The sequence below is a fragment of the Malus sylvestris genome, chromosome 2 (assembly GCF_916048215.2).
Source record: "Malus sylvestris chromosome 2, drMalSylv7.2, whole genome shotgun sequence".
NCBI lineage: Eukaryota > Viridiplantae > Streptophyta > Magnoliopsida > Rosales > Rosaceae > Malus > Malus sylvestris.
In genome coordinates, this window is record NC_062261.1 from 5,221,436 (window position 1) to 5,362,619 (window position 141,184).

The 141,184-nt window shown below is 38.8% G+C and overlaps 10 protein-coding genes and 5 long non-coding RNA genes across 66 annotated transcripts in view; 10 read left to right on the forward strand and 5 right to left on the reverse strand.

The window, feature by feature from the left end:
* The window catches only part of LOC126596829 (zinc finger CCCH domain-containing protein 20-like), a 1,824-nt gene extending 452 nt beyond the window's left edge, over positions 1 to 1,372 (forward strand). Inside the window, exon 1 of the mRNA XM_050263489.1 lies at positions 1 to 1,372. This exon is cut by the window's left edge and continues 452 nt beyond it. Coding sequence (XP_050119446.1) covers positions 1 to 813 — 813 coding nt within the window. The 3' untranslated portion in view covers positions 814 to 1,372.
* Positions 1,373 to 8,697: 7,325 nt separating this feature from the next.
* LOC126596889 (disease resistance protein RGA2-like) lies at positions 8,698 to 55,740 on the reverse strand. Of its 31 annotated transcripts, none has more exons than XM_050263595.1 (23): positions 29,353 to 30,605; positions 17,683 to 20,099; positions 17,371 to 17,588; positions 15,335 to 15,421; positions 15,056 to 15,221; positions 14,749 to 14,955; positions 14,181 to 14,562; positions 13,871 to 14,088; positions 13,724 to 13,791; positions 13,435 to 13,610; positions 13,117 to 13,280; positions 12,597 to 12,691; positions 12,252 to 12,509; positions 11,964 to 11,994; positions 11,673 to 11,850; positions 11,046 to 11,569; positions 10,628 to 10,754; positions 10,419 to 10,541; positions 10,099 to 10,318; positions 9,882 to 10,013; positions 9,736 to 9,795; positions 9,458 to 9,643; positions 8,698 to 9,361 (listed from the first exon to the last, which is right to left on the reverse strand). In XM_050263595.1, exons 1-3 carry the CDS (start codon positions 30,484 to 30,486, stop codon positions 17,546 to 17,548), a joined length of 3,594 nt encoding a protein of 1,197 aa, XP_050119552.1. In that variant the 5' UTR covers positions 30,487 to 30,605; the 3' UTR covers positions 8,698 to 9,361; positions 9,458 to 9,643; positions 9,736 to 9,795; positions 9,882 to 10,013; positions 10,099 to 10,318; positions 10,419 to 10,541; positions 10,628 to 10,754; positions 11,046 to 11,569; positions 11,673 to 11,850; positions 11,964 to 11,994; positions 12,252 to 12,509; positions 12,597 to 12,691; positions 13,117 to 13,280; positions 13,435 to 13,610; positions 13,724 to 13,791; positions 13,871 to 14,088; positions 14,181 to 14,562; positions 14,749 to 14,955; positions 15,056 to 15,221; positions 15,335 to 15,421; positions 17,371 to 17,545. The 31 variants fall into 31 exon arrangements, 26 of the variants coding, with proteins under 26 accessions (XP_050119552.1, XP_050119549.1, XP_050119575.1 ...); XM_050263592.1 differs by having other exon boundaries at positions 12,597 to 12,841; positions 12,884 to 13,280; XM_050263618.1 differs by having other exon boundaries at positions 12,597 to 13,280; positions 14,749 to 14,904; positions 15,076 to 15,221.
* On the forward strand, positions 11,902 to 13,564 carry LOC126597126 (uncharacterized). Its single transcript, XR_007614146.1, has 3 exons — positions 11,902 to 11,990; positions 13,022 to 13,347; positions 13,402 to 13,564. It is a non-coding gene; the product is annotated as an uncharacterized LOC126597126 (long non-coding RNA).
* LOC126597135 (uncharacterized) lies at positions 22,534 to 26,559 on the forward strand. The gene is made up of 2 exons (XR_007614152.1): positions 22,534 to 22,671; positions 26,445 to 26,559. It is a non-coding gene; the product is annotated as an uncharacterized LOC126597135 (long non-coding RNA).
* Positions 55,741 to 57,687: 1,947 nt separating the features above from the next.
* LOC126597027 (60S ribosomal protein L6-like) lies at positions 57,688 to 92,098 on the reverse strand. 11 transcript variants are annotated; one of them, XM_050263810.1, is made up of 15 exons: positions 91,939 to 92,098; positions 91,048 to 91,764; positions 69,567 to 69,881; positions 69,205 to 69,340; positions 69,046 to 69,117; positions 68,876 to 68,947; positions 68,722 to 68,802; positions 68,488 to 68,633; positions 68,143 to 68,360; positions 67,924 to 68,050; positions 67,745 to 67,810; positions 65,581 to 65,839; positions 59,193 to 59,299; positions 58,296 to 58,477; positions 57,688 to 57,977 (listed from the first exon to the last, which is right to left on the reverse strand). In XM_050263810.1, the coding sequence occupies exons 1-15, from the start codon at positions 92,015 to 92,017 to the stop codon at positions 57,822 to 57,824; spliced, it is 2,733 nt and encodes a 910-aa protein (XP_050119767.1). In that variant the 5' UTR covers positions 92,018 to 92,098; the 3' UTR covers positions 57,688 to 57,821. The 11 variants fall into 11 exon arrangements, with proteins under 11 accessions (XP_050119767.1, XP_050119760.1, XP_050119755.1 ...); XM_050263803.1 differs by lacking the exons at positions 68,876 to 68,947; positions 69,046 to 69,117; positions 69,205 to 69,340; positions 69,567 to 69,881 and adding exons at positions 90,005 to 90,076; positions 90,178 to 90,249; positions 90,335 to 90,470 and having other exon boundaries at positions 90,733 to 91,764; XM_050263798.1 differs by lacking the exons at positions 68,722 to 68,802; positions 68,876 to 68,947; positions 69,046 to 69,117; positions 69,205 to 69,340; positions 69,567 to 69,881 and adding exons at positions 89,851 to 89,931; positions 90,005 to 90,076; positions 90,178 to 90,249; positions 90,335 to 90,470 and having other exon boundaries at positions 90,733 to 91,764.
* On the reverse strand, positions 69,886 to 86,822 carry LOC126587287 (probable LRR receptor-like serine/threonine-protein kinase At4g29180; the record flags this gene model as incomplete). The annotated part of the gene is made up of 5 exons (XM_050252325.1): positions 86,479 to 86,822; positions 86,204 to 86,309; positions 85,374 to 85,559; positions 79,874 to 79,988; positions 69,886 to 70,598 (listed from the first exon to the last, which is right to left on the reverse strand). Coding segments are annotated over exons 1-5 (1,377 nt in total), but the record flags the coding sequence as incomplete, so codon positions are not given.
* LOC126597111 (uncharacterized) lies at positions 70,807 to 72,572 on the forward strand. 2 transcript variants are annotated; one of them, XR_007614141.1, is made up of 5 exons: positions 70,807 to 70,955; positions 71,113 to 71,175; positions 72,103 to 72,147; positions 72,274 to 72,316; positions 72,390 to 72,572. It is a non-coding gene; the product is annotated as an uncharacterized LOC126597111 (long non-coding RNA). The 2 variants fall into 2 exon arrangements; XR_007614142.1 differs by having other exon boundaries at positions 72,393 to 72,572.
* LOC126597119 (uncharacterized) lies at positions 82,013 to 84,654 on the forward strand. Its single transcript, XR_007614143.1, has 6 exons — positions 82,013 to 82,127; positions 82,249 to 82,353; positions 82,582 to 82,622; positions 82,739 to 82,799; positions 83,281 to 83,417; positions 84,325 to 84,654. It is a non-coding gene; the product is annotated as an uncharacterized LOC126597119 (long non-coding RNA).
* A 16,549-nt stretch (positions 92,099 to 108,647) lies between the features above and the next one.
* LOC126596839 (putative disease resistance protein RGA3) lies at positions 108,648 to 115,511 on the forward strand. Of its 10 annotated transcripts, none has more exons than XM_050263524.1 (8): positions 108,648 to 109,883; positions 110,422 to 113,380; positions 113,495 to 113,696; positions 113,799 to 113,857; positions 114,005 to 114,144; positions 114,267 to 114,414; positions 114,529 to 114,610; positions 114,944 to 115,511. In XM_050263524.1, exons 1-3 carry the CDS (start codon positions 108,744 to 108,746, stop codon positions 113,548 to 113,550), a joined length of 4,155 nt encoding a protein of 1,384 aa, XP_050119481.1. In that variant the 5' UTR covers positions 108,648 to 108,743; the 3' UTR covers positions 113,551 to 113,696; positions 113,799 to 113,857; positions 114,005 to 114,144; positions 114,267 to 114,414; positions 114,529 to 114,610; positions 114,944 to 115,511. The 10 variants fall into 10 exon arrangements, with proteins under 10 accessions (XP_050119481.1, XP_050119516.1, XP_050119462.1 ...); XM_050263559.1 differs by having other exon boundaries at positions 114,005 to 114,050; XM_050263505.1 differs by having other exon boundaries at positions 113,495 to 113,691; positions 113,795 to 113,857; positions 114,239 to 114,414.
* A 2,887-nt stretch (positions 115,512 to 118,398) lies between these two features.
* Positions 118,399 to 119,317, forward strand: LOC126597148 (uncharacterized). The gene is made up of 2 exons (XR_007614164.1): positions 118,399 to 118,740; positions 119,023 to 119,317. It is a non-coding gene; the product is annotated as an uncharacterized LOC126597148 (long non-coding RNA).
* A 1,218-nt stretch (positions 119,318 to 120,535) lies between these two features.
* LOC126597142 (vacuolar protein sorting-associated protein 32 homolog 2-like) lies at positions 120,536 to 123,372 on the reverse strand. The gene is made up of 7 exons (XM_050263914.1): positions 123,200 to 123,372; positions 122,925 to 123,035; positions 122,510 to 122,609; positions 121,976 to 122,061; positions 121,732 to 121,823; positions 121,198 to 121,312; positions 120,536 to 121,034 (listed from the first exon to the last, which is right to left on the reverse strand). Exons 2-7 carry the CDS (start codon positions 122,994 to 122,996, stop codon positions 120,843 to 120,845), a joined length of 657 nt encoding a protein of 218 aa, XP_050119871.1. The 5' UTR covers positions 122,997 to 123,035; positions 123,200 to 123,372; the 3' UTR covers positions 120,536 to 120,842.
* Positions 123,373 to 124,649: 1,277 nt separating this feature from the next.
* On the forward strand, positions 124,650 to 128,166 carry LOC126597156 (IAA-amino acid hydrolase ILR1-like 4). Its single transcript, XM_050263925.1, has 5 exons — positions 124,650 to 125,161; positions 125,495 to 125,620; positions 126,718 to 127,032; positions 127,330 to 127,458; positions 127,596 to 128,166. The coding sequence occupies exons 1-5, from the start codon at positions 124,802 to 124,804 to the stop codon at positions 128,001 to 128,003; spliced, it is 1,338 nt and encodes a 445-aa protein (XP_050119882.1). The 5' UTR covers positions 124,650 to 124,801; the 3' UTR covers positions 128,004 to 128,166.
* A 1,346-nt stretch (positions 128,167 to 129,512) lies between these two features.
* LOC126597323 (uncharacterized) lies at positions 129,513 to 132,849 on the forward strand. Of its 2 annotated transcripts, XM_050264110.1 has the most exons (9): positions 129,513 to 129,824; positions 129,919 to 129,980; positions 130,075 to 130,158; positions 130,722 to 130,776; positions 131,102 to 131,237; positions 131,641 to 131,691; positions 131,767 to 131,844; positions 131,947 to 132,017; positions 132,671 to 132,849. In XM_050264110.1, exons 1-8 carry the CDS (start codon positions 129,719 to 129,721, stop codon positions 131,975 to 131,977), a joined length of 603 nt encoding a protein of 200 aa, XP_050120067.1. In that variant the 5' UTR covers positions 129,513 to 129,718; the 3' UTR covers positions 131,978 to 132,017; positions 132,671 to 132,849. The 2 variants fall into 2 exon arrangements, 1 of the variants encoding a protein (XP_050120067.1); XR_007614213.1 differs by having other exon boundaries at positions 129,514 to 129,824; positions 131,767 to 132,017.
* A 2,443-nt stretch (positions 132,850 to 135,292) lies between these two features.
* LOC126588233 (pre-mRNA-splicing factor ATP-dependent RNA helicase DEAH1-like) lies at positions 135,293 to 138,451 on the forward strand. The gene has a single exon (XM_050253318.1). It carries the CDS (start codon positions 135,293 to 135,295, stop codon positions 138,449 to 138,451), a length of 3,159 nt encoding a protein of 1,052 aa, XP_050109275.1.
* A 538-nt stretch (positions 138,452 to 138,989) lies between these two features.
* Positions 138,990 to 140,788, reverse strand: LOC126597404 (60S ribosomal protein L31-like). The gene is made up of 3 exons (XM_050264206.1): positions 140,642 to 140,788; positions 140,256 to 140,366; positions 138,990 to 139,443 (listed from the first exon to the last, which is right to left on the reverse strand). Exons 2-3 carry the CDS (start codon positions 140,336 to 140,338, stop codon positions 139,164 to 139,166), a joined length of 363 nt encoding a protein of 120 aa, XP_050120163.1. The 5' UTR covers positions 140,339 to 140,366; positions 140,642 to 140,788; the 3' UTR covers positions 138,990 to 139,163.
* Positions 140,789 to 141,184: the final 396 nt, after the last annotated feature.

Below are 141,184 nucleotides of genomic sequence, written 5' to 3' on the forward strand. Positions count from 1 at the left end.
CACTATTCGGGTACGGCCTGCCCCGATTTCCGAAAAGGTCATTGCAAGAAGGGTGACACGTGTGAGTTCGCGCACGGGGTTTTCGAGTGCTGGCTCCACCCGGCTCGCTACCGCACTCAGCCGTGCAAGGACGGCACCAGCTGCAAGCGGAGGGTTTGTTTCTTTGCTCACACGCCGGAGCAGCTTAGGGTTTTGCCTCAGCAGAGCCCCAGAGGAGGAAACAACTCGCTCAACTCGGCCGAGTCGTATGACGGGTCGCCGCTGAGGCAGGCGATTGAGGCCGCTGCCGCTTCGTGCGTGAAAACGATGCCTTTCATGTCCTCCCCGCCGGAAGACTCGCCGGATGTGTCGCCGCCGATGTCTCCGATGGGCCGGACAATGAGCCGGTCTCTCGGGTCGAGCTCGATAAACGAAATGGTGGCTTCCCTGAGGAACTTGCAGCTCGGAAAGGTCAAGTCTTTGCCCTCCTCTTGGAACGTTCAGGTGGGAGGATCTTCCGGATTCGGGTCTCCAGTATCTTCCGGGTTCGGGTCTCCGGGCTCTTCCGCATTCGGATCTCCACGCATGTCCATGCTCCGACCCGGATTCTGCAGCCTGCCTTCAACGCCGACCCGGGTCCCGGCCCGTTCCGGAATCGGGTATTTGGATTTCTGCGAGGAGGAGCCTGCAATGGAGAGGGTGGAGTCTGGAAGGGGGCTGAGAGCCAGGATGTTAGAGAAGCTGAGGGAGGAGAATTCGTTGGGCCGGGTCGACCCGGGTCCGAACTGTACCGGTGCTCCGGATGTTGGGTGGGTTTCTGAGCTGGTTCAGTGAAGTGAAGGATTACTTGTCTGATAACTTGTTTCTATGATGACGATTCTATTTGGGGTACTTGATTCCGGTGGCCTCTAAATATTTTGGGTCTCTCTCTCTCTAGATTATGCGAACAGTGCATGAATGGGGAGAGAGAAAGATGGGAGTTTGACTTTGAAACCAAAGTCAAGTTGGAAGAATTTGAAGATTACGTTGTTTTGTGCAAGTGTTTTTGGAGAAACAGAAGCAGTGGGATGTGTTCTATCGGAGAATAGTAGAATCTATGTCTTTTTGGGGGGATTATCTATGAGATTAAGGAGAAAGTAGATAAATTTAAGGACGGTAATTAAGAAAAGAATTGGTCTTTTGTTGCTGTATAGTTGAAGAAGCGGACAGCGGAAGATCATCAAATCCCTCATTTGCTATTGTTAATTATGGTGTTTTAAGGATAATTACTATCATCCCCACTTACTCATCTCTTATCTAATCATTGTAAAAACTTGTGCCTCTTTTCTTCTGAGGAATGTAATGCTCTCTTTTGTGCTAATGCAATTATTAATGTAAATTATCATTTTATCAAGTTTTACTGTGTTGTGATCTTCATTCATCTGGTTGGATTTCTGGATTTTGTGTCAGCAAAATCTCAGTCGGCTGTTGTATGTAATTTTTACAGTGTGGTAATGGTAGTTTGGGAAGTACATCAGTTCTGGTGGAAAGATTGGGTTAAGTGGAAGTTGGTAGAAGGACCCTTTGTTGGGAAATTTGGAGAAAGCCTCCTTTGGATACGGGCAAGCTGCCATGCCGCCTCACCCTTCCGCCCCAAATCCAGAGGTACTTAAAAAGAATTTTTTGCAATTTCTAATTTACGTTAAATTTCTAAGATACACCATTTACTCTAATAATATAACATCCAAAAAAAGTGAAAAAAATTGGAAAATTTGGACGGTAAGAATTATGATATGCACTAAATTTTATACCTCTCGTAAGAGTATTTAATTTTTTTAAGTTAGAAAATTTGGAAACATGCGTAAGAGTTTTTACTTTTTAAGTTAGAAATTTTGAGTGCATAATTAAAAATTTTAGGATGACAATAACAATTTCTTTCGTAATTTTTCAAACAAAGATCTAACTGTGCCAGATCTTTCGGAGCACGCAAGAACTTTTGTTGAGAAAAAAATAGAGTCTACGAAATTCCACTCTCCATACTCGACATCTTTGAAATTGTGGGACATAGAATTGGAAATCAAAGGGAAGAAAAATTTCTGGCAAAGAAAATAATCGTATTGATTACTTGACTAAGGGGAAAGCAATATAATGTCGCTGACAAAGAACAAAGCTATTTTCTCCTTCCTTTAGGATTTGGATCTCATCTGAATTCAAATTGTAAGAATTTTAGGGATCTTTACATCTTAATTATTGATCGAACATCATACGGTCAAAAATTATTTAAATGTTATTATTTAAAATTAAACATAAATATTATCTAACGAAAATTGATCGTATGATATACGATGAACAGTTAAGATATACGATGAACAGTTAGAATGTAAGACCATAAAAAGGATCCGGAGAGATCCTCATCCCTTGGTTTATTGGTTTTAACTTTTTACCATACTATATTCTTTAGTCTTGGATTTAGGCCTTCCAACACGCTGTAGTCTTAATTTGTGCTCTTGACTTTGATCTGGTCTTGGTTTGTTTCCACCGTTGGATTTCTGTTTACAAGACTTGTGAGTAATAGGGTTTTCTGATCCGACGGTGGAAGATTCGTCAATAATACAATGGGGTTTTAAGTGGTTGATTTGGACCTGGATAATTACTTATCATTTGATTTTGAACGTATGGAGTAGGGTTTGTTGGAGTATATTATTGGAGATGGAATAATGACATGAGACTAATAATAATTTCTGGTGTAATTGGTTAAATTTTCTGAGTATTTCCACTGACTTTTTGGAAGGCTGGTTGGTGGGGGAAGCTGCTTTTGGCTTTTTATTACTTCTTGAAGTGGAAGGATCCGATCATTTTCATGAATATCCTAAAGATTTTATTAAGTATTATTCATATTTAATTTTAAATTTTAAATTTTGAAATAATTTCTGATCGCACGATATACAATAAATGATTTTGACCATGAGATTCCTAAGATCCCTAAAAAAAATCCGGCGGTGAACATTTTCCCTTCTTGAAATTACCCGCATCAGATTTGAATTTACCAAAAGCAACTTTCAGGTATTAACTGCAATATATGCAGTTGATAAGAGATATAACCCACTCTGATTTCATTAAAACACCTCGTAACGAAAAAGGCCTTGTATAGAAACACTTTGATCACGTCATCTATAAAGTTATTTGGTATAAGAGCTTTTCTAATACGTTGAAGCTGATGACATGCACACAAATATGGGGTGTGATATCCACACATCCCTTTTACTTCTTACACACCGTTTTAATTTTTGGTTGTCGAATTTGATGAATTAAAGAAGATCAAAAGATAAAAATCAATAAGAGGTATGTGAGAAGGAATGTGTGGATAATACACCCCCAAAAAATATGTGCGGTATGTATTTTGGTTTAATCGCACTTGATGTAGATTTTATTTGATGTGACTGTTGTCTTAATTACACAATTATATTTAAGTTTAACCTTCTTAAAAAAACAATTCTCTCAAAGAGAGTCTTTTTAAATTCTTTGTTACCACAATTTTTTTTTTTACATAATATTTTATAATATTAATATCCAAATTATACAAAAAAATTGAGATGTCAGAGATTACATAAAGAAACAATTTGTGTTTGCCAACAAACAAATAAGAGGAGATACAAGTTCCATCTCCAGTGTCATTTTCTTCTTCCATGTGTCATGGACAGAGATACTTATTGCCAACAGGATCATCTCCATAATCTTTTGGCGAAGGTTTTGGGAATTCGTGAATCATGTTCGTTTATCGTACATCGTGCATTCATTTTTTGTCAAGTACTGTTTATGTTTATTTTTAAATAAAAATATTTAAAATGATTTCTGACCGTACGATATACGATGAACGGACACGATTCATGAATTCTCAAGATCCTCACAAAAAGGATCCGGTTTTCTAAGTACCTTGCGGCACGGAGTTTAAGAATGAGACTTGAATTCGAATTAAATGTAACAGTCTTAATAACTTATTATGCTGCCAAACTTATACAAATTAAAAGCTTTAATTTCTCTTCCACACAAATTAAGTACTCAAATTTCATGGTTCGTAGACTTGGGAAAAGATCCAAATTCATGGGTCATAACCTATGGGCCGCATCGAGTGTTACTATAGAGAGATTTTTCAGTGTAATCGGTACACGAGATGGTACATCACGTGTCACTAAATAAATGGTGAGATATGTTTGCTAAAAAGTTAATACCTTAAAAAATACAATTTCTCACCATTCATATTAAAACATGTGATATACTACTTTGTGTTCCAATCACAACTAAAAATTTATGATCACCATGCATCTGCATTCTTGCCACGTGTATGCTTTGTGGCGCCAAACATCAATTTTGTTCAATGTCTCCTTTGCTAACCTCTTGTGAAGGCAAGTTTTGGAACCTACGGTCCTGAATTTCTCTCAATTATCTGGGCATATGCCACACTGACCCACCAGATTATTCTCAAGGAATATCCAATTTAGGGTACAAATAAAAATATAAAAAAATACCACATATAGTATTAAAAAAATCACCCGTGTAGCAAATAGCATTATTAATAATATAGGACCACAGAAAAATATGGACTTAGATTGTTTGCCCTCTCAATTTCATACCCTTCCCATCATTTCTTATTTTCTGTGGTCACGGTTAAACCATGTCAACATTTTAAATTTATTTTTTTATAGAAATAATAAGACAAAAAGTAATGAGAATATAAAATGTTTACGTGATTTAACCGTGATCACATAAATATGAAGGGATGAGAAAGGCATGGGATGAGAAGACAATCCAAGTCCGAAAAATATATATGAACCTATCGAAGAATTACAGAAAATCAGATATGTTTGGCCTACCATATGTAAATTGACATGTTTGGCTTCTAGCATTGGAAGAAAGAAATTGTGTAACTTGAGTTATAAATTCCATTTTCCATTGAATTTAATCATTTAAAAATATTGTCGACAAGAGAAGTACTATGATCAATCGCTCACATCTATGCGTCACTCATATTTACTATTTACAAAGTGCCATTATTAGTTTACTCATGTGCATGCCTACATTCCTCTTAGTCATTGTTGCTTTGTAAATACTATAAACATGAAGTACGCCTTGACAATTAATTTTTTTTACGGTAATTTATTTTATTTGTGCTTCTCGATTCTATTTTATTAAAAATGTTATAAAAGAAAGAAAATTAAAGATAAAAAGAGAGCACGAAAATCATTTTAATTTGCTCGTTGTCAATATCAGTTCCACCGAAATCTACATTATCAAAGAAAATTTTGACATGGGGTCCATTTTTAACCAAAGACAAAGTGAATATATAAATAAAATAATGTTGTTGGTGTATACTTTGAGTTATAAATTCCATCTTCCATCGAATTTGATTATTTGAAAATATTGCCGACAAGAGAAGGATTACGATCAATCGCTCGCATCCGTACGTCAAACTCATATTTACTATTCACAAAGTGCCATTACTAGTTTACTCATATGCATACTTACGTTTATTTTGGCGGTTTTTATTTTGTAAATACTCTAAACATGAAGTATGCCTTGACAATTTTTTTTTTTTTTTTGCGATAATTTATTTTATTTTTGATTCTCAACCCTGTTATATTAAAAATGTTAAAAATAAATAATATTAAAAATAAAAAAAGAGCACGAAAATAATTTCAATTTGCTTGTTGTCAATGTCAGTTTAAGTACACTGAAATCTCCATTATCAAATAAAATTTTGACATGGGGTCCATTTTTAACCAAAGACAAAGTGAATATATAAATAAAATAATATTGTTGGTGTGCGTGATTGTCAAAGACCATGGGAGAAAGAGGAGGAAGAAATTGAGTAATTATGTAGTCTGATATCCCAGCAAATTGAGGTTACCGTCAAACCAAGTCACTGATGAATACGAGTTAGTAGTTGCCAGTCGCTATCGTGCGCCGATGGGTTCGAAAGCCAAACTTTTGGATGCAGCAGTACCAATTAATATATTTCAAGGCTAATGTGTTTTAGAAACTGATGACATGTGTACTAGCAGTGAATTACTAAACAAGACTAAAACATGAACTACAACCTGAAAAGAATTAACCAGAATTCGTGTATGAGAAGCAAGAAGAAAAGCATACCTGCAGCAGTTCCAGAACTTGAAGCCATGACACCAAACTTTTCAGTGCACCTTCTCTTCTCTCTCAGATGATCAAGAACTCAGACTTACAAATAGGTTAAAGTCCCAATATAAGTGTGTGTTCTGTGAGAAGATAGGCCAATATATATATATATACACACACACATAGGAAACAAATACTTGTTTCCTTGTTCCATAAGAACTGATCTCAATGCTATACAAAATCCTTCTTTGTCAAGGATCAGCATTCCTCTTATTAACAAGACTTTTCTATCAAACTGAATACATATAGCCGGTCCCAAAACTTCTCTATCTCGTACTCATATTCTTACAATGTGATCAAAGAAACCGAGATCCTCTCTGAATTTCTATGTTTGGAGTCAACGGACTCGGAGATCCGGATTACTCATTTTAAATTTTATGGCCCTCATTAGCTCATTTTACTGGCTCATCTCATACAAATCAAGATTTCGAATCTCTCTCTTGAACAACCCGGATCTTTGAGCTTTGAGAACAGGTGTCTGAAGACGATCTTAACACGAAGGGCAGGGTCACATGCATGACATGAATGGTGGTAAAGCCTTTAGATTGCTGCAAATCCGGATTAAAAAATTGGTCTAATTTGCAGTTAATTACTAGTTGTATTGATCAATAATTGTGTGCCTATTTGTGAGAAGAGAAAATCTAGCACAAGCATCAGTTGTCTACTGAATGCATGCTCTTAACAACTATAGTTATAAGCTCATTTTGCGGCCAATGTTCGACTCTCGTTTTTTTTTTTTTAACCATGAATAGTTTGGAACTTTGGATCAGATGGGAAATTGAACACCTTATGCATCACTGAAATATTGGCCGACTCTCGTTTTTTTTAAAACAATGAATAGTTTGGAACTTTGGATTAGATGGGATATTGAACACCTTATGCATCACTGAAATAAACATACTATTTGCTCCTCAAGAGGCTATTTTCCCATCAATGTGATAGGCTATAAAAGTTTGATCGATGGCATTGAAATTTTGAGAGAGTGAAGAATTGGACCGGGAGGAGGATATTTTTCATAGGGTAGAGCCAAATGAGTTGGATATTGTTCAAGGCTGGAAGGCCAACCAATTCATATCATGTTCAGTTTCATGCCATTGCCAATCATATTTTCATATTAAAACCCTCTCAACTTTTATGTATGTCGGTAGATATTACATTTGGTTTTTTAATGAGTTATTTTATTTGTATGTGCCATATTATAATATGTAAGAGAGAATGACTCTTATGTGTGAGGAGTCAAGCAGTGAGCAATGTTTTATGTCATTGGCAATCCGGTATTGTTTATTATATCAATGAGACAACAAATGCATGAAACTTGTGCAATTTAGCCCGCTTTTGAAATCATTTTTAAATAAGAGACATCAGATTCAACTCATATAAATAGTAAATTTGATAACATTTTTTGTCGAACAAAATGTGTTTGTTACTTAATTGTTATATGTTGAATGTCGAGTTTCTATTAGAAAATATTCATGTATATAAAAGGGAAACAATTTTAATTTCATTATGTATAGTATATACATGTCAATTTGACCAAATGGCTACTATTTGGTGTTTTAATTACAAATGCATGAAGCCTGCGTACTTCCTCAAACACCAACATTGACCATTCTCTTTTTTCACATTAAAAAAAAGATATTTTAACGAAATACTCTAGGTACTATTCACTTTTAACAAAAAATCACATTTTTACCTTTTCCTGGTACTATTCACTACATATTTATTTATCATTTTTCATTAAAACTAATTTTTTTTTGTTGAACTTTTCATTAGTTTTCCTTTGAAAAATAAATAAATAAATATGGAATCAGTCATACAAAGTCAAGCTTTCTAAACCTCTTTTATGGACAGATACGTATTTCACAGTTCGAAGCTCAATCAGCAGGTAATATGGACTACTCAAATTGAATTCGATAGTACTAATTAACTCATTTGCTGCCTCACTTTACATAATCTAAAGACTTCAACGTCTCTTTCACATAAAGGGCCCAAATTTTCTGGTCCTTAAGCTATGGATACTAATGTCAGAAGGGGATCCAAATTCCTCTTTATTATCCATCTGTCAAATTTTCAACTGTTTGCTTTAGCTTCTTGTCCTAGTTTCTCTCTTCCTCATCCTCCTCTAGCTAGCTTTTGGACTCCGGCATCTGAATCACATGTCCATGTGGCCCTAGACACATTAAAGCTTACCTACTCTATATAATGACTCCACTCTCCTCTCCCACCACCTTCATGGCCCAACACCTCCAGGTTTCAGACGAAAGAATTTCTAGGTTCTTGTATCTGAAACCCCAGCTAAGTTTAATAGAGGAGGGGTGGGACCATAATTTGGTGTATCGTGGGCCTCAAAACATGGAGATATAGTGTTTTTTTAGCGTCCAAGCCATAGGAATTAGGTGGTCCGGTTGCTCTAAACTAGAATTTTATCCTCAATTTGACAAATTAACAATGGCTAATTGGCTATGCCTCTCCCTCTCTATGTTGTTAATAGTGTCCATATTGTCCCATTACATCAATTGAAGAAAAACCCCTACCAGGAATAATATGTAGTAACCAAATATGGTGCTTTATTTGAGAATTTATTTGAGAATCATAGCCTTTGGATGGGTTCACGATAGATAAATACCACAAAGTATAGATAGTCAAAAAGTTCAAACATTATTGACGGGATGGTGAACATGAATGATAATTCAAGAGTAGTGAGAAAGATGATTGGTATTAAGTCTTTGGTCACTATTATCTTGAAAGTTGATGACCAAAATGACAACTGCCTCCTCTTCTTTTGGCTGCAACAGCAGAGAAATAGGATGCTTACATGGAACCTGCATTTGTGGAATATGAGCATCTGGAAATTACTCCAGGTGAACTCTGGTATGGTGAACTCGTAACACGAGCTTCTTCATTTGAGCATGGAGCTCTTTCTCGATGCCTAGATGTACACCTCCATTTCCAAACACTCTGTTAACGCACAGCACAAAACTCTCTGCTGAGAGGTGGAAGTTGTGCATGCAATTGCTGTCTCTAATGGTTTCCAGAACGAATTCACATCAAACTCTCCTCATATCTTCGATCTCAAATCCCCGTTCTGGAACTCAGGAATCAGGATTCACCCACTCCACTATGTAGACAAGATCATCACTTTCTGTGATTGCAGGTTGGCCAGTAAAACTTTAAACATCAATTTTTTTCATTCAACCTTTGATAATTATAGTACCTGCAGACCAAATAAAGTAATCATAGATCACTCACTGCTCATAGATTTGTTTGTTTTTTTAAATCAAAATTCTAAGAACACGAAATCTGAACATACTCAAGATCAAGATACCCCGCTGTACTCATGGCTGATGTCACCACGAGTCTCACTGTCACTGGGAAAAGCCATGGACAGACCGAAATCTGCTATTTTTGCGTCCAAGTTTTCACTTAAGAGAATGTTGGCAGTATTTACATCTCTACGCACAATACGTGGATTGCACCTTTATGCAAGTAAATAGTCCTGTGAGCCAAATTTCACAATATACATAAGTTGAATTAGGCATATGAACTTGTGCAGATATATTAGCCTATGAAATAACACGAAGCACTAACCTAACGCAATATCTAGTGTTATCCGAAGTCTCATTTCCCAAGTCACATGTGAGCTTCTATCTGCATTTGCAGCCATTGACGTGACACTTAAATATTTTGAAACCCTCTGATGGAGGACAATGCTTATAAAATATAGAACTACATACCTGAGAGAGATTCTTTTAGATTTCCTTTAGGCATGTACTCGTATATAATATAAGTACCAAGTAGTCGGTATCATCACAGTATCCAATAAATGAGGCCAAGTTTCTATGATATATTCTCATCAGGAGCTCAACCTGCAGTGACAAGGAACACATCAATCTCTAACCAACGAGACAAGGCACTTGCAATTCCAAGGAATTAAAATCCTAACTGTCAAACCTCTGTTTGGAACTCCCTAGCTCCTTGAGTTGATTACGGAGAAAGTATTTTAACCGCAACTTGAGTGCCATCTTCCAATTAGCCACATGGTATACAATCCCAAATCCTCCTTTCCCAATTTCAGTTTGAAAGTTTTCGGTGATTTCTAAAACCTCGTCACAAGTAAACTGGGACTTCATTGATGCTACAGGTGTTTTGTTATGTTTTTCTCCATCTGCAGCTTAAGTACAAAAAGTTACGAGTTCAGACTAACTGGATAGGAATACCACTACGCCATAGTAGCAGCTAACTAAATAAGTATCAAGGGTATAAAATGGTACCTGGTTTTCTTATTCTTCTCAGCTTCCAGACCAGTAAGAGCACTATAACTTGAAGGAGGGCCATTGTTGAAAGCAATGATCCAAGTATTGGAACAACAATGTTCTTCTTGCAGTTGCTTGAATCTGAGCTAAAAAGAACCTATCAGCAGATAGAAAATATAAATCTGACGGACGCAATACCATTTGCTTTCGTTAAAGAAAATGCTAACCTATTCAGCACTCTACATGAACGAAACTTGTACAGAGCAGTAGGACGAGGAAACCAGTTGAGATCTTCACCTCTCTGTCTCATTGCAGCCTATGAACTACCTGGTATTTAAAATGTGTGACAATGTCCTGACCAAAAAAACAGAAAAACGTATATGACAGTGTGGATTTGTAATCTCATGCTGCACAATTTGCAGAGTACATACATGATCCTTATTACATGGGGATGCTTAGTCTACGTCAATCAATGGATCATGCAATGTTCATACTAAGAGAGCAATTTGGTCAAGCCAACGTATTTTCTAGTCAAAGCATTTAAAACATTGTTCCTATTAGGGTTATGTGGTGTGATACAAGTCAGGGAGACAACCCGAAGTATTAGACAAAAGTGATTAAGTCGAGGACAATATAGATGCATACTTGTATTTAGCCTACACTGATTCACTGCACAACAGATCCCAACCCCATTTTTAACCCACCAAGTTTTGAACATGGGATGAATGAGAGAGTTTGTAGCAACCTAGCATGGTGCTGTCATGGAACCTGCATTTGTGGAATCTGAACATCTGGAAATCACTATAGGTGAACTCTGGTATGGTGAGATCATAACAAGAGTTTCTTCATTTGAGCCTGGAGTTCTTTCTCGATGCTTCGACACCTCCATTACATACATTTTATTAGTTGGCACAGCACAAAACCAACCATGGTGGCTCTATGTTGGGAGGTGGAAGTTGTGCATGCCATTGCTGTCTTTAATGATTTCCTGACCGAATTCACATCAAACTTTCCTTGAATCCTTTGATCCAAATTAGTTGTTAAATCACCATTCTGGAACTCAGGATTCACCCACTCCACGATGTGGACAAGATCATCACTTTCTATGATTGCAGCCTTGCAGGTTGGCGAGTAAAACTCTACAATTCAACCTTTGATAATTATAGTACCTGCAGACAATAAAAAGTAATCATAAATAAACCACTCACTGTTCATACGTTTGTATTTATAACATGATAAAAAATCTAATAGAACACGGAAATTTGAACATACTCGCGATCAAGATAACCCGCTCTGCCCATGAGCGATGTCACCACACGAGTCCCATTATCACTGGAAAAAACCATGGACAGACCAAAACCTGCTCTTTTCGTGTCCAAGTTTTCGTTGTACTGTGCTTGCTCTCCTCTCTTAATGCAATTCTCCTATTGGATTCCCCTCTTGAGTGTAGCTGAAATACAAATCCAATTTATCTGTGATTAACGTATTCTAGATAACTCGACATGATTTTATTCAAGGATGAAAGATTGTAGAAAGAAGGTGCATATTGACTCAACAGATTACCTTACACAAAATTGGTCTCATAAAATTGTATCTGCATCATAACACCATGTGGAACATGTGTTAGAATACTTCTATTTACTCATATTTAAGGATTAAAAAACTTAATTTCCACAAAAGTCTAAAGTGCTGTTCCACAAAAGTCTAAAGTGCTGTTCCAAAAAGATTGTGAAAGCAAAGAAATTAATGTTCTTCCACGAGGCTAGAAAGTGTATGACTTTGCAAACTAAATGCAACTAAGACAAAAGAACAGAACCAATCACGAATTACTATTTCGGGAAAGAAACCTACACTTGGCTGTAGGAAATGCGGAAATCTTGGGCCAGTCGAGAAGTTGCTTCTTTTAATTTAGAACACAACAGTAAAATTTGGACTGGCTTCCCTACTGTCGATAGATACTTCAGGTTCCCACAATGGTAAGTAGATAGATTGTCGACACATGAAAGGTTCCGTCATCACTCTGGTAAGACCCTTCTGAATCAAGTGTCATTGTTGATAGTAATGATCCAAGTATTGCAACAACAATATTCTTCTTGAGCTTGCTTGAATCTGATTTAAAAATAACTTATCAGCAGATAGAAAATATAAATTCTGAAGGACGCAATGCCATTCGCTTTCGTTAAAGGAAATGCTAACCTATTGGGCACTCTCCATGAACAAACTTGCACAGAGCAGTAGGACGAGGAAACCAGTTGAGATCTTCCTCTCTCTGTCTCATTGCAGCCTATGAACTACCAGGTATTTAAAACGCGTGACAATGTCCCGACCAAAAAAACAGAAAAACGTATGAGTGTGGATTTGTAACCTCATGCTGCACAATGATCCTTATTACATGGGGATGCTTAGTGTACGTCAATCAATGGATAATGCAATGTTTTTTTCTTTTTTTTTTTTTGGAAACGTGGATAATGCAATGTTCATACTAGAGCAATTTGGTCAAGCCAACGTATTTTCTAGTCAAAGCATTTCAAACAATGTTCCTGTTAGGGTTATGTGCTGTGATAAAACTCGAAGTATTGGACAAAAGTGATTAAGTTGAGGACAATATAGATACATACTAGTATGTAGCCTACACTGATTCACTGCACAACAGATCCCACACCCATTTTTAGCCCACCAAGTTTTGAACATGGGATGAATGAGAGTTTGTAGCTACCTAGCATGGTGCAGTCATGGAACCTGCATTTGTGGAATCTGAACATCTGGAAATCACTCTGGTGTACTATGGTATGATGAAATCGTACAAAACCCATGCTGCAGTCATGGAAACTCCATTTCCAAACGTTGTGTTAGTTGACACGACACAGCACAAAACCCATGCTGCAGACCAAAAAAAAGTAATCATTAACCACTAACTGTTCTTACATTTGTATTCATAAAAAAGGTCGTACCCAGTGCACAAGGCTCCCGCTTTACGCAGGGTCTGGGAGAGGTGAACAAGGAAATTTAATAGAACAAGGAAATTTGAACATACTCTAGATCAAGATAACCCGCTGTGCCCATGACTGATGTCACCACACGAGTCCCATTATCACTAGAAAAAACCATGGACTTACCGAAATCTGCTATTTTCACGTCCAAGTTTTCGTTGCGCTGGGCTTGCCTCCTCTCTTAATGCAATTCTCTTACTGGATTCCCTTCTTAAATAAGCTGAAATACAAATCCATTTCATCTGTGATTAACGTATTTTACATAACTTGACGTGCTTTTATTCGAGGATGAAAGATGGAAGAAAGAAGTTACATATTAACTAAACGGATTACCTTCCATAAAATTGGTCTAATAAAACTGTGTTAGTTTGGTGAACAGATTACCCTGTACAAAAGTGTATCTGCACCATAACAATCAAATGGACCTAAGACAAGAGAACAGAACAAATCATTAATGACTGTTTTGGGAAAGAAACCTACACTTGACTGTCAGAAATGTGAGAAAGGTTGCATTTTCTTTAAATTTAGAACGCCACATAAAAAATTGTACCGGCTTCCCCACTGCTGTAGATGCTTCAGATTCCCACTGCTGTGAAAAGATAGATCGTCCACAAACGAAAGGTTCCGTCATCACTCTGGCAAGAGCCTTTTGAATCATCAAGTGACAATGATTCCGATTCTGACTAATATCCCGTTTACTGCAGAAAACGAGAGTGAGTGAACAATATTGGACAAAATATACATGGATAATTGATTGGAAATAAAAATAAGGGCTCCAAAAAAAAATTACCTCTGATAACTGGAATGTGAGAAATCTTTGGCCATTATGGGCCGTCCTTGGTCCATCTTTCCTTGAGAAAGGGACACCTTTGGATCTCTAGCTTATGTAATTTGGTTAGGCATTGCATAGCTTCGACCGTAGGCAGATACATCAGATTCTCACACCAGGAAATTTCCAACTCTGTAAGAGATGTAAGGTTGCCCAACCACTCTGGAAGAGCCTCCACACCATCGAAAGCAGAAATGGACAAAGATGTTAGAGAAGTAGGGTGTTGAATTGGCTGAGGCAGAGACTTGAGCTTAGGCCACCCGTACAATGCTAATTCTTCCAGTTTCGATGGGACCTGAAAATCCGGGAAAGAATCGAGCTCCTTGCAGAATGAATCGAGCTCCTTCCAGTTTCGGTGTGATACAAGTCAGAGAGACAATCCGAAGTATTGGACAAAAGTGATTAAGTCGAGGAAATATAGATACAAACTAGTATTTAGCCAACACTGATTCACTGCACAACAGATCCCACACCCATTTTTAACCCACCAAGTTATGAACATGGTATGAATGAGAGAGTTTGTAGCTACCTAGCATGGTGCTGTCATGGAACCTGCATTTGTGGAATCTGAACATCTGGAAATCACTCTAGGTGAACTATGGCATGGTGAAATCGTAACACAAGTTTCTTCATTCAAGCCAGTTTCTTCATTTGAGCCTTGAGTTCTTTCTGGATGCCTAGACACCTTCATTTCCAAACATTGTGTTAGTTGACATGACACAGCACAAAACCCATGCTGCAGACCAAAAAAAGTATTCATAAACCACTCACTGTTCATACATTTGTATTCACAACATGATAAAAAAATCTAATAGAACAAGGAAATTTGAAAATACTATAGGTCAAGATAACCCACTGTGCCCATGACTGAAGTCACCACACGAGTCCCATTATCACTGGAAAAAACCATGGACATACTGAAATCTGCTATTTTCGCGTCCAAGTTTTGATTGCTCTCCTGTCTTACTGCAATTCTCTTATTGGATTCCCTTCTTAAGTGAGCTGAAATACTAACCCAATTTATCTGTGATTAACGTATTCTAGATAACTCGACATGATTTTATTCAAGGATGAAAGATTGAAGAAAAAAGTTACATATTGACTAAACAGATTACCTTCCACAAAATTGGTCTCATAAAACCGTGTTAGTTGAGAGAACCTGCACAGAGTGAGACGAAACACAACCTTCTACAAAAGTGTATCTGCACCATAACAACCATGCGCAACAAGCGTTAAAACATATTCGAATGCACGTTGAATGTTGTAAGTTATGCAGAACGGCCACGGACTTGTAAACACTTGCAGTTTTTCTAATTACACATATTTAAGGACTAAAAGCTTAATTTCCACAAAGGCCTAAAGTCTTGTTCCAAAAATATTGTGAAAGCAAAAAAAAATTAATGTTCTTCCACGAGGCTAGATAGTCTATGATTTTGCAAACCAAATGGAACTAAGACAAGTGAACAGAACAGATCATAAATTACTGTCCTGGGAAAGAAACCTACACTTGACTGTCGGAAATGCGTGAAATCTTAACACTTAACACTTAACACTTGAGAAACGAGAGTGAGTGAACAATAATGAACCAAATATACATGAATAATTGATTGGAGATAAAAATAAAAATTACCTCTGATATCTGGAATATGATAAATTTTTAGCCATTCTGGGCCACTGTTCTTGGCGCATCTTTCTGCCAGACGGTGATTGGTATTTAGTCTTTGGTTACTATTATCTTTAGCAAATGGAGTAGACTTGTACTTGAAAGTTGATGACCAAATTGACAACTGCCTCCTCTTCATTTGGCTGCAATTAAATCCTAACTAGCTACCCAGCAAATGGTGTTGTCATGGAACCTGCATTTGTGGAATATGAACATCTGGAATTCACTCTAGGTATGGTGAATTATGGTATGGTGAAATCGTAAAATGAGTTTCTTCATTTGAGCTTGGAGTTCCTTCTCTATGCCTAGACACCTCCATTTCCAGAAATTGTGTTAGTTGGCACATCACAAAACTCATGGTGGCTCTATGTTGGGAGGTATGCCATGCTGTCTCTGATGCGTTCCAGACCAAATTCACATTGAACTCTCCTCGAAGCCTTTGATCCAAAATAGTTGTTCAATCCCCGTTCTGGAACTTAAGATTCACCCACTCCACTATGTGGACAAGATCATTTTCTATGATTGCAGGTTGGCAGTAAAACTCTAAACATCAATTTTTCTTTCATTCAACCTTTGCTAATTATAGTACCTGCAGACCAAATATAGTAATCATAGATCACTAACTGCTCATAGATTTTTTTTTTTTTTAACATAATCAAAATTCTAAGAACAGTAGAACACGAAATCTGAACATGCTCGGAATCAGGGTACCTCACTGTGCCCATGACCGATGCCACCAGAGTCTCAGTGTCACTGGGAAAAACCATGGAAAGACCAAAATCTGCTATTTTGCATCCAAGTTTTAATTCAAGAGAATGTTGGCAGTCTTTCCATCTCTATGCACAATACTGGATTGTGCATATATATTAGCATGCAACACTAAGCACCTATCTAACGCAATATCTAATGCTATCCGAAGTCTCATTTCCCAAGTTTATGTCAGCTTCTATCTGCATCCGCAACCATTGACGTGACACTTCAATATTTTGAAACCCTCTGTTGGAGGACAATGCTATGTAAAATATAGAATTACATACCTGATCAGAGAAATTCTTTTAGGTTTTCGTTAGGCATGTACTTGTATATAAGTGCCAACTTGTCGGTATCATCACAGTATCCAATAAATGAGGCCTAGTTTCTATGATGGATTCTCATCAGGAGCTCAACCTGCAGCCACAAGGAACTCATCAATCTCTAACCAACTAGACAAGGCATTTAACTTGCATTCCAAGGAATTAAATTCAAACTGTCAAACCTCTGTTTGGAACTCCTTAGCTGAGCTAGCTCCTTGAGATGACGATGTAGAACGCAAAAGCCTAAAGTCCTGTTCCACAAAAGCCTAATTTCCACAAAAGCCTAAAGTCCTGTTCCAAAATATTGTGAAAGCAAAAAAAAATTAATGTTCTTCCATGAGGCTAGAATGTCTACGATTTTGCAAACCAAATGGAAATAATGCCTACACTTGACTGTTCCGGGAAAGAAACCTACACTTGACTGTTGCTTCTTTTAATTTAGAAGGCAACAGTAAGATTTGGATTGGCTTCCCTACTGCCGAGTGCCGATAGATACTTGAGATTCCCACAACGGTGAATAGATAGATGGTCGATTCATGAAAGGTTCCGTCATCACTCTGGTAAGAGCCTTTTCAATCATCAAGCGACAATCATTCTGATTCATCACCCGATTCATCACCTGAGCAATGAATACTGCAGAAAACGAGAGTGAATGAAGAATTCTGAACAAAATATACATGGATAATTGATTGGAGATAAAAATAAGGGCTCCAAAAATAAAAATTACCTCAGATCCGGAATGTGAGAAATCTTTGGCCATTCTGGGCCGCTGTCCTTGTCGCATCTTTCTGACAGACGGGGACACCGTCCAATCAGTAGCTTATGTAATTTGGTTAGGCGTTTCAGAGCTTCGACCGTAGGCAGATACATCAGATTCTTACAGCGGAATATTCCCAAATATTTAAGAGATGTGAGGTTGCCCAACCACTCTGGAAGAGCCTCCAGACCATCAAATTTCCAAATTTCCAACTTAGTTAGAGAAGCAGAGTGTTGAATTTGCTGAGGCAGAGACTTGAGCTTAGGCCATCCGTACAATGTTAATTTTTTCAGTATCGATGGGACCTGAAAATCAGGGAAAGAATCGAGCTCTTGGCAGAAGGCACCGATACACACCTCTTTCAAACGAGATAGAGAGTGCAGCCCCTTGGGCAAATCTTGTAATTTCCCACATTTATATAATTCCAAACGAGATAGAGATTGCAAGCTGGACACATTGTGATCCGCCAGAGATATCAAATTGGAGCAGAAGCGGACCCTTAATTCGGTAAGAGATGTGCAGTATGCAAGCCCACTCGGTAGACTTATTAATCCATCACATCCCTCAATATCCAATTTAGTAAGAGATGTGCAGTATGCAAGCCCACTCGGTAGACTTATTAATCCATCACATCCCCAAATTTCCAAATTAGTGAGGGACGTGAGGTTGTCTAAACTGGGAATAGCCTCTAGATTAGGGCAATCCCATATTGCCATATCCTCAAGAGAGACGGGGGTTTGTAGCCCATGACCCGACAAAGTCCTCAAATTTGGACAATTCCAGATACTCAGTGTGCGAAGACTAGTACAAGAATGGAGCCCACTCAGTATACTTGTGAATCCATTGCATTGTTCAACGTTCAATTCATTGAGGGATGCGCAACCGTTTAAAGACAAGTCTTCCTCATGCTGCTGCTGCTGGAGAGTAGTGCTAGTCGTCGACTGTAGATTTTCGGACTCCTCAAGAGTCGTACATCTTTGAATATCCAATTTGCAGAGTGAAGGTAGACTATGAATTGAAGTGCATCTTAGCTTTGGGCAATCTTCTATTCTCAACTCCTCAAGAGATTGGGATTGTGAAATTGGAAAGGATTTTAGTTTGGGGCATTTCTCAATGGAAATCCTTCGAAGTTTCGCCAAGTATCCCAGTGGTGGGACCGCTTCACATTCTCTCCAACAAATTATCTTAATTTCTGTTAAATTAATGAGCAACGAATCACTCATCATCCATGATGCAAATTTAGTACCCTTGAATCCCTCAATCGTCAAGCTTTCTAAGTTGGGGTGCGGTTGGAGACCTTCGAGAATATCCTCGTCAAGATCCGCATAATGGTCCAGCTGCCATTTTAATTTCAATTTTCGTATGTTTGCTTTCCCCACTAAATTTGATTTCACTGCTTCTTCCTTGTCTCTCACAAATTGCAATGATCCAATAACTAGTTCCCCTTTCAATTCATTTAACCCGCCCAGCTCATCAAGTCTATGACGCCCATCTTCATCCAAATTAAACGAAGATAACGTTTGCAGATGAGTCAATCTTGTCATCCCAAATGGAACTTCCACATCCTTGTCGAAATAAACATGTCTCAAGCTGATCAAATTTTCCATTTCCGTAGGAAACGTTTTAATGTATGGATTTGACATTCTTAACGTTTGAAGATTATAGAGCTTGCCAACAGATTTGGGAAGTTCTTTTATTTCTGTTTGGGAAATGTTGAGATACCTCAAGCATTTCAACTTTCCAATTGAACTGGGCAACTCCTCTATTACAGCACAGAATAAATTCAACGTCCGTAAAGCTCTAAACTTTTGGAAGATGTTACTGAACTCAAAGCGTCGTGGAGGAAACAACGACTGCAATCTCCTAAGGCTCCTTTGTGGAAATCTTTCAAGTGTTGTGGAAGAAATTCGGGCAACATGCTGAATCTCATCAAGTGCTCCATCGTCCATCTGATCCAAGTCTTGTGTCAAGCTTTCAAATTTGAAAACTTTCTCAGCAAGATCATGCACAAGATCGTGCATCTTGCATTTGGTATTCCCATACTCATCTTCTCTTTCTCTTCTATGTGCATACTCATGGTTTCTAGCATCTTGAAATAAAGAGTTTTGCAATAGAATATTAAAATGTTCATTACCTTTATCCTCCATGGGAGAAGAATGGAGATATCCTTGAGCCATCCAGAGTTGGATCAAGTCATCTTTTTCAATTTCACAATCTTTTTCAAACATTGAGCAATATGCAAAACATTGCTTCAATGATGGCTCTCTTAAATTATCAAAACTCAACTTCAAGATCGACATGATTCGGTCCTCTTTGTCTGAAAATTCCCATATTTTACTTTCTAGAATTGACGGCCATTCCTGTGAACGCATCAAGCTTCCTAAAACCTGTTGATACATAAGATAAGATAATTAGTTTCTATATGTTTTAAGATAATTAGTTTCTATATGTTTTGGAATATAAAAAGCTGATTAGCAAAATAATAACAGTGCCAAATTGTAGTTATATTGAATTTGGCTATAGTTATTGGCAAGATAAAGACGCATTGAACTCACCTTTGTTTTGTATCGATGAATAGTGAAGGACTGCTCTTGTTAGAAGAGAAATACAAAGGGGACTTGCTAGCCAAGTAAGAATTGGTCTCAGAATTAATTGAAAGATACTTTATTAGATCGGTTAAATATAAGTTTTAACTTCTTATTTTTTTAGTACCTCAATATATTTTTACATTAAAAGGAGGGAGAGTTCGGCTAAACTACACAAAAGACAATCTAATTTGGTATCGAATTCACTATCCACACGATTTGAACATAAGACCTCTCACTTCTAAGTGAAGAGGAATACCATGATAATGTAATACTAAGAGGCTATAAGTGTCAATTAGATACTTAAGATAACTCAGTAATTGAATGGTTCATAACAATGCACTAGGAAGGTAGGATTTTGAAGGAGTGCTTTGATCCACATTTTCTAGTGTTTACATGTATATATAAGGTTAAGATTCGGAGGCACTCATTTTTGAAACATATTTTAACATAAGTTTTCGTAGCTTTCATTCTGTAATTTTTTTTCAAGGATCTCAATCATTTATATTTCAATTAATCATTCATAGATCTTTTTTGTAAAAAATTAGACAAATCCAAATTCATTTTGACATTTATTTGTAGTGAAGAAAAAAGCCAATACGATTCTACAAAGATACACTAAATTTACACAGTCGCGCGATGAGCACAAAGTGAACTATTCTTTCGCCTTTTACTAAAGAAACACTAAATTTGATCCAATGGTTATATGACTTCAGGTTTGGGTGATTTTTTTTTATATAGATGATATTTTAGGGAAGACGTAAAATATAAGATGGTTAGATTGTTGAAATACATTAAACACACACAATATATATATATATATATATATATATATATATATATGTATATAGGCCCCCTAAAGGAAGAGATCCCCATTTTTTTAAAAAAATGGGGACACCTTCTTGACCGTTAAATTTGGTTTTAATGAAATTCTGTGATTGAGATTAAATCAAAGGCCACAAAATCTCAACCACATAATTTCATTAAAACCAAATCTAACGGTCAAGAGGGTGTCCCCATTTTTTTTGAAATATGGGTGTGTATATATATATATATATATATATATATGTGTGTGTGTGAAGGCTTTAAGGTAAGAGATCCACATTTTAAAAATAAAAATAGGGATTTGTTATGGGATCCACACCGTATCGAATTTCGTTAATTTTGGATTTCATATATATATATGATATATATGTGAAGGCTTTAAGGTAAGAGATCCACATTTTTTAAATAAAAATAGGGATTTGTTATGGGATCCACACCATATCGAATTTCGTTAATTTTGGATTTCTTAGTTAAACATGATTTTCAGTAATTATCAATAAAAATTCATAGGCCTTCGGGGTCACACTTAGTACTTTTGGATAGAGCTCGATCCCACGAATTAGAGTTATAACAAAATGAGGAATAAGCAAGCCAAGGTAGACACGTTTTTGTCATTTGGACTTCTATAAATAGGAGCTCCACCTTTGCTGGGGTTCCCAATTCAAAATAACGAACCAACTCCAATCAGCGGGCTATCATAGGGCTGTGCATCTTGGTTTGCGTGAAAGTGGCACATTACCTTAATTTACGTGTTGAACTTCTAGATGATATAAATGATATGTGTGATTGCTAGTATGAACAGATGAGCTAGAAATCATATTAGAAGTATTATGTAGAACTTGTGTGTCTCTATGACAAGATTTAGTTTTCATGTGAAATTGATGATGTACATACTCACATTGTAAACCATAGGTGGTGAGGTAAGAGACATGATGTGTAATGATGCGACTACACTATGTAGTAGTGTGATACATAGGTGGTTCCACCTGGTTAATCCGCATTGGAGGACCACATTATTAGAGGCATGCCTATGGTCCTGCTAGGTTAATCTGCATTGGGGGACCGTACATATTTTAGAGGTGACTTCGCCAGGTTAATTCAGATTGAGGGATCATTGCCTACTTAGTTACATTACCTTCATAGGTGGTCCCGCCTGGTTAAACTGCATTGGGAGCCTACACTATTAAATGTGTGCCTATGGTTCTGCCTAGTTAATCTGAATTGGAGGACCACATGTATTCTAGAGGTGATCATCCTTGATATATCTGCAATGAGTGATCATTGTCTACACAATTAAGTTATGCCTATGGTTATGCTTAATTAATCCGCGATGGGCGAACATATAAATCCTAAATGTGATCATGCTTGATATATTTGTAATGGGCGACTACTACCTAGTATTATAGGATTGGTTTCTACTTGGTTAATCAACAATGTGTGATCATGCTTGGTATAGATGTGAGGGGTGATCATTGCCTACATGATTAGATTATGCTTATGGCTCTGCTTGGTATATCCGTGATGGGGAACTATACGCATTCTAGGAGTAGTCATCACTACTACAATACTAGTTTTAGGTGTCGGACGATCCTGACGGTTAATAAGTCATTCTGACGGATAAAAGATATCCGACACATAATTTATTTACTATCGGATTAAAGTTACTTTCTGTCGGATATATCCGACATAAATTCCTGACGGATTTAACCGCCATAAAATTATTATAACCCTCAGTATTTTTGAATTCTTTTTTGTTTAATATTTTTAACATATTCTGGCGGTTTCTAAGTTAATGGTGGTGGTTACTTATAACCGACATAAATTGACTATTTTATTATTTTAGAATGTTACATTGATTATAAATAAATAAACAAATGGTTTAATTTTTTTTTCACTCACGGTTCTATTACCTAATCTCTGAATGTTTTTTTTTTTTTTGCGATTTTTTACACATGCTATCTCGGAGTATATACAAACATATTTGACGGTTGGATCATTGAAACTAGTTTCGTAGAATGTATATCCTATCAAATTGATAGATTTAACAAACACTTAAGAGTTAATGTTATACTTCCATTAAGTATAAAAAATTATCCACTAGTGTAAATATTTTAAATTGAAGATCGATTCGTTCAATGCATTCTTATAGGGTCAATGAGTGTAGATGTAAAAAATCATCTAAATTGGAGCTAAAATAACCGTTAAATTATGATTTTTTGTTTATAACCATCGAAAATTTTTGTTTCGTTACCTAATCTCTGAATGTTTGTTTTTTACGATTTTTTACGTATACAATCTTGGAGTGTGTAAAAATAAGTTTGACGGTTGGATCGTTGAAGAAAGTTTAATAGAATGCATATTGCATCAAAACTGTAGATTAAACAAACACTTAGAGTTAATATTATACTAGTGTAAATATTTTAAATTGAAGATCAAATTTATTCATTACATTCTTATAGGGTCGAGGAGTGTAGCTGTAAAAAATCATCAAAATCGGAGCTAAAATAACCGTTGAAAACTTTTGTTCCGTTACCTAATCTCTGAATGTTTTTTTTTACGATTTTTTATGTACACAATCTCGGAGTGTGTACAAATAAGTTTGACGGTTGGATTGTTGAGAAAAATTTCGTAGAATGCATATTGCGTCAAAACGGTATATTAAACAAACACTTAGAGTTAATATTATACTTCTATTAAGTATAAAATAAGATTTTGTTGTATCCACTAGTGTAAATATTTTAAATTAAATATCAAATTTATTCATTACATTCTTATAGGGTCGAGGAGTGTAGTTGTAAAAAATCATCAAAATCGGAGCTAAAATAACCGTTAAATTGTGATTTTTCGTTTATAATTGTCGAAAACTTTTGTTCCATTACGTAATCTCTGAATGTTTGTTTTTTACGATTTTTTACGTATGCAATCTCGGAATGTGTACAAATAAGTTTGACGGTGGATCGTTAAAAAGTTTCGTAGAATGCATGTTGCGTCAAAACGGTAGATTAAACAAACACTTGAGTTAGTATTATACTTTAATTAAGTATAAAATAAGATTTTGTGGTATCCACTAGTGTAAATATTTTAAATTGAAGATCAAATTTATTCATTACATTCTTATAGGGTTGAGGAGTGTAACTGTAAAAAATCATCAAAATCAGAGCTAAAATAACCGTTAAATTGCGAATTTTCTTTTATAACCGTCAAAAACCTTTGTTTCATTACCTAATCTCTGAATGTTTGTTTTTTACGATTTTTTACGTATGCAATCTCGAAGTGTGTACAAATAAGTTTGACGGTTGGATCGTTGAAAAAAGTTTCGTAGAATGCATATTGCGTCAAAACGGTAGATTAAACAAACACTTAGAATTAATATTATACTTCTATTAAGTATAAAATAAGATTTTGTGGTATCCACTAGTGTAAATATTTTAAACTAGTTTCGTAAAATGCATAAATTTGCCAAAATTTTGAAGTGGGAAAAGTAATTTGCGCTAAATTTTTATTTATGTTTTTCAAGTATTGATTAGACAATATTTAGTTTGTGTGAAGACATTTTCATTGTACAATTATCTTTTTGTTTCTTTATTGCATATTTTACATGGATTATTATCTATCAAACCAAAAATGTAAAAATTATCTATTAAACCATACAATTATTAATTTAATTTTTAAAAACATGTTATATTTAAATACATATTATTTATTTATTTATTAAACCAAACAATTATTATTTTATTTTTTAAAATCGTAACAAAATTTTTTTTTGGGGGGGGGGGGAATTTTAAAATTTGGGGTAAAGTTTAAAATTTTCAGAGGGAATTTTGGGGGGAATTTTGCCGCTATTTTGTTTCTGTCGGTTATAACCGACATTAAGGAGAAGTTTCTGTCGGTTTTTATTTTTAAAAAAAATATTTCTGTCGGTTTTAACCGACAGTAATAAAACATTTCCACAATATCACCCCTACATCTCTTCCTTGCGCCGGTGCTTCTCCCTTCCCCCTTTTCTCCTCTCCTCATTTCCTTCTACTTCTCTTCTCTCCTCATTTACCTCAAATACGGGGCAGTCGGTGTACGTGCCCAAGACGAAGATCCTCATCACGCTTGCGGGTCTGGCTTCGGAGCTCACTGTGCTCACCTAGAACAACACCGCCACCAAAATGGAGCACCACCAGGTGAGGTACTACACTTTGTTAATGCTACCCAGTTGGGTTTTTGACACGTGGATGAAGAGTTGTTTTGTTGACGCTGTGGGTTTTTGGTAGGCTTCTAGGGTGATTGGGTCTGGGACTTTCGGGTGTGGGAATGCTATTGTGGAAGGAGAGAATTTTATTGCAGAGAACATTACTTTTGAGAACTCTGCTCCTGAGGTAAGCCTTGCTTATGTTTTCATCACTTAGTTTTTACTTGAAGTTTGCATCTTTTGATTGCTTTTTTGTACATTGAGCATGGTGAAACTTGTAGTTTGAAGTTGAAATTTTGAACTTGTTGGTTTGTGTTGGTTTGGTTTGGTTTGGTTTTTTTCTATGGAGTGTTATGAATGTTGGAATTCCTTTCACTCTTTGAACTTCATTCACTCTGAACATTGTGTTTAACTTTTTCTTCCCTTTGTTTTGTTGGTAGGGTTCAGGTTAAGCTGTGGCAATTAGAGTAACAGCTGATCGATGTGCCTTCTATAATTGCAGGTTCCTTGGATGGCAGGTATACCCATTGCCCCAATTGGTCTATTCATTTTCTTAAATTTCTTGTTGGGTTCAAACTTTTACTATTTTTACCGGGTAATCATGAGCTATTTGAGGATAAATGAGAGCAGTTATCAGTCTAATTGGTGGGTTTCTTCGAATTTTAATGCAGGATACCCTGTACTTGCATTATGGAAAACGGTATCTCAAAGATTGTTATGTTGAAGGAAGTGTGGACTTCATTTTTGGCAATAGAGCATTGTCATATCCACTGCAAGTCAACAGGTTTCATATATAACTGCCTAAAGCAGGAAATCTCCCCAAGAGACAACAGGATATGGAAAATGTAGAAATATTTTTTTTATTATTAATATATTTTCTGTCGGTTTTATCCAACAAGAATGATTTTATTTATTTTTATAATAAATTCTGTCGGCTATAATCGACAGAAATCCTGGCGGTTTTAGTATTTTATGTCGATTTTATCCGACATAAATTCTCTTATTTATTTATTATAAATATATATCCTGTCGGATATAACTGACAATATTTCTGTCGGATATAACCGACATTATTTCTGTCGGTTTTAGAGCATTTTCTGTCGGAAAATTCATACCGCTAGTTATAGATAATTTTGTAGTAGTACATGCTTGGTACATATGCTATGGGTGATCATTGCCTACACATTTAGGTTATGCATATGCTTTTGATTGGTACATTCGCAACAGCGAACTATACGCACTTTAGGGATGATCATGCCTGATATATCCGCGATGGGTGGTCATTGCCTACCTAGGATTGTAAGGAGTAGTTGTGCTTGATAAATTCGCGATGGACGATGACTTCCTAGTGTGTTTCCGTTGAGTGGTCTAGAATCCCATCTCTTGTTCGGTTTCGTTGAATTAGTCAGAAACCCTAGATTCTTGTGAATCAAAATTGTTCAAGGTAGACATTTGTTTTTGTAAATTAGGGTAACAATATTGCTTGAATCCAAGTCTGGAAATGCATATATTTGTTTTATTAAATTTCATGAATTGATACTTGATCTTGTTGGTCAATTAACGTAACTACTAACTATGCATCTTTAAGTCATTGAACCAATTATTTGCTGTAATTTTGGAATTATGTTGGAAAACATTGTGATATATGTGATTGACGAAACGACAATCCTGGTTGTGAAATTGTTTCCTTAAGTAGCCTGGAATCTAGTGAGCCATGCTTGTTGAGTCCCATCTATGTTTCTTGCCAGTTAATACCTTGAGAAATTTTAAAACTTACAAGAAATGTGAACTACGAATGGCTTAATCCCGTCTTTGAGTACATGAGACATAAAGGTTAGATGCATCCATGTGATAAAAGAAAAGTTACTACGTTATTGACCAGTTGGATTGTTTTTTGCCATGTCTTAGAAGTGACACATGACAATTAGGTAGGTACATTCTGAAGTCACATGTCAGTCCTCAGAATGGGATTCTACTAAGTACAAATTCTTTATAGAGGAAGCTAGCAATGTACGTCTTGGACACATTTCTATTGCGACCCATTTTTGTGTGTAATTAATGTCACATATTACAAACTTATTTCTAAACTACTCATTCATCGTTCTAGATCCAAGAAGTTTTTATTCCCATTCGATTGATTAATTTAACATGGGATATCGGATAGATGTTATAGAAACCAACTACTTGAATCATATTTTACATGTCACATGATGTGTTAGCTCATGGTTGGACTCATTCTTTAAAGAGTGCTAATATTCCCACCCCGATGTCTTATTTCCTCACCCACCATTTAATGAAAATGTTAATAACATATTTATCCTTTTAAAAGAAGATTCTTAAACCCCTATTTAATTCAGTACTAAAATCTTGAAAAAAACAAAAAATAATTTAAAATAATAAATAAATAATGGTGGGTGAGGTGTGATATTTTTGGTGGAAAGAGGTTGGGAAAGATTTGAGTTAGAATTGACGGAAAGGTTGGAGGAATGAATGGGCGTGTGCTAGACGAAGGCGAGAAACTTCAATGGAGAAAAAAGAGAATTGGGTGTGAGATATGCGGTTTTGACAAAAAAGGAGGAAGAAGAGTGGTTTGGGGGTCCGAGGTCTCTGCAGGACAACGATAGGTGTGAAGGAGATGATGAATGTCTAGGTCTTTGGTCTTGCATTTTCTTTCATTTTTTTTCTATTTTTATTTATTTATTTATAATATTATTTAAAGATATATTAGAGTTATTTAAAAAAACATATATATTATGGTTATTTTGGGAATAATGGTGAGTGGAGAAATAACAGTTTACTTTTTTAATTTTTTTATGATGGGTGGGATTATCATGTGGGTGGGAAAATAGGACATTAGGATGGATCTAGTAGCACTCTTCTTTAAATCATTAAATAAACAATATAACCATCAATCGTTACATCATAGGATCTAAATACGGTCTCCTACTACCTATCTTAAATTGCAACAAAACTTGATACGGAAAACAGTTTGTTTTATAATCGTTATCGATTAGCATCATCTTTCTGTATGATTAAAACAGTTCTGCTTTAATGACACTAGGACCAAATCTTAAAATCGTTATCAATTAGCATCATCTTTCTCCTGAACCCCCAATCATCAAGAAAATAGTGGTAATTAGTGTTAGATCTTAATCCAACAATATAAAAAGGGAACTATTATCTCCACTCCACAACCACAAATTTCATTATATACTCCTCACAAGCGTATTTTTCTTTCTAATTATAGAAAGTTTTGAGCGCAAAATGAGATTTTTGGAATGCCAATAACAATTCCTTATAAAAACAATCACAACCAAAAAGTGAACTAAGCACTAATAGTTAGATTAAGATCGAACCGCGGATGACTATGCATGGTCACTAGGCTCTTGGAGAATAATTATGTTGGGTTTGATAGGGTCTCTTCTGTTTGTGTGGTTACTCCATATTTGTATAGTTTATAATTTAACATTTGTTTATACGACTTTATGCATAACGTTTTTCTATTCCTTACCTTTTTGTTTTCCTTTTTGGTTTTACTTTCCTTTCGTCTTCTTTCTCCTTCGTTTTGTCCTAAAACATTTTCTTGATTAGAATTTATTGCATAATGAAATCTTCTTCATTTTTTGTGGTTTGCTACTTTATCTTTTTAGTTTTTACCTCACGCATCATCTATTTTGTGTTTTATTCAATTTTTTCCTCATGGATTATCTACCTGTGATGTAGGGCTCCTAATTTTTTCTGTTATGGAAGGTTTCCTCTACTTAGCATGTTATTTATCTACCTATAACACATGATTTTTTTAATCTACTTCTGTCACAGACTCACAGGTTTCCTAGATAATTGTATGTTTGAATCTGAATAAATAATTAAAATTTAAAATTATGTAACTGATGCATTATTTAGGAGTTCAATTATCTACTATTTTTTAGGGTGAAAGGCATAAAAAGTAATAGTTCGAACAAAAAACCATAATTGGACTCACTTAAAATGTAGCCTATGATTTTGGGCCTCTATCTAAAAACCCTAACATAATAATATATGAATGCATACCTTTGCCACCAATGGTACACCAGCACACTTTTTAGCTATGGCCCTTCCAATGCACTCTTGATCTGAATCTAGAGAAGAAGCATTACCATCTAGTAATGCTTCACCCTTTAATACAGACCAACAATCCTCCTCTGATAGGCCCTCCAAATTACACCTCGGCATTGTCTCAGTGATTGATGCAACCTCAGCACTACGGGTAGTAACAATGGCAATGCTTCCGGGACCAGAATTGAGCGTCGACAAACAATCCATAAACTCCCTCCAAAACTTCTTGTCTTCATTCCAAACATCATCCAGTATCAAAATATATCTCTTCCCTGTCAACCTTTGTTTGAGGTCATTCAGCAATGCTTCCCGACTTGTAAGTCCTGTCCTGTTTGAGTTAAGGGATTCTAACAGCCGATTTAGAATCGAATTAACCTCAAAAGTGTCGGATACACAGACCCACATTTTTTCAACAAAAGGCGTACGAATATCATCATGATTGAATATTGATTTTGCCAAAGTCGTCTTTCCGAGTCCTCCGATTCCCACAACGGCCATAACCGAAAGGTTCTTTTCCTGATTCTTGGACATCAAGATTTTAATGATATTCGACACAGTTTTCTTCCTTCCAATGATCTTGTCATACGGACGGAAGTTCGAGTCAGTTTCTCTGTTCCTCATAATTGGAGGAGGGGTATGATCTACTCTCCTTGCAACTAAGCCAATGAAAGATGCCTCACTCTTGAGACCCGCCAGGGACGCATTGATGTCCTTAATCTTGTGGGCCATCTTTTGACGAAATAAAATGGGATTGGAGAGCGAAAAGAAGTTAAGTACCTTCTTCTTCATGTGGTTTTGCAGTTCAGCTTTACGCCGGAGAACTTCATAGTTGATATCCTCCAAGACATCGTCAGCATCATGAGCTACGTCTTTCAGTTTTTTCACCCAGTCCTCCACCGCGTTGCCCTCGTGACATGGTTGGTGGGAAACATCGCCTAAGAACTGTTGAATCGCAAGTAACGATTGACGAAGCTCAGTTAGCTCTTTTTTGAATCCTCGGAAAAGACCGATTTCTTGAGCAGCAAGTGAAGCGACCGACTTCAGTATTCCCTCCACGGGATAAGTGATGATACCTTCAAGCACATCCATACTCGCGCGACAAAGGGAGATTAGAGAGTAGAAGGCAGAGAACTGAGAGAAGGCCAAGGAAGGACACAAAAAGAGCGAATAAGTTGAATGAAAGGCTTAACAATAATTCAAGAAAATGTGGTATATGTTGTAAATGATGGGTATGTTTGCCCACATGTGTATAGTAATGTGTATAGTAAAGTATCACATGTGTACTATATACTCATAAGCTAAATAGTAATGTTTTGTAATTTTCCATTGAAGTAGCTCTATAAATAGAGCAATTCAATTGTGCAAAGATGAGTGAATGAGAAGAAGAAAGAAAAGAGAAATATATCTAATAGCAATAATATACATTACTTCCTCTGGAACAGCTTGTGTCGGTATATTACTCTGCAACTGCTTCGTTCCTTCACCGAGTAAAGGTTATCTCTCTATAAATTTTGCCTATTTATAACACGTTATCAGCACGACTCTCTAATCTTTTTCTCATTTCCTTTCACCGAAAGAAAAAAAAAATGTTTCCTCTAAGGTTTTTTCTGTTCTTCTTCTTCCTCTCCCTCAATTGCTGGGTATACCCTCGCGAAGAACTGTTTGCACCATGTTTACTTCTAGTTCTCCAACTAACTGTCACTTATATCTTTGATTTCTTGTTTGGTGTAGATATTGACTACTAACCCACTGATTATTTATGCAATCCAAGATTGTGCGGTTCTATCGCCTATCTTGGACTGCAGATCTAATTTTACTGCAAATTTTAAGTGGAGCGGTATAATCGCCCACTCTATCCTGCATATTTAAATTTTCCCGTTATTTAATTTTATCGCAATTTTAGGTGGTGTGAAATAATCACCCACCCTGCTTTACATCTTTAATTTTATCGCAATTTTAGGTGGTGTGAAATAATCACCCACTCTGCTTTACATATTTAATTTTATCGCAATTTTAGGTGGTGTGAAATAATCACCCATCCTGCTTTGCATATTTAAATTTTATCGCAATTTTAGGTGGTGCGGTATAATCGTCCACCTTGCTCTACATATTTAAATTTTCCTGCTGTTTAAAGTAGTGCGGGATAATCACCCATCCTATACTTATTTCGATGAGAATGGTGCGGTACAATTGCCCTTCTCATTAATTGTGTAAATCTCGAGCCTGAAGTTTCGAGTACTTATCATTTTGGCCTGAAGATCAAAAAAATTTGTAAGAACCAGAAGTTCTAACAATATATTTCTCCAGTACACATATTACTGCAAGTTCTTACACACCTCATTTTTCTTTCAGAAAAGAAAATGGCAAACTTGGCAAAGCTTGATTTTGCTGCCCTGGACATTACTGGAAAGAATTACCTTACATGGGTACTGGATACCAAGATCCATCTGGAAGCAGCAAATCTTGGAGATACCATCAAGGAAGAAAGCAGTTCATCCTCTCAAGATCGAGCAAAGGCCATGATTTTTATTCGTCGCCATCTTGATGAGGCACTAAAGAGCGAGTACTTAACGGTTGAAGATCCGTTAGCCCTTTGGAATGCCTTGAGAAGCAGATACAATCACCAGACAACGGTGATTCTTCCAAAAGCTCGCTATGACTGGACTCACCTAAGGATCCAGGATTTCAAATCAGTGGCTGAGTACAATTCGGCGTTGTTCAGAATTACCTCTCAGATGAAACTCTGTGGGGATACTATCACTGAGGAGATGTTATTGGAAAAGACTTTCAGCACATTCCACGCCTCTAACATGGTACTGCAACAACAGTATAGAGCGCGAGGCTTCACTGAATACAACCAGCTGATATCTGTGCTCTTGGTGGCTGAACAGAACAATGAGCTTCTCATGAAAAACCATAATTCCCGACCTACTGGATCAGCACCGTTCCCAGAAGTGAATGTTGCGTCCCTTGAAAGAAATACCATATCCTTCCGTGGCAATAATTACAAACGAGGACGTGGTCACAAGCAAGGTCGGTGGAAAGGAAAAAGCAAGAACCATGGTGTCCAGTTTCACAACCAGGTTCCAAGGTATAATCCAGGCCCGAGCTTTAAAAATACCAATCGCCAGAAAGGAAAAGCTCATGTGAACACTCCTAGAAATCATGAAGGAGGTTGCCATAGGTGTGGTGGCAACGGACATTGGGCGCGTACTTGTCGCACCCCAAAGCATCTGGTGGAACTATATCAAGCCTCCTTCAAGGAGAAGGGTGTCGAGATCAATTTCCTTGACCAGGCTAAACCAATGGAAACTCCTGATCCAGTGACCAATTTATCAGGACAGTTAAACACAACCCACCTGGATGCTACAGACTTTATTAATGAAAGAGGGAATGAAGTTTATGGGTCCGATTGAATTATTTATGTTTAATGTACTCATGTTATTTGTACCTGTGGTTTAATGCTCGCATTTTCAATTCAATAAAAGTAGTATTCCAGTATGAATAAACTGTTTTTTCTTTACTCAGAGATCATGGATAAAAATTATGGTTATTCTCAAAACAAGATCAATGGCGGAGACTTTTGTCTTGCAGATAGCGCAACCACGCATTCAATACTTCGAGACCGAAAGTATTTCTCGAATTTGGTACTTGCAAAAGTAAAGGTAACAACAATATCAGGACCATCAGATGTAATTGAAGGCTCAGGAAAAGCCCAGATTATGTTACCAAATGGAACAATATTGTCTATAAAGAATGCATTATATGCTACTCGGTCCATTCGAAATTTGTTGAGTTTTAAAGACATACGTTTAAATGGATACCACCTTGAAACGAAAAGTGGAGAAAATGTGGAATATTTATGCATTACCTCCAATGATACCCAGAAGCGTATATTGGAGAAGTTGCATGGTTTATCGAGTGGATTGTATTGTACATACATAAAGACAGTTGAGGCATATACTGTCATGAACCAGAAGTTCATTGATTCAAAGATTTACATGCTTTGGCATGACCGTCTAGGTCATCCAGGATCCACCATGATGCGTAGAATCATTACCAACTCTAATGGACATCCATTACTGAGCAGACACATTAATGTCCCGAATGATAATCCTTGCAAGGCTTGTTCCCAAGGGAAGTTGGTAATTAGACCATCACAACTAAAGGTTGATGATGAATCCCCATCATTTTTGCAAAGAATTCAAGGGGATATTTGTGGACCTATTCAACCACCTTGTGGACCATTTCGATATTTTATGGTTTTGGTTGATGCATCTACCCGATGGTCACATGTTTGCCTATTGTCTACTCGAAATGTAGCTTTTGCGAGACTTCTTGCTCAGATAATTAAGTTGCGAGCACAGTTCCCAGATCATCCCATTAAGTCCATTCGACTTGATAACGCTGGTGAATTTACGTCTCAAACCTTTGATGATTACTGTATGGCACTGGGCATTAATGTTGAACACCCTGTTCCTCATGTCCATACTCAAAATGGTTTAGCAGAGGCATTTATCAAGCGGCTTCAATTAATAGCCCGCACTCTGCTCATGAAAACGAAATTGCCAGTTTCTACATGGGGACATGCCATATTACATGCTGCATCATTGGTTAGATTGAGACCCATAGCCAACCACCAATACTCATCAATACAACTCGTGTTTGGACATCAGCCAAATATTTCACATTTACGAGTTTTTGGTTGTGCTGCTTATGTGCCTATTGCACCACCACAACGAACTAAAATGGGACCTCAGCGCAGATTGGGAATTTATGTGGGTTTTGATTCACCATCTATCATTAGATATTTGGAACCTTTGACTGGTGATGTGTTTACAGCTCGTTTTGCTGATTGTCATTTTGATGAGACAATTTTCCCGTCGTTAGGGGGAGAAAAGACCGTTCTAGAAGAACGACAAGAGCTAACATGGGTTGTTCCCACCTTATCTCATTTTGATCCAAGAAGCACTCAATGTGAAAACGAAGTGAAAAGAATCGTTCATCTTCAAGGTATTGCTAATCAAATGCCAGATGCATTTAATGATGCTTCGAAAGTGACACAGTCATATATACCGGCTGCAAACGCACCTGCAAGAATTGATGTCCCTGTTGGACAAAATAAAGTGGCAGCGAATGATTCATCCAGTGCACGCCTGAAGCGTGGTAGACCCCCAGGTTCAAAAGATTCAGCTCCTCGAAAGAGAAAGATGAGGGCCCAATTGAACCCAAATGATATCATTCAAGAAAAGGAATTGAATGATAAATCCACAATTCGTGACTTTGTACTTCCAGAAAAAGAAAATGTCCTTGATGAGACATATGTCCCTGAAGAGACAGAAGTACATGAAAGCAAAGAAATATCCATAAATTATGCATGTACTAATGAATTGTGGGATCGAAATGAAATAATCATCGATGACATGTTTGCATTTGCAATAGCCACTGAAATCATATTAAGTGATGATATTGAGCCCCGCTCTGTTGATGAATGCAAACAGAGACAAGATTGGCCTAAGTGGAAAGATGCAATCCAGGCAGAATTAAAATCCTTGGAAAGACGAAGTGTTTTTGGACCAGTAGTCCAAACCCCGCCTGGTGTGAACCCCGTAGGTTATAAATGGGTATTCACAAGGAAACGCAACGAGAAAAACGAGATTGCAAGATATAAAGCACGACTCGTTGCACAAGGTTTTTCACAAAGACCTGGAGTTGATTATGAAGAGACATACTCTCCTGTAATGGATGCAATTACGTTTCGTTACTTAATAAGTTTGGTGATTTCAGAAAAACTTGACATGCGACTTATGGATGTCATCACCGCATATCTATATGGAGAATTAGATACTGACATATATATGAAAGTCCCAGAAGGACTTAAGTTGCCTGAAGCAACTAACAAACCACGGGGTATGTTCTCAATCAAATTAAGGCGATCACTATATGGGCTGAAACAATCTGGGCGAATGTGGTATAATCGTCTCAGTGAGTATTTGATTAAAGAAGGATATGCCAACAATGTCATCTGCCCTTGTGTGTTTATTAAGAAATCAAATACTGGATTTGCTATAGTGGCAGTATATGTCGATGATATGAACCTAGTTGGAACCCCCGAAGAGCTCAACAAAACTGCTGAATATCTGAAAAACGAATTTGAAATGAAAGACCTTGGGAAAACCAAATATTGTCTAGGCCTGCAGATCGAGCATTGTGTTAGTGGAATTTTGGTCCATCAATCAGCTTACATTGAAAAAATACTGAAGCGATTTGGCATGGACAAGGCTTATCCACTTAGCACCCCAATGGTCGTTCGTTCTTTGGACATTAAGAAAGATCCATTTCGTCCAAAAGAAGATGATGAACTGGTCCTTGGTCCAGAAGTACCATATTTGAGCGCAATAGGTGCTTTATTGTATTTAGCACAATGTACTAGACCAGATATAGCTTTTTCAGTTAACTTGTTAGCCAGGTACAGCTCTGCTCCAACAATTCGTCATTGGAAGGGAGTCAAAGATGTTCTACGATACCTTCGTGGGACAACAGATATGGGTCTCTTCTACTCAGACAAGCCCACAAATGAACAAATCCTTGTTGGATACGCAGATGCTGGTTTTCTCTCCGATCCGCATAAAGCCCGCTCACAAAATGGATATGTGTTCACTAATGGAGATACTGCAATTTCATGGCGATCAACAAAGCAAACGCTAGTTGCAACATCTTCCAATCATTCGGAAATAATTGCTTTACATGAAGCAAGTCGTGAATGTTCTTGGTTAAGATCAATGATCCATCACATCCGGAATTCATGTGGTCTACCTTCAAAGACAAACACTCCAACTGTCATCCATGAAGATAATGCAGCCTGTGTCGCCCAAATGAAGGAAGGATTTATCAAAGGTGATAAGACTAAACACATATCTCCAAGATTTTTCAGCGCACATGAGCTTCAGAAGGCTAAAGTTCTTGAAGTCAGACAAATCCGTTCCAATGAAAATTTAGCAGACTTATTCACCAAATCTCTACCAAAGTGCACATTTCAGAAGTTGGTACAGGGAATCGGATTACGTCGGCTTACAGATTTGAAGAATGCGGAATCAGGGGGAGATACAATTCAGGGGGAGCATTCATGATACATGCATGTTGTACTCTTTTTCCTTCGCTTAGGATTTTTCCCACTGGGTTTTTCCTATCAAGGTTTTAACGAGGCAACCTAAGCATGCTCAACACCATCCGGGTAAAGTTGTACTCTTTTTCCTTCGCTATGGTTTTTTCCCACAGGGTTTTTCCAAGCAAGGTTTTAATGAGGCAACTGATGTTGATATGTGGGCATCCAAGGGGGAGTGTTGTAAATGATGGGTATGTTTGCCCACATGTGTATAGTAATGTGTATAGTAAAGTATCACATGTGTACTATATACTCATAAGCTAAATAGTAATGTTTTGTAATTTTCCATTGAAGTAGCTCTATAAATAGAGCAATTCAATTGTGCAAAGATGAGTGAATGAGAAGAAGAAAGAAAAGAGAAATATATCTAATAGCAATAATATACATTACTTCCTCTGGAACAGCTTGTGTCGGTATATTACTCTGCAACTGCTTCGTTCCTTCACCGAGTAAATGTTATCTCTCTATAAATTTTGCCTATTTATAACAGTATAATAAGAAGAAAGACCCCTTATAATTGACGCCACTTTACATCTGTGAGCGTGAACATAATGTTCAAGAGTGGAGTGTGGTCCAGCAATATAAACCCATCTTGTCAGCAAAGATTCTTTCTACACAACTTTAGTCAATAGTGGAGGCCGACTTTAATAAAGTAATGAGGATTTAATATAAAAGATGAAAATGAGGTCTTGTTATTTAGTCTTACGATTTAAAAGAGGTTTTAGGTTTGATTCTCGTTAAAGGTAAAGTTGAATTACATTATTACTAACCTCATACTATTCTTTTTAGTGTAGATAATATTGTTTGTTTATAAATAAATAAATAAAATATAAACCCATCTTATTAGCAAATGTGCTCTAAAAATTAATTACCTAGCATTATTCATATAAAAGATAAAAATGACAACTTTCACTTAGAAATTATTGAAAATACACTAAAACCTAAAGATGCTGATTCAACATGATAAACAACAGAATTCGGGCTACAATGCTCTTATTAGCAAATGTGCTCTAAAAATTAATTACCTAGCATTATTCATATAAAAGATAAAAATGACAACTTTCACTTAGAAATTATTGAAAATACACTAAAACCTAAAGATGCTGATTCAACATGATAAACAACAGAATTCGGGCTACAATGCTCATATATCACAACTAGGAATGGCCAAAATATCCGCGGTTATGGATAACCACGGTTACCCGTCCATTTAAACTTCACGGTTATGGTTATGGGTAACCGTTTAGATAATTAAACGGTTATGGGTATAACCGTTTACCCGTGAAATTTAAATGGGTGGTTATAGGTATTAACCGCGGTTATAAATGGGTAACCGTTTACCCATTTATTTTATATATGTAATGTTGAATATATTAATATATATATAGACAAACACATACGGGGCTGTTTGACAGAGGATGAGAATATATATATATATATACACACACACATACGGAGCTGTTTGACAGGGGATGGGAAGTTGGGTTAACCCAACAATCACCTCTCTTCAATTTGAATACTGCATCTTTTTTTTTTTTTTTTTGAAAAACTAGAACAACAAAACCTGGGCTAAGAAGCCAACCAAACAGAAAGCCTCAATTTGAATACTGCATCTTTTTTTTTTTTTTTTTGAAAAACTAGAACAACAAAACCTGGGCTAAGAAGCCAACACAAGGCAAACAACAAGCAGAAGCTAGAAAATCCTTGCATGGCAATTTTTTTTTTAATTTTTAAGTTGTTAAAAAACATGTAGATGGGTGAAAAAAGGGTTATGGTAAAAAAAAAGGATAAATGGGTTAAAGAGGGTAAATGGGTAAACGGGTATTAAACGGTTACGGTTAAATGGGTATGCGGTTATGGGTATGGTTAACCGTTTATAAATGGTTATGGGCATGGGTTAACCGTTTAGGTAATTACCCAACGGGTAAACGGTTATGCGGGTATGAGCATAAACGGTTATGGGTAAATTAACCGCGGTTACCCGCCCGCATAACCATTGCCCATCCCTAATCACAACAAAGCAGTGAATTAAATTTGTGATTTTTCTGAAAAGCCGGTTCAATACATAAAACAACCAGAATCCTCCTTGAGAGCAGCGTGCGCAAGTTCTTAAGCTTTACCTACTGAAATCTTTCTCCTAACAAGTGAGACGCCGGGTAACTTGCTGCGCATCCAAGGCCATCTTGAGCCCTTCATTCAACCCCACCAACATAACGTCCGACTCTGTTCTAATCAAACATGGGCCCCACACGTCCCCACATGGCACATCCCCTGACCCCCGTCTTCCTCAATTTCCCTCCAAGAAAGTTACACGGACATCAACATTCAAGTATGATGCTTAAACTGTAGTTTCATCATCCTTCCAACCCGCAATATTTTAGTATGCATTAGTTGCATCGAATATTTTGAATTTGATTAGTTTTAGAGACTAAGCTAAATTAAGGTAAAATAAACTAAACTGAACTAATACGGTAATACGTGTAATGCAATGTCAGATTAAAAAACAGAATAATTAAGAAAAGGAAAAATGAAAATGCAATTACTTTGCTTTTAAATCAGCATAAACTTTTTTCTCAAATAATTCAAGAAAATGTGGATAAGAAGATGAGAGAAACATATAAAGATGATAGGACCCTTATAATTGATGCCACTTTACACCTGTGAACTTGATTTGGTGAGACTGAGCACTTTTCTAACAGTAGTGGAGGCATAACATGGCAAAAAAGTGTAAAGCAGAGCAAGACCACGTAAATGTAAATCCCTTGTATCAGGAAAGATTTTCTCTGGATAACTTTAGACAATAAAGGAGATCCAATTTTATTATACGAAGATAATTCTAGTGTTTGCTCTTTTGAACCTCGTAAGTGACAAACTAATTTTTAACTTAATGATAATATCGCTCAACTCCAAAAAAAAAATTCTGGTGATGTTGCACACTCAGACTAATATGAGTACCATTATATTGTGTTTTATCCACCTTTAACCCCACCCCAAATGACGGAGTGAGTCTAGTGCCGAAAAATCATTGTATCAACAAGGATTCTCTCTAGACAACTTTAGACGATAGTGGAGATCCAACTTTAATAAAGTAAAGGATTGAACAAAAAATAATAATGCAAAAGAGGAAAGAAAGAAAGGACAAAGACTATCTAAAAAGAAAAATGTTAAGTAGATTCTTTTAAATTGAGATTCTATCACTTCATATTTATGTAAATTATTTTATAATATTAGCAGGAAAAAAAGTTACCAAAAGTTTATTATAAGGAAAACTAATGAAAAGAGTTTGAAAACTTTGAGTTTTAACGATAAATATAAAATAAATGGTAAAGTGAATAATATCAGGTTTGACTTTTTAGTGTAAAAATATGATTTTTCGTTAAAGTAAACAGTACCGCAAACTTTTCATTAAAACTCTCTTTATTAGAGCAACTCCACCCATAGAGCCCTCCCCCTGGCAATCCACTATTCAATCCACCCTATTGAACAGTAACTGCCTTAAATGAATAGTAATTACCATTAATGAACAGTAATTGCCATTTACATCTCCACCCTTGGAACCCTCCCCCTGGCAATAAGTGTTAGAGTATAATCAAGGGTAGATATAGTGCCACTTGTCAGCTCAAGATAGGAGTAATTAGTTAGGATTGTTGGAGAGGCAGTTGTGATGTATGGCTTCTCTATAAATACTAGTGTGATGTAATAGCTTAAGTAAGAAGAAATAGAAATACAGTTACCGAACTCTCTCTCTCTCTAAGTTCTGTCTCTCTCTAGATTCCTTCGTTTTCTTGGTTAAATGGCTAATGCTTAACAAGGTATCAATCGCCGAAATTGCTTGCGCATCTTCGATCCTCTAGTTGCTTCCGCTACTCGCTGCTCGTCGAGTTCTTCGTCTTCTTCCCACAGCCATTTCTGCACTTGGTGTTGTGGTTCTTCAAAGATTGGATTGGTATTCTTCTCCTTCGATTTCTAGGGTTTCTGATATTGTCCTTCGATTCTCTTCAAGATTAAAAATTTTTCTGCCCGCCAGGTGTTTGTGATATTGCCTCTGTTAAGTTTCTTCATTGATATACGAAATTATGGTGACTGCTTCTCAACTTCAGATTGTTCAATCTCCTATAACATCTCTTGTTTCCACTGTTTCTGCATCTGTTCATGTGAAATTGGATGATTCTAACTACTTAAATTGGCAATTTCAAATGCAATTGTTATTGGACGGACATGGGATTATGGGATTTGTTGATGGATCTACTCCTTGTCCTGCTCGTTTTGTTCAACGTTCTGGAAATTCTGCTGTTGATCGGAACAATGAGCCTGGTTTATCTACTGTGGAAAATGAGGATTACATTGTCTGGAAAATGCATGATCGGGCTTTAATGCAATTAATCACTGCAACTTTATCTCCAGTTGCTGTCTCCTGTGCTATTGGCAGTGTTAGTTCTCAAGATTTGTGGACTAGATTGAAGGAACAATTCTCCACTGTTTCTCGAACTAGTATCTTTCAAATGAAGTCCAATCTCCAAACAATCAAGAAAGGGTCTGATAGTGTGTCTCAGTACTTGCAAAAGATCAAAGAAGCTCGAGATTATCTTTCTGCTGCCGGGGTACACTTTGCAGATGAGGACATTGTGATTCTTGCACTTAATGGATTACCTCCTGAATATAATACCTTTAGGTGTGTGATTCGGGGCCGTGAGAATGTTATATCTCTTAAGGAGTTTAGATCTCAACTTCTTGCTGAGGAGCTCATTGTTGAAACTCATGTTCAGGGTCCACTTTTGTCTGCTATGGTTGCAGATCATTCTTCGGCTACCAAACGATCTCCATCTCAGTTTCATAATAATTCTGGTCCATCTAATTTCTTCTCAGGAGGGAACAGGCAGTTTAATCATAACAAACAAAAAGGCAGGGGCAAGTTTAATCACGGAGTCAAATTCCACAGACAGTCTTATAATGTGTATCCTAATTCAACTTCAGGAGTTCTTGGTTCTTCTCCAAATGGGTATACTGGTGGATCTCCTTCCGTCATTTGTCAGCTATGCAACACATATGGTCACTCTGCATCTTTTTGCGGATCGAGATCTCAATCACAACAAGGCTGTCATATCTGTGGCAAGACAAACCACTCCACTTGGTTTTGTTTTTATAATGACAAAGGGCCAAATTACATTGGTGATTCGCAGTTTCCTCCCTCACAAGTCTCCATGTCGACTTCTCAGTCTCCAAATCTGCCTCATATGCATGCTATGCATACTATGGTTAATCATCCCTCCCAATGCTCTTCTTCTCAAACCTCTCCTCAGTTTTGGCTTGCGGATTCGGGAGCCTCAAACCATATGACTGCTGATATTCAGAATCTGTCTTTAGCCTCGCCATATCCCACTACTGAGCTTGTGCAAACTGCCAATGGTGAAGGTTTGACTGTGTCTCATATTGGCAGTAGTGTTATCAAACCTTCTACCTATCCCATTAAATTGAATTCCGTTTTATATGTCCCAAAGTTGACTCATAACCTGTTATCAGTTCATAAAATTTGTCTTGATAACCATTGTTGGCTCATATTTGATGCCTCTTGTTTTTGGATCCAGGACAAAGCCACAGGGAGGATCCTCCACAAAGGCCTGTGCAGTAATGGACTTTATCCCATACCAACTCTTCCTCAGTCCCGATCTTCTATTCACCAGACTATTGCATGTCTTGGACAGCTTGTCAAATCCAGTGTTTGGCACAACCGTTTCGGTCATCCTTTTAATATTACTACCTCATTGATGCTGAAAAATGCTCATATCCCATGTGATAAAGATGTTGTGTCCACTGTGTGTCAAAGTTGTTTAGAGGGTAAATTCACCAGGTTACCTTTTTCACCTCGAACTCATCAATCTTCCATTCCATTTGAAATTGTACACAGTGACCTTTGGGGTCCTGCTCCTTGTAGTTCTATTGATGGTTTCAAGTATTATGTCACACTAATTGATGAGTGTACTCGTTTTTGTTGGATATTCCCTCTTATAAATAAATCAGATTTCTTTACCACCTTTGTAAGTTTCTGTTCTTTTGTACACACTCAATTCTCTACTACTGTCAAAATATTACAAACTGATGGTGGTGGTGAGTATGTCAATCATAGATTGCATTCCTTCTTACAACATCAAGGCATTCTACATCACAAATCTTGTCCCTATACACCTCAACAAAATGGTTTAGCTGAGCGTAAACATAGGCATGTCATTGAAACTACAATCACATTACTTCAACATGCTTCTCTACCCTATGAATTTTGGTCTTTTGGTTGTCAAACTGCTGTCTATCTTATTAACCGAATGCCTACCACTATTTTACAAAATAAATCCCCTTTTGATGCTTTGTATGGTAAACTCCCCATCATTTCCCATCTTAAGATCTTTGGCTGTTCATGTTTTCCATTTCTCAGCCCTTATAATGCATCTAAATTACAACCCAAAACCATCAAGTGTGTCTTCCTTGGTTATGCTTCCCAGTACAAGGGGTATATTTGTTTTGATGTCTCACGGCACAAATATTACATATCCAGGCATGTAGTGTTCAATGAGTTAGAGTTTCCATACAAGACCTTGCTGTCTCAGAAGCATCAGTATTCTCTCCCTCAGTCTTCTAGCACTTTTTCACATTCATCATTAATTCCCACACTCGATAACATTTTGGTTTCCTCCTCATCTCATTGTCCTCTTTCATACCATAATCACACTGTTTCTGCAACCCACGAGTCAGTGCCACTAGCATCCATTTCTCCTGCAGGGTCTCAGCCTTAATTACCATCACAGTCCATTACTGCTGGTCACAATGTTTCCTCCCTGCTCCCTGTGGATTATGTACAAAGTCCTGTTGATTCTATAGGCTCAACATTTAGTCCTGAGCACTTGCCCGTGGTCCTGCCTATTGCTCCCATTAACTTGCATCCTATGCAAACTAGGAGCAAAAATGGTATTGTCAAAAGAAAGGCATTCCTTGCTACCTTGGAGGACTCCAGTGAAGTGGATCTATCTGTTATTGAACCCACATCCTATAAGAATGCTCTTAAGGTTCCAGTTTGGTACAAGGCTATGCAGGAGGAAATCCATGCACTTCACTCTCAAGGCACTTGGTCATTGGTTTCCTTACCATCTCAGAAGAATCTTGTAGGCTGCAAGTGGGTGTTCAAACTCAAACGGAATGCTGATGGGTCCATTGGTCGACATAAGGCTCGTTTGGTTGCAAAAGGATTTAGCCAAGAACCTGGTTTAGATTTTGGGGAGACTTTCAGTCCTGTGGTCAAACCAACTACAGTCCGGTTAGTTTTATCCCTTGCTGCTCACTTTGGCTGGCCTCTTCGACAATTGGATGTGAAGAACGCGTTCCTGCATGGTTTTTTGCAAGAGGAGGTCTATATGTCCCAACCTCCGGGGTTTGAAGATTCTAGCCATCCACATCTTGTTTGTAAGCTTCACAAGTCTCTCTATGGCTTGAAACAAGCTCCTCGAGCATGGAATGAGCGGTTCACTACGTTCCTTCCAACAATTGGGTTCAAAACAACATATTCAGATTCTTCTCTGTTTATAAACACCATTGGTAGTGCTGTTGTGGTTCTATTACTATACGTTGATGACATTATCATTACTGGAAGCTCCATCACTGTTATCCAACAGGTTATTCGGTCCCTTACTTCTGAGTTTGATCTTAAGGATCTTGGGGAGTTACATTATTTTCTTGGCATCCAAATCACTAGAACAGATTCTGGTTTGTTTCTTTCCCAGTCTAAATATATTCAGGACCTGCTGTAGAAGACAGAAATGCTCGAGGCCAAGCCTTGTGATACTCATTGCTTACCCTATAACAGGCTTTTGAAAGATGATGGCTTTCCGTATAACAATCCCACTGCCTATAGAAGTATTGTTGGTGCCTTACAATATCTTACATTTACCCGTCCAGATATCTCATTCTCTGTACACCAAGTCTGTCAGTTTATGCAAAATCCTATGGTGTCTCACTTTACTGCCGTAAAGAGAATCCTCCGATATTTGAAAGGCACAATGCATCTTGGTCTTACTTACTCCAAGAGTGACTTGACAATACGAGCTTTTAGTGATGCGGATTGGGCGGGTGATCCGAATGATCGCAGGTCCACCACTGGATTGGTAGTGTTTCTGGGTTCAAATCCTGTTTCCTGGTCTTCCAAGAAACAGCAAACTGTTTCTCGGTCCTCCACAGAGGCTGAGTATCGGGCTATGTCTACTACCTCTGCTGAGCTTGATTGGATCTTACAAGTTCTTGCATTTCTGCAGGTTCAAATATCTTCTCCTCCTGTCCTTTTTTGTGACAACCTGTCGGCAATAGCGTTGTCATTTAACCCTGTTCAACATCAAAGGTCGAAACATATTGAGGTGGATGTCCATTTTGTCCGGGAGAGGATTGCCAAGAAGCAGCTTGCTGTTCAGTTTGTGTCATCTCGAGAACAGTTTGCAGATATTTTCACTAAGGGTCTTAGTGCACCCCTATTTCACACTCATTGTAACAATCTCATGCTTGGTTCATCCACACATGTGATTGCGGGGGGATGTTAGAGTATAATCAAGGGTAGATATAGTGCCACTTGTCAGCTCAAGATAGGAGTAATTAGTTAGGATTGTTGGAGAGGCAGTTGTGATGTATGGCTTCTCTATAAATACTAGTGTGATGTAATAGCTTAAGTAAGAAGAAATAGAAATACAGTTACCGAACTCTCTCTCTCTCTAAGTTCTGTCTCTCTCTAGATTCCTTCGTTTTCTTGGTTAAATGGCTAATGCTTAACAATAAGCAATTAAAATAATAGTTTTTAAATAAAAAAACTATATATATATCTCTCTCACTCTCTCTCTCTCTGACACAAAAAAAATAAAAAATTGCAAAGCCCTCAGGCCACAGGCCCGTCGACTCCCCACCCCCCTTCGCTCGGGCTCCCACCCTCACTCGGGCCCTTCACCGCTGGAGCTCCTCCCACCGGGCCTCGGGCCCTTTCTCCTCGCCTGTCGCCTATGTCGGATCCAGGAAATAATGTTTGAGGGGTCAATAAGGATAGCGCGCAAATTTTTTTTAACATAAACGACATGCATATCGTCATTTCATCGAGACAATAGCAAATAAGTCCATGGCTATAGGATCAAATTTAAAGGAAATAATTCCCAGACCCTTTCATAAACCAAGTTTAATTAATGGGAAAGTGAAAATATTGTAGTCAAAACTCATGAGCCAAACTAAAGTCTTTCGGAAAGAGAGATGCAGTAATAACATATTTACTCGAGACAAATAGCTATTTACCAAGTAAACTGAGTTCTAGCATGTACAGCATGTTCAGCATCATGATCTTCAGATTTATTTGCCTCAAGTGCAAGGGCTTCGAGGTTAGGAGATGCGCCAAACGCTGGAGGGGGATGTATACTGATATTTGAAAAACCAGCTGGAGTTGTCAGTAATGTTTGACAGTGCAGTAGGATGACAGAAAAGAAGGTAAACATCTTTTATTCACAGACTATTTGCGCTAAATCTTGAAGCTACATTTAAAAATGTGAATAAGACTATCTTTCACATAAACTGTGGTTTCTTTTACACAATCGAGCTAGAAACTTGTCTCTTATACATTGAATTGGCTAATGATTTACACTCATCTTTGTGCCTTTTTCATTGACTAAGGTAAACCTAAACCTAGTGAGAAAATGTGGTAACTATTACAATCGAACGCTAGGAATTCGTCTCCGACAATACACATATTTGATAAAGAGCGTTCAAATTGGTTTTGCTTTTAGCAGTTTATAAATACGTCAAATCCAACGAAATCAAACCAAACTAATTATAGTTTGATTTAGTTCAACCTAAAATTGCATTTTTTTTTCATTATAAAAGTCTTACCAAACTTCTTAGATTGATTTTTATACAACGATATATTTTTGCATAGCTAAAAGCTAAATCAAAACTTCTTGGATTGGGGTGGGGTATAAATTTGTATCGAACTCGTCATTCTTGATATTCAAACTTAAGACCTATTATTTATAAGTAAAGAGAAATACCGTTAGATCATAATATTAAATGACAACCGATTGGATGGTTTAGTTTGAACAGTATTTTCATACAACGATATATTTACATTAAATTGAGATAAAATGGACAAGAATGCTCTCCGGATCCTTATTTAGGAACTTCCACCACTATCTCTGAGAGCTCATTTAAAGACTTTAAAAAAATATTTGAGTCCTTAAAAGAGTATATTTTTTTTTTATGAAAAGTTCTTATAGTGTAATCTTCAAATTAATATAAAAACTAAAATATTGAAAAATTATTATTCAAGGATGAAAAAACTAAAAAAAATATCTCTACCCTTAGTTTTTCAAAAATTAAAAAAATAAAAAAATAACGTGAAAAAACCAAAAATGAAAATAGAAAACTTCATTTTAATCCTTAAAAAAGATGAGTTTTAGATTATAACCATATGTAAGATTAAAATCCAATTTTAGTCCTTAGCACATTTAATCATATCATTTATTAGTTGTATTTTGATGTTTTATTTTATCTTTTTATTTTTATTTTAATGTATTAATTACATTTAAATTTAATTTTTATTTCATTCATCATAATATATTTTAATGTCTACATTTAAGCAACTAATTTTTTTATAATATATATTCCGATAACAATTTTGTATGTTCTTCATTTAGGTACATTAATACATTTGAATATTTTGGTATATCCATCGGTACAAACATCTAGTTACATTGATTCAATATAATGCATTTCGGTCAATATAATGCATTTCATTACGTACACTTTGGTACACACATTTGAGTATTGACTTTTAGGTACATTAATTCAATTATTATATTTCGGTAAATACATTTAGGTACATACATTTTAGTATTGATATTTAGGTACATACATTTTCGGTATTGACATTTAGGTACGTACATTTTGGTACATACATTTCGGTACGTATATTTTGGTACATACATTTCGGTATTGATATTTAGGTACATTAATTCAATATAATACATTTCGGTACATACATTTAGGTTCATTATAATATATTTCGGTACAATCATGTAGGTACAAATATTTCAATACAAAAAAGTCAATTTTATATATTTTGGCACAATCATTTTTGTACACATATGTATTTATATATTTTTGTACCATAAATTTCTTTTAATATTTTCTCATTTACGTTCATTTCTAATTAAAAAATTAAATATGTGCATATTAATAAAATTAAAATTTAGTATGGAGAGATTAAATAAAAATACACATTAAATAACAAAAATTGAATGTAAATTTTGATAATAGTACACTCAAGAGATTAAATTGAATATTTAATCTAGCACCAGGTTTTTTTTTTTTAATTTTAATCTTTTGCAAGAACTAATGTTCAAAAACCCTAAATGAAAATTTCACGTGGGTGGGATCAACAAACAAGGTAAAAAGACAAAAATCCAGCTGGTGTGCAGCAAGGACAAAAAACCAGCTGCTGTGCAGCACTGCATTCCCACGTTTATGGATCACTTTTCTGCACAAAATCAACAGAGGCCCACTATACAATTTTCGCATTTGAGATTTTCTTTCGAAGTATTTAGCGAGTTTTTATATATTGAAATATTTTTTGACAAAAAAAACATATTGAAATATTTTATAGACTTTAATTTCAACTTATTAAAAACTTTCTGTCTCTATATTTACTATTGTAAAGACTTGGTTTAGGTTCTTTATTAGAGATGCTCTAACATGATAAAAAAGTAAAAGCAGAGTAAGACCACATAAATATAAAATCATTTTATCTGCAATCTCTCTCAACAACTTTAGACGATGGTGGAGACCCAACTTTAACAAAGTAAATTAAAGATATTTATAAAAAAAATAATAACAACTTCATTAGTACATTCAAAAGTGTATGTACGATAAGGAGATTCAAATTAGAAACGTATTCGCTCTTCAGTACTAACGAGAGTCATCAGATAAAAAAAACCTCCAAGTAATTGTAGACAATTAGAATTCACGGAACGACTATACAAATTCTACATATGTCATTTGGTTTACAAGTTGATCACTACGTGTACTTTCAGTAATATCTTGGATTCTTGTTTACAATTTGTTTGGATTTGCAGATCCTCCATCTTCTAAGATAAGAGGAAAATTTTCCAACACTGCCTTCCTTGTAATTGCTGTAATGAGATGAGTTGTTGCTTTCATGGGGCAGGTCCTAATGAATCCTATAGCTATTGGACCCCATCCCACATGAATCATGTTATCGGTGGCACCATTGTGTTTGGCAATCAATAATTAATGATGGGGTTGGGAAGAAAGGAAGGATTTATATACTCAAGGCAGGGGATTAATTAATCGCCATCATACCATTCATCTCGATGAATATATTGATATAATAGGAGGGAAGTCCAACGAAATACCTAAGTTAGTATTCATAAGCAATTTGAAACCATTAAAATTTGAGAAAATCTCAAAATCTACTGATTGAATAATATAAAAGGAGTAATGCTAGAAATACCATTTATTTAAATTGTGGTAATGCTATGAAGACTATCTATTTAAACTATGTGGAGTGGTTGTTGACGATTGAGTTATTACATAAATGTTGATTAACATGCTTATTTTTTATTGGTGACATATCAAATTATAAATAGCACAACAATGCAGCAAGCGGAGAATCCCTCATAGTAGCATCATGTAGACTTACGTACAATAATTTAAGTATCAAACAAAATGTATACTTCATTGTGGAACCAACCATGATGAATGAAATAATGACATAAGAGTAAATAAGAAAAGAGCTTGACCTAATATAGATATTTCATATCCAAAATGTCATTACGATTAAAACCAAATTGTAGCAAAGAGGTTTTCATTAAACCCCTCCAAAATTTATTGATTGAATAATATATAAGCTCACAACTCTAACACTTAGACTTAATACAAAATTACTAAAAATAATACCCTAAAATCTTTGAATGTTGATTTAACCTGGTAAAGAGAGAGAATTCGAACTAAAAAGCTCAGACATCACAGCAAAGCAGTGGGTTGAATTTGTGACATTGTTCTTTTTGAAATGCCGGTTCTACACATAAATATCACGTGAATTAATGATAACAACCAGAATTCTCCCTTAAAGTAGCATGGGCAAATTCATGAGCTGTATGGTACTTGGCTACATGAGAGTATGTCTTTCTTAAAATTGTGACATATCACGACTTTCCGTACTTAAGAATTTCTTGTGTACCAAACAATTTTTGTTTGAGTATGTGAATTTTTAGTATACACCGATGTTCTTAGTTATTATATTTTTTATCACACATTCAACTGTATCACAATATTAGATTCTCGTGATTGCACATTCAACTATACCACATAACTCAACTGAACCAAAGAAGTATAGTATAATTTTGAGAATTTCGTTATTATTTATTTTAAACAAGGGTTTTTTTTATCACAAATGGTCCCTGATATTGATCAAACACATCATTTTGGTCCCTGACATTGAAAATCAATAGAAATGGTCCATGAGATTGATCAAACACATCACAAATGGTCCTTCTGTTAAAAACTCTTTGGGCAATTTTCAAAGCTTCGTGACTTAATCGTTTCTTAACCAAATTCGACCCATAGTATATCAAAATGAAGATAGGAAAGTGTAGAACAAGATTATAACTATTTTGAAGGCCAATGATTGCCGGAGATGGCTGGAAAATAGTCTCAAATGTGACTGGTCGGCCGAAAAACTGAAAAATTCGCCGGAAACTGGGTAAACTTTAAACGTTCATAACTTCTTCAATAATCAACAAAATCGAGTGATTCAAAAAAGAAAATCATACTTCTTGACGAGACGAAGAGAATGGTATCTTTATGGATGGCTAACTCGCCGTAGTTTGGCCGGAAAACGGCTCGAAATTAGATAACCATTTTCGAGTTAGCCAATTTCGAGCCGTTTTCCGGCCAAACTACGGCGAGTTAGCCATTAACAAAGATACCATTCTCTTCGCCTCGTCTAGAAGTATGATTTTTATTTTTGAATCACTCGATTTCGTTGATTATTGAAGAAGTTATGAACGTTTAAAGTTTACCCAGTTTCCAGCGAGTTTTCCAGTTTTTCAGCGGACCAGTCACATTTGAGGCTATTTTCCGGCCATCTCCGATAATCATTGGGCTTCAAAATGGTATAATCTTGTTCTACACTTTCTTATCTTCATTTTGATATATTATGGGTCGAATTTGGTTAAGAAGCGATTGAGTTACGAAACTTTGAAAATTGCCCAAAAGAGTTTTTAACGGAAGGACCATTTGTGATGTGTTTGATCAATCTCAGGGACCATTTCTATTGTTTTTCAATGTCAGGGGCCAAAATGATGTGTTTAATCAATGTCAGGGACCATTTGTGACAAAAACTCTTTAAACAAAGATCTAACTGTACCAGCTACTCCGAACGTGGCATCTTTGAAATTGTGGTACGTGAATTGGAATTCAAGATAGGGGGAGTATCCATGAAATCCTAATCTAGGCTTGTTTCCACCTTTGGATTTCTGTTTACCTGACACGTGAGTGATAAGCTTTGTGATCCGACGGTGGAAGATTTGTCAACAACATGATAGGGTTTTAAGTCATTGATTTGGACTTGGATAATTACTATGGTTGATTTTGAATGTGTGAAGTAGGGTTTGTTGGAAGCACTATTAGAGATGGAATAATGACATGAAACTAATAATAATTTCTGGTGTAATTTGTTAATTTTCTGAGCATTCCACCTACTTTTTGGAAGGAAGCTGCTTTTGGCTTTTTATTACTTGTTGAATCTACCCAGGCTTCTGCTGATTGGATTCACGAAAAATGAATTTAATTACAGAGAAACTATGCACCAAATCATAAAACTCAAATGGATATAAAAGCTTGACAATGTACTAAGCAAAGAATTTCGAAGAACAGTGTAGGAACCAGCAAGTTAAAGCCTATAAATAGCTACCTAGCATATGGTGCTGTCATGGAACCTGCATTTGTGGAATATGAACATATGGAAATCACTTTAGGTGAACTATGGTATTGTGAAATCGTAACACGAGTTTCGACATTTGAGCCTGGAGTTCTTTCTCGATGCCTAGACACCTCCATTTCCAAACACCGTGTTAGTTGGCACAGCACAAAACCCATGGTGGCTCTATGTTGGGAGGTGGAAGTTGTGCATGCAATTGCTGTCTCTAATGCTTTCCAGACCGAATTCACATCGAACTCTCCTCGAATCCTTCGATCCAAAATAGTTGTTAAATCCCCACTCTGGTACTCATGATTCACCCACTCCACAATGGGGACAAGATCATCACTTTCTATGATTGTAGGTTGGCCAGTAATTAGCTCTAATAGAACTACCCCAATACTATAAACATCAATTTTTTCATTCAACCTTCCATAATTATAGTACCTGCAGACCACAAATAAATAAAAAATCATAAATCACGCACTGCTCATAGATTTTTTTTTTTTTAAATGGCCAAAATTCTAAGAACACGAAATCTAAACATACTCAGGATCAAGATACCCCGATGTGCCCACGATTGATGCCACAACATGAGTCTCATTGTCACTGGAAAAAACCATGGACAGACAGAAATATATTATTTTTGCATCCAAGTTTTCGCTCAAGAGAATATTGGCAGTCTTTACATCTCTATGCACAATACGTGGATCGCATTTTTTATGCAAGTAGTGTAGCCCGGTGAGCCAAATTTCACAATATAAATAAGTTGAATTAGACACATGAACTTACGTAAATATATTAGCGTGCAACATAACAGGAAGCACCAACCTAGCGCAATATCTACATATACCTGAGAGATATTCTTTTAGGTTTCCATTGGGCATGTACTCGTATATTATTGCCACGTTGTCGGTATCGTCACAGTATCCAATAAGTGAGGCCAAGTTTCTATGATGGATTTTCATCAAGAGCTCAACCTGCAGCGACAAGGAACTCATCAATCTCTAAGATATCTTCAATCTAAAGGGCTAAAATTTCATAATGTAGTTATGTATTTTCAATTATTCATCTATACGTATGAGATTAGTCAATTTTTCCTCTCAACTTGTTAGAGACCCATAATTCCCATCCTCAATTTTATAATTTGTAAAACGTTTGTATTTGGTTGATTTTTTTTATTTATTTTTGCTAATAATTGTTGGAATTAGTTTTTGTGTAATCTATCTTGTTTTATTTTTACAAACATTTTGATGTAAAAAATTTTTAATTCGAAAAAAAAAATTGATAGTGAAATATGAGAAAATTGATTTTTTTTGTGGAATAGTGAACAAATGTATGAGTATTTATAGAGTTTTGAAGGAGTTTTAGTGTTGGATCTGATTTAAATTAATTAATAACAGTATTTGACAGTTGGATTTAAATTTGAGTCGGATTTTTTTTATTACCGTTAAAATTGATTAAATTGAATTTGAGCCGTTGGATCTAAAAATGGATGTAGTTGGACGCGCCACACTGGATCAAAACACAATAAGAGCGCCAGCCCTTGTATCTCGACAGCTCGCCAACCTGAGCCGTAGAACCACTGATTTCTTTGCGTTGGCCCGTAGAGAATTACTCCACCCAATTTTACTGACTTGCGCGGGGCCTGCGTGGGCTTGTTTCACGTCAGGAAAGCCGGGCTGCCGGGGGCCTCAACCCACCTCAAACCTCATCCACACCCTATGGGAGAATCAATACCAAATTCTCATCCCCATACTCAAAATCCCATTTTTCCCAACTCCAAAATACATCTGTTGGAGATGTTTTGGGCCTAAATTTCGAGTTTTTTGTTCCCCCCTTGAGACAGCCTAACCAACGAGACAAGGCATTTAACTTCCATTCCAATGAATTAAACTCTTAACTGTTCAAACCTCCGTTTGGGACTCCCTAGCTCCTTGAGATGACGATGGAGAAAGTGTTTTAACCGCAACTGGAGTGCCATCTTTCAAGTAGCCATGGTGTACATTCCCAAATCCTCCTTTTCCCGATTTTAGTTTGAAAGTGTTCAGTGATTTCTAAAACTTTGTCATAAGTAAATTGGGACTTCTTTGATGCTACGGGTGTTTTGTTACGTTTTTTCTCCATCTGCAACTTTAGTAGACAAAAAGATGAGTTCAGACTAATTGGATAAGAATGCCACTACACCATAATAGCAGCGTCTGTTCTAACTGAATAAGTATCAAGGTATAAAACTGTACCTGGTTTTCTTATTCTTCTTAGCTTCCATACCAGTACGAGCACTATAACTAGAAGGAGGGCTACTGCTGATAGTAATGGTCCAAGTATTGGAACAACAATGTTCTTCTTGCACTTGCTTGAATCTGAGCTAAAAAGGAACTTATAAGCAGATAAAAAATATAAATCCGAAGGACGCGATACCATTTGCTTTCGTTAAAGAAAATGCTAACCTATGCGGCACTCTCCATTAACGAAACTTGCACAGAGCAGTAAGACGAGGAAACCAGTTGAGATCTTCATCTCTATTTGTCTCATTGCACCCCATGAACTACCTGGTATTTAAAACGTGCGACAATGTCCCGACCAAAAATACAAAAAAAGGTATATGACAGTGTAGCTTTGTAACCTAATGCTGCACAACTTGCACGGCGCGTACATAATCCTTATTACATGGAGATGCTTATTCTACAATCATTCGATCATGCAATGTTCAAGCTAAGAGCTATTTGGTCAAGCCAAAGTACGTATTTTTTAGTGATAGCATTTCAAACATTGTTCCTGTTAGGGTTATGTAATGTGGTACAAGTCAGGCACAACCCGAAGTATCGGTTATGTAATGTGGTACAAGTCAGGCACAACCCGAAGTATCTGATCAAAGTAATTAAATCGAGGACAATATCGATATAAACTAGTATTCATCCTACACTGATTCGCTATACAAGAGATCCCACATCAATTTTTAACCCACCAAGTTTTGAACATTGGATGATTGAGAGTCGCCAATTAAGAATAATGTTAAGGAGACCATATTTCTAAACTAAATTTTGTAAACCAAATGATGTGGATGTTGATGATTAAATTGTTACTTAAGTATTGATTAATGTGTTTATTTTTTATTAATGTCATATCATTTTGTTTGCAAATTTGGTTTAAAAATTTAATCTTCCTAGTATTATTATTTTTAATCTTTGTTTAAGTTTTTGATGGTCGGAAACTACAAATCTAATTCTATAAAGCTTATAACCTTATAAATATTTTCCTACTTGCATATATAATTAAATATTGAATTAACTAACATTACTGTGTCAGCCTCCATAAAATATATTAGACAACTAGAGGGACACGTTGAAGCCGCCAGGCCCATGTATCTCTTTGTTTTCTCTGTGGACACCATTTTATTCCTTGATTAGTGTTTTCTTTGTAAGAAGTTTAAGATTGAAACTTCAGTACTATAATAGAACTATAAAAGGATAATATTTAGTTTCCAAAAAAAAAAAAAATATTTAGGTACTCATTAGTGAGTATTTTGTTCATTCACTTTTTAGTTTGATTTAATAAAAAATATCACGTGTTCTTTGTCTTTTAAAGTACAAGAAAAATTAATAACATGTCTATCATTTTTTAAAATAATAAAACGTGTTAAAAATCAATGGACAAAATAAAAAAGTGAGTACTTACTAGTAAGTACCCAAGTATTATCATTCTAAAAAGATTTTTGTTTATCGTTTCCCTAGTATATATAAATCTTCGCTTCAACTAGGAAATGTTAATAGCTATGTAACTAGCAAACCATGATAAAAAATCGAATCGAACATTGAAATTTGAACATACTCTGGACTCAAGATAACCTTCTGTCCCCATCACCGATGTCACCAAGTGAGTTTCATTTTCACTAGAAAAAACCATAAAAAGATCGAAATATGCAATTTTCGCGTCCTGATTTTATGTTGTGCTTGTTGTACTCTCTAATGCAATTCTCTTACTGGATTGCCTTCTTAAGCGAGCTGAAATACTAATCCAATTTATATGTGATTAATGTATTCTAGATAACTCCACATGATTTTATTCAACGATGAAAGATGGAAGAAAGAAGCTACATATTGACTAAAAAGATGTCCTTCCACAAAATTCGGTCTAGTTAAGTAGTGTTAGTTGAGAGAACCCGCACACAGTGAGAAGAAACACGACCTTGTACAAAAGTGTATCTGCACCATAACAACCATTGGCAACATGCCTTGGAACATATTCGCATGCAACGTTATAACATATACAGAATGACCACGGACTCGTAAACACTTGTAATTGTACCTCTAATTACTCATACTTAAGGACTAAAAAGCTTAATTAACTTCCACGAAAGTTTAAAAGTGCTGTTCCAAAGAGATTGTGAAAGCATAATGTTCTTCCACGAGGCTAGAAGGTCTATGATTTTGCATACGAAATGGAACTAAGACGAGAACAGGACAAATCATGAATTACTGTTTCGGGAATTAAACCTACACTTGACTGTCGGAAATATGAGAAATCTTAGGCCGGTCGGGCTTTTTGCTTCCACACCATCGAAACCATAAATACACAAAAGATGTTAGAGAAAGTCAAAGTGTTGAATTTGTTGAGGCAGATACTTGAGCTTTAGACCATCTCAACAACTCTAAATCTTTCAAGTCTAGATGAGACCAGAAAGTCAAGGAAAGATTCGAGCGGCCCCCTAGAACTCACCGATTGTGGCATGACCTGACCAATAATTTGATAAGAGATGTGCACTACGTTATAAAGTGGTGCATTACGTGTTATAATTTAAGTAAAAATATACTTAAAAGTATACTTTAAAATGGGACATATCAACTCTATCGTCTATTTATCCTCAATTACATTTTGGTTACCCTACAAGTTTATCTGAAGTTTGTATAATTTTATGTGATAATTTCATTGGAAGGTAAGTTTTATAGTTAACTAAACTTGATGTTATCATAATTTCTTTTGTGAACATTTCTACCAAAAAAAATTTCTTCACAAGATCGAGTACATCAACGGCTCTATTATTGGCTTATGTAACGCCTATATCATGACGTATGTCATAGATTATATCATTGTTAATTGTTTATAATTAAGATAAGATTTCGACGCTTAACAACCGTTGGATGAGATTAAGACCGTTGGATTATATTTTCTCATCTTAATCTCATCCTTCGAATTATTATCTATATTTTTATCCTTTCACGATAAAATTGTGGTCCCTATCTCTTTTACATTCATCCTATTTTCTAAATACATCTTCCAAACCCTGTAAGCTCAAATTACCCTTCCCAGTTCCCAATTAGTGAAGCGCCCTTCTATTTTTCTCTCTCCGTTCAAAGTGCTTCCTTTCCCTCTCAACTTTCTTTCCCTTCATACTCTTCGAAAAAACAAAACAAAACTTGCGGTCTCTGCTGATCTCTGGAAATCAAGCAGTTGCTAGACGCACTTTTCCACCTTTTAGCCAAGAACATTTCGTTCATTCTTTCCGCCCCTCTTTCTCATCTCTTTTTCTGTAACGCAGAAGAAGCCTTCCTCTTTCAGCTGCCAACATGGCCACCACCACTGAAAAATGACGACAAAGGCGATGACAAAGAGCACAGAGTGGCGAAATTTTTCGATAGTCAATTGCCCTTCGTGGTTTTAGGGAAAAGAATCAAAAGCTAAAACTCGTATGCTTTTATTTCTTACATTAATAAGTTCGGTTGATGCGAAATTTGGTGGAAAATATTAAACCTTCATCCTATACAAGGAATCAAATGACGCCTTGGAGATCTGTGGTTAAACTTCGACAAAGAAACAAAAACATACCGTCTCACCGGAAGTTGGTGATTCGACAAATCAGTTCGGAATTGCATTGCAGGCAGAGAGCATTCTTGCAGAGGATAAATTTGGGGTCGTTGCGGTACTCAGTTGGAGGATTTATTGTCAAGCGGTGTTGAGAGGGGGTTTTCGTTTCTCCGCTGGCATCGACTGCGGGTTGTTTTGTTGGTCATCCGAACTCATATGTAAGGACTATTAATATACTAAACCAGCTGATTTCGAATGATCCCCTCTTCATTTCGTATGAATTTCACTTGGTCTTTTGTATGCGCTCAAAGCAGTAGCAATCAAAACCAAATCAAAATGAGTATGAATTGTGAATACACCGGCAAAATGAAAACTCAGAGTTCGCTGATAACCTGAAGAGAAGAAACAATCCAAGGAGCAGAAAATTATACGACTAGTTTATAAGATGATAGTCTAAAAGACAAGCTCATGAGGCTTCATGCCAGCCTTGAGAGAGAATCTCGCCGCCAAGTACGTCTTCAAGTCTGGGACAGCCTCAATGGACTTTATCAATGAAGCATCCACGCTCTTCTGATCGTCTTTCTTTCCTTGTGGGAGGACATTCTTCTCCTACAATTTGTTGTTCGGGAAAATATTGATTAATACAGAGACAACAAAAGATTTCCACTCATTTACATACTTCCCATTAACATGTAGATGAAGCGATCAAGATAGTAGAAAAGAGATGGATTGATACAATTAAAAGGGAAACATAAAAGGATCAGAGAATCTGTATAAAAAAAATATCATGCAAAATCGGAAGACGATGATCACATTGCCACATTTAACTTTAAACTTCATGCAGACAGTACCAACACTGAAGAAAATCACAAGGACCATAAATTACTTGCTCAAAAGTATATGTAAATGAAGAACGATAACTCTAACCTCTTTCTTGGCCTCAAAAAATTCTCCCTCTCCCTTCTTCTTCTTCTTTTCAACTTCCTTAGCAAAATATTTGTCATCAAAATTTTCGACATTCAACCCAGAAATGTCAACCTTGGTAGAAGTGGCAATCACGTAAGATTGATTTACACGTCTCAAAGGAACACCGTTAATTTTAAAGGGACCTGCAATGGCATCATACCAGCACTCAAGTTAGAACGGCACTCAACAAGTTTTTTCAAGAAGCAGGCAAGTGCCCTAAACTAGAAACCCATTACCCCCACCCACCACGGGATTGAAAAAAACGAGCAAGTACACAAATTAGTAAATGTAAACAAACTAAGAAACAAATATTTTAATAAGAAGCAAAGAAAGAATCATTCGAAAAAACCTATGAAAGCTGAAGGCATAAAAGCTAATTCAGATATTCTAACGAACAAATTACAATCACGATTCAATAGATTACTAGATGATACTTCACAAGTTGATACACTCAGATCTATCTATGCGGTTACAAAAGCGAGTGTTACTCTTTCATGTCATCGTTTCATACAGTTTTGGAAGAAAACAAATTAGCAACACATCACTTCGAGTACTCACTCACTAACCCTATTTGAATATCCCCCCACTCAAAGAAAACCCCACCCTGCAATATATCCCATCCAACAGGAGGGGAGCAATCCCCCAAGCACAATTCATACGAGAAGGTGATGTATTTGCAAATAACTTGAAACAAAAGAAACCTCCTTTTTTGCACCAAATTCTAATGGTGTCGCCACAAAACAACGTTATCGTCATTGGGTGGAATTCATGACCAAGGAACCTCCCAGTAACATAAAACTTTAACATTCATTCCAAATTTCGGAACAATAATCTCTGCTTAAAAAAATAAGAACTCACCAGTAACAAGAAGTAGCCCAGATGAAAGCTGCTTAAGAAAAACAACTCTCTTTCCCTTAAACCTTCCAGCCAATACAATCAGCACCGTCCCTGGTGTAATACTAGCCCTACATTCAACCAACAACAACAACAACAACAACAAAGCCTTTTCCCACTAAGTGGGGTCGGCTATATGAATCCTAGAACGCCATTGCGCTCGGTTTTGTGTCATGTCCTCCGTTAGATCCAAGTACTCTAAGTCTTTTCTTAGAGTCTCTTCCAAAGTTTTCCTAGGTCTTCCTCTACCCCTTCGGCCCTGAACCTCTGTCCCGTAGTCACATCTTCGAACCGGAGCGTCAGTCGGCCTTCTTTGCACATGTCCAAATCACCAGAGCCGATTTTCTCTCATCTTTCCTACAATTTCGGCTACTCCTACTTTACCTCGGATATCCTCATTCCCAATCTTATCATTTCTCGTGTGCCCACACATCCCATGAAGCATCCTCATCTCCGCTACACCCATTTTGTGTACGTGTTGATGCTTCACCACCCAACATTCTCTGCCATACACCATCGCTGGCCTTATTGTCGTCCTATAAAATTTTCCCTTGAGCTTCAGTGGCCTACGACGGTCACACAACACGCCGGATGCACTCTTTCCATCCAGCTCGTATTCTATGGTTGAGATCTCCATCTAATTCTCCGTTCTCTTGCAAGATAGATCCTAGGTAACGAAAACGGTCGCTTTTTGTGATCTTCGCTAGATTGCTCCGGTCATTAGTGTGGATAAGTATATAAATGGATAGAGATAGGAAAGCAAATACAAGATGTACGTGGTTCACCCAGATTGGCTACGTCCACGGAATAGAAGAGTTCTCATTAATTGTGAAGGGTTTACACAAGTACATAGGTTCAAGCTCTCCTTTAGTGAGTACGAGTGAATGATTTAGTACAAATGACATTAGGAAATATTGTGGGAGAATGATCTCGTAATCACGAAACTTCTAAGTATCGGAGTGTGGTGTCGTCTTGACTTGCCTTATCTGTCTCATAGGTAGATGTGGCATCTTCTCTGGAAGTACTCTTCCTCCATCCAGGGGTGGTATCTTTAACTGGTGGAGATGCACAAGGTAATGTATCAATTTCACTTGAAGCTTACTTGTAGTTTCAGGCTTGGTCAAGCGCGATACAAACCATGTAGTAGGAGTCCCCCAAGTCGCCGAGCTAGGGGGTCTGCTGAAAGAGGTGACAGACAAGGTAAGCAATCAGAGCTCCGACTGATTGTTCACCTTCTCCCCATCTTGCAGCAGCATGAAGGATAAAGAGAAGAAAAATGAGAAGAGATGATATGAGATACTTTTGCTTTTGAAGAAGTAACTTTCCACAGGCTTATTCTTGAACTGAGCTGGAGGGTTTTCTGGTTTCCTCCAGAGTATAAGGCCGACTGAAGAATTTGAGGGTCAAAACAAGTCCATCAAATCTAGAGTACGTTCCACCCTGCTGATATGGGATACTTTTGCTTTTGACAGAGTAATGGATGTATCGGCACGTGTGCTGTTACGCTTGTCTCCACATGCTTCCTTGTATCCTTCGCACTTGCCCTATCTGTTCCTCAAGCAGATGCGGAATCTTCCCTGGAAACATAAGATGTTGAAGATGAGTACTCGAGAGCAATGCCAGGTAAGTAATCAGGTAAGGGGTTCCAGGTAGTCAGTTCCTGGCTGGAAGCTTGATTCCAAGTGCTGACTGATTGCTCTCTTTCTCCTTGTCTTGCAGGTAAAAACAAGGCCAAAAGAAAAAACAGGGAAAAAGCATGATATGGGATACTCTTGCTTTTAACCCTGATGATATGAGATATTCTTGCTCTAGTATAGCTTGTTTGCAGAGGTATTATCGGGGGGAAAGAAAGCTGAATATTTCGAAAGGCTTTGTTGGGAGTGCCCTCTCAGATATGATGAAGGGTTGAGCATTTTTGCAGGTCTGCCTGTCCGTTGGGGATGGAGGTCGACATATATAGGAGTCTCCCTAACAACAAGTAGTAATGCTATTCCTTTACCCTGCTTGGTCATAGCACGGTAGTGGGAGCTGCCAGTTTCACATGTTTTAACTCTGTCAGAGCACTTTGAAAAAATGGTCTGTGGTATCTGGCTCTCGAGATTCGGAGAACAATGCCTCTTCGATTTTTGAGAAAGCAATCATGCTGGGGGTCTGACTCTCGAGATTCGGAGAGCAGTGTCTCTTCGATTTTTGAGGAAGTAATCATGTTGGGAGTCTGGCTCTCGAGATTCGGAGGGCGGTGCCTCTTCGATTTTGGAGCAAGCAATCTTGTTGGGAGTGTTGTCTCGAATGTGAGTAAAGGTTGGACATGTTTGCTAGTCTACCTTGCCACGAAGCACAAAGGTTGACACACAGGGACTTTCCAATTATCCAGCAATGGTACTGTTCCTTTACCCTCTCTTCGATTTTGAGAAAGTAGTCATGTTGGGAGTCTGGCTCTCGAGATTTTGGAGCAAGCAATCTTGTTGGGACTGTTTTCTCGAATGTGAGTAAAGGTTGGGCATGTTTGCTAGTCTACCTTGCCACGAAGCACAGAGGTTGACACACAGGGACTTTCCAATTATCCAGCAGTGGTACTGTTCCTTTACCCTTGTGGGTAATAATATGGTAGCTAGACCTTCAAAATTTATGTGTCTAAACTTTGTTAGTGCTGTTTCTTTGCTATTCTTTTACCTTTTTTGGTCAGAGCGATGTAGTGGGAGCTGCAAGCTTCACGTGCTCAACTTTGGCAGAGAACTTTGGCAAAGTGATCTGTGGTACCCATGAGTTATTGTTGCGTGTGGGAAGTGGGTGATTGAACAGTAAGATTCATGTGCTTTCTACTTCACCAGAAGTCTTCGACAGAATGCCCATAATTTCTGCAAAGCTGAGTGTGCGTGTGACAGGTGCTGACAAGGCTAGAAAAGTAGGTGCCTCTTCGATTTCTGAGATCGGCCCTCGTGGTCTCTGAGCAGCCCAGCTTTTGAGAAAGCGAGCGTCTCTTCGATTGATTAGGAGAACGGTGCCTCACCGATTTTTGAGAAAGCAATCATGCTAGGGGTCTGGCTCTCGAGATTCGGGGAGCAGTGTCTCTTCGATTTTTGAGAAAGTAATCATGTTGGGAGAGTGGCTCTCGAGATTCGGAGGGCGGTGCCTCTTCGATTTTGGAGCAAGCAATCTTGTTGGGAGTGTTTTCTCGAATGTGAGTAAAGGTTGGGCATGTTTGCTAGTCTACCTTGCCACGAAGCACAGAGGTTGACACACAGAGACTTTCCAATTATCCAGCAATGGTACTGTTCCTTTACCCTCTCTTCGATTTTTAAGAAAGTAGTCATGTTGGGAGTCTGGCTCTTTAGATTCGGAGGACGGTGCCTCTTCGATTTTGGAGCAAGCAATCTTATTGGGAGTGTTTTCTCGAATGTGAGTAAAGGTTGGGCATGTTTGCTAGTCTACCTTGCCACGAAGCACAGAGGTTGACATACATGGACTTTCCAATTATCCAGCAGTGGTACTGTTCCTTTACCCTTGTGGGTAATAATATGGTAGCTAGACCTTCAAAATTTATGGGTCTAAACTTTGTTAGTGCTGTTTCTTTGCTATTCTTTTACCCTTCTTGGTCAGAGCGATGTAGTGGGAGCTGCAAGCTTCACGTGCTCAACTTTGGCAGAGAACTTTGGCAAAGTTATCTGTGGTACCCATGAGCTATTGTTGCGTGTGGGAAGTGGGTGATTGAACAGTAAGATTCATGTGTTTTCTACTTCCCCAAAAGTCTTTGACAGAATGCCCATAATTTCCGCAAAGCTGAGTGTGCGTGTGACAGGTGCTGACAAGGCTGGAAAAGTAGGTGCCTCTTCGATTTCTGAGATCGGCCCTCGTGGTCTCTAGGGAGCCCAGCTTTTGAGAAAGCGAGCGCCTCTTCGATTTCTGAGATCGGCCTTCGTGGTCTTTGAGCAGCCCAACTTTTGAGAAAGCAAACGGCTCTTCGATTTCTGAGGTCAACCCTCGTGATCTCTAAGCAGCCCAACTTTTGAGAAAGCAAACGCCTCTTCGATTTCTGAGCAGGCGCCTCTTTGATTTCTGAAGCTCCGTCGAGTGCAGATTTTTATAGGGGCTGGCATTAAGTTCCAAAGCACACTTGAATCTCCACCAGTAGAAGCTTCATTCTTGCACTTCTAAGATCTTGATTTGTCCGACCTCTTCTCTCTTCAACACCTTTGAAAATGTCTGGCCCCTCCGACCGTCGTTTTGACTTGAACCTTGTTGAAGAGGCAGCCCCGCCTTCTCCAGACAACATATGGCGCCCATCCTTCGTCTCCCCAACTGGTCCTCTTACCGTTGGGGATTCCGTGATGAAGAATGATATGACCGCTGCGGTGGTGGCCAGGAACCTTCTCACTCCCAAAGATAACAGACTACTTTCCAAACGGTCTGATGAGTTAGCTGTTAAGGATTCGCTGGCTCTCAGTGTTCAGTGTGCAGGTTCTGTGTCTAATATGGCCCAACGCCTATTTGCTCGAACCCGCCAAGTTGAATCATTGGCGGCTGAAGTGATGAGTCTCAAACAGGAGATTAGAGGGCTCAAGCATGAGAATAAACAGTTGCACCGGCTCGCACATGACTATGCTACAAACATGAAGAGGAAGCTTGACCAGATGAAGGAAACTGATGGTCAGGTTTTACTTGATCATCAGAGATTTGTGGGTTTGTTCCAAAGGCATTTATTGCCTTCGTCTTCTGGGGCTGTACCGCGTAATGAAGCTCCAAATGATCAACCTCTGATGCCTCCTCCTTCTAGGGTTCTGTCCAGTACTGAGGCTCCAAATGATCCCCCTCCGGTGCCTTCTCTTTCTGGGGCTCTACCGACTGCTGAGACTTCTCCTAAGCAACCTTTGTGAAGGCTCCCTCTTGTGTGTTTATTTTGACTCATGTATATGTACATATTTGTAGCTTATCGGGGATATCAATAAATAAGCTTTCCTTCATTTCAACGTATTGTGTTAAATACACCAAAGCCTTATTCGCTAAGTTCTTTGAATTTTCTTTTGTTGAAGCTTGTATGTTGAAGCTTTCTGAGTGGAGCATGTAGGTTGGGGTAGTGTTCCCTTAATTTCCCGAGTGAGGAAAACTTCTTGGTTGGAGACTTGGAAAATCCAAGTCACTGAGTGGGATCGGCTATATGAATCTTAGAACGCCATTGTGCTCGATCCTGTGTCATGTCCTTCGTTAGATCCAAGTACTCTAAGTCTTTTCTTAGAGTCTCTTCCAAAGTTTTCCTAGGTCTTCCTCTACCCCTTCGGCCCTGAACCTCTGTCCCATAGTCGCATCTTCTAATCGGAGCGTCAGTAGGCCTTCTTTGCACATGTCCAAACCACCGTAACCGATTTTCTCTCATCTTTCCTTCAATTTCGGCTACTCCTACTTTACCCCGGATATCCTCATTCCTAATCTTATCCTTTCTCGTGTGCCCACACATCCAACGAAGCATCCTCATCTCCGCTACACCCATTTTGTGTACGTGTTGATGTTTCACCGCCCAACATTCTGTGCCATACAGCATCGCCGGCCTTATTGCCGTCCTATAAAATTTTCCCTTGAGCTTCAGTGGCATACGGCGGTCACACAACACGCCGGATGCACTCTTCCACTTCATCCATCCAGCTTGTATTCTATGGTTGAGATCTCCATCTAATTCTCCGTTCTTTTGCAAGATAGATCCTAGGTAACGAAAACGGTCGCTCTTTGGTATTTCTTGATCTCCGATCCTCACCCCTAACTCGTTTTGGCCTCCATTTGCACTGAACTTGCACTCCATATATTCTGTCTTTGATCGGCTTAGGCGAAGACCTTTAGATTCCAACACTTCTCTCCAAAGGTTAAGCTTTGCATTTACCCCTTCCTGAGTTTCATCTATCAACACTATATCGTCTGCGAAAAGCATACACCAAGGAATATCATCTTGAATATGTCCTGTTAACTCATCCATTACCAACGCAAAAAGGTAAGGACTTAAGGATGAGCCTTGATGTAATCCTACAGTTATGGGAAAGCTTTCGGTTTGTCCTTCATGAGTTCTTACGGCAGTCTTTGCTCCTTCATACATATCCTTTATAGCTTGGATATATGCTACTCGTACTCCTTTCTTCTCTAAAATCCTCCAAAGAATGTCTCTTGGGACCCTATCATACGCTTTTTCCAAATCTATAAAGACCATGTGTAACTACTAAGTTACAAGTTAACTTGTGCATATAAAATTATCAAAAACCCATTTTATGATTTCTAATTTGCAAACAATTATAAAAAATATTATTAAAAGCCCAACGATTCGAATTTGAAAAATAATTAAAATCTCAGAGAAAGTAGAGAAAGAGAGAACCTGAGCTTGGTGGGCCTGGGCTTGCGTTTGTTGACGAGGGGTTTCTTGACGTCGTCGGCGGGGTAGAATTTGGGCGGCTTCTCAGGCTGGGTCTCGGCTGCCGGCTTTGCATCGTGGCGAGGGAAGACGCCGCCGTTTTTGGCCTTGAGAGCCCAAAGACCACGCTTGTGGTACATTTTGGACCTCGAGAACTTACCCACCCCGCGGACGAGATCTGGGTTCCGGGTCTTTCTGGGGTTCCTTGCTTTTGCTGCCATTGCTGAGCTCACGCAGTCTCTCTGAGGCTTTTCTGGGGTTCCTTGCTTTTCTGCAATTGGGCCCTAGACGGTCGCTCTACCTGTACTAAGCCTGGGCCGGCCCTGGGCTTGCTATTTGCGAAAGAGAGACGACAGAGGAAGTGGTGCGGCGGGGGGTTGAAGTAAAACCCTTACTTCCGGTTTGAATTTTTTTTTTTGTTTTTGGTTTTGGGCTTTGTATCAATCTGGCCCAAACTTTACTTGCAGTACTGAAATGTTCTGTATTATTTATTGAAAACCATTTGAATTTTAAGAATAATTGGTTGTAAAAGTAAAATGATTGAGGTCTTGTTTGTCATGCTGTACATAGCACCGGATAAAACCAATAATACGGAACCAATTGTTGAGCACTTATGTATCAAGTAGGCATTTGACTAATTATTCTATTTTGGTCCCACTTATTTTATACGCTCTACACACGTTAACTTGTACACTCCCAAAGATAGGTATGGTGGTTAACAAAATGTATTTTAAAGTCACTTAGTAGTTAGTACTAATCTAGTGATATATTTTTTTCACTTGTAATTGCGAGGTTTTATATTCAAATCTTGTTGATGACAAATTCAATACCAATTTATTCTCCTACACTATTAAGTTTAAAGCCTCAAACCTGCATGATAACCTCCAAGAAAAGTAGATAAGATACAACATCTAGTAACATAATTTGGATTGATTTACTCCATTGAACAAAAAAATTGAAGTGAAAACTTGTATACCAAATAAAAAACTCAAAATAAATTACAAGCCATTTAGAAATGCTTATTTAAAAAACACTTATGCTCATAAGTACTTCTAATAAAGTGCTTCTATTTTTATTTTAAAATCACTTCCAAACACATATAATATATACAGAAAGAAATCCAAAGTAATATGCAAAAAGATCAAAGAAAGAAAAGAACTTTATGGATATTGTTGTATGTATATTATCTTCTTCAACTAGCAGGAAATGTCACCAGTTACCTAGGAAACGGTCTGGTCATGGAATCAACATTTGTGGAATCTGTATACATGGTGAGACCTTCAGGTGAACCATGATTATATGGCCCAAACGCAGGGCGAAGTTCTTCTGTTGATGTTGGAGTTCTTTCTCGATGCCTAGACAACTCCATTTCCAAGCAATATTTGAGCTCAGACAATACAACATCCATTGTGACTCTGTCTTGGGAGGTAGAGTTTGTGCACGCCATTGCTATCTCTAACGCTTTCCATACCGAATGCTCATCGAACTCTTCTTGCATCCTTTGATCTACAATACATTTTAGTTCCCTTTTTTCGAGCTCAGAACTCACCCACGTTGCTAAGTGGATTACTTCATCACTTTTTATCACTGCAGGTTGCCCGGTGATTAGCTCTAATAGAACTACCCCAAAACTATACACATCACTCGTTTCATTCAGCCTTTGGCAATTGTAGTATCTGTAAACAAAAACTAATATTCATTAATCACAACGTCGTGATTTATATGCAGCTTATTGTCGGTTTCGTGCCCCTTCAGTTTTATTTTTGATTAAGAGTTTGTTCCATTTTTTAACATCGTATTTTCGCATGATAATAATGCTAATAGAATGGGAAAACCTAAACATACTCTGGATCAAGATATCCGGCTGTTCCCATGACTGTGCTGACCACTTGAGTCTCAATGTCACTAGCAAAAACCTTGGAAAGACCAAAATCCGCTATTTTAGCTTCCAAGTTTTCGCTTAAGAGAATGTTGGCTGTCTTCACATTTCTGTGGACAATAGGCGGCTTGCATCCGTGATGCAAGTACTCGAGACCTGCGAACCAAATTTCGCAATCCGCATTGGTAGAACTATAATTTGTGTGAACATGATCACATCTATTTTACTGAAATAGCAGGAAGCACGAACCTTGTGCAGCATCGATTGCTATACGTAGTCTCATTTCCCATGTCATCTGTGAACTTCTTTCTGCATCTGCAACCATTAATGTAATATTTAAATACTTGGAAATGCTATTAAGTTGACTAGGTTGAAGATATTCTAACATAAACCGGTGAAATTTCTGTATCTTGATAACAAGATTATACCTGAGAGATAGTCTTTTAGGTTGCCATTAGCCATGTACTCGTATATAAGTGCCAAGTTGTTAGCATCATCGCAGTATCCAATAAACGAAGCCAAGTTTCTATGATGGATTCTCATCAGGAGCTCAGCCTGCAGTCAAGAACAAACTCATTAGAATCTTCAACGAACAAGACTAGGCGCCGTATTTACCTTGCATTCCAAGAAACTCTAAACTGACAAACCTCTGTTTGGAACTCCCTAGGTCCTTGAGTTGATGATGCAGAAAGCATTTTTACTGCAACTTGGGTTCCGTCTTTCATGCAACCATGGTACACAATCCCAAATCCTCCTTTCCTGATCGAGGTTTGTAAGTTTTTGGTGATATCTAAAACTTCCTCATGAGTAAACTGGCACTTCTTTGATGCTATAGCTGTTTTGTTAAAGGGTTCTGCTTCTGTACCTTAAATACACAAAAAATATGTGTTCACACCGTTTAAATATTCTATAGACAACCTGTTTCGAGAGTTCTTCATTGTTCAAAGTAATTCTGTTACAATTCGGGGAACTATTAAGATCTGTAAAGGCACCTGATTCTCTTTTTCTTCTCAATTTCCATACTAGTATCAGCACTATAACAACTGCTAGTGCTGACAATAATGATGCAACTATTGGAGTGACAATTTTCTTGTTCTTTTTGCATGAACCCGAGTCACAAAGATTTTCGGTATCCACACTGAAATGAACAAAAAATTCTTCTTATTTCTGTTATTTGTCAAAGCAAAGGCATATTTACAAACCGATAAACAAGAAGCGATTTTTACCTCAGTACAAGTAATCCAGCTTCTGATCTTTCGAGAAGAGCGTTTGGAACAGAACCAGACAATTGATTGCCCTTCAAATTCCTGCACGTCAATTCTTAATAATATGGAATTCTGGTATCAAATGAGTCTATGATCATGTAGAAATTACACTTACAAGAGAGTGAGCGACTTTAGTTCTTCTAAGAACAGAGGCACTGGCCCGGTTAGGTTATTGTTCGACAAATCTCTGGGACGAAAAGCATTATAGTATTAGGTTCTGCAAGATAGTAAAGTGGATAAATTCGGCAAGATGGGTCTATGGAAGCAAAGGTGAAGAACAATTACAAGGACTCGAGCGAAGAGAGATTGGCAATGGAAGCAGCTATTATCCCACTCAAATTGCTTGAACTCAAGTTTCTAATCATAATAAAAGGCAAATCTGCTTAGAAATAGATTGGAAAGACAGATAAATTGTAAGAAGACTAGTTCCCTAGAAGGACTCACAGGGAAATAATCCGAGGAAGCGAAATGCTGTAGTTGCATTCTAGACCTTCCCAAGAGAAATTCCTAGGTCCACAAGGATCACCAGCCCAGATTTTTTTTATTTGATACGTAGTTTTGACATTCTTTATGGCATCAGCTGCAGTCATTAACAAAACCAGATCAAACAGGACCGATAAAGCTAAGAATTGGTTGTTTCCAACTTAATCATCCGCACAGTTCGCTACTGTATGCTGTATTTTATATTGTCAGGATTCCGAGGTGGGATTTTTATATTATTCAACAAGCATTTCTTTTCCAGAGGAAATAAGCATATATCAATACTTGTAAGAATGTTCTTGTTGATTTAACAGAGGAAGACATACCATCTTCACCAGAAGTAGGTGATTCAACCTGCTGCATGGCTTGGAAAACTTCAACAGCATTTAGAATCGGCGGAAGGGAAGAGTCCTCTGTCTTGTGTATGGAAATTTCGTGATCCTTTCCCACCAGAGCTCTTGAATTAGATATAACGTCTGCGTGTAAGTAACGGGGAGTGAATGGTCCAATCAACGTAGATCCATTCCATGATATATTGAATTTTCTTAACTGATTCTTCTCAAGTTTCTCCACTTCAGCAAAGTACATAAAAACATAATACTGAGCATTCATGTCAGTTTTGTTCCAGTACAAATTTAAAGGTTCACTTGCATTCCGAGGTGTAGCTGCTGTCTGGATTACTTCCAATGGCACTCTATATCCGTTCTTATATGTCGTAACCGACGAAGAAGTACTAACTGGATCCCAAGAAGGTGAAATGTGACGTGACCAAATGCGATCATAACCATCATCTCCATATCGACCTGTTCCATTGCCTTGTCCAATGTCCAGTCTTTCAATAAGTACTAATGATGCTGACGTCCCAAATTCAGTACCATAAGTTGAGCTATTAAGCGGTCTAAATTCCAACGCCGAAATAAAGGGAGTTCCCAATCCTTTATTTATTAGACAAATGTCCAAGGTATTTGATCCTGCAAAACCTATAATCTCCTTTATAACAATAACTGATGCATTTCCAAACCTCACTGTCGACCAAAAGTTGACGCCGAGGTAGAGATCAAATTCCGGCAGCTTGTTTTCTCCATCGTAGTTTCCATACAAGAAGGTAGCTCTAATCAAATTCAAACTGCCATTTCCTGCTTCGGGTTTCAACGTGTAGCAATTTTTGTTTCCTTGAGGGAAACTCCTGAGGTTGGAGAGAGGGAAGGGGAGGTTGGGATTCTTTAGATACATAAATTCCGAAGAGATGTTCTGGTTTATCCCTGTGTCTATGTAATCTCCATCCGGTGAGTATGTTATGTTCGTATCCTGGTCTTCGTAGTGCTTCGATGGAGAACCACAATCAATGCTTATGAAGTCTACTCCAAAACAAATAAATGAAATAAGTCTTAGAACTCAAGCAACATATCGAAAGAAACAGATTCTTTTTCTACAAGTATATTTTATCTATACTAAAACCCCGTGGATAGGTACTGTTCATTAACAGTGCCTATCCGGTTTTGTTCCTCATTTTATTCATGGTTTTTGGGTTTTAGTGGGATTGTGCAGTGAAGTGGCCATTTTGTCCACGTTTTCTTTTCCTCTTCTTTTCTTCTCTCTGTCTTTCCGTTTCTCTGTTTTCCCGTCTGTATTTTGGTTTCGATTCCGATCGGATCCTCTCGAAGGTGTTTGGCGTTTTTCTCCCCTTGTTGCGCGAACGAATCGCTCTCATTTAGGTATGTTGATTCATGCGTTGCTTTATTTTCTGTTTGGTTAGAAGAAAATTTTATAACTGATTGTTGTAAAGTTGGGCTCTTCGGCTTTTTTGCCCAGCGCTTTCTTTTTTTTTGTCGTGCTCTGGTTGTTATCTCTGATTTTGTATTTTGGTTGCAGGAAACATTTTTCTTCGAGTTTTAGGGTTTCATTCTGTGAGCTTCCAAACTTTTTCTGGATCAGGTATATAATTTATCTTTTTTGTGTTACTTTTTTTTTTTTGGATTGTTTATGCTTCGATTTTTCCCTGAAACTTAAAAAAAAAAAAAGAGGAATAGTTATGATTAATTTTTGGGTTTTGCTTTTCATGTTTGGATTTTTTTACTGTGGGTGAGTAATTTATTTTGGGAGTTTTAACAAAAAGCCCACAGTACTGTTCACTTTAACGAAAAACCACATTTTTACGCTAAAAAGTCAAACCTGGTACTATTCACTTTACCCTTTATTCTGTCCTTATCATTAAAACTCAAATTTTTCAAATCCTTTTCATTAGTTTTCTTTTTTTTATTTTGGTGTTTTAATTAAAGGGCTAAACATTTGTCAGGAATGATCATGATTAATTTTTGGGTTTAATTCAGCTGTTTCGGTTTTTACTGTAGGGGAATAATTTTTTTTTTTAATATTAAAACGCCAGAGATTAGTGAGGAATAGGTATGGCTAGAACAGTAGTTAGTGATGACGTTCTGGCTTTATTCGATGGCTAGGGGACTATGGCTTTATACGTTATTGAAAAGGCCAAAAAAAGGGATGCTTTCATATGTATAGGTGAAAAAGGATAGCAATTTTTTTTATTTAGAGGGTTTTGTTTCTGTGTTTGGATCCTAGGTATAACTAGATAATTTGGTTGTCTTTTCATTTTGGAGGAAATAGTGATTTTTGAGGGTTTTGTGTGCAGCCTTTAAAGTTTAATATTACTTGCTTTCAATCTGTTTTGAAAAATATTATTTTGTCAAGTCATGAGGCATGGCATCGATGAAATTGTTTGGTGTGGTATTGTTTCTTTCTTTGTATTAATTGAGCTTATAATGTATTTTAAGGCATGTATTATGATTTGTTTTTCAAATCAAATCTTAAATTATCGGTGTTAATAAAATTGATTTGGTTTTGTAGATCAGAATTTTTAAGTGACAAAATTAACCTGCAAATTCAGTTCAGGTATGAATGCTTTCGCTTATTTAGATTATTGAATTGATCTTTACCTTTACTAGATTTTAGTTTTCAATGTTGTTTGGTACATTATCGTGTTACTTTATTATTAATAATACTAATTTGGTTTTGTAGATTAAGATTTTTAAGCGAGAATCAAGTTCAAAATTCAATTGAGGTATGGATTTTTCACTTATTTGGGCTATTGAAATCATCCTTGCCTTTACTGCATTTTATTTTTTTAATTTCAGTAGCTTGAATGGAAGACGCAATTCTAACACCTATCAATCAGTTACAACTGTATAAAAAGGCAGTAAAAATTAAAGTCTGCATGTGTGGAATGTGGAGAGCGAGAATTCCAGAACGACTGATAAATATACAGGTATGCACTGTGTATACTGGTTGATAAAAAGGTGAGCAATTCATATGTAGAACTAACCATTGTAAAATTCAATCATGTTTTTTTTTTTTTTTTTTTTTTTTTTAAAGTGATGTGTTTCAGATATTGTACTCTCCAACTAAGCTGTTGCAAATCTTTTGTATAAAGCTTTTAGCTGTTGAAAGTGTTTTATCCATCCTAGCAATTAGTCTACTAACTTATGCCTAATTTGTAATTATTGTATAAGAAACTGCAATGATGAATGGGAACAAAGAAAAAAGTAGTGTTATCCTAGCCAAAAACCTTATTCTCACTACATTGGGTACGATTAGTTAAATTTTCAATTCGTTGTAGTTGGATTGAAACAATATTCCCTAATATTTTTTTTTCATATAAATAGTCCAATTTTTCATAATCCTTCTTATTCGCTTGCAGTGTGGAAAGGTTGTTCATTATCTCATGACCCAAATCATTGCCCAAATTTCTGTGATATACATTTCAATTCACTTTCTGTGAGTAATGTCTCAATCATTGTCCATATTTCACACTAAATTGTTAATAAGAACTCATTATGCTAGGCTTTATACACGTGCAAAAGTGTTGTATGCATAATATCTCATTAGCATGGCTAGGATCCACTTTTAGTTTGTTTGCACCACATTTTTCAATTAGCTGAACCTGAAACTCAAGTTAACTGCTCAAATTGGGATCGTTTGGGCTGATTTGGAGTTTTTTTCATTGGTGAAAAAAAAGATGGTTACCAGTAAATTGATTGTATTTTAATTTTTATTCAATTCAGCTACCCATGCTCAGTTTTTCGGTTTGATTTGAAGGAATTTCTTGCGCAGAAGAGCTAGGGTTTCTTAGTGAGTTCTTCGGGTTGTGCATCTGGGTAATTTTCTGTTGTTAAAATTTGGGGCTTTTGTTATTGTGATTTCGGGTATCGTGATTTTGAGGATTTTGTTTGTAGGTTCAGATTCCCCATCATGGTGTATAATTTTGTTTTGTTTTTGGCTTTAGGAAATCGTGGTTTTTTGGATTTGGGGCTTTTGATTGCAGCCTTCCAGAGCTTGGCTTTTGTTTGGTTTTTGGTTATATTGGACTTGAATTTGCTTTTTTGTTGTCCGATTAAGTGGTTTGTCATTTTAAGTTAAGTGGTTTGCTGCTTTAGACTCATTAGTTCAACCTCTGCTGGAGTAACCAAAACCGGGTATACAAAGAAGACTCGAGACTTGATTAAGTAGGTGCTTAAACGTTAATTTGTGGAAGAAGAGGTTGCAGTTGCCCTGGAAGCAAATCAATAAAAGAGTGCAAGACTTGAGAAAGAAATTTGTGACACAGAGAGCAACCTCTCCAGGCTAGAAGCCAAACTACAGTCCCACAGGCCACATCCAATGCATCAAACAGATCAGCTTTTGGGTTTATCATCAAATAATCAACCTATTCATCAGTAAATTAACGTTTAAGTTTGTTTTTAATTTAGTTCACAAATAAAATCAACCAACTTTTCATGCCCCTTTAATAGGAAATTATAAAGCAATATTGACCGCATTTTGTGTATTTTTTTTCTTCATTCTTTTGAGATGTTGTTTGGGCCGAGTATAAAATCATTCTCGGCCCGGAAGGCCTGGCGACAAGGGAGCCTTGGATCGTTTAGTACGTGGGCTTTCCAAACCTAGGCCGGTTAGGTCATGCTACATTCGCAAGTCGAGTCCTAGCACAATAAGGAGTCTCGGCAAGATTAATAACCGGAAGTGAATCCGGCTCAATAAAGAACTAGGTTCACAATCCTAGTGAAAATATGACTGGTCGAGTTGGTGTTTGATCAGGGGAAGAAGACCTAGTTCGGGTAGGGTTTCGACTCGATTTTAAAGATATCTAGTGCTATAAATAGAGGAGGCTGTGCATCATTCAAGGCCCCTTCAATTCAACACACAACTGCCCTGCGCAAACTCTCTCAACAACTTTGAGATTTTTATTTTCTCTTTTCGCTGACACATCTTCCGTTGATATCAACATCACTGTGAAAGCAACCGGTGAGATCTTAAGTCGGCATAGATAGCTCTGTCACCGTAGAATTGACCGAACTCGCAGTATCTTTCGTTGGCATCAACAGCACTGCGGCGAGGACGGTCGGTTACCTATCCAAGTCTCGGTCGAGAAGGGTTTCCGAATCCTTATTGATTGAGGTCATCTCATTAGTCTTCTCGGCGAAGTGAGGTGTTACAGTTTACTAAGCTCGGCGCATTGCACGCCGAGTTATTTTATGATTGGATACTCTCAAGTAGGATTTAGAGTTCGACATTCAGACGGCCGAACTACGTTCACTATTAAGACTTATATTCGCTTTGAGTATTTGTGCTCTTACACTTTGGTGTCGATTCGGCGTGAGTTTACTCTGACGAATAACATCACCGTGACCGAATCCGACGACGGCGATTCGTGAACTTCGTAAGAATAGTAGCCTTGTCTTCAGGTTCGAGGACCCAAGAGGCCGAGACGCGTTCCTTCATCGGCCGCAATCGCAAGACGCAGAAGTCAGCCGCAAGACGCAGAAGTCAGCCGCGCACCCAACGCAACATCAACAAATTTACTCCTCGACCGAGCTCGGCCGACGAGTTGGCACGCCCCACATTCACCGAATGACGTAGTTAGCTTATAGATTACCACGTAGGCTTGGTAGTTTTTAGGGTCAACATATGTATTATTCGTTTATATCATAATAGATTAGATGATGAAGAATTAAAGAAATTAAATGCCGCTTTGGATGAAAAGTTCATGTTGATGACAAGTACTGTTGCTGATATTAACTGTCCCTCATCTGCTTTAATGCTGCAGGTATATATATATATATATATATATATACAGAGAGCTTAAGGGGAGGGATCCCCATTTTTTGAAAAAAATGGGGATTAGGTGTGGGGCCCACTTCACATCAAATTTCAATGATCCGAACCGTCTATTTTGTTAGTCTCGATTCATAGATCATCCTTGCAAAAATTCAATTCAATCCGAAACCATTTGCCTATTTAATTATCAATATCAAATTTCATATTTTCTTATATAACAAAGTATTCGTTCATTTCCTTGAACCCAATTAGATGTCTTAAACATTTCCAATTTAGCTAATATTTTGCAAGGATGATCTATGAATCGAAACTAACAAAATAGACGGTTCGAATCGTTGAAATTAGATGTGAAGTGGGCCCCACACCTAATCCCCATTTTTTTCAAAAAATGGGGATCCCTCCCCTTAAGCTCTCTGTATATATATATATTATGTAACAAGTTTTCTATCAGTTTGTTAATATGCATAACCAATGCAGGTTTTTTAACACTAAACATGTTTGTATTTCTTTGAAAAAAAATTAGGAAAAACAAAACAAGTTGAACCGATCTACATAATGAGTCAAAAGAAAATAATTATTTAAATCCGTAGACCTTTTGAGGTCACTCTTAATGTTTTTGAATTGAGCTCAACCCCACGAGCAAGTAGACGAAGACCGTACGTAAATCGGGACGGGAAAGAAAACGTTATGGACGTCAGAAATTTCAAAAAAAGAAAAAAAAAAAGGAAGCTGCGAGTTGGCAGCAGAGGAGAGGAATGGAAGAGAGAACATGAGGAAAAAGGGGGGAGAGGGCCGAATGGGGAGAGGAGAGAGGAATGAGGGCTAACCAATGGGGGATGAGAGAAGGGAGAAACAGGAAGGAAAGGAGGGAAGGCAAAGAGACTGTGAGGCACCCAAACCGGATCCTAAAAGAGACCCGTTTTCCCCCTCGCGACCGGGTTGCCCGACAAAGAAATTTCGGCTGTCTTCCGTCATTATTCCGGCGAATTTCACCAAAATATCACCTAGAAACTCCCCACTGGCCTTCCCTCTCCATTCTACACCCCAGATTGTTGGGGTTTAGGTCCCAAATCGCGAAGAACGGACCCGTCGGTCCGGGGGTGCCACGGCGGAAATCCGCCGATCGTGAAAGTTATGTCTACCACCACCACCACCACCAAAACACTTCTCTGGAGGCCAGGAACAAAGCCCAAGTAATGGTGGAGGTGTTGGAGCACGTATGGAGGTCGATTCGAAACACACATAAAACTAGGGTTCCGGCCGTTCGAGGGAAAATTCAGGGGTTTCCCGGCCAATTTGGACTTCGGCCCAGGTATGAAAGTTGTTCCCCTTGGCTTGTTCTACATTTCTGTGAAATTTGGTAATTTTTGGAAATAGTTGGATTTTCCGGCAAGTCGGGATGGCAGGCCGCCATGTGCGGCAGGGCGTGGCGGCGGCGCTTGGACCGAGATCCCACCTGCCCTTCCTAGACTACTTTAGATACCCTAATTCCATACATGAAGTTCGATTAACGAAATCTCGTCGTAAGACTATAGTTTTGATAGAGACCGTCACTTGGACATTAAAAGAATCGACAATCCGACCATTGGATCGTCACCAAACTTTAATATGTTATAGTACGTAATATTTAAGGACCATAGGAACTTACGGATTAGGAATCCGACGTACGGATCTTTCCGAATTAGATTTCTAAGTTTGTAAAACCAAATGTCGACAACCATTTGATTTTGTGATTGGCAGATGTCCGACCGTTGGATCTCAATGAAATTTTAGTATGTTGTTCTAGAAGTATAATGTGGTAGTTAAGAAGTTACGTATGAAAAATCTGATAAGCGGATCTTCTGGTTTAGATTTCTAGGGTTGTGAACCTTATCCTCGATCTTGATCGACGGTTGACTTTTTAGTCAACTAAACCAAGTTTCTAGTGTGTTGTTTATCTTAGAGTGTTGTTGAGATTTCATAAAGCTTAGTGGGCTCATTGTGATGACGGGTGTCTTGATTTATGTATGAGTGATTATAATATAGGTGATTTATATTGAATTGTTATTTTATTTTATAGCCATCGTTCTATGTTCTTAATTGTGATTTGACTGTGGATTGGAAACATTTAGGAAATATGATTTGACGTGCATGTCTGCAATGTGGTTTGTGTTGTATGATTGGCATGATGTGATGAAATGTGAGGGCCAGTAGTGGACCGTTAACCCATTGTCTTGGGGTTTGTTGCTTCGACACTTGTTTCACATCCTGTTACCTTATTTCACTTCTTGTTTCGTTTAGCCCTTCTAAATTGAGTACTTGGTTCATGTTTTGTTTCTTCGAGTTGTTGATGTGTTCCTTAGCCTTTCACACGGTTCCGTTAAGTGATGGTTTGGAATCATATCCGCTCGGATTTCATTGAGTGATGGTCCGGAATCCGTTATACTCCATGATTCCGTTGAGTGGTCCAGAATCGTATCCTAGTTTGAATTTCGTTGAGTGGTCCGAAATCGCATCATTTGACTTGTTGGTTCCTTGGATTTGATTTCAGCTTCAGAAATGTAGGCTACGGTCGAACAATGTCGCTCTAACCTTGCATTTCGGTCTGTGATATGTGTTATTGATTGATGTGATTGTTGTCATTCTAATTAGACTTGATAACCAATGTGGCTAGAGAATAACATTGTGCTTCGTTGACTGTTCCTTGAGATGTTGCATACTATTAATTGCGGTATTATGTGAAACATAGTGATTTATATAATGGATAAATTGGAAAGCATGTGTGAGAAAGGCATACCTGCATGCATAATAAGGTGATAATTGTTGTTTGGCGTAAGCTTGATTTGTAGTGTGGTACTCTATGATTTCTTCTAGAAGTATTTTATGAAAAGATTAGAGTTTGACGAATGACGAACTACGAATAGTTTGATCCCTATTGAGGGTGCGTAGGTAGTCTAACAAGAACGTTAGATGCAATCATAAAGTATACAAAAAACTACTATGCGAATCGATTCTTGAGTTGTAATTTGTCATATCCCGGAGGCGGGGTATATTTGAGATACGAGTATTTGGTTTTCACGTCTCGATCCTGGACGTATGTCGGGATTGGGGCGTGACAAATGTCGTGTATTTAATTGAGTTGTAATATATAAATTCTTGCTAGATTGAAAGGTTTTTAACTTATTTGTTTGCAATGTGTGAAGATTGTTGATTATCTCATTGACCCTGGCCTTTGTTGCCTGCACAAGTGGTGGACATCCCTAATCACTTTATTTAAGTAATGTCTATCTTTGCACACATTTCAGACTAAGTTGTTAATGGGATTGTTCCTTAACTAGACAATTGTTTCCCAAAATTTGTATTTATGTCGTTGCCATGCATTGAGCTATCTCATGAATCTTCTTATGGTTTCAGTAATTCTTTTGTGTTGCCATGTGATCCTTCAAACAGATGCACCTACATTCTTTTCCAAATTTATGGAACATAGGAAAAAGGTCCAAGTTTTCCTTTTTCTTTGTTAACAAAGATAATTGTTGCTTAATGTTTTCCATGGCTATCCTACTTTTAGTGTAGGTCGTGGGAAAATTCCCAAATTACTGCTTAGGAGTATTAGAATAGGCCAGTGTTTTTTCTTTCATAAATATCTATTCGATTGGAAAATAGGCCAGTGTTTTACTCATTGTTCATACACTAACCCGAGTGTTTAGAGTCATACTTTCTATGACTTTTTTGTGAAGTGAACAAATCAAGCTCCACTCTCTACCTGGTTAGTCTTCAATCTACCAATTACTTTAATGTCTTGTCCTCTAATTTGTATTTGTTCGGGTTTTCAAAATTAATGTCTGATTTCTACAGATGAAGTGTTATACATGTTAAGTAGAATTCAGAAGTGAATTAGGTCCTCTTGAGAATGCAGGGGATAATTCTATGGGTGTTAACTTGGTTTTAAGATTGATTGTTTAGTTATAACATAAAATCTCAATATTTACATTTATAATATTAGAATGCGCTGATCTAAATAAGAGATTATTAAATCATTGAAAAAAGTCCTCTCTGATTGGTATAAAACAAGATTCTTTTCCACCAATAAAAAAAATTAGGTAATCATATTTTATTCTCATTTTTTTTTATAGTATAAACCTGTTGATGTAAATTAATTGCATGTATTTTAATATTTCATATCTTTCCTTGCCTAGGTTGCTTTCTTGACAATCAAGAGCAATGGAGGGAAACTTTAGGTGCTTCCGTAAATGACTGATTTTTTTTCTATGTAGAGACAAAAGTTCTACGATTGTTTGTGTGTGGACTGTATCAGTTAAATCTTTTGTTTGTTAAAATTTTCTAACATTTTTAATGTAAGTAATATTAATCGTCTATGACATAATTTTTCTCATAATTTCTAATCCCGTAGCAACACGTGGGGTACCAATTTCTAGTTTAGATCTAAACAAGAAGTTACAAGCAGATACATAAAGAAAATGATCAGACAAGACAACATATCATTTGGCGTCGAAGAAAAAATGCTAACCTATCTGGTGTTGCGCACGAACTGAACTTGCACAGAGCATCAAAAGGAGGAAGAACCCAGTTGACATTTTCATCTCTCTATCTCTCTCTCGCTCTTGGAGCCAAATAATCTGATACTGAAAATATATGAAACTGTGGAATATTAAAACTAATGCTGCAAAACCTGCTACAAATCCTAAGAGAACTACAATTTGGTTTTTTAGGTCAATGCATTTTTCCCTGGTCAATGCATTTTGGATATATTTGATTTCACATATGGAACACAAGTGTGCTTGTCATAGCCTCAGCCAATCAATTAGTCAGACTAATTTTTTTAAAAAATTTTCAACCTACGAAGATTTAAACAATCTCGAAAATTGGCTGAAATGATAAAAATACAAATTTCGGTGGATGAAAATGTCACTTTTCGAATTTTACTGATACATGTGCAATATTTAATTGATAACGTCTTTAATATTTTATTGATATGTTGTTACTTATTTATTTATTTTATCATTTTAACAATTGAGATATGTAAAATTCTCATTTCAGGCAAATTCCCTTCATTTTATAACTTTAATTGTGACTAGAATAGATATGCTGCCACATGTGCTCCCGAGGTCGAGTTTTGGTCCTGCAATATATAGATTAATTTAGGATTGTATTTTTCATACGTTTATTTTTATTTTTAACACATTTTTTATTTTTCATCCGTCAAATCGCATAAATTAAAAAAGATCTATGGTAAAAATTAACAAAAGTTGACCAGAAGTAAAAAATGGTTATGAATAGCACAATCTTTACACATTTATTTTTATTTCTTACACACATTTTTTTATTTTCGACAGTTAAATCGCATGAATTAAAGAAGATTGATGGTAAAAATTAACAAAAGTGTGCGAAAAGTAAAAAATGATTGCGAATAGCACACTCTTAATTTAAACCAGCGTGCGACTGACATAAATAGACAAACAAAAGAAAACTTAAGATGTAGCAATTAGTGATTAATTTAATGGATAAATAGCACATGAAAGCCAAAATCTTCATGCCGACAAAACGCAACTACAAATCCAAAGTCTAAAAGGCGGAAAAGGTAGAGCCTAGAAGGCTACAACTTTATAATTTTCCACAGCTTTGCTTATTATTATTACTTTAGTCTAAAGTAGGAGGGGAAATTGCACTATTGATGTGAACAGTGATTTGGGGTGGATTTTGAGTTATTTACAAAAATGTCACCCCCTCTTCAGTTTCAGATTGAAAATTTCGACCATCCTAGAAAGGGTTGGGGATGGAAGCAAACCCGATTTTGTTCCAGAGATCTCTTCGACGACAAGCCCATTTTGCTCCGGAGCTCTTCAACGACGAAGTCGATTCGGCGCCTCACCGTCGCACACCTCGCCTTCACCTCGCCGTCGCACTCCTTACCAGAATTCGAATCAATGGTAACGTGCCAATTGTATATATTTTTTTGTTGATTTTTATCATTATTCTGGAAATTAGGGTTTGATCTAAATTTGGTGTGGCTGTGCTTCAGCCAAAACTCACGGATTAGGCTGAGAGAGAGATATATGGGAGGATTTGTGGACGGATTTCAGGGAGAAAGGCGTGGGATGGCAGGGAGGGGAAGGGAGAGGGAGAAGTGAGGCTGCCAAAAAGGGGGTTAGGGTTGATTTTTTCTCCTCAAATCAATTGTTGGTGTCGGTGATTGAACGAGCATTGGTTAGAGGGGAACTTTCATTTCCTTTGTTTCTGAACCGGAATGGGGTCGATGGGACCATGCTTTGTTGCACGTTCAAATGAGTGATTTCAGGGATTTGGGGGTAGGACGAGTGATTTTAGAGATTGGTAATCCCATACCGTGTTTTCCCCTCATCTCTGTCACACTCAACCTCTCTCTAACCCTTTCTCTTTCACTCTCTTTCAGACTCTCCCTTTCTCCCAACTCTCCATCTCTCTCAACTTTAGTCATAACCCTAATTTGTTCTTTCATTCCTCAATTTTCTCCATTTGAGCAATGAAAAATCGAAATGGGTTTTCAGATTATTGATGCAGAGGGATTCACAGACAGAGAAGGGAAAAATAGAGAGAGAGAGAGAAAGAGAGAAAGTTGATTGAGGAAGTTGGTGAGTATGGGCTTGCACAGAGGGAAGAACGCAGAAAGAGAGAGAGAGAGGGAGAGAATGATTGCACAGAGACAAGGAGAGAGACAGATAGAAAGATCGCAGAAAGAGGAGGATGACGAAAATTAAGGAGGAACCCATGTCTGCAGAGAGCGAGTAAGTTCTGAACCAAAGCTTATTTCCTCTAATTTATGGCTATGCGACAACAAATTTCTGAAGCGAAAGAATTAAGGAACCTTGCGTTTAAAATTTCATCCTAATTTTTTTCTCTCTGCAGGACAAAAAACTACCAGGGAAGGAAGAGACTGCCAGGAAAGTAAAATCCAGACCGGAGAAGACAAGCAATGGTGGAGGAACCAAGGCTGTAGATCTTTGATAAAAGGTATAAATCCTTTTCGTTTCTGGTAGTTTGCCCTCGCCTAAAAATGTGAAATTTAATATGGTGTTGATGAGTGTGTTTGAAGGCGGAATAACTGATCCTGTAATTTGATTGCTTTGTCACACTCGAAATCATTTATCAATTTTGTTAAGTAATGTTTATATCTGCACCGTCTTCTAACTTTTTTATAAATGTTTAACCCTGATCTATTGTTTGATGATCGTTTTGTAGCACTGCCAATATCATCGCTCTTTCCATTCCTTTATTTTTTGGTGAGTGCTCACTTATTAATACTGCTGTTGCTTTTTTTAATTTTTTTGAAAAATTCAACCTTCAAACCCTGTTGAAGTCGGTTTGGTATCTCAAGATTCCAAATTATTGTTTGCAGATTAGGGATTTGCATATTGGTGAATGAGAGGAAGACATTGGCTACTGTGCTGGATATGTAGGTGAGTTGATGATTGTCACTACTTACCTTTCGTATTCTTCACCATTTTGTTCCTTAACAAGTGTCTTTACAAACTTTCGTACTTTGAAGGGGCTTCATTGATGCTTGGCAGAGTCCTGACATCAATTTTTTAGGGAATGGTGGCTGATATTGACTCAGATGAAGCCCCTATTTATATATCCTAATCATTTTTATGTTCTATCTTTTCTGACTTGGATGATTTTGATCAAATGAATGAGTTAGAAACTGAAAGTTACATTTGTTCCATCAATATGTTGATCAAATGGATGAGTTAGAAGCTGAAAATTACATTAGTTTCTTGCTGCTTTTTATACTCAATAGATTTTGTGTATATGTAGTGCTTTATTTTCAAGGTTATTTCTCTCAACACCATGTGAATGTACAAATGGTTCTTTCCCAATTCAACCAATTTAAAAATTGGGATTTTAACTGATGTTCGTCCATGGTTCCTTGCTTTCCAGATATTGAAACATGCATAAATTCACTGGAAATTATTCATGTCTATGTCCCAAAAGATACAAACATGAAGGCATGGATGAAAAGAGTTGTATCATAGACAACAAACGGTCAAAGGCCATTCTCCTCATTATTTCATTAGGTATGCAAGTTTTGTTCACATGTTAATATATTGCATATACGAGCCTAAATTTATTTTATTGGAGCCACTTTTGGATCCAAAATTCTCATAAAGTATGTAATTGATGAAAGTTATATTCTGGTGTCTTTTAGTGATCTTCATGTTTCGTACGAAATGAGATTGTTAGCTTCTATGGTAAGCAGTATTAACTATCAGGGATTTGTTTTCATATTGCATGAAATTTCCACTTTTTTCATCTTTGAATAGTCTCAAGCATGGTAAATATAATAGCACTAGAAAGTGAGGAAATCCACTTTCTATGGTCAGGTTGGATTCTCTACTATGATTACCATTTTTATCTCTAAACAAAATTTTAATGGTATGTATGATATAAAACGGTAAATTTAACTATTTTGGTTTGTTTGTTCTCACGCTTTGGTGCCTCGAGTTTTAATTTTTCATAGATGTGTCTGAGTTGTTTTCCAGTTACAATTTGGGTGCCATTGGCAACTTCTAGGGGACCAAAATTGTTTTCAGGTCAAAATACAGGAACCAAATCGTAACTAGACTAGGAGATTACATTACCAAAGTAGGAAAATTCGGTCTTGATTTATAGTTTGGCAACATAATATGTATGTAGGATGTTGTTTTGGAACTGCTTGGTAAGTGTTAAATACATCCTATAACATGACTGGCTAACAAGTATGGTCGTTCAGATATACATGCAATTGAGATCACTGACTAAATCAGATTTCTTTTATATTGAAGCAAATCGTGCCTATTAGGTGTTTGTGAAAATTCCCTAGAGAGTTAGAAACAAGGATATGATGCAAATCTGAATGTAGGTTGTTTTGGTATATGTGTGTACATATAAGGGTGTTATATTGATATGACATGCTATCTTATTTATCTATTTTTCGATTGTTAGATCAAAGAAGGAAGTTCAATTTATCAAGGATCAAAGTTTGGACTACTAGACAGCCTTCGGTTTGAGGTATAGAAGTTTCGAGCTTGCAATCTGGCCGATTGTGTGTTTTAATTTCTGGTTCCCGAATAAGAAATATGCTTTATTTGATCCCGAATAAGAAATGACATGGGTCTGTGGCTTTCATCGTTATTAAGTTGTATCCTTTTCTACTTGGGTTACAAAAAAGCATTAAAATGAATCAATCAATTTTTTTATTCTAAGGAAGTATGTATTCAACATTGTTTTTTCTGAAAAATTTCAGTTAATATAACCATGACCATTTGTCTACTATTTTCTATCTTCTAGTCTTCTTCCTTTTATTTTTATTGAGATCTGGTCAGTATTAAATTGAAATTGTTATTTAGATTTTACTCCTTGTGTGGTTTTCGAAACCCAACATGTGAAGGGTTAATTCTATTTTTAGGTTGAAGGAAAATACGGTGTATAATTTGGGAAGTGCTTTCAATTCTACTCTCATCTCTAATATGAATATAGATTACAACTCTGACCCTGAGTAATCCAAAAGCTAAAATCACACCCTCTTAATCTGAATTAATTGTAGACATACTCTCTTTCCCTCTTAATTGCTTCTTAGGGCTTCTTTGTTTTGATTTTCATCATCCAATTTGTTAAATTTATTGTTAATTTCAGGGTACTACCAATTTCTTTGCCCCCGTGTTTATTAATTGTGGTTTTCTCTATTCATTTGGGCTGTCTCAGTGGATTGAAGATCTCAGTCAAAGTTCTTTCCCTATCATTTCAAGCTGAATTAGCATGTAGAAGAAGCGATCAAGATAGTAGAAAAGAGATGGATTGATACAATTAAAAGGGAAACATAAAGGATCGAAGAATCTGTACAAGAAAAATATCACGCAAAATCGGAAGACGATCATCACATTGCCACATTGAACTTTAAACTTCATGCAGACAGTACCAATAATGAAGAGAATCACGAGGACCATAAATTATTTGCTCAAAAGCATATGTAAATGAAGAACAATAATTCTAACCTCTTTCTCAGCCTCAAAAAATTCTCCTTCTCCCTTCTTCTTTGCAACTTCCTTGGCAAAATATTTGTCATCAAACTCATCGACATTCAACCCATTCAACCCAGAAATGTCAACCTTGGTAGAAGTGGCAATCACGTAAGACTGATTTACACGTCTCAAAGGAACACCATTAATTTTAAAGGGGCCTGCAATGGCATCATACCAGCACTCAAGTTAGAACGGCACTTTTCAAGAAGCAGGCAAGTGCTCTAAACTAGAAACCCATTACCCCCGCCCACCACGGGATTGAAAAAAAATGAGCAAATACACAAATCAGTAGATGTAAACAAAATAAGAACATATATTTTAATAAGAAACAAAATAAGAACCTATGAAAGTTGAAGGCATAAAAGCTAATTCATATATTTTAACGAACAATCACGATTAAATAGATTACTAAGTACACACTCAGATCTATCTATATGCTGTTACAGATGCGAGTGCAACTCCTTCATGTCATCGTTTCATACAGTTTCGGAAGAAAGAAAAATAGCAACACACCACTTCGAGTACTCACTCACTAACCCTATTTGAATATATCCACCCAAAGAAAACCCCAGCCTGCAAAATATCCCATTCAACCGGAGGGGAGCAATCCCCCAAGCACAATTCATACGAAACGGTGATGTATTTGCAAATAACTTGAAACATAAGAAACCTCCCTTTTTGCACCAAATTCTAATGGTGTCGCCACAAAACAACGTTATCGTCATTGGGTGGAATTCATGACCAAGGAACCTCCAGTATCATAAAACTTAACATTCATTTGAAATTCCGGAACAATACTCATTAGTAACAAGAAGTAGCCCAGATGAAAGCTGCTTAAGAAAAACAACTCTCTTTCCCTTAAACCTTCCAGCCAATACAATCAGCACTGTCCCTGGTGTAATACTAGCCCTACATCCAACCAACCCAATCAAAAATAAAAAATAAAAATAAAAATTATCAAACACCCATTTTCTAATTTCTAATTTTGAGAACACTTATAAATAAAGATTATTAAAAACCGAATGATTCGAATTTGAAAAATAATTAAAATCTGAGAGAAAGTAGAGAAAAAGAGAACCTGAGCTTCGTGGGCCTGGGCTTGCGTTTGTTGACGAGGGGTTTCTTGACGTCGTCGGCGGGGTAGAACTTGGGCGGCTTCTCAGGCTGGGTCTCGGCTGCCGGCTTCGCATCGTGGCGAGGGAAGACGCCGCCATTTTTGGCCTTGAGAGCCCAAAGACCACGCTTGTGGTACATTTTGGACCTCGAGAACTTACCCACCCCGCGGACGAGATTTGGGTTCCGAGTCTTTCTGGGGTTCCTTGCTTTTGCTGCCATTGCTGAGCTCACGCAGTCTCTCTGAGGCTACCTATTTGCGATAGAGAAAGGACAGAGGAAGGGCTGGTTTGGTATTGCTGGGCTTTGAAAAAAAACTGCTGTGAGAATAAGCGGCTGTGAACAAAATTAGTAGAGTCTTTGGTAAACTTTTTTGTAAAAGTGATTTTGAAAAAAAAAGCAGTTTGATAGTGGATCTTTTCATTAGCTTCGTGTGCTTTGAAAAAAAGCCAGTTTTCCAAAGCTACAAATAGCAGCTTCAGCTTTTTCTTTTGATTTCAGCTTATTCTCACAGCAGCTTCCAAAATAAGCTATTTTTTTTCAGTTTACCAAACACCTAAAACCCTCATAGCTTTTTTTCATAGGTGTTTTTTTTAAGCACCTCACTCCCAAACCTGCACGAAGTAGTGCGGTGGGGAGTTGAAGTAAAACCCCAACTTCCGGTTTAATTTTCTTTTGTTTTTGGTTTTGGGCTTTGTATCAATCTGGCCCAAACTTTACTTTCAATACTGAAATGTTCTATATTTATTGAAAAACATTTGAATTTTCAGAATAATCAGTTGTAAAAGCAAAACGATCGAGGTCTCGTTTGTCATGTTGTACATAGCACCGGATAAAACCAATAATACAGAACCAATTGTTGAGCACTTATGTATCAAGCAGGCATTTGACTAATTATTCTATCCTGGTCTCACTTATTTTATACGTTTCACACATGCTAACTTGTACACTTCAAAAGATAGGTATAGTGGTTAACAAAATGTATTTTAAAGTCACTTAGTACTGATCTAGTGATATTCCTTTTCACTTGTAATTGCGATGTCTTATATTCAAATCTCGTTGATGAAAAATTCAATATCAATTTATTCTCCCACACTACTTTAGTTTAAAGCCCGAAACCATGCACGATAACCTCCAAGAAAAGTAGATAAGATACAACATCTAGTAACATAATTTTGATTGATTTACTCCATTGAACAAAAAAGATGGAAGTGAAAACTTGTATACCAAATAAAAAACTCAAAATGAATTACAAGCCATTTATAAATGCTTCTTTGAAACACTTATGCTTAGAATTACTTCTAATAAAGTGTTTCTATTTTTTATTTTAAAAACACTTCCAAACAAATATAACATATACAGAAAGAAATCCAAAGTAATATGCAAAAAGATCAAAGAAAGAAAAGAACTTTATGGATATTGTTGTATGTATATTATCTTCTTCAACTAGCCGGAAATGTTACCAGTTACCTAGGAAACGGTCCGGTCACGGAATCAACATTTGTGGAATCTGTACACATGGAGAGAACTTCAGGTGAACTATGATTATATGGCCCAAACGCAGCGCGAAGCTCTTCTGTTGATGTTGGAGTTCTTTCTCGATGCCTAGACAACTCCATTTCCAAGCAATTTTTGAGCTCAGACAATACAACATCCATTGTGACTCTGTGTTGAGAGGTAGAGGTTGTGCACGCCATTGCTATCTCTAACGCTTTCCAGACCGAATGCTCATCGAACTCTTCTTGCATCCTTTGATCCACAACACTTTTTAGTTCCCTTTTTTCGAGCTCAGAACTCACCCACGTTACTATGTGGATTACTTCATCACTTTTTATCACTGCAGGTTGGCCGGTGATTAGCTCTAATAGAACTACCCCAAAACTATACACATCACTCTTTTCATTCAGCCTTTGGCAATTGTAGTATCTGTAAACAAAAACCAATATTCATTAATCACAACGTCGTGGTTTATATGCATATTGTCGGTTTAGTGCCCCTTCAGTTTGATTTTTGATTAAGAGTTTGTTCCGTTTTTTAACATCGTATTTTCGCATGATAATAATGCTAATAGAATGAGAAAACCTAAACATACTCTGGATCAAGATATCCGGCTGTTCCCATGACTGTGCTGACCACTTGAGTCTCAATGTCACTAGCAAAAACCTTGGAAAGACCGAAATCTGCTATTTTAGCTTCCAAGTTTTCGCTTAAGAGAATGTTGGCTGTCTTCACATCTCTGTGGACAATAGGCGGCTTGCATCCGTGATGCAAGTACTCGAGACCTGCGAACCAAATTTTGCATTCCGTTAGTAGAACTATAATTTGTGTAAACATGATCACATCTATTTTACTAAAATAACAGGAAGCACGAACCTTGTGCAGCATCGATTGCTATATGAAGTCTCGTTTCCCATGTCATCTGTGAACTCCTTTCTGCATCTGCAACCAATAATGTGTATTTTGTTCGCTAGATTTAAGATGGACCAACATAAACTGGCGAAATTTCTCTATCTTGATAACAAGATTATACCTGAGAGAGAGTTTTTTAGGTTGCCATTAGCCATGTACTCGTATATAAGTGCCAAGTTGTTCGCATCATCACAGTATCCAATAAACGAGGCCAAGTTTCTATGATGGATTCTCATCAGGAGCTCAGCCTGCAGTCAAGAACAAACTCATCACAACCTGCATCGAACGAGACTAGGCTTGGCATTTACCTTGCATTCCAAGAAATTCTAAATGACAAACCTCTGTTTGGAACTCCCTAGGTCCTTGAGTTGATGATGCAGAAAGCATTTTTACCGCAACTTGGGTTCCGTCTTTCATGCAACCATGGTACACAGTCCCAAATCCTCCTTTCCCGATCGAGGTTTGTAAGTTTTTGGTGATATCTAAAACCTCCTCATGAGTAAACTGGCACTTCTTTGATGCTATAGCTGTTTTGTTGAAGGGTTCTGCTTCTGTACCTTTAAGTACACAAAAAATTATGTGTACGCATTGTATAAATTTTCATTCGATCTAGACAACCTGTTTCGAGAGTTCTTCTTTGTTCAAAGTAATACTGTTACAATTTGGGGAGCTACTGAGATCTGTAAAGGTACCTGATTCTCTTTTTCTTCTCAATTTCCATACTAGCATCAGCACTATAACGACTGCTAGTGCTGCTACTAACGACGCAACTATTGGAGCAACAATTTTCTTCTTCTTTTTGCATGAACCCGAGCCACAAAGATTTTTGGTATCCACACTGAAATGAACACAAAAATTCTTCTTTTTTCTGTTATTTTTCAAACCAAAGGCATGTTTCTAAACCAGATACACAAGAAGCGATTTTTACCTCAGTACAAGTAATCCAGCTTCCGATCTCTCGCGAAGAGCATTTGGAACCGAACCAGACAATTGATTGCCCTTCAAATTCCTGCAGATCAATGCTTAATAATATGGAATTCTGGTATCAAATGAGTCTATGATCATGTAGAGATTGCACTTACAAGAGAGTGAGCGACTTTAGTTCTTCCAAGAACTGAGGCACTGGCCCGGTTAGGTTATTGTTCGACAAATCTCTGGGAAGAAAAGCATTATAGTTAGTAGGTTCTGCAAGATAGTAAAGTGGATAAATTCGGCAAGATGAGTCTTCATGGAAGCAAAAGTGAAGAACAATTACAAGGACTCGAGTGATGAGAGATTGGCAATGGAAGCAGCTATTATCCCACTCAAATTGCTTGAACTCAAGTTTCTAATCACAATAAAAGGCAAATCGGCTTAGAATTAGATTGAAAAGACAAAGAAATTGTAAAGACCAGTTCCTTAGAAGGACTCACAGGGAAATAATCCGAGGAAGCGAAATGCTGTAGTTGCATTCTAGTCCTTCCCAAGAGAAATTCCTAGGTCCACAAGGATCACCAGCCCAGATTTTTTTTATTTGATATGTAGTTTTGACGTTCTTTATGGCATCAGCTGCAGTCATTAACAAAACCAGATCAAACAGGACCGATAAAGCTAAGAATTGGTCAAATTTAAGAGAGAACGACCAGCGGTCACCAACATTGTTTCCAACTTAATCATCTGCACAGCTCGCTACTATATTTTGTATTTTATATTGTCAGGATTCCGAGGTGGGATTTTTATATTTTTCAGCAAGCATTTCTTTTCCAGAGGAAATAAGCATATATCAATACTTGTAAGAATGTTCTTGTTGATTTAACAAAGGAAGACATACCATCTTCACCATAAGTAGGTGATTCAACCAGCTGCATAACTTGGAAAACTTCAACAGCATTCAGAATCGGTGGAAGGGAAGAGTCCTCTGTCTTGTGTAAAGAAATTTCGTGATCCTTTCCCACCAGAACTCTTGAATTAGATATCACGTCTGCCTGTAAGTAACGGGGAGTGAATGGTCCAAACAATGGAGAACCATTCAATGATATATTGAATTTTCTTGACTGATTCTTCCCAAGTTTCTCCACTTCAGCAAAGTACATAAAAACATAAAACTGAGCATTCATGTCAGTTGTGTTCCAGTACAAATCTAAAGGTTCACTTGCATTCTGAGGTGTAGCTGCAGTCCGGATTACTTCCAATGGCACTCTATATCCGTTCTCATAGGTAGTAATCGACGAAGAAGTACTAACTGGATCCCAAGAAGGTGAACTGTGACGTGACCAAATGCGATCATAAACATCATCTCCATATCGACCTGTTCCATTGCCTTGTCCAATGTCCAGTCTTTCAATGAGTACTAATGATGCAGAAGTCCCAAATTCAGTACCATAAGTTGAGCCATTAAGCGGTCTAAATTCCAACGCCGAAATGAAAGGAGTTCCCAACCCTTTATTTATTAGACAAATGTCCACGGTATTTGATTCTGCAAAACCTAAAATCTCCTTGGTAACAATATCTGAAGCATTTTCAAACCTCACTGTCGACCAAAAGTTGACGCCGAGGTAGAGATCAAATTCCGGCAACTTGTTTTCTCCATCGTAGTTTCCATACAAGAAGGTAGCTCTAATCAAATTCAAACTGCCATTTCCTGCTTCGGGTTTCAACGTATAGCAATTTTTGTTTCCTTGAGGGAAACTCCTGAGGTCGGAGAGAGGTAAGGGGAGGTTGGGATTCTTTGGATACATGAATTCAGAAGAGATGTTCTGGTTTATCCCTGTGTCTATGTAATCTCCATCCGGTGAGTATGTTATGTTCGTATCCGTGTCTTCGTAGAGCTTCGAGGGAGAACCACAATCTATGCTTATGAAGTCTACTCCAAAACAAATAAATGAAATAAGTCTTAGAACTCAAGCAACAAATCGAAAGAAACAGGTTCTTTTTCTACAAGTATATTTAGATCTAAACAAGAAGTTACAAGCAGATGCATAAAGAAAATGATCAGACAAGACAACGTATCATTTGGCGTCGAAGAAAAAACGCTAACCTATCCGGCGCTGCGCACGAACTGAACTTGCACAGAGCATCAAAAGGAGGAGGAGGAAGAACCCAGTTGACATTTTCATCTCTCTCTCTCTTTCTCTCTCTCTCTCTCTATTGGAGCCAAATAATCTGATACTGAAAATGTATGAAACTGTGGAATATTAAAACTAATGCTGCAAAACCTGCTACAAATCCACCAACTCCAATGAGCCAAATTATCTCTTAAAATTTCCCTCTATACCCAATCCAACCCAAGTGGAAATTTTGGGCTAAATACTAAATGCTAAACCAAGTCTAGATTTTCCCTCAAATTTAGCCCAGAAATCAGAATTTAAAATTTTCTATAATTATTGGAATTTAATTTTTTTTAGATTAAAATGTTCATAAAATTAATTTATGATAGTTTACATATATTTTTTTTAATTTAATTAAACAAAAAAATAGCCTAAGTTCATTCTTTAATAATTTCGGGCTAAAATTTTAGGTAAGAAATGTTTGAGCAGAAAAATTATTTCTGGACTAAAAACTAAATTTTCCGGACTAAAATATTTGACTTTTTAGTCCAACCATTGGGGATGGTAGAACTACGGCTTGGTTTTTTAGGTCAGCATTTTTCCTGGTCAATGCATTTCAGATATATTTGATTTCACATATGAAATACATAGCCTCGGCCAATCAATTAGTCAAACTAATATTTTTTTATTTTTAAAAATTTTTCAACCAACGAAGATTTAAACATTCTAAAAAATTGGCCAAAATGATAAAAATACAAATTTCGGTGGGTGAAAGGTCACTTTTCGAATTTTACTGATACCTGCGCAATATTTAATTAATAACGTCATCAATATTTGATTGATATGTTGTTGCTTATTTTTTTTTAATCACTTTAGCAATTGAGATTTGTAAAATTCTCATTTCAGGCAAATTCCCTTCATTTTATAACTTTAACTGTGATTACGACATAACACAATTACGTTGACTAGAATAGATATGCTGCCACATGTGCTCCCGGGGTCGAGTTTTGGACCTGCAATATAGATTAATTTAGGATTGTGTTCTTTACATATTTATTTTTATTTCTCACACATATTTTTTGATTTTCAGCCGTTAAATGACATAAATTAAAGAAGATCGATGGTAAAAATTAACAAAAACGTACGATAGTTGTTTGGGCCCAAAATAACAGTTTGGGCCGAGGGAGGAATCACTTTCGGCCCGGGAAGACGTACGGCGAGATGGTCATGGGGCGTTCAGCTCATGGGCTTCCAAGCCTAGGTCGGTTAAATCAGAGTGCAAGTCGAGTCCTAATACAATAGGGACCCTTGACGAGATCAGTAAAACTAGAAGGCGAATCCGGCTCAGTTAAGGACTAGATTCGTAGTCCTAGCAGAGATAGGACTGATCGAAATAATGTTAATCCGGAGAGGGCAACCTAGTTCGAATAGGATTGGAACTTGGGCTCGGTGTTCTGCTACTATAAATACAAGACATTCAGCAATGGAAAAGTCCCCTGCAAATTAACACAAAAATTGCCCTGCGCAAACTCTCACAACTTGAGATCTTTTTCTTTTCCTTTTTCGCTGACACATCTTCCGTTGGCATCAACAGCACTGTGGAAGCAACCGGTGATATCTTAAGTCGGCATAGATAGCTCTGTCACCGTAGAGTCGGTCAGTCTCGCAGTATCTTCCGTTGGCATCAACAGCACTGCGGCGAGAACGGTCGACTGCCTATCCAAGTCTCGGTCGAGAAGGGTTTTCGAATCCTTGTTGGTCGAGGTCATCTCATTAGCCTTCTCGGCGAGGTGAGGTGTTACAGTTATTACATTCGGCACATTGTAAGCCGAATTCGGTTCGTGAACTTTGTAAGAAATAGCAGCCTTGTCTTCAGGCTCGAGAACCCAAGAGGCCGAGACGCGTTCCTTTCTCGGCCGCAATCGCAAGACGCAGAAGTCAGTAGCGCGACCCAACGCAGCATCATCAAATTTACTCCTCGGCCGAGCCTCGGCCGACGAGTTGGCACGCCCCGCAATCACCGAAGGACGTAGTTAGCTTAGAATATATTCGGCCTGCGCGCCACGTAGGCTTTGTAATTTCTAGGGTCAACATTTTGGCACGCCCAGTGGGACCCAGTGCTAAACTACGAAGTTCATGCCAATTGAAACACGATCGGTAAAAAAGAAAACAGCTATGGGAAAGTCGACAGCCGATTTACCGAGTCAGAGCATAGGACAGAGTGTGCCACAGGCGCAGAATCCCCTTAGCGTTGGTACACCTGAGTCCACGAGCGCGACTCGCCGAGAGAGAGAACTTAATCTCGGCGGTCAACTCCGTGGTTTAGAGATCCCTTACAGAAACACATGCATTCTCAATGAAGGGATAATAGAGGAATGTGACGAGGATGGTGGTGAAGGATCAGACCCACCAACGAGGTCGTTTCTCCGAAAGCGACTGGACGAGCAGTCTCGGTCAGTCGAGCAGACGTTCAGTCGAGGCGTTGACAAGCTGCATGACGCGATACTCAGTGCCAATGATCGGCAAACCAAGCTGCTCGAAATGCTGGTTAGTCAAGTTGGTGGCAGCAGACCTTTCGATCTTCGCCAACCTTGTTTACCAGAAAACAACCCGGCACCGATTGTACCGGCCGGGCCTATTCCTGCCCTGCTCAAACCAATTAACTTGGAGAAAGGAGGAGGGTCGAATAGTAGGTCAGACGGGACCGACCAGAGGGTCGAAGCAACATCTGTTGATATGACCGAAGTTCAGCGGATGATTGACTCGGCCATGAAGAAAGGGTCGAAGTTTCCTAAGTTTATTCATCCGTACCCAGCTTATGTGGAATCGTTTGGGTACCCGAAGGGTTTCAAGATCCCAGATTATAGTCTTTTTGCCGGTGAATCGTCTTTATCTTCGTTGGAGCACGTGGCTCGTTTCACTGCGCAATGCGGAGATGTCAATAGTTACTTTCATAAGTTACGGCTATTCAACTTCTCATTGACCGGCTCGGCATTTGCTTGGTACATTAATCTACCCCCCAATTCCGTCCAGAACTGGGAAGAGTTGGTCGAGAAGTTCCATGAGCAGTTTTATCGACCAGGGATGGAGATGTCAGTTTCTTCCTTAGCAAGGATGGCTCAGGCATCTGATGAATCACCAATGGACTATCTCACTAGGTTCAAATCGGCCCGGAATTGGTGCCGAGTGCCCTTACCCGAAGTCGAATTCGTCAGGCTTGCTTTGAACCGCCTCGACGTCGAATACAAAAAGAAATTCCTGGGGGCAAACTTTCGGGACATGTATGAATTAGCCCAGCATGTTGAACAGTACGACTACTTGCTCCGTGAGGAGAAGGTTTCGAAAACGCCATCTCGGGGGACGTTGTACAAAAATCCTACTGTCAGCTATGCGTCAACCGAAGATGAATGCGTCAGTGTGGATGCGGCCGAGATAGTGATAGATAAGCCATACGTTTGTAAGGCATTAACTCAGGTTGATTCTAGAGAAGTCAAAAGTCGCTCGGCCGCTGAAGGAGTGTTGAAACCATCAAAGGTCTACACTTTTGATATTACCAAGGCTGACGCAATCTTCGACCAACTGTTATCCGCAAGAATTATCAAGCTTCGGCCTGGTCACAACATTCCTAAGGCCGAAGAGCTTAAAGGGAAGGTGTATTGCAAATACCACAATTCAAGCAAACATACGACAAACAATTGTGTCGTATTTCGCGACAACGTTCAAAACTGGATTGATAATGGCAAACTGAAATTCCCCGAAAAAAAGATGAGTGTGGATACTGATCCATTCCCCGCGGCAACAGTAAACATGGTCAACGCGTACCTGCCCAAGGACAAAGGGAAAGGCAAGGCTGAAGTGGTTGAGACACAACGCCCGCGGAATCAGAATGTTCGGCCACGGTTCATGGCCGATTTTCGTTCAAATAAACCACCTACGGCTTTAACGGGGCCCGCTATTGTCAAACCTATGGTGGATTATAGCGCCGGTGAAGATAGTGGGACGGCGGTTTTGTGCAGGAAATGTAGAGCGGAGGTCGACAGTGAACCAGAGGAGAAGCCTTCTTTGAAGCCTGTGGCCGCAACTCGGCAAAGGGTAGCCAGTGAAGGCCACCATCACGGGGTTTTTGAGAGGCTTGGTTCTAAAGTACGGATGGAAGAGACACCCCCGGTCAGGCGGCGCCTCGATTTTGATGCTTCATTTTATGACGATGATTACTATAAGCGTAATTCTAGCAGTTCAGGATCATCACGGAGTCAAAAGACCTTCAAGCCTCCCGAGCCTAGAGATCAACGTTGGTATACATATCATTCTTCGAAGGGCGTCTACACCGCGTTGTCCAAATCTCAGAAACGCCGGCATCAACGGATAGATTGCATGGCTCGCCGACAAGCAGCCCAAGAAACTTCGGCCCCTAAGTGGCGGCCGAAGGATACCGTTGCCATTGATGAGGAGCGACCACCTCCAGCAATTATGACAGAGTTGGCTCAGGGGAAACGGCTGGTCGATCAAGACGTCGAGACCATGTTTGAAGAAGCTGATAAACGGATCAAACTTCTCATTCGACCAGGGGAAATGAAGGCACGTTTTGAACATTTCAGGCAAGAGGCCGAAAGCAAATTATCCCCGCTAGTTATACAAGAGCCTTTGGTCAAAATTCGACGGAATTTGCATCCCCCGTTCCTTGGGGAGTCTTTGGAGTATATGCAAGAATTTCATAAGAAACATTCGGCCAACGATCTGTATGGTTTGCCGAAGGCGTGTCAGGACACCATTGACCTGATCCTGACTTGTCCGGATGCTGAGCGGATTATCCAGAAGACCTCAGATCCAGGATTGAAAGCAAGGTTTCAGCACATACGAGAAGCTCGTGTTTTTGGATTTGAAGTCGACCCGTATACCGATATCGATGTCGCTGACCTTCCTTTCTCGCTGGAGGACCTTCAGTATTTACGGTATCACTTTGAAGTATTTTCGGCGGTTTCTCTCTTCGGCCTTACGACCGATGAAATCGCCCGTATTGCCCGTCTGGATGCTTATCTCGACACTAGGGATGCTCGGCTACACTACCAGGAGTAGGTTCAGGTCTTGACCCCAAGCTCATTGTCAATCTCGACCTTACCTGAGGCGGTCACGCAGAGCCAACAAGTGGCCGAAGCAGCTCCGTCAAGTGACATTATTGAAGGGACGGAAGAATCTCGTTGTCCGACTCTGACGACAACTGAGTCCGTAGTCGCTAACCAACCGAACGAGGAGGGTCTCGACCAAATGGGCCCGTCAGTCCTGGATAATATGGAAATTAGTATGGTCCATGTGTTACCTGCCGATTTTCAATCAAGCACGGCTCAACCAAATTTCCTCGATGGAGATGTGGTTGTCGAGGAACCTGGCCATGTTGATTTTATATCGATTGCTGAAGGCGAGTCAACAACAAAAGATGATAGTCTAAAGGCTGCTTTGGCCGAATTGTTCCCTCGTTTATCATCGGCCAAGCTTCACCATTTAAAGCCATTGTATGTAACGGCACACATCGAGGGATATCCGGTTTCTAAAGTTTTTGTCGATTGTGGAGCTACTGTCAATATCATGCCCCTGAACATCATGAAGGCCTTACGCCGTTCAAATGACGAGCTTATTCTGTCAGGGATTACAATGAGTAGTTTTGTCGGCGACAAGTCCCACACCAAAGGTGTGCTTCCGTTAACTGTGAATATTGCCGGTCGCACCCATATGACCACCTTTTTCGTGGTTGATTCCAAAACCGAGTATAATGCACTGCTCGGCCGAGATTGGATTCATCAAACCAGTTGTATTCCTTCTTCATTGTACCAAGTGCTTGTCTTTTGGGACGGCAAATCGGTCACTGTTCATCCAGCCGATAGCCAGCCCTTCGAAGCCAACATGATTCAAGCACGGTATTATGACGATCACGTCGGCTATATTACGTTGCAAGGCTTCAATGAAGAAGGACGGCCGACTCGGATTTCCGTTCAGAAAGCTATCGAGGTTGGCGCCGAGACTGTCCAGCAGGACTCGGCGAAACTCGGATTAGCTAACTTTCTCCCCGAAACCGATGTTTGACGCCGATCGGGAAGCACGTAGAGCCGCGGTTTCATCTACTATGGAACGACTGCTGGCCCATTGGTATACGATATCTAAACAACCAAATTCGGGCGTCAACCTCGTCGAGTTCCTTGCTGAGGGAGATAATGGGCCTGTATTATCTTTTGATAAAATTCGAGCCGCCCCGGCCGAGCTCGAAGATCATCGGCCCCTTGTTAAGGACCCTTTGGAAGAGATTAATGTTGGGACGGCCGATGACCCACGACTTTTGTTTATTAGTGCGTTACTTCCTCAACAAATGAAGGATGAGTTGCGGGCCTTGCTTACGGAATTCAAAGATTGTTTTGCTTGGAGTTATCATGAAATGCCCGGCTTAGATCGTGCTTTAGTCGAGCATGAATTACGTATTAAGCCCGGATTCAAGCCTTTCCGTCAGCCACCTCGTCGATTCTCGATCGAAGTACAACTCAGTGTCAAGGACGAACTAGTTCGGCTTTTGAAAGCCGGGTTCATTCGGACAGCTCGATATGTCGAATGGTTGGCGAATATTGTTCCTGTATTAAAGAAAAGTGGTGCACTGCGCATCTGCACCGATTTTCGAAATCTGAATCTGGCGACGCCCAAAGATGAGTATACAATGCTGATTTCAGATCTGTTAATCGATGCCGCGGCGAATCATGCGATCTTATCCTTTATGGATGGACATGCCGGATACAACCAAATATTTATTGCCGAAGCCGATGTGCACAAAACTGCTTTCCGTTGCCCGGGGGCACTCGGCACTTACGAATGGGTTGTCATGCCATTCGGCCTCAAGAATGCCGGCGCCACGTACCAACGGGCGATGAACACCATCTTCCATGATTTAATTGGCACCATCGTCGAAGTTTATATCGACGATGTTGTCGTCAAATCTAAACGCCGACAGACACATCTGGACGATCTCCGACAGGCGTTCCTCCGCATGCGTCAGCACAACCTCAAGATGAATCCTGCCAAGTGTGCCTTCGGTGTATCGGCCGGGAATTTTCTTGGTTTTCTCGTACATCATCGTGGGATTGAAGTCGATGAGAATAAGGCTCGCGCCATCATCACTGCTCCACCCCCAACAACGAAGAAACAATTACAGTCCTTACTCGGCCAGATCAATTTTTTACGCCGATTTATTGCTAATTCGGCAGGTAAAATGAAAGCATTTTCCACACTTTTGAAGCTCAAGGACTCAGATAAGTTCATGTGGAATGAAGATCACCAGGCGGCGTTCACGCAGATCAAGGTTTCCCTTACAAACCCACCTGTCCTGGTCCCTCCTCAGCGCGGTAAGCCTCTCAAGCTGTACATTTCGGCGACCGACGAGTCCATCGGTTGCCTCCTCGCGCAAGACAACGATGCCGGACGGGAACAGGCTATCTTCTACCTCAGCCGTAATCTGAGTCCTCCGGAGATCAATTATTCCGCCGTTGAGAAGCTCTGTCTCGCCGTGTTCTTCGCTGCATCCAAGCTTCGGCATTACATGCTCTCGTCGGTCACCCAAGTCATTGCCCAGACTGACGTTATCCGGTACATGCTTACCCGGCCAATTGTGAAGGGCCGAATTGGGAAATGGACGATGGCGTTGTCCGAGTTTAGTTTGCAATACGTGCCGCAAAAAGCTGTGAAAGGACAGGCGTTGGCCGATTTCCTTGCCCAGCACCCTTCGCCATACGATTTCGGGGGTGCTGATGTCGAGATTGGCATGGTGGTGACCCGCGACAACTATTGGACGATGTATTTCGATGGTTCCAGTACTTCGTCCTCGGCCGGCGCAGGCATCGTCATTCAGTCTCCTCACAACGATCGTTGGTATTTTTCGCTCAAATTGGATTTCGACTGCACCAATAATCAGGCCGAATACGAGGCTCTGGTCATTGGTCTAGGCCTCCTTCTTGACCTACATGCCACTCGTGTCCTCGTCCTCGGGGATTCTGAACTAGTGATTAACCAAATTAATGGGTCCTTTCGCTGCATGAGTTGTACTCTGGCGCCTTACCACATGGTCGCCAGCTATTTGGCCGAGTCCTTTAACGGTACTACATTCGAGCATGTTTCTCGGGTTCATAATACCGACGCAGACGAGTTGGCTCAAATCGCCTCCGGTGCACAACTCCTGGGGGGCAAGCTAGGCCGGGAGATACCAATATTACAACAATTATACCCGGCCTTGGTTGATCAGCAAATCCTCCGTCGAGACAATGTGATACGCACCAGGGTCATGTCCTTGCCTTCGTTGTTAGATCGGCAGGACCAGGACTCTATAGAAATTTGCGCGGCCGAGGCAGTACCAGATGATTGGAGAAAGCCCATTATGCAGTACCTTGACAATCCTAACGGAAAACATAGTCGCAGGACACGGGCTCACGCCACGAACTATGTCACGTACCAGAACGAGTTGTACCGAAAGGGCGAAGATGGTTTGTTATTGCTATGCCTCGGCCCCCAAGAGAGTGCTCGAGCGATCGCAGAGGTTCATGAAGGGGTATGCGGAGCTCACCAGTCTGGACGGAAAATGCGATGGCTACTCCGACGACACGGTTATTTTTGGCCGAGAATACTGAAAGATTGTATCGAGTTTGCACGAGGATGCGTGCAGTGCCAAATCCATGGGCCTATACAAAGGGTCCCGGCCGAATCGCTACATTCGGTCATTAAGCCGTGGCCGTTTAGAGGATGGGCCATAGATGTAATCGGCAAAATCACGCCGACTTCTGGAGCTGCTAAGCATGCATGGATAATAGTCACAACTGATTACTTTACTAAGTGGGTCGAAGCAAAATCATATGCCGAATTAACATCTAAAGAAGTTTGCGATTTCGTGGAGGAACACATTGTGACCCGGTTCGGTGTGCCAGAAACGATCATAACCGACAATGGAACAATCTTCACAGCCGAAAGGTTTAAGGAATACACGGCCAATTTGAAAATTCGGTTGGAACAGTCCACACCGTATTATCCACAGGCGAATGGGCAGGCCGAGGCAAGTAATAAAGTGTTGATTGGCATCCTCGAAAAAATAATAAAAGAGAGGCCTGGCATGTGGCATTTGAAGTTGAACGAGGCATTATGGGCATACCGAACGTCGTCCCGATCGGCGACTGCAACAACCCCGTACGCATTGACTTATGGACACGACGCGGTGCTACCAGTCGAGTTGAGCATAAATTCGTTGTGATTAATTGAACAAAGTAGTTTGTTTAGCGCCGAATATAATCAGTCCATGAGGCAGGAACTAGAAGATTTGGAAGAGGCGCGACTTGACGCTTATAACTTACTGGTGGCACAAAAACAGATTGCCGAGCGAGCCTATAATCAAAAGGTACGACAGAAAACGTTCGGCGAGGGTGAATTGGTGTGGCAAACGGTGTTGCCCGTAGGAATAAAAGATCCTAGGTTCGGCAAGTGGTCACCGAATTGGGAAGGGCCGTTCATTGTGCATAAGGTATACGGTAAATGGGCGTATCATCTTAAAGACCGGACTGGAGTAGTTCATAGATTACCAATTAATGGGAAGTTCTTGAAGAAATATTATCCGGTCACATGGGAAATGCGTGAATAAAAAAAAAATTTGTTGTAGAAAAAGTCATTCCATTGAAATTGACAGGTATTACAAAAATGAGTAAGTCGAATACATTCAAGGAGACGAGGGAAGAAGAGTGCTGAGCAGAGCTTTCAACTCCAACCACCGCACGTAAGCCATGATGACTTCGGCTTGCCGATTCTTTTTGTCCAGCCTCAGGCGCTCGACCCGTTTTTTGGCCGCCGCATACTCAGTTAGGCGATCCTTCCCGCCTGACTCGAAGTCTCTCGCAAGCTCAGAAGCAATGACCGACCGGCGTTTTGCTAGTTCGGCCATCTGACGGTCAAGCTCGGCTAACGCTTCTCCTTTTGCCCGTAGATCGTCAATCTTCGGGCGGAGGGTGTCTTGAACGACCGTGGCGGCTTGCAGGTCCTGTTCGGCCTTCAGAGCAGTCTGGAAGATGCTAAATGTCTCCCGAACGCGCTCCAAGGCAGACGATGCCCGAACAATGGCATCTCCGCTTAGGCGACCGTCGGCTCCAAGGTCGTTCAGACACACGCCGAGCAGATCAAGACCGTTGCGCTCAAGTACTTGCGATGATGAGAGCGACATGACTTCTCGCAACTGGGCTAGGGCGCTTGGATCAGCAGCCTCAGTCGGAGCGGCCGAAGGGCCGGACTCTGCAGTCGTGCTGGAGAGGAGAGCCTTGAATTCAACCTCCCATGAAGCCTGCACGAATAGACAAGGTTAAGCTTAAAGGAAGTCATGACAAGAATAGCAAGAAGGTGTCGTTTTTAACCTGCCGAGAGGAGACCTCGGCCATGTCCCCAGGGTCGTTGCTCGAACCTAAAGAACTCAATGGCTGAGCCCAGTGTCTCAGATTGCTTCTCACTTCACGCGGCAGATAGAGGTTATCTACGTTTGATGGCCACTGAGGCGGCCAGGAAATATAGATAACGCCCTTCGGCGCATAGAATTGACGGTGAAAAGAATGTACAGGCACCTGACATTTAGTTTTTCCTTGTTTAGAATTCTAAAGCAGAAAAGCAATCAAGAGGAAAATTGAAGGTACTTACAAAAGCCGAGGTAACCTCCTGTGGAGGAATGTGGAAGCCTTGGTCTTGAGGATGGACCGGCGATTCCGCCGTGGCCTCGGGTTCCTCGAGCAGTCGTTTGCCACGGTCGGCTGCCGATGGGCCGACTGGCGCAGCTGCTTCAGTGGAAGCAGGGACGTCCTGGTCCTGAGAAGGGACGAGAGGTTCGGCCACCGGGGTCGGTTCCTCGACCGTGCGCTTGCCACGATTAGCCGAGGAGGGGCCGGTTTGAACCGCCATCTCAGATACCGGAGGAGGTTGTTGACGAGTATGAGGACGACGCGCCAGCGGGACCTCGTCGCTCCCCTCACTCTCTTCCAACACGAAGACCGTGGGCTTTGGATTCTTGGGAGAGGTTCCCTCGGTCGTAGGAGCCGCCTGTTGTGAGACAGGTGCCTTCTCGACAGAGGGAGGTACAACTGATTCGCCGGCCACAGAGGCAGGCCGCGCTGGGGCCGTCTCTATGGCCGAAGCCGGCTGCTTCTTGACCCCAGAATGGCCGGCGGCGGGAGAAGGGGAAGCACTGGGAGTCGTCGTGTGGCTGGAGATAACGTGGATCTCCCGTGCACCTTTCTTCGCCAGTTGTTTGACCCGCTTGGCAGGCGGGGAAGGCTCGATAGCCGGCCCGGCCTCTTGGCGAGGCCGTTTGATCAGCACGGCCCTACCAGCCGGTTTGTCCTTTTGGGCCACGACCGATTTTTTCCCGGCCGTAGCAGCGGCAACTGCCTCCGTCTTTCTCAAAGGCCGACTACCTAAAAGGATAAAGACAATTCAGTGAGGCAAATCAATATGCAAGGTTGATGGAAATGAGGAAAATGGAACAGGTACCTTGAGTATGAGGGGCCGAGGCCTTCTTAGGTCGGTCGCCGAAGAGTCTGCTCACCACATCTTCGACCGGCGCACTAAAGAACTCTTGGGTGTAATTTTCCCACCACTCACCGAAGGTGTCGGTGCAATAAGTTTCTGGGGTGGCTGGTCGAAGCCGGAATTTTTGGCAGTGCTCTTGGAATTCCCTCACGGCGGTTCTACACTCATTCTCCGAGGAACGAGGTTCGCGTCCACGGCTTAGGACCGTTCGGAAGGAGAGAAGGGGGATAGGGCAGCCCTGAAGGTAGCCGAGCTGTCGGGCAAGGAAGTTCGGATGATATACTTCCCAACCTGACCGTTTCCCATCACAGCCGAGAGGGAGGTCGCGAGCAAGCACAAACGACCCCCAGGTCTGACGAAGATCGGCGTTCTCTTCCGCGCTCCATGGGGAGGTAGGCAGCCTGATGGAGGAAGGATAGTCTCGACGACGACATATTAGGAACTCGTCGTTGGAGAAGTCGTCGAGAGCGAAGAGGTACCGAAATACCTCTTCGGCTTGATGGGGAGGTGTCGGTCGAGAGGCAAGTTGAGGTCCAAGCGCCTCTGTTGGTGAGAATTCAGCTATGGCCGGCCGAAGGGAGGCGAAGTATACCTGCAACCAGAGCTGGAAGACCCAGAGAGGACCATTCTGGTGTGGGTCGACCTTGTGGAGGGTCGCCTCGGCCAGGCAGCGGAAAAGTTGGGCGAGAATATTGGAACTCAGTGCCAAGACGTGACCACTAGCCAGGGCTTCGGCTACCGGCATGTTCTCGACCAAACACTTGTTTGACTTGGTGCAACAAACGTATTTGTTGTACCAGTAGAAGAGGAAGGCTTCATGCTCTCCCTCTCGCAGGTCCTCTTCTCCTCGGCCGGCGAAGTGAAGATAGAGGGTGTTGTAATTGCAGAAGTTCTTGTGGAGCTTCTGAATATCTTCCTTCGACGGGATATGACCGTCACGGTTCAAGGTCTCGAAGGCCCGACGGTCGAAGAGCGTTTTCAAGTCGATATTCGACGGATGCCCAGAGAGGGTTGCGTCGACAGGGATCCCGGTCGCCGAAGTCCCCAGAATGGCAGTGATATCCAGGACGGTGGGACCAATGGGACCCAGAGGAAGGACCATCGTGTTGGTGGCCGAGCACCAGAAGCACAGAGCGGCTTGGAGAAGCTCCTTGTCGGGGAAGATTTCCATAGACGAAAGGAGAATGGCGTCGTAGACGCCAAGGGCCTTCCATTGCTCGCCGAAGAGTCGTTCCATTCGAACGACCCAGGCTGCCCAGGATGTGGTCGTCGAGGGCCAGGAGCCCTGGGGTTTAGCCGCATCCCATCGCGACCATTCGAACCCTTGAAGCAAGGGTGTTAGGCAGTGCTCCTGGAGAAGGCCGATGATAGTCGGCGGAATTGTAGCCTTGAAGAGAGGACCCAGGATTTGGTACTGGGTGCTCATGTCGTTTTCAAACCGGATGGTTTTGATCGAGCTCCGATCAACAATCTTCTGGTGTTGGTCGCATTCCCTGGAAAGCTTGGAGATGAAGGACGCCATTGTGTGAAAGAGGCACGGAGTCAAAGGGTTGTCTGGGTTGGGGATTTAAAGACGAAGACTTGGAATAGGAGAAATGCACTAGAAATCAATGGCAGAGGATTTCAGTAAGTTTGAGAGCGTAAAAGTACAAATGAGGGGATTTCGGTATTTATAGAGTTATGGGGGGAAGAGCAATCGTTCGAAATTCAAAACAAGGGGCAAAATCGACCGGAGGAATCGTTGATCATGATGAACATTTGGGAAATGCGGTTGAGAAGACCGACGGTTTTAGGTTTTGGGGGCGCACGATCGCGTGTGACGGCGAAGTTAATGACGAAAGACGGTTCGACGCCTGCACGATGACAGGTAGGCTCACGGACTGATGTACTGGCTCGCGGATTGAGATAGTGGTCATAATGGCAAGACGGTTCGGGCAGGCGCACGCTTCAGACGTCATTATCGGGGATTGGCCATGTTAGAGGATGCCACGTGGCGAGTGGTTTAGCAAGATCAAGATCGTGCGATTCGTGTTCAATAAATGCGCCTTGGAACTCGGGTATTGGGATCATGAGTGGTAGATTCGCTTCTTCAAGGCCGAAACTCGGCCGAAGGTTTCAGGTCGAGGACCTCAGAAGCGGGGGGGCAATGTTTGGGCCCAAAATAACAGTTTGGGCCGAGGGAGGAATCACTTTCGGCCCGGGAAGACGTACGGCGAGATGGTCATGGGGCGTTCAGCTCATGGGCTTCCAAGCCTAGGTCAGTTAAATCAGAGTGCAAGTCGAGTCCTAATACAATAGGGACCCTTGACGAGATCAGTAAAACTAGAAGGCGAATCCGGCTCAGTTAAGGACTAGATTCGTAGTCCTAGCAGAGATAGGACTGATCGAGATAATGTTAATCCGGAGAGGGCAACCTAGTTCGAATAGGATTGGAACTTGGGCTCGGTGTTCTGCTACTATAAATACAAGACATTCAGCAATGGAAAAGTCCCCTGCAAATTAACACAAAAATTGCCCTGCGCAAACTCTCACAACTTGAGATCTTTTTCTTTTCCTTTTTCGCTGACACATCTTCCGTTGGCATCAACAGCACTGTGGAAGCAACCGGTGATATCTTAAGTCGGCATAGATAGCTCTGTCACCGTAGAGTCGGTCAGTCTCGCAGTATCTTCCGTTGGCATCAACAGCACTGCGGCGAGAACGGTCGACTGCCTATCCAAGTCTCGGTCGAGAAGGGTTTTCGAATCCTTGTTGGTCGAGGTCATCTCATTAGCCTTCTCGGCGAGGTGAGGTGTTACAGTTATTACATTCGGCACATTGTAAGCCGAATTCGGTTCGTGAACTTTGTAAGAAATAGCAGCCTTGTCTTCAGGCTCGAGAACCCAAGAGGCCGAGACGCGTTCATTTCTCGGCCGCAATCGCAAGACGCAGAAGTCAGTAGCGCGACCCAACGCAGCATCATCAAATTTACTCCTCGGCCGAGCCTCGGCCGACGAGTTGGCACGCCCCGCAATCACCGAAGGACGTAGTTAGCTTAGAATATATTCGGCCTGCGCGCCACGTAGGCTTTGTAATTTCTAGGGTCAACAATAGTAAAAAATGATTTTGAATAGCACATTCTTAATTTAAACCAGTGTGCGCGACTGGCATAAATAGACAAACAAAAGAAAACTCAAGATGTAGCAATTAGTGATTAATTTAATAGATAAATAGCACATGAAAGCCATAATCTTCATGCCGAGGCGACAAGCAGAAAGATAGTAAGAAACGCAACTACAAATCCAAAGTCTAAAAGGCAGAAAAGGTGGAACCTAAAAGGCTGCATCTTTATAATTTCCCACAGCTTTGCTTATAATATTCTAAACTCAAATTGTGTTTATGGTTAAGGTCAAATTAGTAGGTATGAGGGGAAAAAAATATAGAAGAAAGAATGAAGATTATAATCATCCACTGTTATGGACACCCTGGCATCCATGCCAAACAGTATAGGTGTTCTAAAATAAATCAAATCTCATCGAAATTGTTCACTTTCTTAATTAAGTTAAAAATCGTTGAGTTTCTTAATCATGATTGAAAGACTTTATAGTTGTTAGTTACATTATTATATAAAAAGTATCATCCAGAAACATCTAATGTAATGACATCTCTAGCAAACTTGTGATGTCTATTGAATGGGTAACGAATTTTTTGAAGACAAATATATATTAAACATTAAACAGAGCAATACACTTATAAACGCTGGAAGGGTGGCGCCCCTTGGATTATTTGGCTTGTCTTGTCCGGGCGGCCGCACGCAGAAACATGCCATTGTTCTCTCTCTTTCAGTCAATGTTGACCTATTTTTAAAGACAAAAAAATAAATAAATAAATGAATCAAATTACATAGAGATAAGCTGGCAATTGATATATTGCATTCTGTCACATAAAAGGATCCTCTCCTGATCCTTGAAAACTGAATCTGCTGAGCAGGCAATCGTAATTATTGAAATTTGATCAAACGATTACAATTATTCTAATTTTTAGAGGATTCTCCTATTTGTAACCGTTGAATTTCAACGGCGACAACTTAGTTTTTTAAGATAAGGAGAGGATCCTGATCCACTGGGAGGTACCCAATATACTGATTTTATTACGTAGAACAATTAAATAACGACACATGTTGATTTAACATATAACCAATCAGCCGTTATTCTTCTAGCCAAACATGTGTTATTCTGCTATCCAAACACATGTCTTCTTCCTCAGTGAAACACTACCCAGCCGTCCATCCCAATCCACCATCTTTTCCCACTACCACCACCCAGAGTCGCCCAATCCACCATCCTTTAAACACACCGATCCATCTCCTTCCTTCCTCCCTTGATTTGGTGCTGCCATGGCAAATCTACCGTGGCTGCCGTCAGACCCACCCCCGTCCCCTCTCCACCCACTCGCCTCTCTCATTACCAACATGTTTCCTCTTCTCCGGCGAGCCATTACCAATCTTTCTCTTTTCCGTTGACCCCAAAGCCAACCCCACTCTCTCATGCTCTTCAACGGCGACGATGGGTTAGAAGATGAACAGTCACGGAAGAGAGTGAGTGTTTCAGGACGTTTGGTTACAAGAATAGTGAGTATATTTAATTTGTTTTAAAATAACATGTGTCATGATACTATTGGGCCAACTAAAAGGGTCAGTAAATTCCAGCCATATAGAAAAGGGAGGAGGATTGTCTGCCCTCCATTTCCGGTGTCCTTCCGTGCCTTCTTGTTTTGTGTGGTCACAGTTAAGTCACGTTAATATTTTATATTATTTTTTATAGATATAATAAGATAAAAATGAATAGTAATATAAAATGTTGATGTGATTTAAACGTGATCACATAAAAAAAAGAACACATATAAGGCATTGGAATTGGAGGGCAGACAATCTTTATCCCTAGAAAAGTCTTGTGGGGTCTTTAGGGGTGTGATATTCCCACACTCCTTTTTACTTCTGACACTTTTTTAATTTTCGATCGTCGGATCAGATAAAATAAAGAAAATTATAACAAAAGGTATATAAACAGTAAAAAGATGAGTGGACAGCACCTCTCCCTTTAATTCCAGCCATATACAAAAGTCTCAAAAAAGTCTCGTGGGGTCTTGTCCTATCATCAAATATCTGTGATTCAACTACTAACTATTAGCTATCTTTCCATTCTCTGTAATCCTCTCATCTCTGTGTAGCGATCGCGCGACTATGGAAGGTGGAAAGCTGTTAGAGGTTCTCTATACTTATCCGTTGGAGGGAATACTAAGGAAGGTGGGTTCACTTGCTGCTCAAGAAATCGGTCTTTTTCGAGGATTCAAAACGGAACTAACTGAGCTTCGTCAATCAATAATGGCAATTCAAGAGTACTTAGGCGATGTTGCCTACCAACCACAGGATCGGGGCATGGCAGTTAGACAGTGGGTCAAGAAACTAAAAGACGTAGCTCATGATGCCGATGACGTCTTGGAGGAAATCAACTACGAAGTTCTCCGGCGTAAAGAAGAGCTTCAAAACCATTTGAAGAATAAGGTACTCAACTTCCTTTCTCTCTCCAATCCCATTTTGTTTCGTCAAGAAATGGCACACAAGATTAAGAACATCAATGCGTCTCTGGCGGTTCTGAAGAGTGATGCATCTCTGATTCACTTAGTTGCAAGGAGAGTAGATGTAACCACCCCAGGTATGGGGAACAGAGAAACTGTCTCAAGCTTTGGTGATGATGAAAAGATCATTGGAAGGGAGGAGATTGTGTCAGGTATAATTGCAACCTTGATCGAGTCCACGAATCAAGAAAATAACCTTTCGGTTATGGCGATCGTGGGAATGGCTGGACTTGGAAAGACGACTTTGGCAAAATCATTATTCAATGAAGATGCTATTGGTAGACATTTTGATGAAAAACTGTGGGTGTGTGTATCTAACACCTTTGACGTTAATTTGATTCTAGATAGGATGCTCGAATCGCTTAACTCGGACAAGACTGGATTTAAAAGTCAGGAAGCATTGCTTAATACTCTCAGAAAAACATTGATTGGGAAGAGATATATGTTGATACTCGATGATGTTTGGAATGAAGATGAGACTTTATGGAGCAGCTTGATGAGTTGTTTGTTAAAACTCAATTCTGCTCCCGGGAGCATTGTCATTGTTACTACCCGCAGTGCCGAAACTGCATCGATCACAGAGACGCTGCCGCGATGTTGTTTGGGGATTCTATCAGTAGAGGATTGTTGGTCCATTTTAAAGGGTGAAGCTTTTCCAGATGGTAGTTCCACCCTAGATTCAGCTCGTGAAATCATTGGAAGGGCGATCGCTGAAAAGTGTGCTGGTGTACCATTGGTGGCAAAGGTATGCATTAATATATTATCAAAAATTTGCAGCATGTTCTCTTGTAATATTTATCTGTGAATTTATTTGTTATATTCTAGTTCTATTTAAGAGGTCGCACTTGGTACGATGGCAAGTGTTTTCGCCCATGAGCGGTAGGTCTCGGGTTCGAGACTTGGGAGCAGCCTCTCCATAAAATGGGGTAAGGCTAGCTGACATTCACCTCTCCCAGACCCTGCGTAAAGCGGGAGCCTTGTGCACTGAGTACGATCTTTTTTATTCTAGTTCTATTTAGTCGATTTAGTGAATGAGTGAAAAAAGCTATATTTTTAATTGAAAATTTGTGAAAAATTCTATCGAAGTATATTTCTCAATCAAGAGTTTGAGAAGAGTTCTAATAACAAAAATTGTAAATAAAGTTAAGATTAATTTAGCCATTTTTCTAAGATTATTAGCGGAACTTTAATCAACTGTTAATTTTTTTTTCCGTTATTTATTTTGCTAATTCAGTTGTTATATTTTTTATAAAATACGGAAACTATAACTAATGTACCACCAGGTTTTAGGAAGCATGATGCGTTCTAGAAATAGCACACAAGAATGGCTCTCAATTCAACACAATAAAATATGGGAATTACCAAAAGCAGAGGATAGAATCATGTCGGTATTAAAGTTGAGTTTTGATAATTTGAAATCTCCGTCTTTGAAGCAGTGTTTTGCATATTGCTCAATGTTTATGAAAGATTGTGAAATTGAAAGGGATAACTTGATCGAGCTTTGGATGGCACAAGGGTTTCTCCATACTTCTCCCACGAAAAATATGGAGGATATAGGGAATGAATATTTTAATATTCTACTGCAAAACTCCTTATTTCAAGATGCTATAAAAGATGAGTATGGAATGGTTACCAAATGCAAGATGCACGATTTAGTGCATGATTTTGCAGAAGAAGTATTTAAATCTGAAAGCTTGACCTCAGACCTCAATGAGATGGATGATACAGTCGAGATTCAGCATGTTGCAAGGATTTCTTCCACTACACTTGAAAGAATTCCACAAGGGAGTGTTAGAAGATTGCGGTCATTGTTTGTTGATGGCAAGGTCCCTAGTAGCATCTTACAAAGGTTTACAGGTTTGCGGATGTTGAATTTATACAGGGCAAAAATTGAGGAGTTGCCTAGTTCAATTGGTGATCTAAGACACATGAGGTATCTGAACATTTCTGGGACTAAAATAAAAAAACTCCCAAAATCTACTGGCAAGCTCTATAACCTTCAGACGTTAAGAATGTGTGGAACAAACTTTCTTAAAACGTTTCCAACAGAAATGGAAAATTTGATCAACTTGAGACATGTGTATTTCGATAAGGTTAGGAAAGTTCCATTTGGGATGAGAAGATTGACTGATCTGCAAACATTATCTTCCTTTACGTTGGATAAGGCGAGATGTCATGGAATTGATGAGCTGGGTGGGTTAAACCAATTGAAGGGAAAACTTATTCTTAGATCATTGGGATGTGTGAGGGACAAGGAGGAAGCACAGAAAGCAAATTTAGTGGGAAAAGCAAACATCCAAAGGTTGGAACTTCGTTGGGGGTTTTCCAGGGCAAGAAACGCGAATCAGCATGACCGGGATATACTAGAAGGGCTCCAACCGCCACCGAAGTTAGAAAGCTTAAAGATTTTGAACTTCAAGGGTACCAAATTTGCATCATGGATGACGGGTGATTTGTTGCCAGTCAATTTAACAGAGATTGAGCTATATAATTGCACAGATTGTGAAGAAGTCCCAACACTCGGCCACTTACCAAATCTTAGAAGTGTTCTTTTTTATGGTATGGATAAGATTAAATGTGTGGGAGTCGAGTTTTATGGTTACAACTATGTTAAGAATGATGGGGTGGCTACAACCAGCAGAAGAAGGAATCAGACGTCCAGGGTGACTGTGTTTCCAGCATTGAAAAGCTTGAGAATTGAGAATTGCCCAGCTCTAAGTGAATGGAAGGAACCGGTTGTTGAGGTAGTGTTTCCCTGCCTTGAGGAGTTGACTCTTAGGAATTGTATGGAATTGGGAAATGCTCCCACTGAGTTTCCGTCTCTCCGGGAGTTGGAAATATTCGCTGTTGATAACAGCTTGCCAATAGAAAATATATGCAGTCAAGTAACCACTCTCGCTTCTGTCGAAATATATGGTATTAAGGAGCTTACTTGTCTGCCGGCAGGGGTGGTGGAAAAGAACCACAATCTGAGGTCACTGGTAATCGAATATTGTGAAAAGATGAGGGATTTATCTGATGCACCACACACGCTCCCTCTCCTTGAGAAGCTTATCATACGGCGCTGTCCTAGTCTTTTAGAGTTGACTCCAATTACACACGGCATACCATGTCTCCGTGAATTGAAAATTGAGTACTGTGAGAAACTGTCAAACTTGTCTTTTGGGTTGGAAAATTGCAACTCCCTTGAGACGTTGGAGATTGCAAATTGCCCCAGTCTAACATTCATTCCAATTTCACCATCCCATTCTCTTCAGGAGTTGAACATATTTGGTTGCCCAAAGTTAAGCTGCATTTCAATTCATAGTCTGCCTTCCCTCCGCAAATTAGTTATTGAAAGATGTACTGCACTCATGGAGGAGGCTGAAGAGGAGGACGAGGACGAGTTGTCGTTAAATGGTTGCACATGCCTCCGTGTTTTGGAAATTAAAGAATGCAATGGATTCACAAGTATACTGAGTGGACTTCATTCCTGTACTAGTCTCCGCAAACTGTTTATCGAGGATTGTCCCAATTTGAGGACTTTGTCGGGTCATGGGATACAAACCCCTGTCTCTCTTGAAGATCTGAGTATCAAGAGTTGCCCTAATCTAGAGGCTGTTCCTGGTTTAGGCAACCTCAAATCCCTTCGTCAGTTGCATATTGAGAAATGTGGTGGATTAACCAGTATACCAAATGGGATCGCATCCTGCACTTCTCTTGCCACTTTGTCTGTCATAGGTTGCCACAATTTGATATCTCTGGCAGATCAAGATGTGTCCACCTTGCAATCCCTTTGCTCTTTAAAATTGTCAGATTGTGGGAAATTACAATATTTTCCCAAGGGGCTGCAGTCTCTATCTAGTTTGGGAGAGATGTCGATCGGTGCGTACTGGGAGGAGCTAGTTTCTTTCCCGGATTTTCAAGTTCCATCACAACTTGAAAAATTAGAGTTGTTGGGATGGCCAAAGCTCAAGTCTTTACCTCAACAAATTCAAGACCTAACTGCTCTAACATGTTTGTCCATTTATGGTTTTGATGGAGTGGAGGCTCTTCCAGAGTGGTTGGGCAAACTTACATCTCTTACACAGTTGCAAATTCGTGATTGTAAGAATCTGATGTATCTGCCTACTGTCGAAGCTATGAAACGTTTAACCAAATTACAAGACCTAGAGATTGATTCGTGTCCCCGTTTGATGGAAAGATGCGACAAGAACTGCGGCCCGGAATGGCCAAAGATTTCCCACATTACAAGTAGCAGTGGTAATATTTTTTTTTTCTCCAATTCAGCTATTCATGTATAATTTGTTCAATTCTCTTTGCTCACTTTTTGTTTTCTGCTGTATTAAGTATTAATTGAACATATTTCTTGACTAGTTTACTCGCATGACGAATCGGATAATCACTCGGAAGATTCCAATTCGACCCATTAGACGCCTCAACAATCTCGCATGGTTGGATATTCATGCTTTTAATCTTTAAAGAGGAATATCTGCATTGGCGAGTAGTGCCTGTCGAGATGGTGTGCAAGATTTACTCATGCTTATCGTTTCAAGTTTCACATTTAAGCAAAAGTAAGGTTTTCATACCACCACCTCCTCTTCTCTTTTGATGTATGCAGCTCCAATGTTGTTTCACTGATGGAGTCTATTATATAATTTCTTACGTGGTTTTCAGAAAGACATTTACTCAATTGGAACAACAAGTGATGCGTAATATTTAAGACCAAACGTTGTCCAGGTACTTCAATCCTTATCATTTGAGATATTTAACTTTTTTTTTTCTTCTTGAAATCTTGTGTTGATTATGCTTTTACTTCTGAAGTATTTGCATGGAATACGGATGGTAGATTTTAAAGGAGTGGATTTTATTTTTTTTGCTTTCCAGAGTGGCTGGATAACCTTGCATCTCTGACTTTGCTGCATATGACGAGGTTGGTACAATGTGATGTATCTAACTACCGTCGAAGCTTATGCAACACCTTACTAAATTGAGAGGGCTAGAGATTGAACTCTGCCCGTCTAAAGGTAATTATTTTCTCGTATCAATTATTCAGTATTTGTTTGTTTCGATGCTATCCTTCTTTTCTTCAGTTTTGAACAAAAATCTCCGTTGATCAAGATTACTTTCAAATCCTACTTGCTTCAAGGTGCACCATTGAGGACTGCGATAATCTGCTCATGGTTGAAGCTATGCAGCGTCTCACCAAATTACATGAGCAAGTGATTCGTAATTGTCCGTCTCAAGGAAAGATGAGCCAACTGGCCCACAACAGCCCAAGATTTCTCAAACCCAAAGTATTGAAGGCAACTGTTTTCTCAAATCAAATTATTCATGTTTGTTCAATTCCTGTCCCTCAAATTTATCTTTTTCTTCATATTACTGACCAAACGTCGTTTTTCATGCTTCAGTTGGCATAATTTGTTGGTTATCAGAAGGATCTCAATCAATCGGAACATCAAGTGACCTGCAATAGGTGCAAACTCGATCCAGGTACTTCAGTTCGCTTTCCCCTGCATCATTATTTACTCATTGCTATTGGAGATCATGCAGATACAAGATGATAGTAATCGATGAGAGATACCCTAATAATCATATATATTATTCATATCATACATTTTTTTGTGAATTCATAAGGTCACTTACTAAGTTACTAATACGGAGAATATATACAATTATTCCTAGAAATCATTTTGGTATATGTGTATGGGATGTATTACGAGGTTTATTACCTTCGATCCTTAACATATGGGGATATATAATTTTCCCAAGAAATGTTGTGTTAATTTTTTTTCTACTTTAAGTTTTGTTTGTTTTCATCTGCAGCTTTCTAGGTCCTTATCTGTCACAGAATGGTTCTCGCCCCACGCTACTGAAACTTCGGTGTCGGAGGAAGGGCTCAAGATGGCCTTGGATGCGGACGAAATTATTCGTCGTCTCACTTGTTAGGAGGAAGATTTGAGTAGGAGGGACATGATCAGTTGGAGGAAGCTAAACCTTCTGCCCCTGAGCTGTAATTAAACTGTGGCTCATGAACTTGCCCATGCTTCTCTAAAGGAGAATTCTGGTTGTCATCGTTAAATTCATCATGACATTTATGTATTGAACCGGCATTTCAAAAAGAACGTCACAAATCCAACCCACCACTTTGCTGTGATGTATGGGATTTGTAGGCCAAATTCTATCGTTACCACGTTAAATCAGCATCTTAAGATTTTAGGGTATTTTCAATAATTTCCTAGAAAGTCTTAAGTGTTAGAGTTGACATCTTTTCATATTACTCGCATTGTTTGTTCCAATTTTTGCTATAAACCATTTCATATTAATATATTTGATTTGTATATGTAAATATTCTGACGTTTTGTTTTTATAAAAGGTAATACTTTTTGGTAGAGTTTAAGGGTGAATTTTGTATATGATTTAACCACTGATCAATTTTGAATTTTTATTAGTATTTGAAGGTCCACCATAGGGCGAGCCTTGAAAACAACTCATTTGCGATTGAAAGATCACAAATTTGAGCCGTGAAAACAATATCTTTACAAAATAAGAGTAGACGTTCTCCCGACCCCCGCAAAACAATGTGCTTGTTGACTTGGGGTCGCCCAGCCCCCCCATTTGAAGCTCGCGCCATCTGGTTTCCTGGTTTCTGTCTTTCCCTTGATATTTGTATTACAAATTTCAGATGCAGATTGGAATACTTCTTTTGGATGTAGATTATCAAGCACTCTCTCCATTTGAAGAATGGAGATGACAGATCGAATATCGTACCGTACAAACAAGCAAGCCAAATTTCCACTAATCATTACTAGGAAGGAACTGTTTTCGCATTCTAAGGCCTTTTTATTGTTGAAATTTATTTGGTTTATTTAGGAAATTAATTAGAGATTTGATTTGATTTTGTAGTTGGGTGTTTTTGGCATTTAAGCATTAGGGTTTCTTAGGTTTATTGCTCTATAAATAGAGCTTGTAATTTTGTTTGAGGATCAAGTGATTCACAATGTAGTATCTTAAGGTTTTGTAGCTGTTCTGGCATTCTCAGTTGTTTAATAATATTCTTATTTTTTGTTAATCTCGTTCGTTGCGCACTCTGATATTCAACTTTTATTACTATGATAAATGTTGTCACGTTCTTTAAGAGAGAGGATCCTCGCCGGATCTTTTTTGTGAGGATCTCGGGGATCCTCCAATCACATACGTTCATCGTGCATCGTATGGTCAGTTTTCGTTAAATACTGTTTATATTCAATTTTAAATAAAAAAATTACAATGATTTCTGACCGCACAATGTATGATGAGCAGATGTAATTTGAGGATTTCCCGAATCCTCACAAAGATGATCCGGCGAGGATCCTCACTCGTTTTTTAAAACTACGTCTTATTGATACTTAATTTTGTGTAGTGTTTCATCCATATGTTCTTCCTAATAAATAAAATATATATTTTTTAAATAATTATTATTAAGAAGAGGAAGAGAGTTTGAAATTATTACAATAATTTAAAGAAAGAAGATTTGCGAACCCCAAAAGAATTGGTGGAAACTCAACATACTATCCACTAAAATATTGGATCACATGCATCCTAACAAGTAAACATGTCATTTTGCAATTAAAATTACTATTACAATTAAAATACATCTATTATTTGTTCTTACAAACTTACAATCTATATAAATTTGCTCTTAAAATTACAATAAAATATATTTATATAAAAGAGAATGGTTAATTACATAAAACTATCTCATGTTTAGCATGAATTGAACCTGCTTATATACCCCATTTTTTATAATTCCCACTCACATACCATATGTCACTTTTAGTTGCAATGTTAACCTCTATTACATTAATGTCACATGAAACACATGACGTGATCATACTTGAGAACAGATCCACTATGGATCTCACTTTCTGAAGCCTAAAGATCAGTAAATTCGGACCACACAAATTGAGTATGACGTTCACCATTCATTCCGTTGCCCCATCTCACACAAATCAATGACTTCCATTTTTCTTTGACATAAATCAAATGCCAGATTTTTTGGTCATTTGGCTCCATACACTAAGGTCCGGAGAGGATTTAAACTTGTCATACTTAAAGCGCATGATGCACAAATTCTTTTCATAACTCGACGCATGAATCTCAATAACACAATATAATCATCATGCACTCCTCCAAGCGCACTATTGATAGGGGTGATGCTTTAATGTGCATAAATCCATTTCATCGTCAAAATAATGTACCGTGATTAGCAATTGAATACTTTGAATGAGTATAGTTGCATAAACTATACAATGCACAGATGGATCAACTTACTTGTAACATGTCATTTAATCAATGTTTATGACAAAGTAAAAGAGGAACATTCTGACCTTTCGTTGTCAATACAAAATCATAAAATCACACTGTACAAAGTTCAAATCTGTGTATTCTGTTCTCTCCAACGCATGCTTTGAAATCCAACACAAACTGAATAGTTGTTGCCTTGCCTAGTTGGATATGTGTCAGTTATCTTGTTTTATGATGTGTCTAAAAAACAATAAAAAAACACACCTTCGGCTCAATCATTTTCTAGAATATTTATTTATCCAGAAAAAATATTTAAAAAATAATAAACGATAAAAGGAAAACGTTAGGAAGATCACACTTTGTATATCACGAGAACCATCTATCTAATAGAAATGAGACCTAGTTGTATTGGTGTGCTCTATTTTTCTTAGAGAGTTGATTCGCATGTAATCTACAAAAAAAGCATCACCCGACGACAATATTTCGGTGTATTTCATACACAAAATTTTTTAATTGTTAAAGCCTTGTCTATTTATATGTGGTAAAAAATTTCAATGAATAAAGCATTGAATTACCACTTAAGCCTCGAATTTGAAATTTTCCTTTTTCTAAATTTTTGTAATAGTTTCAAACGTTTATTTTTCCCTTAATAATAATAAAATTAAAAAAAAAACTTTCTCATTATATCATTCCATCTTTGATCTAACGACACGAAATCTCTGAATATAAGATAAACCCGAAACATACTAAAAGAAACAAATAACCATGTCGGGGTGGAGTCACCATTCCAGTTAAGGATTGAGTTGCATGTGGGAGGTACACAGAAGAAGGAATCCCAACTCATTGGTGGAGGCCCACAGCACCACAGCTCGACAATACCTGGAGTTTGAACGTGCATGCAATCTCGCCCGTCCACGTGGAGGCCCTCCAGAGCGTAGGATTTGGGGTGGGAGGTTGGCTGTAATTATAAGCCAGAGTGGCCGTTTCCTTTGCGGAAAGATTCTCCTTAGTCCGACTGTCGTTTTAGGCTTTTAGGGTTGTCGTATGAGATTCTTCTGTATATAAATCGAACCCTGAGAGATTGACCGCCACCCTCATTTGGCTGAAAGCTTGAATTGGAGAAGAGAAATCCCATTGGGGCCGCTTGGGGGGCGAGAGAGAGAAAGCTGTTTGGGAAGTGAGAAAATTTTACAGCTTTTAGAAAAGAAAAGAAAAGAAAATGGAGATGTTGAAGGTTCAATTCTTTGTGATGGCAGTTTTTGCCCTTGTTATCTCTCTCCTTCTCCCTTCCATCAATGCTCAAAGCCTTGCTCCTGCTCCTGCCCCAACAAGTGATGGTTATTTTCTCCCCCCCCTCTCTCTTTAAGATGCGATGGAGAAATGATTTCCGCACACGGTTTTCTCTTTCTGCAGAAACTAAATAGGGTTGCAGACAGAGAAAAAATGTGTGCGGAAATGATTTTCAATTCCCAATGCGATAGTTTAAATGCTCTAACCTAATGCGGGTGTTGACGCTAACCAACTGGCTTAACCCGCGTCTGCTGTCTTTCTTTTTATGTCATGTGGTTGTCTTTCTTTTTATGTCATGTGGTTGATGGATGTGGTGTTTTGGTATGCAGGGGTGGCTGTGGATCAAGGAATTGCTTATGGGTTGATGGTATTGGCATTGCTTCTCACCTACATTATTCACTGATGAATCTGGATGAGCATTTTTGGAGAAATCAAGATGGATGATTTTATAGAGAGAGAGAGAGAGAGAGAGAGAGAGAGAGAGAGAGAGAGATTAATTCTTCAAGAAACATGTGAAGGGAATTGTTGTTGCATCTTCTTCTTGCTAGGCTTTTGCTAGCTAGCTAAGCTATGTTCTTGTTCATTTGTTGCTACCATTTTTATCAAAATCCCTAATTCTTTCAATATCAAGATTCACCATTTTTCTTCTCTTATCCTCTGTTAACATGATCTCTCTCACACACACACACACACACACATTTTTTTTTAGTAATTATTGAAATTATTGACTTGAGCTAAAGGGCAATTTTAATCACTTCACGACTCAGTAGGAAGATAAGGATTCTTACCTGTAACAAGTGGTGGTATCAAGATTCGAAACTTGAGGTCCTTGTGTTAAGTGCAAGTTTTTAAGATAGAAATAGAGCGCGAAGGGTGTAAAATTTCAATTTTTTCCCTGAAGCATTTCGTCGAATATTTGGTGAGCTTGTTGTTAGCCGAAGCAATCTGATGATATTGATAGAATTGGTCGAGTACTCGACACAACCTGTTGAGATATGCCTTACCACTAAACATTCGAAGGGTCAGAAGACATATATCCCGTAACCGAGAATGAATTCCTTTTCTTTTGGTAAGTCTAATACCATCTACTTACCAAGATCAACGTTCATGTCGCCAAAAGGAAAGACGTGGGAACATCCTTTTACTTTTGGTCAATTTAGAAGGAAAAGTAAGTACTTTTGAATTCAGGACCACAACATGTTTACCACTCCACTTTAGAGAATGTGGAAACTTACTGCTTGTGGTGTGGGAAAGCAACGAAAGTCTTGTTTAAAAGCGACATTTTAAAAACACTTTTAAACGAGTCCGAATCTATTTGCACTTGTATTTCTTAGTTTCAATTAAGGTATTCCATGTTTAGAATATTACATCACGACAAGGGAGAATATGCTCTACAATCGGGATATATACGCCTACATCATTCATTATGCTATTAAGCAGTGCGTGATTTATTATGTGATGGGATTTGCAAACAGAAACACAATCTCATCTATCTTTTTTGTCTTGAGAAATATTTTCACACTCCAATGTTACTCCGTTGGACTTTCCCTTTCAAACCACAAGATTGTATAAATCACGGTGAATTAAGACACAAACAAGCAAATGAATGCAGGAATACTTTTACAAAAGTACACAATTAAACCTGATGCCTCTTTCTTCATCAAACTAGGGAGAGAAGGTGAAGTTATTGGCCTTGTATTTACTTCCCATCGTTGACTTGAGTCAACCGCCGGTGAAGAACCCGAAATACTGACCTAAAAACAGCTCCGGCCAAATACAATGGAGAAAGCAAAGAAAAGAACAGAAAATTCATATTATTGACTTGGTAATACTAACACACAATAATAGAACAAGCTATTTGATTAAGGCATGCCGGATGACAGACGAAGAACAACATTGAACAAATGTCCCAAAGTAAACTTAAAAGAAAAAAAAAAGAGAAAAATCTGAGGAATAGCAGAATACAAGTTTCAAAGGGGACTGTTTCATTTTGTGCCACCTTTATATACATTCTGTTTAATAATGAAGCCACACAGAAATCCAGAATGTGTGATCGGAGCAGAAATCTCCATTATAAAATCAGACCAATCCTTTACATAGCCTCGACTCATCCTACCGGAGAATGAATACCTGCAAACAGCCTCGACTCTTAAAGTGCCATCTCAGCCTGCAAAGCTGCCAATTCATCTTCTTCTTCAGTGCGCCTTTGGGGAGCAGGGCGAGTTGGTTGCCTTCCTGCTGGGACCTGCACTGGTGCTGCAGGAGCTTGTGTTGCTGGCTGAAGAAGTTGTTCCTCCAACTCTGCACCTTCCAGCTCTTCAAGTTCTGCTTCCAATTCATCCTGCAAATAAAATCGTATAAACTTCTAAGCAGCCGTATGCAAACTGATACTTTTAACCCCATCCCACCGGTAAACCATGAGGGCTAACAAACACATATCCTTTACAAAACCAATCATCGAAGGGATAAAAAATGAAAATGAAAATGAAAACGAGAATGCAAACCTCATCAAAATCAGCAACTGCACCAATTGGAGTTGACAATGCTTCCTGTATCTGTTTCATGTTCTCCGTTTGCTCATTAATCTCATCCATAGTCTTGTCCACATCATCTATGTTCCTGTACCAAAAGACACACATTTCAATTATGTCAGGGAACACCCGTAATTCAATTATTCAGATGCCAAAATGCCATGTGGCATACAGGAAATGAAGAAAAAAACATAGAAAGTAAGCAATGAGTAATATTATACACTCAAATTATTTGCATCTCCTAATCAAGCTTTGATCAGAAGTGCAGGGCAACAATATTATAACTGATCATTCCAAACAAAACAATTCAATATGTTACAGAAAAGAAACTAGGTTTTCAGTTGAACTATATTTTCATATTCAGCCTCTGAAATAAAATGTAGATAGCTCATTTGACAAAGAATGGAAAATCAGTAGACAAGGAAACTTAACGACTTGAGCATATTATTAGAGCAAAATTCCAGTGGAAGTGCAAATACCCTCTATCAATAATATAGTGCTACTTACGTTGCTTTTTGCATTGCCTTCATTGCAGCAGCTCCAGTTCTCAAGGCATCTACAGTTTCAGTTGTGGCTTTTGCACCTTCTAGCATTATCATCTGCAACACCAATACAGAAAAATCTCATTCATCAACACAAAAAATAAAAATAAAAATAAAAAAATAAAGAAAGTATAATATATTAAAACGATCAACAACATTTGAAACACTATAGAAAGCATGACGGAATATAATTCCATTCTCATCATTACCTGATCATGGATACGCAACTGGAAATTTCCAAGCTGCTCTATTTGCTGCTCATATAACCGCTTCCTCTTCAAACATTGTATAGCCGCTGCCAAGTAGCAATATAAGTTGTAACTCAACACAGCACCAGAATTTCAAAAGTCATGGCCAAATTGTTTGTGGTTTTAGATCCAAATCGTACAATGGGATCCCCAGCCCCTCCGAAATTTCCAACTTATGGACAAGATCTCATCAGGTTACAATCAGCATTCATATCTTTGGCCAACTTTAAGGAGTATAAAACGAATTAGTACATACAGATAATAATGAGTCTAGTCTACAGCGCCAACATGTTCAATTGGTGCTGAAACCAGTGGCAAAAAGATAAAGAAATCCCAACCACTGGTAACAACAGATGGATGCAGACATATTCATGTCTACATAATCTAGGTGCAAAATGTGAAACTATTGGATAAACGGATGTGCAAAATGTGAAACTATTAGAAAATCACCATTCAAATTCACATAAGAAAAATGGAAACACTTTGCAAACATACCCCTTTTGTTCTTTGCTCTGGTGAAATCCTTGGCCCTATCAACTTCTCCAGCAGCCTTCTTTTGCAGTACTTTCTCCTTTTTCTCAAGCATTTCAAGCGTCTGTCGAACATTTACCAAAATATATTCAAAGAGAAATCCAATCGCATCAACCAACTCAAAGAAAACAGAAAGAACTACACAAGAAACAGTTCATTTGGCACCATAACCTCCCAAAACTAAATTCTAAACTATCCACAAACCCAAAAAGAATCATCGATATACCAAAAGTTCGAAACACACAGTAAAGTTATCAAATTTTCAAAACCCAAATCAATCAAACAAACAGAATCACCAAGGAACCACACAAATTCAAATACTTCATCAAACACCATCCATGCGAAACAACACATAACGGCGAATGAATCGAAATTTTACCTCATTCAACTTGTCTAAGGTGGTGAGGGCACTGTTTTCCTGTCTGGGTTTCCCAAAAATCCTGGTAAACATGGTTGAAATCTTCGCGGATTATGAAACCCTCTCGATCTTCTACACAATTCACAATCAAAAAACCGTCAACGCAACCAAATCGAGAAAAACCTTAATCCCACCCAAATCATCGAAATTTTCACCCAAAAGAATCATCGCAACGTTCATCGGAAAACAATCAGAACATACAGACGTGCGGGTACAACTTGGGTATGTAAGCGTACCTCGAAATCACCGGTGGAAATTGGGGGAAGACGACGGATCGGATTGGGGAAGTTAGGGCTTTGATGGAGAAGAAGATGGGGGAGGAGAGAGAGAGACCCGCGTAAACTGGGCGAGAGGGCTCTGCCGATTTGCTTAGGCGTGTTGGTGTTGCGTTGGAATGAGAAGGGAAGCTGCTTTGCCTTTTTCTCTCAGTTTTTCCTCTACGTTGTTGATTGGAGTTATGCTTTTCCACGTGGCGCGATGGATGGATTGTGGGGCCGGTATGGGTGCGACGGACGGCTGGATGGCGATTTGCCTAGTGGGACGGTGTCGTTTTGCAGTCAATAGTTGGTCGTTTCGGAGTGGACACTGATTAGTTTGGGTTGCAAATTGCAATTGTAAATCTAGGACCTAAACTGAGGGAGATTCTTGTAATTGTCAATGTAGTAGAAGTGGGAAATGTTTCTAAGCTAAATAGTGGATTGGTGGCCTACGATGCAGGTTGAGTTGGTAAAAATCGTCATCTTCGTCACATTAAGATCTAGTTTCAAGTTTTGTTGTTAGAAATCTAACTTGGAGGGCGATCCATAAAAACAAAAAAATGGGTTGGATCCCTCAGTAAGTTCTCAAAAAGACTTCTACTATGTGGTCATACGATGGGATAACCTCCTCTCTTCCTAAATTTTTTGTTAACGAAATATAATGGATCAGTCATATTAGGTGTAAAACTCCTTATTGTATAATAATTGATTCCGAAACTTCTTTCTCATCGTTATCGTATGATCATTGACTTAATTCCTACATTATAATACATATAAACATAAACATTATTGTCACATCCTTGAAATGCTTGTTAATTATTAGAATGTTTTATAAAACTCAAATGTGATTTTTGTTTCACTCTCTAAGAATTTGACTTTGTTATATTTTGCCCCCCAATTCGCTACGTGTCTTACTTTTCCCCTCAATATCTAAATTTAGAAAATGATTATTTTGCAAATCTAAATTTATATTTATAGACAAGTATAAGATGAATCAATTATGTTGTCACATTCAAATCTCGACTCCACCGTAATATGATATTGTCCACTTTGGGCCTCGTTCACATTCTCACGGTTTTGTTTCTAGGAACTCACAAGAGAACTTCCTACCCATCCAAGGATTGCTCTCATTCGAACTCGCTTAACTTCGGAATTCCGATGGAACCCAAAGTCTGTGAGTTAAGGTCTCGTGTTATATGGAGGTGGGCATGTATATATAAGGCACATCACCCCCTATCCGTTGGTCGATGTAAGATGTTACATATGTTTTATATATAAAAAAAATAAAAAAAACTGTAACAAAACACCCTATTTTTTTAATTATATAAAAAAAATCACCCTATAACATTTCTCATAGAAAAAAATCACCCTATACTTTCACATGATTTGCATCCTACACCTTTATATAACTCTGAAAAAGCGTTGCTTTCTCGTCCCTCACTCCCTCGCGTTCCACGTGAGGTCACACCTTCTTTGGCTTCTGTTGGTTTTTGGCACTCTCCTGAGAGACTCCCACCTAACCCAAAATTTCAACCCCCTCCATATCATTCACCACCTCCACAAAGCTCACTCTGCAAATCCATGGCGTCCTGCAAATGGGTCCCTTCGTTTTTCACAGTGTTACTGATTCTCCCGCTTCTCAGTTCTTCAACCAGTTCTCTGAGCCCGGAAGAGTTGGCCCAAATCCCGGTGAAGTTCTTCGACTTCGCCAAAAGGCAGGAGCTTTTCGATTACATGGTGGGAGTCAGAAGGACGATACATGAAAACCCAGAACTTGGTTTCGAGGAATTCAAGACCAGTAAGCTTATCAGAGACGAACTTGATCGGATAGGTGTCCGTTACAAATACCCATTTGCTGGAACTGGCGTTGTCGGCTTTGTTGGGACCGGCGGACCCCCGTTCGTTGCGATTCGGGCGGATATGGATGCTCTGGCTATGCAGGTTTAGTAAATTTTGGAGCTTTGAATTGATTCTGTAGAAAGGGAAGTGCTTTCACTAGAAGTGTTTTAGAAGGAGCTTGGCAGTGCTAGAAATAGCGTTCTATGACCCACAAGCCCTTTTAAATTTTATTTTCAGATGCAGTTAGAAGCGGTTTTAGTGGCCAGCAAGCACTTTTAGTTCTTCTCTAAGCAATTTCAAACCTGCGCTTATATTACTATTTCGGTCACTGTTGCATTGCTGAGTGGTAGAAATTGGTGATTTTAGACTGGTGTTTTGAATTAAAGCCAATGAGGAATTTGATGGAAATTGTTTGTTTTGTTTGGTTTGGTGCAGGAGAGCGTGGAGTGGGAGCACAAGAGTAAAGTTGCAGGGAAGATGCATGCTTGTGGACATGATGCTCATGTTGCCATGCTTCTTGGTGCTACAAAGATACTTCAAGAACATCACCACAAATTACAGGTTTTTTCTTTGGACGACTTCTTAAAAGAATGAATCTATATACTGGCCCTCAAATGTCAATTGCTTTGTGAGTTTGGTTGCTTGATTGCGTTGAATCTGTTGTGTTCTATTTACTGGTTAGTTTTACGGGTTGAATTCGTTACTTGAACTTAGATTTAGTTGACATAAATTTATGTTCAAAATAGTCATTTCAGATAGGATTCATAGGAAAGCTTGGTTCTTGATTCATGTACGGGTTACACAAACATCAGGGAGTACAAAAAAACAAAAATCATGTAGATATATGCAACCCCTGTTTGGACAATGATCACAATCCGAAGCATCCCAGTTAGCTAATTTAATTTATTAGTCCTTTAGTCTGTCAAATTTCTTTTCTCTACTTCCTTGCACGATTGTAGAAGATTTGCATTATTCAGTTGATTTCTAAATCATTTGCATGTAGGAAGTTGCTTGTTGACGAACGTTTCTACATAAAGAGCTCTATCCTCCCTTTATTTTTAGAGTAAATTGTAGCTATGGTCCCTTAACTTTAACTCAATTGGAGCAATGGTCCCTCAACTAAAAATCCATTACCTTTGGTCCCTCAACTTATCAAAACGTGCAGCTATGGTCCCTCAACTAAAAATCCATTACCATTGGTCCCTGAATTTTAATTCAAGTGGAGAAATGATCCTTTAACTTTAACCTAATTGTAGCAATGGTCCTTCCAATATAACTCGTTTTGACAAATTTTTTGACATAGTTGACGAAAAGAACCATAATTATACACTTTGATGAGTTGAGGGACCCTAATTATATAAATGGTCATTCCAACATAGCTTATTTTGACAAAATTTTGACAAAATTGATGAAAAGGACTATAGCTACACATTTTGATAAGTTGAGGGACCAATGGTAATGGATTTTTAGTTGAGGGACCATTGCTCCAATTTGATTAAAGTTGAGGGACCATTTGTACAATTTACTCTTATTTTTAATTCCACAATGCGGGTTCTAATTGTAGATTACTGTGTATGTTAGCTGGATTTCAATGTCGTTGGATGTCTCTCTTATATATGCAAGAAAGTTTTTTTAGTTGTTTCTTGTGTTTCTTATAGGGTACAGTTGTTCTTGTTTTCCAACCAGCTGAGGAAGGAGGTGGAGGAGCAAAGAAGATGATAGATGAAGGGGCTCTGGAGAATGTTGGTGCCATCTTTGGGTTGCATGTCTCTTCTGGTGACCCCATTGGTTCAGTGTCTACCAGGTCTGGCCCTTTTTTAGCTGCCAGTGGTTTTTTTGAGGCGGTAATAAGTGGGAAGGGGGGTCACGCCGCCATTCCGCAACACACAATAGACCCGATCTTGGCTGCTTCAAATGTTATCGTTAGTCTGCAGCATCTTGTTTCACGTGAAGCCGACCCCTTGGATTCACAGGTTCCCTCTCTCGCCTTCTCTCTTTGCTTGGTTGTGGTTGTATAATCCATTTTTTGTTCCTGTTATTGCTCTACCGCTTATTTCTATTTTGATTAAAAGTTCCACCCAGATCAATGTTGCTTTCGAATATTGCAAGCTATTAAATACTTTTTTTCCCATATGGTGCCACAGTGCCAGTCATTCACCTTTGTGTTAGTTTTAGCATCTTGTTTATATGCTGTTTTGGACCCCTTTTGCAAGGAGTGGCACTTCAGTTAGTCCATATCCATTTCAGTTACATGAAAGCATATCTTGCAGGTTGTTACTGTTGGAAAGTTCCAAGGAGGCGGTGCGTTCAATGTCATTCCCGATTCTGTTACAATTGGTGGGACGTTCAGGGCATTTTCGAAGGAAAGCTTTATGCACCTTAAACAAAGAATTGAAGAGGTATGCTTTGCTTCTCCTGGTTTAGATTCCTTCCTTTCCTTTTGGCGTCTTTGAGTCCGGAAGTAGAAAATTCCTGTTCTCATTCATTTCTCTTACAATGTCTCATCATAAATGTTAATTATTTATGCGAGTTGCAGGTCATCACTAGACAAGCCAGTGTACAGAGGTGCAATGCGACTGTCCTATTCAACGAAAAGGAGAAGCCCTTTTACCCTGTGGTCGTTAACGACAAAGATCTGCATCAACACTTCCTAAATGTTGCAGGAGATTTGCTAGGCCCGCGGAATATATTAGAGAAGCCACCATTGATGGGTGCGGAAGACTTTGCATTTTATCAAGAAGTAATTCCAGGATACTTCTTCATGGTCGGTATGAAGAACGAGTCTCAAGGAAAGCTCGAATCAGGGCATTCACCAAACTTCAGGATAAACGAAGATGTGCTTCCATATGGAGCAGCGTTACACGCATCCTTGGCCACAAGGTACCTCCTTGAAAATCAACCCGAATCTACTTTGTCAAAGGGGGACTCTCATGATGAATTGTGAAGGGCTAGGATTGATTGATAGAGCTCAACTCATGTAAACCACATCGAAGTTTCGAACTTCATGTGAATTCGAGCAGATTCTTCGGCATGTAAAGCTGACTTCATATAAATAATTTCAGCTAACCTGTTGATGTTTAAAGCTATAAACCTGTTTTGTTTTCATAGGTTTCGTTTTGTCATTCCTTTTCAAGGTTCTAAAAGTCGCTAGGCGCTAGTCGGGCGGCAGGCTAGGGCCTAGCGCCTAGGCGGCTAGGCGGGGCCTAGGCGGACTAGGCGGATTTAAGTAAATCTATCATATTTCAGGTTAATAAGTGTCTGCTTCTACTTGAAATGTATATAATTTCATCATAAGCTACAAAATAGAATGCATATATATCATGAAGTTTTGGAACATAATGAAAACATGTGAAATAAGGATATAATGTTTGTTCATTCAAGTATGCAACCTAGGCGGGCTAGACGGGTGCCTAGGCGGGCTAGGCGGGTGCCTAGGCGGGCTAGGCGGTCTAGGCGGTGGGCTGGGGCCTAGGCATTAATCGGGGCGGTGGGCTGGGGCCTAGCGCCTAGGCGGCGCTAGGCGGGGATTTTTAGAATAGTGTTCTTTTTTATACAAGCGATAGTGGGGGAGGGAGGAATCGCACTTAGAACTTCGGGTATGAGCATACATACTCTTAAGTTACTCAAGTCACAAGCCCTTTGTCGATTTTGTTCTTCTTTCATGATATCAACTTTAACCTAGTTATTACTGGTTATTCCTAACATTGATCCCATGAAAACTTACTCGGAATATACCCTCAAATCTTATGCAGTCATTTTTATTAATGACGCGTTGGACGGATTCAAACTTGGAGCCTTTTCCAAAAGCGAAGTATTACTAGACCAAAAACTAATTGGTTATGCAGTTGTTCACGATTAACATTTATCTCGTCAAAACTTAGTTGGAATATATGACCTCCTTTTTTTATCAGCATAGTGGAGGAATTCGAGCTTAGGACCTATTTCGACATTGGACAAAGAAATGTTAGCAAACTAATAACGAGTTGGTTATGCAGTCGTTCATGACTAATGAAATTTGGGTCACATGGTTTTCCATATTTGGGATTACAAAACTTTCATAATAATTTCTTTTGAACTGTATTTCTAAGCCAAGACTCATGGTCCCAATGGAAGTGTTTGGGAAAAAATGGAAAACAAAATCCATGAAGTTGTTTCCAAAAATTGCAATTAACCAAAAACTCCTCTCTCCCAGTTAATCCAAAGATTCCCATCAATCAGTGCAGCAGATTTTTTTAAGGTGATCAAATTAATTGATCTCCTTTTTATTTATTTTTTTATTTTTTTTATACGTCGATATTTTTACAATAAAAAAAGAATGGGTTCAAAATCGTATAATAGACAACCTAATTTGACATTAAATTCGTCATCAACGAAATTCGAATCTAAACTGATCCCTTCTGTTGAAAGGTCAAAAGATAAATTTGCTTGCATATATATGACAATAAGACGAGTAACTTACGCTGCCAATTCCAAGCCGGGATGAAGGAGGAGGTTCTACGGCCACAAATAACAGAAGAAAAACAGACCCTCACGATTCACCGTCCACGATAGGACTCGCAAGTTCGGCCGAGAAAAAATCCCGAAAATTTCCTTTCGTTTTCCCTTCCTCTTTCTCGAAAGCCAAACAGAAAATTAGAAACCTTCGACTAACTCTGAGCGATGAGGAAGCTGAGCAGAAAATTGAGAAATTCACAGGACGACGACTTCTCTCTCCCCACTTGGGACGATCCTGCCCTCAACGATTCTCGCCCCATGGATACTCAAGGTCTCTCTCTACAATTGGCTGCTGAAAAATTACAAATAGGTAAAAAAAATTATTTTTTAGTCCAATTTTGGTTAATGGGTTGTCGAATTTACAGAGCAAGAGGAGTTGGTTCGTGAATTGGAGAAGAGTCAAGCTCAACAGAGTCGGTTATGGAGGGTAAAAGTTCTCTCCAACTAAACAATTGTAAATCTTCTGACTTTTGGTTTTCTTCAAATATGAAGTAACTTCTTGCTGATTTTACTTTTGCTAGGTTTTGTTTGCATTGCTTCTCTTTTGTTTCTCAGCGTTTCTTTTGTACTCAATCTGTCAGCAGGTTTTGTCTCCATGGGAATTGGTATGCAGATTCTCCTTCTTTTATTTAGCAAGTTGAAGCATCTTGCTTTCTCTTTGCTCTCATTGAATTTACCATTTTCCTGGGTTTCAGCACTATATGCTTGAGAGGCCAATTTCTTTCGATTTGTTCTTTGGGAGCCATTGGGTTTCAATTGGGATTTTGTATTTTGTAACTTTTATTTTCAACAATGAGATCTCATACAAGTAGTTGTGAGTACGTGGTATCTTCAATTACTTACCCTAAGGATAGCAGTTCTAAGATCAAGTTGCAAAATTTCACCGGGTAGAGCTCGTTATTGTTGAGAAGTTGAGAATTGTGAGCTGAGTGTTTTTTTGCTGTTTATGGAACCTGTGACATATGAGGATGTAGTGATTTAGTGTCTTTTGTAGAGGATGAATCCTTTTTCATCATTTGTTGTCTTGTCACTCTAGGAGTCTAATATCAATAATTATATAGCACCACGGTGTCAGATGAGCAACTACTTGTATATGTGATTTTGTGGCTCTGTTATTCTGAACTATGTGTTTACTTATGAAATGTCATATTTTGATCTTGATCAACAGCGTTATCATGCTTACTTCATGGAGGAGGTGCCCTCATGGATGATTATATCTGCAGGTGATTTTCCCTTACCTATAATTAGTAGAGTATGCCGACCCCACTTAGTGGGAAAAGGCTTTGTTGTTGTTGTTGTTGTATCATTAGTAGAGTCACGTGTCAATGTTTCAACAGTCATGAGATGGTTGCAGCATAGTTTAAGTGCTCAACCAATATTTCTTGTTGTTGGATGTGTTGTACTCAATGTGTATTCTTTGGGTTTTAAACCTAGTCCGTAATTATTTACTATTGGGGGAAATAAGCGTTGCAGACACTTAATATGCTTAGTTGGCTGTCTTCTACATTATTTTGAGATGAAATAATTAACTAATTAAAAATATAACAGATTGGCTAGCTGTTCTAGCATGTTCATCAGCTATCATAGGATTACTTCATGATTCAAAGCATCACCGCCGATGGATTTGGTACTCAATCTTTACTGGCATTGTACTCGCAGTTTTCTGGTTGTATTACATGTTGAGGTATGTTACTTCTCAAACTCACACATTCTAACATTAGTTATTTTATCACATAACCGGTCTTGTAAAAGAATATTAGAATATTCACAACTTAGAAACTTAAGAATGAATTATGATGAAACTGTCACCGTGAGGTAGTTAAGTGGAACAATAAATTTAATACATTAAAAGATCTCATTTCTCTATATGTATCCTTCATTCAGCTGCTGACATTGTGGCCCTTCATTCAATTGACTTGTGTTGAACATGGATGCAGGGTTTACCACTGCACCTGCATTTTATTTTCCAATTTGTGTTCAATATGTTGTCATCTTGCCTTGCTCTTAAGTTTCTTTCCCCTTGTGAACTGTGCTGTATGTTTAAGGTACAAACAAACTAGTTTTGAACAAAAATGATACTTGTGCAGTTTGCCAAGGTTCCGCTGGGATATAATCTGGCTTCCATTTGGACCTCTAAGGTATGCTAAAATCCGATTCAGAACTTGTCCGTATAACTTTTAAATTTATTCATGAAAGGTTATCTGGTATTGCAGCGGGGCAGGACTGGCTCTGTACGTTGATCATCTGCTAACTGAGTCATCAGAAGAGATCAGAAAACTTCGAGGCTATATGTATGCTTACAAAGCTAGCTGAACCTTGTGTTTGTCCATCTTTGACATTGATGCGATGTAAATAGCAAGGGCAGTAGACTAAAAGTTTGATTCTGGTATAAGGGAGAGGGAGAGGGAGCCCATACAAGCTTGATTCTCTATATCATATGGAAAAATCCTGGTTGAACTCTAAGGTAATTCTCTTTAATCACAATTTGTAAAACTTGTTTGGAATACATTGTCAGGTCTGAAATCTTGTGGTTTCCGATTGTGTAGCCGCTGATAGTTTGGTTCAAACATCGATCCTATTGTTAGATTATTCTATTAATTTTTATTCAATCAAGTTGAATATGAAAATTAAGAAAGTTCTGAAATTATTCACATATCCCTCTGCTACTAACTAAGAAAGCATAGTAATCTTGATCGGTGTCGGTTAATTTTATCTTTCCTCGAATGGATATAAGGGGGCAAAAAAAGGAGAGAAACACTTCGGTTTTAGTTGTATGTTTTCATGGAAGTCACTTCTTGCTGAAATGGAGGTTACATAGATAGATACCGAATAAGCGGCTAATTGCATGATAAGTAAATGAATTTTATTTTGTTCCAGTAGAAGCTTATAAGAAGGTATGGTTAAAAATTAGAACTGAAATACTGGGAAATGGAATGTTATTGGTCACACAACTAAGTGATTGTATCGCTCCAAAAGAACAGAGATTGAGTTAGTCCTCGACTGCCTATGTTAGTAGGGAAAGTGAAAATTATTATTTTTGTTTTGTAACGGCAGTAGTTCTGAGTTTTAGCTTTATTAATGTGCTTTTAATGGAGCTTTGGCTGTATGAATTTGCAGGCTTCAAACATTGGGGACCTGCAGGCTTCATGTCAGCACCAACGATTGTCATAAAAGACCACAAAAAACTACTGAGAGCAATTTTGAACAATATTTCCATGTAATTTCTATAAACACAGACAAATAGAGAGACGTATTTGTGGAATGATGGTTTTATAAGTGAAAAAGCATTGTCAAAATAGCCGAAGGAGAAGTCTCATTTTTTCAGCGACTTTTAGCGGCGATTTCCTAAACCCCTGCCTAAAAATACCTTTGGTGGCGTTTACCAACGAAAAATATCGTTACTAAAGAAATTCAACCCATAGAAGACCCCAAAATGGTAGTAAATATAGGAAAACCGTCGCTAAACATTACAAATCGCCGCGAAAGGGGAAAAATGGTCATTTAAACTCTCACTCTTCTATTTTCTGCTAAATAAAGTGTTTTTCCTTCGTTTTTCAGCATAAAACTTAATTTCCTTCCCGTAAAGTAATAAAAACAGTTGGGTATAAACCAAGAATTGAGAATTTTTAATTATTCCTTCAATTTATATCTACAATTAACATAAAAGATAATAACATGTAAATCTTGACAACATCGTCCAAAACAAACTTGAGGCCATCATCTAATGGTTTCTTTTCTGATGATTAAATATCTTTGTTTTTCGAGATTGGTGTTCTTATAAATCTTGATTACCAATCTGTTACCGTGTTCTGTTAATATAGGAACGATCGCAATTACTTTGCAATCCAACCCGATTACTCGATCTGTTAATACAGTTCAAACGTACATGTACGGGACATAAGGCAGTTTTGTACTTTTCTCCTCGAGTGCAAAGACTTTCCTTGTTTGGTACTCTACCAATCCTAGTCCTTGTTGGAAACGATAGATACTTACATAATCAAAGGTCTTGTGTTTCAGTTAATTTAATTCTATTCAGCTCAGTTTCCTAGCTCCTTTAACATTCATGTGATTTGCCTAATGGCATCAAAATCTTCTACGGTGGTGAAATCAATTGAGGAGAAGCTCAAGGAGGACAGAAGAACTTTAGCTATCCAGTACTACCGCTGTCAGCTTCTTGAAACGGTTGAAAGATTTCAGGTTGTGATCGTTGCTGGCGAATTTGGATGTGGAAAAACTACGCAGATACCGCAATACCTACACCAGGCCAGGTACACAAAGACCGGTAAGAAAAACATAGCGTGTGTAGAGCCACGGCGAGCTGCTGCTATTTGTGCTGCTGCCGCGGTTTCTCAAGACATGGGGGTCGAACTTGGACGTGAAGTAGGCTACTGCATTAATCATGACGACTGCACAACCAAAGAGACTGTCTTGAAGTACATCACGGACGGAATGCTGGTACAAGAATGGCTTGGCCGGCAAGACTTGTTGGCGAGCTACGGCGTGGTGATGGTTGACGAGGCGCACGAGAGAACGCTGGTAAGTGATTACTATGATGTGTTTGCATTAGTGAAGCGTGTTGCTCGAGCTCGACGTGATCTTAAACTTGTTATTGTGTTGAGTGAAAGTGGAAGTACGAGTGATCCTGAGAAGCTGAGTGATTATTTTGATAAGGCTCCGATAATCAGAATTCCACACAGGCAGTATCGTTGTTCTTAAAAATTAATACACACTAGTTTTGATGTGTTTTCGAGATTATGTTTCACTTATTTTCTCTTCTTTTTGACAATATGTTGTTGAATTTACTTTGCTGTGAAGCTTTTGGTTTTGGATGTTAGGATGCTTACATTTTAATACAGTATGAGAGTAGATAATTCACGTGTTGAGCTCAATGACTTACGTGCTCTTAGTCTTAATTGATGTCGTACATGAGAGGCCGTGTTGTCATTTGATTCAAGCTTAAAATAAAGTTGAGTGGTTAGTGGTGCCACTCAACATAATCCAACATAATCTAGTGACAATTAAACTCTGCCGAAATTTCTCCTTAAAATTGTTTAACATACCCGCATGTGTGTCAGCAAGGCGTGGCCCAACACGGTACCCCTTTGTGTCAATACATAAAAGTTGTCATCGATGAAATTTGGTGGCACCCATCTGATTATTTTGTATATATTTCTATTCAAATTTAATAATTTTTTGTTTATCATTTGAAAATAAATTAACGAAACATTTATGTTTTCCTCAAGTTTTTGGGTTTTTTTAATTTTTATGGATAACTCTTCCTTTTTTTTTTGGTCGAAGAAAACTCTTCCTTCTTGGGTTCAAAGTCTATTTTTAATGCTAGGAAGACTAAATTTGTAAGCCAAATGATGTGTCACCAATATGAATGAACACGTTTATCAACGTTTAAGTAATAAACTAATTATCAACTTCCATGTTTTTTAGTTTTCAAAATTTTGTCTCCAAATTTAATGTCTGTAACTTTACCCTTTTTTGAAAACCTTTGGTTTAGGAAAACCTAGTCAACGGTGAAAACCTAGTCCTAGCGTCGCTTGGTTTCCCATTTGGCTAAGGTTTCCTTCTTCCTAATGGATTCTTGCGGCCTAAATATTCCAGACTATATAAATACACATACAATATAATCTCGCGAGTGCGGAATTTCCATCACTTTATATTCCCTCGTTTCTTTTCCTTCTGTCAAATCCAAGCTCTTAAGAAAAATTTCATCAGCCTTGATTTTCGATGGCGAGGCGTAGCACTCTGAAGAATTGGGTGTCTGATATGTTAATGGAGTTTCTCGGATATTCTAACATCGTAGTTGTTCGGTTCGTTATTCAACTCGCTAAGCAAGCAACATCGCCGGATGGTGTGATGGACAAGCTCGTCGATTTTGGACTGCCATCCACGAATGAAACGGGCGCTTTTTCGAAAGAAATCTTCGCTAGATTGCGCGGCAAGGCATTATTGAAAAAGAAGAGGGAAGTTGCCAGGCTGGTGAGGAAGCTGCAGAGAACATATGATGAGATCATAGATGTGGACAACGATGATTATGAGTCCATGAAGTCGGATTCGAGGAAGAAACGGTATAGGAAGAGGGTGCGGAGTGAAGTAGAAGAAGATCGCGAGGCAGATATTGCGAGAGTGAAAGAAGAGAGACCGGTTAAAAGACGAATATGGATAGTAGAAGGCCACGATGGTTCGCCGTTTGAAGAAGAAGAAACATTGCGTGATCAGCGAGAGAGGGAGGAGTTGGAGAGAAACATAAGGGAGAAGGATGCAGCAGCCCCAACAAGGTTGTTAAAACAGAACGAGGCAAAGGAGGCGTTTCGGAGAACCAATGCTGATATCGAAGCTTTAAGAAGAGTTTCAAGACAAGAGTATCTAAAGAAACGGGAGCAAAAGAAATTGGAGGAAATTATGGAAGATTTAGAAGATGAGAATTGCTTATTCAGAGGTCTGAAGCTGACCGAAGCTGAAGACCGTGACTTGAGTTACAAGAAACAAATATTAGAGATTGCGAAGAAAAAGTCAGTGCTAGAAAGGGATGAGAGTGGCAATGAGTACATGATCCCGGAAGCCTATGATGATCAGGAGTGCGGCATTGATCAGAAAAAGAGATTTTCTGTGGCTACTCAACGCTACGGGGAACTGAATGGCGGAGATAAAATCAACCCGTTTGCAGAACAGAAAGCTTGGGAGGATCAGCAAATTGAAAAGGCAACATGGAATTTCGGATCCAAAGACAAAAATAGGTCAATGTCTGCTGATGAGTACGAATTTGTATTTGGAGACCTGATTGATTTTGTCAAGGCATCCGCTAATGAATTTGATGATGATTTGCAAGCACAACAAACTCGGTCATTTGATTCGCAAGTGAAATCAAACTTGGAGAAGCTGCAGGAAGAGAGAAAAACATTACCAGTCTTCTCCTATCGTGATGAGTTGCTCGGAGCAGTTGAAAAATATCAGGTTCTTGTTATCGTTGGTGAAACTGGGTCCGGGAAAACCACACAGATACCCCAATATCTGCATGAGGCAGGATACACGAAGCATGGAAAGATTGGATGCACGCAGCCACGGCGAGTTGCTGCTATGAGTGTTGCTGCCAGGGTTTCTCAAGAAATGGGAGTCAAACTCGGCCATGAGGTAGGATATTCTATTCGTTTTGAAGATTGCACATCTGAAAAAACTGTTCTGAAATATATGACTGATGGAATGTTGTTGCGTGAATTTCTCGGCGAACCAGATTTGGCAAGCTATAGTGTGCTGATGGTGGACGAGGCACATGAAAGAACGCTCTCAACAGATATTCTGTTCGGATTAGTTAAAGACATTGCACGATTTAGACCTGATTTTAAACTCCTCATCTCAAGTGCAACTCTTGATGCTAAGAAGTTCAGCGATTACTTTGATTATTGCCCGATTTTATATATTCCAGGAAGGCGGCATCCTGTCGATATATTCTACACAAAGGAACCACAAGCTGATTATTTAGATGCAGCAATTGCTACTGCACTTCAAATCCATGTGACAGAACCATCTGGCGATATAATGATCTTTCTCACTGGTCAGGAAGAAATTGAAGCAGCGGCCGAAGTGTTGAAACAGAAGACAGAAGGCCTTGGGACAAAAATTGGTGAGCTGATTATCTGTCTCATATTTGCAAACCTACCTACTGAGTTGCAAGCGAAGGTTTTCGAGCCCACGCCTTCAGGGGCTAGGAAGATTGTCCTGGCCACAAACATAGCAGAAACTTCGCTGACAATAGACGGGATCAAATATGTCATTGACCCTGGATATTGCAAGATGAAGAGTTATAATCCGAGGACTGGGATGGAGTCATTGCAAGTCACTCCCATCTCGAAAGCATCGGCAAGACAAAGGGCAGGTCGATCTGGTCGAACAAGCCCTGGGAAATGCTTCAGGTTATACACATCTTACAGTTCCCAGCATGATTTTGAAGATAACACAATACCAGAAATACAACGGACTAACCTTGCGAATGTCGTGCTTACGCTGAAGTGTCTCGGTATCCATGACTTGTTACATTTCGATTTCATAGATGCTCCACCTACTGAAGGATTGATAAGGGCGCTTGAACTGCTGTTTGCCCTAGCTGCATTGAACAAATTTGGTGAGCTGACTAAGGTCGGTAGGCAGATGGCAGAGTTTCCTCTTGATCCGAAGCTATCTAAGATGATAGTTGCTTCCGGCAAGTACAAGTGCTCGGACGAGGTTATTTCAATCGCTGCTATGCTTTCTGTTGGCAACTCAGTTTTTCTCCGCCCGAAAAACAAACAAACATACGCTGACAATGCACGAATGTGGTTTCAAACCGGGAATGTGGGAGATCACGTTGCTTTGCTTAATGTGTACAATGAATGGAAGGAGACTAATTACTCAACAGAATGGTGTTCCGAAAACTACATACAGGCGAGGAGCATGAAACGAGCAAGAGATATCCGGGAACAACTTGAACGGCTCTTGGGGCGGGTTGAGATCGAATTAATCTCAAATCCCGATGATCTAACGCCTATAAAGAAGGCCATTGCATCCGGTTTCTTCCCCCACGTTGCAAGCTCTTTGAAGAATGGACGTTATAGAACAATCAAATATCCACAGACCGCCTACATCCACCCGAGCTCAGGGCTAGCGCGGGAGTCACCGAGCTGCGTTTTATACCACGAAATGGTGCTTACAACGAGAGAATACATGAGATGTGTAACGGAAATAGAGGCGAAGTGGCTGCTGGATGTCGCTCCGCATTATTACCAGGTGAAGCATGTTAAGAACTCGGGTTCGAAGAGCAACCTCGCAGAGGAGGGCGGGCCGAACAGGACCGACAACTTTCTGGGTTCAAAGACTTTTCATCTGCCAACCCGTAGGCTTCAAACTTACTAATGTTTTTACCCGACAACATGTATTCTGATGTACTTTGAAATTTTTAAGGTTTGCGTAATGTTTTCACGAATACAATTTAATTGTCTTCTTGCATGTGTCATTTGCAGCTCACCCTGCATTAGGAGAGATTCTTAATGGTGAATGAGGATTCTAGAAACCCTCCAATCACGTATATCGTATGATTGTATATTTTTTATATTTAAAATTTTAAAATTGAATATAAATATACCTGACAAAAACTAACCGTACGATGTACGATAAACATCCGATAAACATCCGTGATTGAAGAAACCGTACGATGTACGATAAAATGATTGAAGAATCCTCAGGATCCTCAAAAAGAGAATCCAAAGTATCCTCATTCCTTTATGGCCGTCCAAATGCGGCCTGTGTGTTAACGGACAGACCACGGCAGAACAGACGTGGTATGTCCGTGGCACTACTGAATTTTGCTCTGTTCGATTTCTTCCGAAAGCAAATTCGAAGAGAGAGACAGAGAGATCCAAAGGTGTTTTTAAGAACCAGAGAAGCACTTCACTTAAAAACCAAAAAGTACATTACTGATGCTGAATATTTAACCAAACAAAAATACACCAAACTACTGAAACAAGTCTTTAGTTTGGTAACAAACTCCGAAGGTTTTTCGAAAAAGCATATAAAATTCCCTGTTCTTCCTAATGAGAGTAGCTTACTTAAAACGGAAATCAATAGATCATTCATCCTCTTCAATGACCTTGGTGCCCAACCCGCTCAGTCCTTCAGCTGGGATCTCAGCGACGGTAACAAGGGAGTAGAGCTCTTCCTTTGCATCTTCGTCGTCGTTCCTCTTGCGAGCAATGCGAACCCTGATCCTTCTTGGGACGCTCCTGATTCCTCTGCTCCAGATCTGCTTGTTCAGCTTCACGTCCACCCTGACATCAATTGTTCCCATGGCCTTCTTGGCAAACTTCCTGATCTCCTTTATGGCATTAGGAGCCTTCTTCTTGAATGTGCTGTTATGAAAAGGCATTGCAGAAGAGTTATTTTAATGTTTTTCAATGGTTCAATAACAATACACAAGCAAGAGAAACGACACATTCGCAAATGCTACTTATACAGAACCTACTATCTCTGCAAACTTTCAATAACATCAACATCTGAGACTGTAAGAGCCCTACACCCACGAATTTCAAGCCCAACCCTCTGGTCCATACTGCAGTCCTACATGGCCATCTTTGAGCAGTCTCGCTTCCACTCACTGCCCTAATCCATCACTAAGAAACTTTAACATAACCTATGAATGTCCACCTGAAAAATCCCCCATCTCTAATCACATTTTACTATGAAATCCATCGCCTTTTCCCTGCTCCCCATCATAAAAATCTGGTGTAACATTGTCCACCTCAAAACCCTCGCAAGAACTAACGAACTTGCTAGAAGACCCAGCTCGCCAATTTTCATAACTAAGTTCTACATTATATCTTTGTTTTTCTCTTACTTCTTTTACGCCCGACACAAAAATACATTCCGTTCTAGTTAAATATCTAATCATAAAAGTAAAATAGAAGTTCGATAACACACATGTAACACAACCACAACATAGGAAATACTTCCGAAAATTTCCAAACATACAAACCCATTCGAAAACCATATGAATCCAAATCCCAATCAAGAATCAGTACATAGAACAACACAATATGCAAAACAAGCAGCCGAAATCAAATATTTACAACAAAAACAACTACTAGATGCAAAACTGACGAACCGAAAGCACGAATAATGCAAATATAAGAACAAATCACGAAAAGTTGGGAAAATTTAATACCAGCCATGGAGGCGCTTGTGGAGGTTGATGGTGTACTCTCTAGTCACCACCTCCTCCTTCCTTCCCTTTGTCTTCTCAACCATTTTCACACTCTCCTTCTACCAACTGTACCTGCATATGCAATCCTCACTTCAGAAAAGAAAGAAAAAAAAAACCCACAATTTAAAAATCCAATCTTGAAAGCAAACACCCTAGATTTGAGCTATACGCCACCAGAAAATTAAGCATAAATATGATTAGAAAATATTATATTTTCTTCTGTTTTCCGTCGATTTCTCGGCGGCCAAACAGGGATTGAACAACTTCAGATGTACAAGTAAGATTTGATGGTAGGAGAAATGGGTGGGGAGAGAGAGAGAGAGAGGGAGAGAGAGAGAGAGAGGAACCTTTGGGGCGGGCTTGGAAGTGATGCAGAAAGAGAGGAGGAGGAAGAGGCGCTGGGGGATCAACTAAAAATGGAGCGTAAAACCCTAGCTTCCACACCCTTATAAAGGTCTATCAGAGTCGCCTTCTTCTACTTATACGACGTGTCGCTTGTTGCCAATTAGAGATGGTAAACAACTAATCACGTCGTTTTGTTCTGTTTCTTATAAATAATAAAATAGAAATTAGGCTTTTTAGTAAGGAAAACAAAAAATAAGTTGGAAAAAATATGTTTAGGATCAGCCACATTTTTGGTTCGGAAATGTGTTAACAACTAATCAATTGCGATTTGGTATTTGGTTTAGCAATATTTGTCTTCACTTAATTAGAAGAGATCTTAAATTCATGTTATATGATAGTGAACATATATTGTGTTTGATGCTTGATTGTTGCTAGCACATTGCGGTGGCATAACCTTGTTGTGCCCATATGACTACACTGCAGTAGTCTTTGTACATATCAATTGTGTTTAACCTAATTCTGAAGACAACTCGTTTGCACTCATC

What these genes read in the sequence shown, in the direction of transcription:
- LOC126597156 (XM_050263925.1), top strand. Translation starts at nt 124,802, where the DNA reads ATGGCGTCCTGCAAATGGGTCCCTTCGTTTTTCACAGTGTTACTGATT. An exon ending in TGGATGCTCTGGCTATGCAG is followed by an intron (nt 125,162 to 125,494) that starts GTTTAGTAAATT and finishes GGTTTGGTGCAG; the next exon opens with GAGAGCGTGGAGTGGGAGCA. An exon ending in TTAAACAAAGAATTGAAGAG is followed by an intron (nt 127,459 to 127,595) that starts GTATGCTTTGCT and finishes TGCGAGTTGCAG; the next exon opens with GTCATCACTAGACAAGCCAG.
- LOC126597323 (XM_050264110.1), top strand. Translation starts at nt 129,719, where the DNA reads ATGAGGAAGCTGAGCAGAAAATTGAGAAATTCACAGGACGACGACTTC. An exon ending in TGGTTGTATTACATGTTGAG is followed by an intron (nt 131,238 to 131,640) that starts GTATGTTACTTC and finishes ATACTTGTGCAG; the next exon opens with TTTGCCAAGGTTCCGCTGGG. An exon ending in CTTCCATTTGGACCTCTAAG is followed by an intron (nt 131,692 to 131,766) that starts GTATGCTAAAAT and finishes CTGGTATTGCAG; the next exon opens with CGGGGCAGGACTGGCTCTGT.
- LOC126596839 (XM_050263524.1), top strand. Translation starts at nt 108,744, where the DNA reads ATGGAAGGTGGAAAGCTGTTAGAGGTTCTCTATACTTATCCGTTGGAG. An exon ending in GTGTACCATTGGTGGCAAAG is followed by an intron (nt 109,884 to 110,421) that starts GTATGCATTAAT and finishes ATGTACCACCAG; the next exon opens with GTTTTAGGAAGCATGATGCG. An exon ending in CCACATTACAAGTAGCAGTG is followed by an intron (nt 113,381 to 113,494) that starts GTAATATTTTTT and finishes TTTCTTGACTAG; the next exon opens with TTTACTCGCATGACGAATCG.
- LOC126597027 (XM_050263810.1), bottom strand. Translation starts at nt 92,017, where the DNA reads ATGAAAATGTCAACTGGGTTCTTCCTCCTCCTCCTTTTGATGCTCTGT. An exon ending in ACCTCAGAATGCAAGTGAAC is followed by an intron (nt 69,882 to 91,047) that starts CTTTAGATTTGT and finishes ATGCAAGTGAAC; the next exon opens with CTTTAAATTTGTACTGGAAC. An exon ending in CTTCCTCGGATTATTTCCCT is followed by an intron (nt 69,118 to 69,204) that starts GTGAGTCCTTCT and finishes TATTATGATTAG; the next exon opens with AAACTTGAGTTCAAGCAATT.
- LOC126597404 (XM_050264206.1), bottom strand. Translation starts at nt 140,338, where the DNA reads ATGGTTGAGAAGACAAAGGGAAGGAAGGAGGAGGTGGTGACTAGAGAG. An exon ending in CACAAGCGCCTCCATGGCTG is followed by an intron (nt 139,444 to 140,255) that starts GTATTAAATTTT and finishes TTTTCATAACAG; the next exon opens with CACATTCAAGAAGAAGGCTC.
- LOC126588233 (XM_050253318.1), top strand. Translation starts at nt 135,293, where the DNA reads ATGGCGAGGCGTAGCACTCTGAAGAATTGGGTGTCTGATATGTTAATG.
- LOC126596889 (XM_050263602.1), bottom strand. Translation starts at nt 30,486, where the DNA reads ATGGATGTGCTTGAAGGTATCATCACTTATCCCGTGGAGGGAATACTG. An exon ending in GTGTACCATTGGTGGCAAAG is followed by an intron (nt 20,100 to 29,352) that starts GTATGCATTCAT and finishes ATGTATCAACAG; the next exon opens with GTTTTAGGAAGCTTGATGCG. An exon ending in TCTCACATTCCGGATCTGAG is followed by an intron (nt 17,589 to 17,682) that starts GTAATTTTTATT and finishes CGTTTTCTGCAG; the next exon opens with TATTCATTGCTCAGGTGATG.
- LOC126597142 (XM_050263914.1), bottom strand. Translation starts at nt 122,996, where the DNA reads ATGTTTACCAGGATTTTTGGGAAACCCAGACAGGAAAACAGTGCCCTC. An exon ending in CAGAGCAAAGAACAAAAGGG is followed by an intron (nt 122,062 to 122,509) that starts GTATGTTTGCAA and finishes GCTACTTGGCAG; the next exon opens with CGGCTATACAATGTTTGAAG. An exon ending in AGTTGCGTATCCATGATCAG is followed by an intron (nt 121,824 to 121,975) that starts GTAATGATGAGA and finishes TTGGTGTTGCAG; the next exon opens with ATGATAATGCTAGAAGGTGC.